Consider the following 105,031-nt stretch of genomic DNA (forward strand, 5'->3'; position numbering starts at 1 on the left):
TGAGCATGGAGCTGTGGAATACAGGATGAACGTGGGAAAGGTTGGGTGGTAACTCCAACTGGTAGGCAACTGCTCCAACTCTATCAGTAACCTCAAAAGGTCCAATATATCGAGGTGCCAACTTGCCCTTCTTTCCAAATCTCATGACTCCTTTCATCGGAGAAATCTTCAGAAATACGTAATCGCCTACTGCAAATTCTACATCCCTTCGTTTGGGGTCTGCATAACTCTTCTGCCTACTGAAAGCTGTTTTCAATCGTTCCCTGATTAAAGGAACTATCTCTGAAGTGTATTGCACTAGGTCTACATCATGCACCTTCGCTTCTCCCATTTCCGTCTAACACAGAGGAGACCTACACTTTCTTCCATATAGTGTCTCATAGGGTGCCATCCCTATGCTAGAATGATAACTGTTGTTGTAGGCAAACTCCACCAAGGGTAGCTGATCATCCCATTGACCTCCAAAATCCAAAACACACATGCGAAGCATGACTTCCAGTGTTTGGATTGTCCCTTTGGACTGCCCGTCTGTCTGAGGGTGGAAAGCGGTACTAAAGTTCAACTGTGTGCCAAGTGCCTCTTGCAACTTCCTCCAAAACTAAGAAGTGAACTGGGGCCCTCTGTCAGATATTACGGAAGCATGAACTCCATGCAATCTGACAATTTCTCGAATATAGAGCTGGGCGTATTATGCCATAGAATATGTAGTCTTCACAGGCAAGAAATGAACTGATTTAGTCAGACGGTCTACAATTATCCATATCGAATCATATTCCAGCGTGGTACGAGGCAACCCAGTCACAAAATCCATAGTAATCATTTTCCACTTCCATTCTGGGATAGGGAGCTCTTGCAGCTTCCCTGACGGCCTCTGATATTCAAATTTCACCTTCTGACAAGTCAAGCACTTGGACACAAAGTTTGCTATGTCTCTCTTCATGTCATTTCACCAATAACTATCTTTCACATCATGGTACATCTTGGTGGAGCTTGGGTGGATATTGTACAGTGTATAGTGTGCCTCTCGTATGATTTCATTTCTGAGATTGTCCATATCGGGCACACATATCCTGGAACCTTGCATAAGGGCGCCATCATTGGCAAATCCAAACTCACCAACTTCACCCTGTTGTACTTTTTCTATGATCATCAATTGTTGGTCTATGTACTGGAAAACTCTAACTCTGTCTCGCAAGTTTGGCCTCACTAAAAAACATCTGAAAGATCTAAGATCAGACCTTGATCCATCAACTCATATACTTCCTGAATCAGCGGTCTCTTCTCCAATGATATGTGCGCCAAGCTACCAGAAGATTTTCTGCTCAAAGCATCTGCTACCACATTGGCCTTCCCAAGGTGGTACTGGATGGTACAGTCATAGTCCTTCAGAAGCTCCATCCATCTCCTCTGTCTCAAATTTAATTCCCTCTATTGGAAGATGTACTTCAAACTTTTGTGGTCGGTGTATATCTCGCACACTTTACCATACAGGTAATGTCTCCAAATCTTTAGTGCAAAGACTACAGCCGCCATTTCCAAATCATGGGTGGGGTAGTTCTGCTCATGCCTCTTCAGCTGCCTTGAAACGTAAGCCACTACTTTTCCATTTTGCATCAAAACACATCCTAAGCCAACTCTGGAGGCGTCACAATACACGGTATACCCTTCATCACTCGTCGGTGGTGTTAACACAGGGGCGGTGGTTAGACACTCCTTAAGCTTCTGGAAGCTCTCCTCACAATCATCTGTCCAAATGAATGAGAAATTTTTCCGCGTCAACTTAGTTAGGGGAGCTGCTATCCTGGAAAAATCATGCACAAAACGCCTATAGTAGCTAGCTAGGCCTAGAAAACTTCGCACCTCAGTGACTGTTGTAGGCCTAAGCCAATCAGTTACAGCCTCAATTTTCTTGGAATCCACTTGAATGCCTTCACTAGAAACTACGTGTCCCAAGAATGAGATGCTTTCTAGCCAAAATTCACATTTTAAAAATTTGGCATATAGCTGGTGCTCCCTCAAGGTCTGCAACACCATCCTCAAATGCCACACGTGTTCTTCCTCGGTCTGAGAGTATACCAAAATGTCATCTATGAATACGATGACAAAACGGTCCAGGAATGGCCTGAACACCCTGTTCATTAAGTCTATAAAGGCTACTGGTGCATTAGTGAGTTCAAAAGACATCACCAAGAACTCATAATGACCATATCTTGTCCTGAATGCTGTTTTGGATACATCCTCATTCTTGATTCTTAACTGATGGTAGCCTGATCGTAGGTCTATCTTGGAAAAGAATCTAGCTCATTGGAGCTGATCAAACAGGTTATCGATCTGAGGAAGTGGATACTGGTTCTTCACAGTTACCCTGTTCAGCTGTCTATAATCAATACACAACCTCAATGACCCATTTTCTTTCTCACAAATAGAACAGGAGCACCCCAGGGTGAAGTGCTCGGACGTATGAAACCCTTGTCCAAAAGCTCCTCTAGTTGCTCCTTCAGTTCTTTCAATTCTGCTGGTGCCATCTTATAAGGCAGTATTGATATGGGGTTTGTACCCGGTACAACATCAATGCAGAACTTTATTTCCGTTCCTGGTGGGAACCCTGAAAGCTCTTCAGGGAAGACATCATGAATTCTCTGATAACAAGAACATTTTCCATGTTGACACCTTCTATAGATGTATCTCTCATCAATGCCAAATACCCTTGACATCCACGCCTCAATATTTTTCTAGCACTAATTGCTGACACCAAATTATCTGGAGCCACGCTCCTGTCACCATCAAAGCTAAACTCTTCCACACCAGGTATGTGAGAATGCACATTTTTGTTCCTGCAGTCTAAAGTGGCATAATGAGTTGCCAACCAATCCATTCCCAATATTACATCAAAATCCATTACTGGCAGAGGAACCAAGTCTGCTGGAAGGATTCTTCCATCTACTACTAGTGGGCTACCTGAAAAAACCATATCTACATCTATGTTGTCACTAAGCGGGGTAGCTACAGACAAAGGGCATTCTAAAGTTGTAGGGTTCCTATCCAATCTCATGGCAAACACTGGGGAGACAAATGAGTGCGTTGCACCCAGATCTATCAAAACACGAGCCTCATAGGAACATACTAGAAGAATACCTGCCACAACTGCATTGGAAGCGTGAGCATCCTGGTGGGTCAGGGTGAGACCCGAGCTTGACCCCTACCCTGGGTGGCAGAATCCTGATATTGACTTCTACCTCCTGATCTGCCTCCAAATCCACACCCCCCTTGTCCTCGGCCTTGTTGGCCACTGAGCTAACTGCCTGCCATGCTGGAAGCACCAGGATAAAACTGACAAGGAACATTTGCAACAGAACCTTGTGAGCCCATTTGTGGCTCGCTGAACACGAGGTATTCCCTAGCAAAGTAACCTGGTTGGCCACACCTGAAACATACTCTTGAACCCATCAGACAAGGTCCTAAATGTCCTCTTCCACATTGTGCGCAATGTGCTAAGGAGGATCCTGAACCAGACCCAGAACTACTATATCCTGAACTGTGACCACTGCTAGATCCGTACCCTAGTCTGAATCCTCGAGATTTGTGTCTAAAATCACTCCTCTTGTTCCTACTTTTTCCTCTGTAATTACTTTGGCCTCAGCTATCTGGAGCACCCATGTGAGGAACACCTGAAGAACCCTCTACTCTATTTTTCTTTGCTCTTCCACTATCATCTCTGGTGTAGCTAATCTCAATCTGTTAGGCTCGATCAACTACCACATCAAAAGACTGATCAGACAACATGGCCAGGTTTGCATACCCCCTGTCCAGCCCCTTTAGGAACCTTTTCACCTTCATACTTTCGGTAGCCACTGCTGTAGGGGCATATCTGCTCAATTCGAGAAATTCTGTAGCATATTCATCTACAGACCTGCCATTCTGCCTTAAGGCCTCAAAGGCCCACTGCTTTTGGTCTCTGAAACTTTCTGGCACAAACCTGTTGATAAACAGTTCCACAAACTGGGTCCATGACAAACCTTCCATCCGAGGTAATATGTAGTCATTCATCCATTGTCTAGGCATAGGCCCCATGACATGCTGCGCACACTCTATAAGTCTCCTATCAGTCAATTGCAACTTCATCTCTGCCTGTTTGCAGGAATCCAAAAACCGATAGGCATCATCTGACACATCATAAGTACCAGGCATCAATTTCTTGAAATTAATTATCTGTTTGTAAGGTTCTCCTCTTGGTGCAGTGGACTACTGCTGTTGGGGAGGGTGAACCATATACTGTGCCATCATATCAATGGTTCTCTACAAACCAGCTAGAGTAGCTGTCATTGGGTCCATGGGACCCTGTGCCATAAAAGATTGATCCTGAACTGGCGGTGGATGCTCCTCTACCTGAGCAGCTCTAGGCCTCCTACCCCGCCTCCTCGGGGTAAGTGTCTCATCCTGTGCCGACACCTCGTCAGGTACATCTGGTTCTGGTGCAGTGGCACTCTCCTGCTTCTACGCATTTTCCTGAAATTCAGCAACATTAGCCCACAAAAATTCAAACGGCATGTTACACAGCTCTATATACTTATATTTACACATAATTATATGAAGCAGAAACTAGAAGCAAAGATGACCATGCAAGACGAATATGGACTCTATTTTCTGCATGTGACTCCTATTAGGCTGTTTCCAACATTTTAGACAATTTTTCCCTATGAATCTAGAGCCTAAGCTCTGATACCACATTTGTCACGATCCAACCTATGGGCCGGACCGGTACTAGGACCTGGGCCAGCCTAAAGCCCCCGAGGCCCGTAGTAAGCCTAACTATTCCTCAACCCAACTCTAAGGCCCATTTGGGCCCAATTTCAAGTATTCAACCGGACAGAGTCCGGCCATAAAATAGACCTTTTAACGGGGAGTTTTTGACTCACCCGACCTGTAAACACAACATATAATCAATTGGGGAGCTCAGCTCACCCTCTACATACTCATAATAACATAAAGTCAAATGGGAGTTCTGCTTTCTCATCCAATCCAACCATACATTCTTTTAGTAAGTTTACAGGCCCAACATGACAATTATATTACAGACTCAAATCAAATAAATATTTCTAACATATGCGGAAATTCTAGGAATTAACAGAATTACACAAACATAAAAAAACGACCTGCGAAGAAGAAAAGCAGGTTAACCACAACAATAATCCTCCTATAGCCTCAAAAAATAATGAACAGGAGTGAGCGTTCGACCCAGAGAGTAAAATATCAATTTTAACTATAATTTCTATAACTATCTAAAGCTAATGCATCCTGTAGAGTGAAATGCAACATTGCCAATATTTTCACGTCATAACAGCAAAAAGGTAATTTTGAGCACTCACACACCCGATAAGGTCAAACAATACATATATGGGAGCTGATCCCCTATACAGCCCTCTTAATCCAACCTGTGCCAGCGAAGAACTCAAGCCGGACTTTCGCTTAATATACCAAATCGGGGTCCCAGCGAAGAACTCAAGCCGTGTCTACCCTGAAGGGCCGGGTCCCAGCAAAGATCTCAAGCCGTGTCTACCCGTCCTGTCCATAGCCAACACCATACCACACGCACGCCAACTTACGCACACTGCTCCAAATTACCACAACATCCATGGCACTTTAACAGTTGTGAATGCAACATAAAACATGCCTAGAGTTTAACTACATAGATACACATTTATAAGTGATGCATGGGCATGCTTGAATATATAATAATATCGAAATTACAATTAAAATTAATATTTTACTCACAGACTTGACTGTAATCACTGTAGGGGCTGGGCGGAGGAGGAAGACTGTCCCAGCTCACCTGACAATTTTATTACAATCATTTAATAAATTTGACTCAATACAAACTAAGAAAAAGACCAAAGATATCCTAAGTCATGCTGAAAATCCGGCAGAGTCTCTCCTATACCTAGGATTTACCCAACCTGCAAAAAGGCTTACAACACACTTCCATATCCACAAATCATATATCCACAATCCAATCACATCACACAACCCCTCTTGGGCCCATCCAAACAGTCATCAATCATAACATGTAAAATTATAGTTTAATCCTTATAATTTAACCCTCTTGCAAAAACTACCCAAATGAGTTCTAAAAATTCTAAAACTTTGCCTCACGGTCCTTAGCATCATTACTAAGCTAATGCAAAAGAAATTATAATTTTCTGAGCTACCATAAATATTTTATGAATTTTTAATCTAATTCAAGCACTAGAAAATTATGAAAAAGTAAGGTTCGGGTTTACCTATGCTGATTCCGACTCCGGGGACACGCTTGGGAAGTCTGATAACGGTGGGGTAGCCAAAATTCTGATCCAATTTCAAGACTTTTTCGGTAGTCGGTCTGTCTGGCTGGAAATTCACAGATCGGGGCAACTGTCGAATTTTCGCAAATTGAAGGTACCTACACGAATCCCGCAACACGGAGGTTAGTATATAATTTTTACAAAATTTTCTAAGCTCATTTAATACTCGAAAAAACACTACGAAGTTTCGTAGAACCCACCGAAAAACGATGTCGGAAAATTTTGAAATTTATATTGCCGCGAAGCTCTCAACTAGTGGAGCGCTCTGGTACTCTCGGTTTTCTCGTGGGATTCACGATTTGCGAGAAATCTAGCCTAAAAGTCGAAATGGGCTAAAACTTCCCGGACAAAAATTAGGCAAACTGCTAGATGGATTTTGGTGTTCTTGGTGTCTATGGAAAGCTCTCGAGGTGTACAAGACCCGGCCCAATCGGTGGCTGGATCGGCCGGATTTCGGCCGGGAAGGCGAGGTGTTGCGTGACTTTGTGCGCATTTTCCTAGCGTTCCAGGCTGCGGCCGGCGATGGGGAAGCACTGGGGCAGCGCGCCGGCAAGGTGGGGAGGCTAGGGCGATGGCTGGCCGGCGTGGGGAGGAGGGAGGAGAGAGAAAACAGGAGAAAAAGGAAGAGAGACGGGACGCGCGCGGAAGGGAGAAGAAGAAAAAGAAAGGCTGGTCCGATTCGATCGGTCTGATTCGATCCGGTTCGATTCGGCCGGTTCGATTTAGAATACAAAATTTTGAATTTTTTAGTCTGCCTTGGGACCGAAAATAATGCCCAAAAATTCAAAAAAAATTCTAGAAAACTCAGAAAAATTTGTAGAGTCCAAATATATTTTTAGTTTTGCCACGTGGTCTTTAAATTAATTTTTAAAAATATTAAAGTTTTATATTTCTGAAAAATCAAACCCGATTTCTAAAATCAGAAAAATTTCAAATAATTTCCTAAAATTCAAATAAAATAAAATATTAATATTTACTCATAAAATAATAAATTTAAAAATTAGGGGTGTTACATAAAGTGATTATTTTGGGACAGTATCTCGCTATCCAAATTAATTCCTTCCTTATCACCAGTTTGACATTCACTGAACTTACAATGCATGTATTCTGTCTTTGTTCTACTTAACTTAAAGCCCTTTGACTCTAGAGTACTTCTCCAAAGCTGTAACTTTCTATTGACTCCTTCTCATGTCTCATCTAAAAGAATAATATCATTTGCAAACATCATGCACTAAGGAATACTCTATTGTATATGTTTCGTCAATTCATCTAAAACTAATGTAAAAAGGTAAAGGTTTATAGCTAATCCTTAGTGTAATCCAATTGAGATCGGAAAATCTCGTGTTCTCTCCCACTGTGCGCACAATAGTAGTTGCTCCTTCATACATATCTTTCAACACTTGTATGTATCTAATAAATACCCTATTTTGTTCTAACACATTCCATAAGACATCTCTTGGAACACTATCATAAGCCTTCTCCAAATCAATAAAAATCATGTGTAGATCTTTTTTCACATCTCTATATTTCTCCATCAAGCTTCTAATGAGAAAGATCTCTTCCATAATTGAACGACCGGGCATAAAGCCAAAATGATTGAGAGAGATAGCAGTATCATGACGTAGTCGATGCTCCACAACTCTCCCACAACTTCATAGTATGGCTCATGAGTTTAATTCCCCTATAGTTTGAGCAACTATGTATGTCTCCCTTATTTTTAAAAATAGGTACTAAAATACTCTTCCATTCATCAGGTAATCAAGCATTTTCTTTGAGTTTAGAATCTTATTAAATAATTTAGTTAACCATGCCACTTCCATATGTTCCAAACACCTACACACTTCAATTGGTATTCCATCGGATTCACAGGCTTTAATTCATATTATGTCTTGAATTCATAATCAACAGAATCTATTCAAGAATTTCCTCTAGTTATATATATTTTGACTACCTTAATACTTAAAAAAAAAAAAATTAATAGTTGTCATGGTTGTCTGGCAGGATTAGAATTATAATTTTAAAATGTTAGTTATTTTGTAAAATTCTTTCAAATATCATGTTTATCAACGTTTTTTTTTCTCACAAATAGTAATTAATAACATCATCCACAACATAACACCAGATTTACAACAGTGTTTGAACAGGCATTAGTTTTTTACGTACGTAATCAGAGAGAGAGACTTGTATAAAGGGCACACAATTATCAAACATAAACTAACATGTCTCGATAAGCATTTCACAGTGATGTTCGTATTACACATTTTTACCAGGGCTTCATAGCAATTCACATGAAAAATTATTTTTCCGCGGCTAGCATCACACCATCAACTAGAAAACAGGTAGCACTTATTTTAATCCCCACAATTTTCTGCTAGTAAATAATGTTACTTTTCCTTGGAAACACCAGCTGCAACTTCCAGCTCTTGCAAAGCTAGACTCGGAAACAAGCCTCTCAACTGGCACTTTGGTCACATCACGACGTATTCCATTATCAGAAACAAACCGGTAGATACAATTACATACTGCAAACAGAAGCTGTCAGCCCGCTAAAGCTGGCAGTTTAAGAAGAAATATCGGTAGAAATATCAATAGCTTTGGCAGCAGATAATAAGGTCGCTGCCTGCCCACTTCGACCAACACTGATCCTCGGAGACCTGTTTTACAGTAGATTGCAAAATTCTCTCAGTTGTTCTTGAAAATATGATATCTCCCAAAACCATTTTCAAGTAGGAAAGAAGCACGGCGAAGGACATCTTCAGGTGCATCAGAAGGAGCAAGGGTGCAGGTCCATCCTTTAGCTTTAGCAAGAAAGATAACTGGTGAAACATCATATTCAGAGAGGTACAGGTCCCCACCCGAAAGGAAGCAATATATACAGGATGAAATGACACCACCAAGCCGTGACTGATACCCACACTTAGGGCATGGATTGTCCGAAGGATGAGAACTAGAGGAGCTGAAAATTATTTGGTCTAATACAGTTCCTGTCGCAATCCCTTGACCTGCTCCACGTGTGAAGTGGATCACCATTCCATCGCCAACATATATCCCTAGAGTGTGAAGTCAGATACAGGTTAGCAATGGTGAAAGTTTTAGATCTAATGTTGAGAATTGCATCACTAGGTGCCAGATACACACTTGAATACTCAGCATGGTATCTCAAACATTCAGTCTAAGCAAAGTTTAGCTACGCAATTACCAACTTCCAGGTATCAATAAAATTAAACAACAAACTTGGAAGTGCAACACCAATTACTTTTGTCATTAAAAAAATCTGAAAAGAAACCATTTACATTAGCCAAAATTTGTTCTTTCACAAGATCTCCTACATGATCAAAGTTCAATAACTAAACTCCAATGGATTCCTTATGTTCTATCCCAGCCTCCTTCTCGCTTACACACTGAGCATTTTCTTGTCAAAAGAACTCACACATACTGTTCCAAAAAAAGATTAAAGCTCAAAAACAGAAGGTAAAAAGTTTGGTTGGTTGTTAGGCAAGTTTGAATTATTCTTATGGTTAAAAAAATATTTAATTAGCACTCTCAATAATCATATTCTGCATTTTCTGTCCCACGTAGGGACATAGGGCGCCATGCAAACATGCTTCCCTGTGGTTATAATGTGAGCATCACTGGGAGGCCCATGTAAGTCTTCCACTAAAGTCGCAAAAAATTCCAGACATGAGATTCTATCCATTTTAACCTTACACTGATATAAAAATATGAAAATTTTCAAGGTGTTTGGGTCATTGTACCACTTTTCTTCTATATCCTTTCAGAAATACATGAATGCTACCCATAGGAAAACATGTTATTCCATGTAACCTTTATAGCTGGAACACTTTATATTGGTTCAATTCTTTATGCAGACATTCCCATTGGCTAAAGCAGACATGCTCTTTGCCAAAAAAAAAAAATCACATGAGCTTCACTGAGAGGGGCCTTTTTTTATCGTCCAGTAATATATATAACATCCTTTTATCTTCAAACCTCATCAAACCCTTCTGTAACAACATACAAACAATTTCCCAATTTGATCTTCCGAAATTATAAATCTTTCTACCAAACTGTTTCCTGCATTATCAACTTCTACATACATTCTTATGATCTTATTAATTCTAATTGACAGTCAACTTTGCTTTGAAATTCTAACAAATTCAGAATCCTTGTCAGAAATTGAACACCATTTGGAAAGATAACAAATCACTAAAACCAAAAACTGAAAATTCTAATTGTGCAGAGATTACAGTTTTGTCATCAAATAACATTTTCTCCAGATTTCTCTCCATCTCTCCCTCCTTCCCTCCCTCCGTCCCTTCCTCTCAAATTCAACGCATATTGCTTTTGGATTTAGCAGTCGCTTGTAAGAACTAAACTATGAAACAGCACAGCAACATTGTAAAGCACTTGAATATATATATATATATTTTTTAATGTATCAAATCTATGATTTTTATTGTCAACATATTTAGAAAGACATAGGGTATAGAATGATTTAATAAATGATATGATAAAATAAATATAAAATTATTAAAATATTCTTTATTATTATTTTAAATATATAAATGATTTTAAAATATTTATTTAAATAAAATATTAATTCATAAATAATGTTATAATAATAATAATAATAATAATAATAATAATTAAAGAATTTTTTAATTAATTATTAAATATGCTTTATAAATATATAATATTAAAGCTATATAATTAAAATTTTATATATTGTGCAGGATAAAATAAAAAAAAATAAAAATTTTAAACAGGTAAAATGATGGTTAGGCCCAAATTAGAACAAATTTTCCAAACATATAAATCATCCTAAACCATGATCCAACATAGTGTTATTCTATACTAGACTAAGCCTATAACCAATTGGAAATTACAAAATCTCCAGCATTTGTTTTAAAATCCAAAACCCACAAAATAAAAATGCTAAAACTACAGAAAACAACGTCTGATGTCAAAAAAGGAGTTCAAAACGATACCAATTTTTTTTAGCATAGCATTCAAGACCATGCGACACCAACTTGAAACTAGTGAGAGACAAGTAGGGACCCATAATAAGATAGCAGTAGAATTAGGGGGAAAAAAATAAACAAGTGGAATACAGACCATGATGAGAGTATACATAAGCAGACCTCCAAGTGCAGGGCAGATGTGATCCCCTGGCTTCAGCCCATCTCTTCCGATCTTGTTTGATAAATCTCCCATTCTTCTTCTTCCCTTTTCTTCTCTCTCTTCTGGACTAATTTTTACGCACAAAAGAGACGGAGAGAAAGAGAGAGAACGGAAAGCGACGCGCTTCCTTTGCGATTAAGGCTTTGCCATGCAGAAATTCTCCTGTCATTATTTACAGAAATTCTACTTGTCAAAAATATTTTTCAAATTTAAAATATTAAAATGTTCCATGTCAATTATAATGAATGTAATAGTTATTTTTATTAAATATTTTTATTTTAAATTATAATAATTAAAATAATTAATATTATTAAATAAAATTTTATATTGAATATATTTTATCAATCAAGTTAAATAAAAAAATAATTTTTTTTTTTTAATTTTAGTCCCTCTCTCTTTTTTCTTTCTTTATGTCTCTACTCTCTCAATTACTCTTTTCTTCCCTCCATTTTTTTTTTTTTTCCCTTTTCTTCCTATTTTTACCTCTCCTCTATCTCTCTCTCCGCTTTTTTTTATGAAAATTTTCTTTATTTTTATCTCTCTCTTACAAACAATAATAAAAGCATAAACAAATCTAACACTGAAACAATCAGTCATAGTTACATTTTTTTCCAAAATAAAATCAAAGCAAAAATATCATAAAAATACACAAGAAAATTTTCAATTCTCAAAATCTTAATTCCAATAAAGTTCTAATTATACAAGAGAAACGGCAAAACAAAATTAGAATGTTGATTCCAGAAATTTAAATTCAATTTAAAGTATGATATAAATATAAATTAACCTTTTAAAAAGTAAATTTATTTTCAAAAGAGTATATAATATAATTTAAAATATAATAAATTAAAAGTTAATTTATGCTCTTGACATTCTTTTCATAAACTAGCTCCCTAATAATACTCCTATTAATTAGCTTATGCAATATTATGTGTTATTTTTATGTGACTTAAATTTTAGATATATTTTTATAGATCAAAATTGTGATTCGACTCGAAAGTTTCAAACTGCAAATCGATTGTGATATGCACACGGACTTGTCCTCATTCACAATGAAACACCAGATTTACAACGGTATTTGCACAGGCATTATTTCTATACTCGCGTAATTAGAGATACAAATGGCACTCACTTACCAAACATGAACTAAAAAATAGTCTTTGTCCATGAATGAAGAATACATGTCTCAATAAGCATTTCACAATGAGATCATATTACATACTTTATCAATGCATCATTGCAATTCACAGGGAAATTTATTTTTCTGTAGCCAGCATCATACCATCGACTGGATAGCAGGTAGCACTTCGTTTAATCCACACAATTTTCTGTTAGTAAATAATGTTGCTTTTCCTTGGTAACATCAGCTGCAACTTCCAGCTCTTGCAAACTAGACTGGGAAACAAGCCTCTCAACTGGCACTTTGGTCACATCACGACGTATTCCAATATCAGAAACAAACCGGCTGATACAATACATACCACAACCCACAGCCGTCAGCCCGCTAAAGCTGGTAGTTAAAAATCGAAGTGGTGAAGAAATAATAGCACTGGCAGCAGCTAATAAAGATGCTGCCTGCCCACTTCGACCAACACTGATGCTCGTGAATATCAGAAGACCTGTCTTGCAGTAGATTGCAAAATCCTCACAGTTGTTCTTGAAAATATTATATCCACCAAAACCATTTTCAAGTAGGAAAGAAGCACGGTGGACGACATCTTCTGGTGCATCAGAAGCAGCAAGGGTGCAGGTCCCTCCTCTAGCTTTAGCAAGAAAGATTGCTGGTGAGACACCATATTCAAAGCGGTACAGGTCCCCACCTGAAAGGAAACAATCTATACAGGATTGAATGACACCATCAAGCCTTGACTGATCCCCACATTTAGGGCATGGATTGTCCGAAGTACGAGAAGAAGAAGAAGAGCTGAAAATTATTCGGTCTAAAACAGTTCCTGTCCCTATCTCCTGACCTGCTCCACGTGTGAAGTGGATCACCATTCCATCGCCAACATATATCCCTAGAGTGTGAAGTCAGACACAGGTTAGCGATGGAAAAAGCTTTAGATCAATTATTGAGAATTGGGTCAGTAGATGCTAGATACACACATGAATGCTCAGCATGTTAATTATGTAAGTCAGAATCGAATGTCTCAAAAATTCAGTTTAAACAAAGTTTAGCTATGCAATTACTAACTTCCAGGCATCAATAAAATTAAACAACAAAATTAAAGTGCATCACCAATTATTATGTCATTAATAATATAAAGATCCTATGGCAAATCTTAATTATTCTTAAAATTTTCTGAAGGATTCCAATGGTCGTACCCAGCTCTGTCCTGATCTAACTGATCAAGTCTTGAACAGAGGAAAAATACTGAAGAACTTAATTTGGGAGAAAAGAAATGTATTCATGTCTCATTGTATTTAACATGCTACACATAATGTTCTTATATACAAGTAGAACGGAGATTCTAGAAACTATCTAACTAATTTGCACAGCCTGAGAGAAGCTTTCCTGCCAAACCCAACAAACAGTAACAAACTACGGCAGCCTAACCAATTCTGCTTTATGTTGCCCTCGATGCATTCTTTGAGTCGTAGCTTTTCTTTGTTTGTGTTATTGCAACACACCATTTTATTCATCCATGCTGCACGTGTTTTACTTAAAAATGTTGCACACCGTTTTTGCTAAGTCTCACATCTTCGGGTTGCTCCCCTGCATAAGTTATAGCTGCCTTGCTGCCTTGCTTATATCTTTATCACTAACTTCATATGAAATTTTATTATTTCCCTCTGACCATCCATCATACCATGTTTCTCTAAACATACTCCACCTAAAGTCAGATCACTTTCCTAGCAAGAGAGCAGATCACCTTTTTCAAGACTAGAACCATTACCAGTGCCTTTGCACTCATGTGTGGTGTGTGCGTGCACACATGGTGTAGGTAAGGCCAAGCAACAATGGCTACATGCCAAAATATAACCAAAGAAAGCAAGATGATTCTATCGCAATTTGAAAACGAAGATAGAGAGAGATAGAAATGATGAGAAAGGGATGCCCCCAGACCATGCAGAGATTGAAAAGAAATAAACAAATCCAATCAAGTAGGCCTGAGCAGTTTTCGGTTTGATCTGAAAAACCGAACTGAACGAAGCCATTTCGGTTCAATTAGTTCGGTTTTTTGTTCTGTCGATGCGGTGGGTTAGAGATTTTTAGCATGTTCGATTTTCAGTTCAGTTCGATTTTTTATCGGTTAAAACCGACAAAAACAACTAAACGGCATAGCAAATGGCACAAGTGATTTTTCAGCCTAGGATGCACAAGTCCCAACGCTTTGGCCCTTGTCCAATCCAATTTTCCGTTCAAGCCTAGAGAATAGAAATTACCTAAAACATTTAGTCTTCAATAGAGAACCCTAAATTGTAAAATCCCTAAAAGCTAAAATTCTCTCATCTGTTTCTTTGTGCCGTCGACTGCGAGTCTGCAACTGCCACTGTGCCTCGCCTCCCTTTTCAGTTCTCTCCTCTCTTCTCTTTTCTTATTCCTCCCTAGTCTCTGCCTTGTGTTGCCGTCCTTATCAGTTGCCATCATCACGAGTTGCTGTTGTCCCTTGGAAGTCCATTCAATGCTAGCGCCACCTTGGTAAGCCTCTCTTTCTTCTCTAGTCTCTTCTCTCTTCACTTGTTTGAACTTTGAATGTTGAGATTTGTAGTTGCTGAAATGGGTATCGTTTTGAACCGTTTGTGGAGCGTGGATTAAGGATTTTTGGCCTCACCAAATCACCTTCACCAGCCTTCGAAAATGACCTATCTCGCCACCATTCGGTAAGTAGCCATGGCCTGTAGGATTTCTTGATATTTTAGTTTTAATTTTGCTTCTTGATGAATTTAAATGACTACGAAAATGTTGTGCTGGATTTTTTAGTTTGTGTGAAATGCTTTATATGTTCAAATATATGTAAAACTTATAATACTGTAAGTTTAATTATTTAACTATTTGATTCTTAGTGACTATTTCTTTCTCCAAATTCATATGAAATTGGATATTCACATTCTCTTAAAATTCTGCTTGTCTTGGTTTTTTTTTAATTCAATTTTTCTAGTTATAATATTGTCTTGTCTTATCTTAACATTCTAGTTGCTTCTGAATTTTTTGCTCATGTAGTGAATAAATTTTGAATTTCAATGGAATTGTTTGTATACTAATACTATAAATGCCAGTGATTCTTGCCTGGATGTTGGTGTACTATATAAGATTAGGAAAATTGAACTTTATAAAGTGTTTCCATCTATCTAAAAGGTTTAATATGATATTGTATGCTACTTACCAAATTATTTATCATACAACATATGAAATGGATGGTAATTTTACAATCTAGTTTATTAAATTCATGGTATGTATCAGCTGAAACAATAATGGTGTTTTAGAAATAAGCATTAGTTATCTTGTCAAAAAGTTAGGAACATTATATATATACTAAAGCTGAATCCTTTGTCACTAACAGTGCCAATGCTTTTTTTTTTAATTTATATATTTTCACGAACTTTGTAGCCATGGTCTAACACCCATAATATTTACTCCAGTATCACATATTCCAGGAGTTTCACCATTTCCCTCTAGATCTAATAATTTTTTTTCTTTTTTTCTTTTTTTATAAAATCATATTATATATAGATCTACTTTTGCAGCAAATTATTGGAAATTAATAAAGGTCATGCGTCCAATCCATGGAGGAACTAGACGATTTCATTTTTTTTTTTTTGCTTTTTTATTAAATAAGTAACATTATTTAAATATTTTCATATAATTTAAATAAAATTTAATTAAATTATAAATTTAACAGTGAAGGTGCTATTTTACCTTTTGGTATTTTTATCTTGCTTTCTGTTTCTTTTGCTTTTTTTTGTTTCTTTCCTTTTTTTTTTATATATATTAAACTTATTCAATATTTACATAAAAAAGACAATATCAATTAAGTATTATCATAAAATTCACACACATATAATGCATTATGTAATCATTTTTACTTATGTACAACAAAACTCAATTTTGAGTAACTATTCTAATAATAATAATATTTTAAAATTTTATTAGGTGTTTTGTTTTACATATTAATTTACCATTCAGTGACTAGATTTTAATTTAATTCCTTCTTTACTCTGTTAACAGCTCTAAATGGATTCTTTTAGTGGGCAAGAAGATCTAAAAACTAAAAATACTATTGATTCTAATCAAAGTGAAGCTGAGGCTGAAGATACATCTAAATCAAAATCAAAATCAAAAGAGGTTGTGAAGTGAAAGCCAATTAGACCAAAATCTCAAGTTTGGGATCACTTCACCAAGTTCACAAATACTAAGGGCGAAATTAAAGGCAAGCGTAATTATTGTAGCAAAGAATTTTGTTGTGATCCAAAGAAAAATGAAACAACTGCATATAAGAATCATATGAATGCATGCAAAAAGCACCCGTATGCCATTGAGACTAAGCAAACACAATTAGCTTTGCAACCAAATTCATTTGATGAAGTTTTAGAGGATGTAAGCACACTTTCTACTTGGAAATATGATGAAGATGCAATTAGGGAGGCTATTGTTCAAATGATTATAATTGATAAATTGTCTTTTAAATTTGTTGATGGTGAGAGATTTAAAAGATTCATGAGAGCTATATGTCCTAGGTTTAGGATTCCCTCCCGTTGGACTATTTCACGGGATTGTTATCAAATGTTTATTGAGGAGAGGACAAGATTGAAGTTTTTTCTCAAAAAAAATTGTCAAAGGGTGAGTCTTACTATAGACACATAGACATCATTGAACCGAATAAATTATATGTGTATCACTATTCACTTTATTGACAATGATTGGAAGTTGCACAAGAGAATTATTAATTTTCGTCCTATTTCTAGTCATAAAGGTCTTGGAAGGTTAATTGAAACTTGCTTGCTAGAGTGGGGTTTCGATAAGATATTCACAATTACAGTAGACAATGCAAGTTCAAATGATGTAGCAATCTCTTATTTGAAAAAGAAGCTTGCCTATTGGGGTGTTAGTGTTGTTAATTCTACTTACCTTCATATGAGGAGTATGGCACATATCATTAATTTGGTTGTCATGGATGGATTAAAAGATGTTAGTGAGTCGGTGATGAAGGTTAAAATTGCAGTAAGATACATTAGGAGTTCTCCAGCTAGGTTGAAAAGGTTTAAAGAATGTGTTGAATATGAAAAAATTGAAGGCAAGACTTATTTGTGTTTGGATGTGCTTACTAGGTAGAATTCAACTTACTTAATGTTGAATACAGCTCAAAAATATGAAAGGGCATTTGAGAGGTATGAGTTACAAGAACCTATGTTCAAGCTTGACATTGGAGAGAATGGGATGCCTGATTTTTATAATCGGTCTCAAGTCAAAAAAATGGCTGATATGTTGTCTCATTTTTATGAGTTGACTTTGCTTATTTCGGGTTCCCATTATGTCACATCCAATATGTTCTTCAGTAAGATAAGTGACCTAACTTTTATATTGAACCAATGGATGGATAGTAATGATATTGAGATGAAATCTATGGGGAAAAGAATAAGGGTTAAATTTGACAAGTACTGATGGGATGTAGATAAAATGAATAAACTTTTTTATTTTGCTATTATTCTTGACCCTCGTGATAAATTTGAGTATATGGATTATCTATTTTGCCAAATGTATGGTAAGAAAAAGGGTGTAGAGTTATTCCAAAAGGTGAAAACATTAATGAATGAATTGTTTAATGTAGGGCTGAGTATTCGGTTCAAACCAAACCGAATCATCAAAATCGAATTAACTGAATTACTATATTTTAGAAATTGAACCGAACCAAAATGAATAAAAAATCGAACCAAACCGCTCTATTTTTGTACAATTCAGTTTAAACCAATCGGTTTTTGAGTTTGAATAGATTTTTTAATTTAGATTTGATTTTAAAGTTATTTGGTCTGATTTTGACCTTGGTTTGAACCTACTAACCATTAATTAATGAAATTAAACAATTTATATATATATAATTACATATAATTCATAAATTTTTTATAAAAATAAATCAATTTAAAAATTAATAAAGTAATTCGGTTTGGTTTGGTTCAATCGATTTTTTTCTCTCCAAAATCGAACCGAACCGAACCAAACCTAAATAACCGAAATTCTTAAAATGCAAAATCGAACTGAACCGAATTATCTTAAAAACCCAACCGAATTACCAAATTAAGATAATTCGGTTCAATTTATTCTGTTCAAATTGAATAGTGCTCACCCCTAGTTTAATGAGTACAAGAGAATGTACCAACCTGATATTGAGCACTCAAGTGATGATAGTTCACAGATCTCAATTGGTAGTACAAGCTCTTCCGCAAGTCTTACGCCAAAATTTTTTTTGAAGTATCACTACAAGAAACAAAAGTTGGAGGCTCTTAGTGGTGTAGATTCAAAAAGAGAGCTAGAAGTATATCTAAGTGAGGCTATCTAAGAGGACAAGGGAATGGTGGAAGATTAATTCTAAGAGATTTCTTGTCCTAAGAAAAATGGCAAGAGACATACTGCTTGTTTCAGTTTCAACAGTTGCTTCAGAGAATGCTTTCAGTACTGGTGGGAGAGTGCTTGATGCCTTTAGAAGTTCTTTGACTCTTAAAATTGTGGAAGGCTTGATATGTGCACAAGATTGGCTTCGTTCATCAAATAGACCAATAAGTGTTGAGGAAGATTTAGAAAAACTTGAAAAGCTTGAAGAGGGTATGGAATTAATTCATCCAACATTTCAATTTTATTGTTTCATATTTCATTTGGATATCGAGTTTCCTTTTTGTCTAAAACACTTCAATTTTAAGTGCTGCCACTTGTTGGAATTACCCATGGTTTAGGTGGATCAAGTTCTACCCCTACCCCTAACTATTAGATGTAAGTTTAATTGTTGAATATTTAGTACTGTTTTATGCCTAGTTTTAGTTTGTGCTTTTTAAATTTTTTCTTGGTTGATGACTTGATCATTTTTATCTACTTTGTGCAGGTTTCAAATAGGCATGGAATTGTTGGACTGCTCTTGACCTCCTGTGATTTTATGTTTTGCATGGATTTTAATCCATGATAAACTTTATTTTGCATTGGATTTTAATTCATTATGGACTGCTCTATGTAATGAGTGGTGTTTTAATGTGTGGACTTTAAATATAGGAATGTCAAATGTGTTATGTGGACTTTTATCAGTTTATGAAGTGATGTTACTGTTTTTATGGACTTTTATGTATTTTGGATTTATAATTTCATGGTACATTTTATGTAATATGGATTTACAATTTTATGGAATTATGGATTTATATGTTATGTACTTTTGCATGGATTTTTATGTATTATTGATATTTATAAACAGGTTTTTTTGTAAACAGGTTTAGGATTGCTATTAATAAATTGTTGTTTATTAGATATAAATAGGTTCTTTTGTAAAATTCCAATAGTTTCGGTTTAATGCAACGGAACCGAACCGAACCGTTATTTTTCGGTTTGGTTCGGTTCTGTTATTCTTAAGTGATCGGTTTGGTTCGGTCCACTTTTTTAAGCGATTCGGTATTTCGGTTTTCAGTGTTCAGTTCGGTTTGGAACTGAACCGAGTGAATGCTCCCCCTGCAATCAAGTATCAATTGGATTACAGAATGAACACATTATGTGTATCATGTTTCATCAAATTCTCAACCACTACAGACTATAGTCTAGCATTTGAACTTCATTAAAGCTAATTTCAGTATAAAACTAAAAACAAGGGCTGTTCACTTGCTGAATTTAACTAACCAATTCAACCCGATCCAAACCATGTATCCATTTTAATCCCAACTTCTGGTCAGGTTGGTTAAATAATTTTTGAGACCTAACTCTCACTTTCTAATCCCTAACTTCCTCTACAATTTCATAGCCTCTAGGAAAACTTTGCCTTGCATCGCCAGATCTTTTCTTTCCTCCCTCTCTTCTCTTTATCTCTATTTTTGGTCTTCCATAACTTCCATAAACACTGTGCATCAAATAGTAAAGAAATTTGGTGGTACTCAAGAGAGAGAGCGCGACCAAAATCATCAAATTTGATCAAATGTCTACTAATTTTGATATCAGATAACGAAGTGGAAGAATATGCTGAAAAAATTGGATAAAATTACAAACCTCTTTTAAAATTTTTAAAAATTTAGATAAATTTTTATAAAATTTGAAAATATGGTCAATTTTAACAAGATTTAAATATTTGGATTAGAAAGATTTGGCTTATTTTTGTGATTAGGCTCCTTTTTTATCATATAAAAATCTCAATTCATATCAGGAAGTCAGCTAAATAATGGGTTGTACTTATCTGGAAGTCAACTAAATGTTGGCTACAAACGGCCATATAAAATTTTCACAAATTTATCCAACTAACGGACAACCAATCCAACAAATTCCTAATGTCGGTTTGGTTCGGTTTGGTTTAGAAATTTATAGTAATCAATGTAAGTTGGAAAGGCAATTACAATCCAAACCGACTTATGAAGAGGCCTGAGTAAAAACAGAATGCTAAGAACACTTATTCAATCCTAGACTAGCACACAAACAAACAATTGGAAATTTCAAAATCTCCAGCATTTGTTTCAAAACCCAAAACCCACAAAATAAAAATGCTAAAACTAGAGAAAACAACGTCCGATATCAAAAAAGGAGCTCAAAATGACACCGATTTATATTAGCAAACAAGACCATACGACACGAACTTGAAATTAGTGACAGAAAGCTAAAGACCCAGAATCCGATAGCAGTAGAATTAGGGAAAAATGAAATGAAGTAGAAATGCAGACCATGATGAGAGTATATATAAGCGTGCCTCCAAGAGTAGATGTGATCCCCTGGCTTCAACTCATCTCTTCCGATCTTGTTTGAAAAAACTCCCATTCTTCTTCTTCTTCTTCTTCTTCTTCTTCTTCTTCTTCCCTTTCCTTCTCTCTTCTTCTGGGCTAATTTATACGCAGATAAGTTTCGAGATCGAGAGAGAGAGAGAGAGAGAGAGATAGGAAAGCGAAACGCTTCCTTTGCGTTTAAGGCTTTGCCAGGGAGAAATTCTCCTCCTTTTCTTTGCGATAAATTAATTAATATTAAGTTAATAAGTACTGCCATTATTTTACCAAACAAAAAGTACTGTCATTATTTACCCTTTTTTTTTTCTTTTTTTTTTTTTTACTTTATGTCTCTATTCTTTTAGGTCTTACTATCATATTTAACACCGATTAATTTTTTCTCTCTATCATGAAAATATATATAAAAAAAAATTAAATCGAAAAATCTCAATTCCAATAAAATTTTAATTAAACAAAAGAAACAACAAAACCAAATTAGGATGTTAATATCAAAAGTAATCCAAAGAAATCATAGAAATCATGAGAATGTTAGTACTTACTATAGAAGTGAAAGAAATCAAAGATGCTGCCCCAATAATGGAGACATGTAATTCCTTCTTTTCAACCTGAGAACTCTCCATGCCAGCAAGGAACGTTACTTTGTAGATACATTAAAGAATAGGTTCCAATCGGCTCGGTTAGATTAATTTAAAAACTACAAATAAATTACTAATTATATATATATATATATAATTAATTTTTATTCTTAATATGATTATTAAATTTTTAATTTTACTCTAAAAGTTTCCATAAGTTATACATTTTTAATATGAGTTTCTTAAATAGGTTAGAACTCTTATAGTAAATAATTTAAATTAATAGGATTGTTAATTATTTTACGAATTAGTATACTTGTTTAAAATGAAATAAATTTGTTGTGCTTATGAAAAGTAGAAAACATGACTTAGCTCAAAAAATAGGAATAATAAGCTAAACGTTTGTATCCAATATATAACGAATAATAATCGTGGATTATAATTTAGTATTTTTACATTAATATAATTACTCCAATTATATATAAGTAATAAAAATCTAAAACTTTAGGCATACTAGGAACAAAAGTACAGTTTTCCTTATACCAATCAAATAAATATTCTCTTAAAGCTCTATTTATTTTATAAAAAATATTTTTTTAAAGAAGTATTTTTATATTTTTTTTTATTTTTAAAAAATATTAGTTGCCATGGTTGTCTTGTAGTATTAGAATTATAATTTTAAAATGTTAGTTATCTTATAAAATTATTTCAAATATCATGTTTATCAACGGGTTTTTTTTTTTTAGGTTCACAAATAGTAATTAATAACATTCCATTTTTTTTTTAATGTTTGTGTATTATTTAATTTGCCTGCTATCTTACCTCACTGAATAGAATTGAAGGAAAAAAAAGAATATATATATATATATATATATATATATATATATATATATATAGAATCATCATAATTGTGCATCAGCGTGTGGGTGAGACGTGTGCATGGACACGTCCTCATCCACAATATAACACCAGATTTACAACAGTGTCTGAACAGGCATTATTTTTATACGCACCAAATTAGAGAGATTTGTACAAGGGGCACACAATTACCAAACATAAACTGAAAAATAGATATAGTGTTTCTCCATGAATGAAGAATACATGTCTCAATAAGCATTTCACAGTGAAGATCATATTACACATTTTACCGGGGCATCATTGCAATTCAAAGGAAAATTTATTTTTCTGCAACTAGCATCACACCATCAACTAGGTAGCAGGTAGCACTTATTTTATTCCACACAATTTTCTTCTAGTAAACAATGTTACTTTTCCTTGGAAACATCAGCTGCAACTTCCAAGCTAGACCCAGAAACAAGCCTCTCAACTGGCACTTTGGTCACATCACGACGTATTCCAATATCAGAAACAAACCGGTAGATACAATACATACCGCAACCCGCAGCTGTCAGAAAGCTAAAGTTGGCAATTGAAGAAGAAATATCAATAGAAACATCAATAGCTTTGGCAGCGGCATATAAGGATCCTGCCTGCCCACTTCGACCAACACTGATGCTCTTGGATATGAGAAGACCTGTCTTACAGTAGATTGCAAAATCCTCACAGTTGTTCTTGAAAATATGATATCCACCAAAACCATTTTTAAGCAGGACAGAAGCACGGTGAAGGACATCTTCTGGTGCATCAGAAGCAGCAAGGGTGCAGGTCCCTCCTCTTGCTTTAGCAAGAAAGATTACTGGTGAGACACCATATTCAAAGCGGTACAGGTCCCCATCTGAAAGGAAGCAATCTATACAGGATTGAATGACACCATCAAGCCTCGACTGATCCCCACACTTAGGGCATGGATTGTCCGAAGGATGGGAAGAGCTGAAAATTTTTCGGTCTAAAACAGTTCCTGTCCCTATCTCCTGACCTGCTCCACGTGTAAAGTGGATCACCATTCCATCGCCAACATATATCCCTGGAGTGCGAAGTCAGACACAGGTTAGCAATGGTGAAAGCTTTAGATGTGTTATTGAGAATTGCGTCACTAGGTGCTAGATAGACACATGAATGCACGGCGTGTTAATTATGTAAGTGAGAATTGAATATCTTAAAACATTCAGTTTAAAAAAAAGCTTAGCTATGCAATTACTAACTTACAGGTATCAATAAAATTAAACAACAAAATTAAAGTGCAACACTAATTATTTTGTCATTAATAATATAAAGAACCTATGGCAAATCTTAATTATTCTTAAAATTTTCTGAAGGATTCCAATGGTCGTACCCAGCTCTGTTCTGCTCTAACTTCATATGAAATTTTATTCTTTCCCTCTAACCATCCATCATACCAAGTTTCGCTAAACATATTCCAACTAAAGTCAGATCACCTTCCTAGCAAGAAAGCAGATCACCTTTATCAAAACTAGAACCATTACCAGTGCCTTTGCACTCATGATGAGAAAGGGATGCCCCCAGACCATGTAGAGATTGGAAAGAAATAAACAAAATGCAATCAAGTATCAATTGGATTACAGAATGAACGCGTTCCGTGTATCATGTTCCATCAAATTCTCAACCACTATCAATTGAAATTAGTGAGAGATTACTAGAGACCCAGAATACGATAGCAGTAGAATAAGGGAAAAATGAAATGAAGTAGAAATACAGACCATGATGAGAGTATATGTAAGCGAGCCTCCAAGAGTAGATGTGATCCCCTGGCTTCAGCTCATCTCTTCCGATCTTGTTTGATAAAACTCCCATTCTTCTTCTTCTTCTTCTTCTTCTTCTTCCCTTTCCTTCTCTCTTCTGGCCTAATTTATACGCAGATAAGTTTCGAGAGAGAGAGAGAGAGAGAGAGAGAGAGAGAGAGATGAGGTTGCGGGGGAGGGAGGAAGCGAAAAGCTTCCTTTGCATTTAAGGCTTTGCCATGAAGAAATTGAAATTCTCCCCTTTTTTTTTTTTTTTTTTTTGCGATAAATTAACATTAAGTTATTAAGTACTAACATTATTTTTTATTTTTACTTTATGTCTCTATTTTTTTTTAAGTTGGTTGGTCTTGCCATCATATTTAACGCTGGTTAATTTCCTCCCAATCAAGAATATATATATATATATATATATATATATATATATATATATATATATATATATATATATATATAATTAAATCTAAAAATCTCAATTCCAATAAATTTTTAATTAAACAAAAGAAACAACAATACCAAATTAGGATGTTAACATCAAAAGTAACCCAAAGAAATCATACTTATATAAATTGTGAGAATGTTAATAATACTTATTATAGAAGTGAAAGAAATCAAAGATGCTACCCCAATAATGGAGACATGTAATTCCTCCCTTTCAACCTGAGAACTCTCCATGCCAACAAGGAATGTTAGTTTTTAGAAAGAATAGGTTCTCAAAAGAACCGAAATAAAAATTTGGTACCGTCGAACTTAGCCTTTGAAGACACATGCACATAGTTAGTTGAAAATGTTTTACTATACTTTTCGAAAAATAAATTTATAATGAATTTATTTTTTAATAATTATGATATAAATATATTTAATATACAAATTAATTTTTCAAAAAATAAACTCACTCTTAAACTGCAAAAGACAATAATGTTTATAATATAATTTAAAATATAATAAATTAAAAAATAAATTGATAAATTAACCATGAATTACCTTCATTCCATTGCTACTTTGCTAGTTGAGTGCGTCAACTGTGTTCATAAAATCGAGATTGATAGACAAATTGGCTCCAATTGGCTTGGTTAGATTAAAAATTATCAAATGAAATTTTAAAAACTACTGTTAAATTACTAATTATATATATATATATGTGTCCAATTTAATTAATTTTTAATTTTTTTATCCAATTTAACCAATTTACTTTTGATTTAAGTTAAAATTGACTTAATGTATAACTCACTGTGAGTTGATTTTTTTTTAATATTTTTAATGTTAATTACTTAAATAATTATTTTTTAATATTAATTAAATAATTATAATTAGCCCCTATACTTATTGAAGGAGTTCAATTTATTTCATTTTTAACTATTGTTCAATTTAACTCAAAAATTTTAATTTAAAATCAATTTAGCTCAAAACTTAAAATTTATGAACCAAATTTCTTGACTTTTTTTTTCAAATAAAAAATTATGAAGCACAGTGTTTTTAATCCTGGGACTGAATTTTTAATTCATTGATTTAAACCCAAAAATTAATAAGTTCAATTTCTTTATTTTTTTTTATTTTTTAACTAAATTAAGCTTAAATTAAAATTTCTAAGTTAAATTTGACAAAAAGTTACAAATACACTAAATTAAACTTCCCTAATAAATATAGGGGTGAAATTAAGTTTTAATCTATTAAAAAATGACACGTGTATATTAATTGGATTAATTTAAATTTAAACCAAAAGTAAAAAGACTAAATTAAATAAAATATTGAAAATGAACTAAATTAGACATTCCTAAAAGTAAGTTAAGCAAATTGAGCTTATTTTTAATTTTTATTTTAATATGATTATTAATTTTTTTATTTTAATCTAAAGTTTTTATAAGTTTTAAATTTTTAATCCAATAGGTTAGAACTCTTATAGTAAATAATTTAAATTAATAGGATTGTTATTTTACTAGTTAGTATACTTGTTTAAAATGAAATAAATTTGTTATGCTTGTGAAAAGTAGAAAACATGACTTAGCCTAAACAATAGGAATAATAAGCTAAACGTTTATATCCAATATATAACGAATAATTTATAATTTCACATATTTATAAAATTTTTATAAAAATATTTTTATTATTTAATTATAATATTAAATTAATAATATATGTTTATTATATATATATTTATTTATTTATTTTTTTTAAATTATCTCTAATTAATATATTTAAAAAATAATTTTTTTATAATAATTCCAATAATAACATTACATAATATCTAAATATTTTTATATTTTAATATAAAAAATAAAAAATAACTTAAAGTTATTTCCTTCAAAAATATTATAACTTTCATTTTCATCAGAAAAATATTTTAATTGACACTCTTTCTTAAGTATTTTGAATATTACAAAATCAAAAAATATTTTTCACAGAATAAACGAAATCTCTACGTAATTAAATTTTACTTTTTATACTACAGAACCTACATATATTTGGTAAGTATTTAGAATAATTTTTACAATTTGGATTCATCAGTCCCTTATAAAAAATTTTTTTCTTCCATACGATTTTATCTTAATTAATTAATTAAATATTTTAGGTTTTTACAATAATAATAATAATAAGTACTATTAGGGAAACAACCAAATTACCATAAGAAACTTGCCGCTATAGTTAAGCCTTTTGAAAAATTAAAAATTTATAAAAATTTAATTTAATTTAATTAATTTTTTTATTAATTTTTAAATTTAAAATAAAAAAAATTATTTTTTTAATTTACAAAAATTCATTTTAAAAAATAAAAATTAAATATAATTATATGAAAATTTAATTAAATATATTTTTAAATGATTTATTTTAAAAAAAGTCAATTAAAATTTTATTAAATTTATATAATTAAAATAGTTATACCTACAATAAAAAAAAATATTGTACCTATTACAGTTGCTTGATCATTTATGAAAATCTCCTATAAATTTTATGACTATAATTCTAAATAATCATGGCTAAATTACACTACATTTATATCTTTATAATAATTTTTAATAAAATAATATGATTTGATTCGATTTAAAAATTAAGAAATTTTCATATCGAAACTTTTTTTTTTTTTTAACTGAAAACGAAGTCTTTGTTCTGATTTTGATTTTCAATTCTCAATTATTGGGCCTTTAGTTTTTGAAATTAAATTAATGTCGTAAAAACATATATTTTATAACTTTTAAAATTAAAATAGATGTTTTAAGCAAAATTAAATTATAGCATAATTTTTCAAATATAAATACTTTTAAAAAAAATTTAACAATAAATAAATTTATAATTTCATATTTTTTTATTAAATTAATATAGAATTTAAATATAATATTTAATCTCTCTGTAGCTGTACCCTTATCAAAATTGCGGTGAGTTCGCAATCCAAATCCAACGGCTGAGAGATATCATGTAATCGCAAAGGGTAATTAATTACAAAGTTAAAAAATATATATAATTATTAAAAAAAAAATTAAAATCAATTACAAGTACACGAAGACGATTATGAGGCTATAAATATTTCTCCGACTGGCGAAGTCCACGACGTCATCTTTTATTGCTCAGGTTTCTCCGATTACAGCTCTGGTCTGGCATTCTTCTCCTTTTCAATGGCTTTACCAAATACAAACCTTCTTCTTCTCTTCTCAATTCTCGCTGCTTTTCTCTCCTTCTCTGCCTCCGCTAGACCCTGCAAAACCCTCTTCATCTCCTCCTACTCCTTTTCCATCAAGCCTCTTTACCCTAACCCTAACTCTGACCGCCCTTCCTCCTCCGGATTCGTCACCATCGTCACCGAAATCACCCAACAACACTCCTCTTCCGAGATCTTCCTCGATCGCCGGGTTTTCCCTGCTGTTGATGCTTCTGAGCCCAAAGGTATCCAACGGCGGCAGGCAGGCCCTGACTTGCCTTTTGGGCTTTCCTCCTATGACATGAGTTCTCTCCGCGATCGCACCAAGGACATTCTCAGTGTCGTCGTCGCCTTGCTTTTTGGGGTTGGTTGTGGCGCTCTTACCGCCGCTACCATGTACTTGGTCTGGTCCCTCTTCTCTACTCGTTACGATTATCGCTACGAGGAATTTGATAGCGAGGATGGAGATGAAGAGGATGATGTTAGCCCTAAGAAGATGGGTTATGTTAAGATCCCTGAAGCTGATTCCATGCCCAAGCAGGTGAAAGAGGTGGTATGAGGAGGTTTTCCTTTTTATATTTATAACGAAAAAAATTTAATTTTTCGTTTAGGGTTTTAATCAACTGTTATCCCTCGTGTTGTTTATGTCCTGCGGATTATTATTGAACAGCTAATGTTGCTTTCTATTGTGTTATTGTCAAGAAAGCGTATGGCTTCCATCTATTGCTATATATTTATGTCTTCTAATTCTAATAGATTGATTTCTTTTGTGCTATTATTTTTTTGCATTGATTTCTTTGGTGGTGCAATTTTTGGATATTGATAAGAAATTGAGTTTAAACAGAATAATCGATCTCAATTAGTCTGAGATTACGGTTTAGTTATTGATATGATTTATTTGGTGTTGCTTTGTTCATTTTCCCTGGTCGTTCAAATCACACGTGGATGATAATTTAATGTTTAAGCATCCCTTAATTGGGTGTGCTTAATTTGCTTATATGGGTATTTGGCTATGTTAGTTTAGATTTTTGTGGAAACTAGCAATTGTTAAGACTCCTGAAGTAATTTTTAAATTTTTGTGAAACTCATCATTCACCAATTGAGCAAGGGAGCGCAGGCATGAATAGTACTGAATATGGTTGTGGAACCGATATTTTCTAATGGAATACCAAGGTAAGTTCAGCCATCCACTAAATGATTTATGTTCTGAATTTGATGAAATTTTCCGGAATTAGGAACAGCTACAAGGCATATCGAATGCATAGGAGCATGCGGGAACTCTTGGGACAAACTAACTTTGTTATTTGTGTTATGACATGACTCAACTCAATTCAACTAAGTCTTTATCTCAAAAATTTAGAGTCGGCTATATAAATTCTCTTTCTTCAATCTAAACGATTTTGGGGTTAAATCCTCGGAAATGTTTAATGCTTCTAGGTTATGTTGTACTACTCTCCTCCTCCAAGTCAGTTTAGGTCTATTACTTCTTTTTTTTTTTTTTCTATCCTCTATCTCTATCTTAATGTGCTCTACTTGTCTAACAAGAGCCTCCGTATGTCTACGCTTCACATGACTAAATCACTTCAATCTCACTTCTCTCAACTTATCTTCAATTGGTACCATTCCTACCTTTTCTCTAATAATCTCGTTATGGATTTTATCTAGTCTAGTATGGCCACTCATCTTCCTTAACATTCTCATTTTCGGAACTCTTATCTTAGACACATACGACTCCTTCAGTGCCCAATACTCACTATCATATAACATGGCCGGTCGTATGGTTGTACGCTAAAATTTTCCTTTCAACTTATTGAAAATCTTGCGATCACATAAAACTCTCGTGGCACGTCTCCACTTCAACCATTCGGCTTTAATTCTATGAATAACATCCTCTTCACATCCCTCATCTGTTTGAAGTACTGAGCTGAGATATTTAAAGTGATTACTTTAGGACAGTAGCACTCCATCCAAACTAACTAACTCTATCCAAACTAACTCTTTCCCTATCATCAATTCGGCCTTAACTGAACTTGTAATGCATGTATTCTGTCTTCGTTCTACTTAACTTAAAACCCTTTGACTTTAGAGTACTTCTCCAAAACTCTAGCTTTCTATTAACTTCTTCTTGCGTCTCATCTATCAAAACTATATCATCCGTAAACATCATGCGCCAAGGGATACTCTCTTGTATATATTTCGTTAATTCATCTAAAACTAATGTAAAAAGGTAAGGGTTTACAGCTAAACTTTGGTGTAATCTAATTGAGATAGGAAAATCTCGTGTCCTCTCCCACTGTCCGCAAAACAGTAGTTGCTCCTTCATATATGCCTTTCAACACTTGTATGTACCTAATAGATACCTCCTTTTGTTCTAACACTCTCCATAAGGCATTTTTTGGACCACTATCATAAGCCTTCTTCAAATCGATAAAAATCATGTGTAAATCTTTTCTCGCATCTCTATATTTCTCCATCAAGCTTCTGATGAGAAAGCTCGCTTACATAGTTGAACAATCAGGTATGAAGCCAAATTGATTAGGAGAGATAGAAATATCATGACGTAGTCGATGTTCCACAACTCCCTCTCACAATTTCATAGTATGGCTCATGAATTTAATTCTCTTATAGTTTGAGCAACTCTGTATATCTCCCTTATTTTTAAAAATAGGTACTAAAATACTACTCCTCTATTCGTCAAGCATTTTCTTTGAATTTAGAATCTTATTAAACAATTTAGCTAATCATGCCACTCCCATATCTCCTAATCATTTCCACACTTCAATTGGTATTCCATCGAGTTCACAGGCTTTACCTACCTCATATTCTTAAGTGCTTCCTTTACTTCTAAAGATCTAATCCTTCTAGTATAATTCACATTATTTTCTATTGCTCTGTAGTCTATATTCACTCTATTACCATTTTGACTATTATCAAAGAGATCATCAAAATAATTTTTTCATTTTTCTTTAATATCCTCATCTTTCACCAATATTTTTCCTTTTTTATCCTTAATGAATCTAACTTGATTGAAATCTTGACGTTTCTTTTCTCTCCTCCTTGTTAATCTATAAATATCTTTCTCCCCTTCTTTAGTTTTAAATTTCTCATATAATTTTTCAAAAGCCTGCGCTCTTACTTGACTATTTGCCTTTTTTGCCTATTTATTTGCTATTTTATATTGTTCATATGCCTCATTATTATCACACTTAGGTAATTTCTTATATCATTCTCTCTTTCTCTTTATTGCCTTTTGTATTTCCTCTCTTTTGAGGGTTGTCTATGTCCTCTAGACCCTCCAAGTGTTTTTTTAGCTACTTCTCTAATATTTGATGCCATCTGTATTTGTGCTATGATTGAACCAATAAAATATAATTGTTTCATTTCTATAGTCAGTTCTTTTTTGTTCCAAGTCTCAAATACCAGGTGCAATTAGTTGCGTAATAACTGTTGTCAAAACTTTGAAGTGCAAGCTTGAATTCTCTGGTAGTTGCAAAGGAGGCAATATAGTTTCTGATCATTGGAATTTCCATAGGGTTCTTTGTCTCGTGAACAAGTCATTGATATAAATGTGATCATCATATTCAATAAACCTGATTTTCCTTCAGTAACTCCCGGTTATGATAAACAATGATTAGTTTGACTTTGCTGAATGCTGCTTATCTGAAACATTTCTAGCCCATTGATATAAATCTATTTGCTAAGTGTATCCGTACCTGAATATTGTGAAGTTTGCCCAAAGCACTGATTAATTAATAAAATGAAGTCTTGCAACTTGCATGATGGTTAAATTCACATAACCCTGATTTTTTTTCCCCAATACTGGTGATAATTTTGTAAACTGTTAGTTGAGTAGATATGCTTACAACACTAATGGCTTCGTTTGGAATAAATCGTTTTCAAGAGAAGAATTCAATTGACAATCATGCTTGTTTTCAATTTGTTTGAAATGAAATGTTTTTTTTCTTCTTTCATTGTAAATATGAAAATTGATTAAAAGAAAATCAATTGAATTGAATTCTTATAAAATTTTAGATTTCAAATGGGAGGTTATTGAGAGAGAAGATCTGATTCATATTGGAATACTAGTAGTGCGATTACAGTTTTTGTGTGGCATGTGTAAGATATAATTTTGTGTAAATTGATAGGTGGTATATGGAATAAATTAATCTGCGTGCATTGGGTCATTTTTATTGTGAAGCTTTTAAGAGATGGGTGGCATATGTGTCATACCATTCAAAGTTTTAGTTGATGTGCGCCTGCTCGGGGGATCTGGAATTCTGATGTGGAGAACGACACAGTTGGTGCGTGGTCAATTTGCACTAACATTTGAGCGATTGATTAGTGGTGGTCTATAGCTTTTCTTTACAATGAAATGATAGAATATCCTAGTGGATTGTTCCTTGGGTGCGTTTGCAGATTCGTGAGAAAAACGTTTTCTAGAATTCTATTTTCATCCACGAAAAGTTGACATATGGGATGAGATTGATGGTAGGGAAATATTGGTGCATGGTAGTTTTGCCCCTTTGGAAATTCGGTCTTCGTGGATTTGCTTTGTGCCTTGCACGATGTCTCTCTGCTAAACTGGGATTTAGATGTATTTTGACATTATGGGATTCACATATTCTCGTGGAATGAAATGGGGGTAACTATCATGCCATGAAAAGCTATTGCCAGGGGGGCTGCTCTAGTCTGGACGGCTCGATTTAACAAAAATTAATAATTTATAGTCTTTATTTATTTTATGAAAAATATTTCTTTTAAAAATATTTTTTTATATATTTTTTAATATTTTAAATATTATATAAAAATATTAATACACATATGATATAAATATATATTATTAATTTAATTTTATAATTAAATAATAAAAAATATATTTTTAAGTAATTTTTATAAAAGGTATTTTCATATATAAATTATTTTTAGTAAACCAAAAAAAAATTTAGCTTAATTGAATTAAAATTTTAAGACATTGAAATTTGATTTAAATTGATTTAGTGATTATTATTATAATTTTAAATAAAAATATTATTAATATAAAAAAATAAATACTTAAATATGATAGTTAATATTTTTATCATATTTTTTTAAATATAACATATAATATATATTTAAAATTATATAAAATATTATTTAACTATGAGTATTAAATATTATAAGGTTGTTAATTAATTCAGTTTATAAGTTTTAAAAAGTTTTAAAAATAGGTTGATCTATTTGCTTATAATAATTTTAGGGCCCATAAGTCTTATATGATTATAAATTAGTTTGATAAAGTATTTTATTATATTATTTTTATTTAATTTTAAAAATTTTAATTAAAAATTTTATTTAATATTATTTTTAATCATTTTAATAATAAATGTGCTTATAGATTATATTTTATCAAACACATTAACTATTTATTAATTATTTATAAGTATTTTAAATAAATATATAAAATTTTAAATGTTTATAAATTTAAATTATTTGACTCAACTTATATGGAATTGAATTCTAAGTATTTTGTGAGTCAAATTGAAATAGTTGAAAAGTAAGGTAGATACATTTACAATATGAATGTTATTCATATATAAAAATTATATTTATAAAATTTGAAAAATAATTTTGTGTAATAATTACTACACATTTAGAATTTCAATTGAATCTTGCGGTCATAAAAATATATTTTATATATTAACTATAATAGCTATTAAATTTATTGTTACAAGCGGCACATTGATTTTTTTTTTTTTTTTTTTTTGAGATGATGAATTATTTTCTTGATAAATATAGAGAAGAAGATGAGAAATCCACAAATTTATCATTATAAATATAGAATTTTCTTTTGGGGTAATGACAGCAGAAATACTTAATATACTTTCACATTAAAAATAGTTCGTGATCTTATAATATTTTTCTAGTAAGGTGTATTTAGCTATTTATTCTCAACAGGATAGTGTTAATACGAACATAAATTCATGCTGATTTAGAAAAAAAAAAAAAAAAGAAGATAATTTCAAAGTCTTTTGGTTATATTTTCTCGTACAATTATTTCCCTATTTCTATCTAATTTCCGAATTCAGCATCCACTTAATGCCCACAAAAAGAATTTTGGTAATCGAACTGTCTTAATAATAAAAAAAATCATTTGTTAAAACAATTCAATTGAAAGTCAAATATTTCTTTGATAAATGACATCCAATTCCTTTTCTTTTTCTGTCCTTCCTTCTGTTTCTCTATTCTCATTCTTCTAATATTGACGGCCAGAAGAAAGGTTTTCGCGTAAACTCTGGTTTTGAATGAAAGGTACAGGATTTTTCACACGTACTTATGATGGTTGGTACGTGCCCATATTAAAATTAATTCTCACTGAACATCCAATTCAAGGTAACCTCATCTGCCCCTAATCAATGTGAAAATCGCACCGGTATAAAAATAAAGAACCATAACAAATGTAGCCAACGAAAATTGATTTTTTTTTTATTTTTTTTCATAACAGCAAAGATGCTATAGACTGCTCACACGAATTCCGATATGCTAGAACTTTCTGAAATTCTAAATTTTTTTTAAGTGCCTGTGGTGAATTTACACGTATTTTATCCACCACAACCAAAGTCAAATTCATCAGAACTAGTTAGTCTAGGAAAACAGGTGGTATATAATAAATTTTCAAGAGATGATGCATAGGAACAAAAACGTAGTACACACACTAGAGTGGAAAACTAATAAATCTTATCTCGGCCCTAGAGAGCGAGAATTTCATGTCAATACGTGGAAGGATGTCATACAGCATACAGCTCTCAATCGGCCGCATTCTGCAGAGCTGCAGACAAGGTCTCTAGCCCCATCGTTACTCAATCCTTCAACCTACATTTGGGCCGAAGGACTCCACCCCCTGCTCCCCCATCTTTTGTACATCCCCTGGAGAAAGTATCTTGATATACCAAACATTATTCACAAACGCCCTGCAGATAAACAATAACCATATAAGGCTACAAAGAAGAGGATAGATCCCTGTGAATAGAAAACAAAATTAAAATCAGTTTTTATTATTTATCATGTGTACTTACTCCCATGGGTCATCTCCAAGGAGAAGCACATCGTTCTCCCTGTCGACAAATACAAGCTGCCAGCCTGATCTATGAGGGTTTTCTAACTTTCCCTCGATGCCAAACATCTGTGCCAGTTCCTCTCGCAGCTCATGGTAGCTGCTGAACCGGGAGATGTCCAGTGACCGCCCAACCGACCCTGACTTATAGACCTGCAAAAAAACATAGGTAGACATCGAATCACTTCCCTATGACTGCTGAGCAACAAAGTCCAATTGATTGCAATTGGATCATACCTTGACAAATGTTCGACTTGGGGTTGGCGGGTCGACTTGCCCTGCACTTGGCAATAATTCAGAAGAGTCTTGCACACCACCATATATAGAACTCTGAAACCCAGAATCCCCTAATGGCATTGACGAAACATCAGTATCAACAGCAGAAGTGGCATATCTGGGCAGTGTGGTAGGTAGTAGGAGTCCAGATGAATCGATATTCACACCAAAATTAGTAGCATTCTGAGCATCCATGTTGCAATTTTCAGACTCCATAGCATGATCTTTCTCAGGATATGGCCGTGTAAGTGAAACTGAGTTGGTAAAGGCATTGACCTGTGAAGGAGCATATTTCGAGACCCAAGACTGTTGGGGCAACTGCTCAGTTAGTGTAGTTAGTGTAGAATGACCAGTTCTGGTGAAGTCCAAAAGATTACCGCTCCCTTCAGCACACAGAGAACCAAGCATGTTCTGTATAGGGGTAGTAGATGCTGTGAACTTGTTGCTCGAGTCCATGAAATCTGTTTTCAAAAAAGATGGAGAAGGCACATTTGACTGCTGTCTCTTGAGTTGTTCACCTTGAATCTGAAGTGCATCATGGTAATTATGTTGTTGCTGTGCTTGATCATCCGGCTGATTGTTGAGTTGTTGCTGCAGCAAATGCCGGGGCAAGCTTTCAGTTGAAATCTGATTTTGTGCCTGAAGCATATTATGAGAGGCTGATTGTTGAATTGCTTGATGTTGCTGCTGTAGCTGCAACAGTGGATAATGGTTGCTTGACTGTTGAAGATATTGAAAAGGCTGCTGAAACTGCATAAATTGCTGTCTCAGGGGATCTCCACTTCCCAGATTCTGTAAACCAGTAGCCAACATAGCCTGGTACCACTGGTTCTGATCATTCCCCAGCAATGCAGGATCCAGTCTCGGCTGCGTCCATGGAAGCATATTAACAGCTTGAAAATTCAGAGAGTGAAGACCCTGCTCACTTGTTCCACCCCTTAGCCACATTAAGCCATTGCCAGCTTCATCTCTGTTATCTGCAAAAGGATGAGGTTTAGGATTAAAGAAACAGTCAGAATTTAAGGAGAGGCGAAGAGTGAAAGGGCTGTTCAGAGAGAGGGCATGCATAGTGGACAAAATTGTCAAACTCCTAGAGCTACAAAAAGTTTGGACTGTATATGGAGTGAGAACCTTATGCTGACATTATCCAAGAAGCACTTTCACTACCAGCTTAAATATTTGCAAATTAACTACCCAAGCTCAGTAAAACATTAGTACCTACACAGGTTTCTTTTTCCCCTATTAAAAAACAAATCTAAATTTACTTCAAACTATCAAAAAGAGTTCGCCAACTAGTCTGAGACTAAATCTTAGTTGTTGTTGTATCAAAAAGAGTCTGCAATTGAATAAAGAGAAAGGAATTCACGGGAACTGAAGCAACATTTTTTTTTTGTGGGGGTAGGGGGAACTCTAATATCATGTTGGGGTATGGATACACCAGCTCAAAGGTCAGTTGGCAAAAAACAAAAGATACAATGCTCTTGTCGCCAAAGACCAGTTTGCAATGCCATTAGTAACACCAATTGCAATTTACATTTAAGCAGGTATCAGAAAGCTTAGAAGTGGCCAGGAGTTTGTAGTTGGAACTTGGAATAACAATTTAATCAGTGGTTATTTTGCAAGATGAAGGAAACAAAGGAAAAGATGCATATACAACTCAACTCAACTCAACTAAGCCTTTATCCCAAAAATTTGGGGTCGGCTATATGGATTCGCTTTTTCCACTAAATGGTTTAGAATTTATTTACTTTCATTTTGGAGAGAGATGATTAGACCACATGAAAGAAAAAGAAATATAAGCTAAATATATGTAATTGAAAGATAAAACGCCATTTCATCCATGGAGTCTCCCCAAAATGATTAGACCACAGGAAAGAAAACCAAATGTAAGCTAAATATATGTAATTGAAAGATGCCATTTCATCCATGGAGTCATTTCTAAGCTAAATGAGTATTTTGAACTTTTCTGCATAATCAACTGAATATTGATAAAAAAAATTAAAATAAATGCCATATTGGGCCGCTTATGCTAATTTACTTCGCTTGTAGCCTTCTGTGGGATAAACAAAAAAAATCCATTTACATATTACATCTAGTAATATGTAAATATAAATAATGTTCATTGCCTGCAGTATTATAAATATAAAACTAGTAACTCAAAACAAAAACTGATTCAACCCCACAACAAAAGGAGGCTTGAACCATGAACGCATATAAATCACAATTTCTAGTGTTCACCATTCAAGTTGAATAAACCTCAAGGAATTCCCCCTACCTCCACTCCCTAAAGCATGAGAAGAACAAACCCACAGAGAAACTGGAAAAGAAAACAAAAACAAATTGTCCCAAAACAAATTGAAGGATAGTCTTTTGGTGTGTATTGAAAGTTTTGACTAATATTCTCAGACTCATGATTTGCAATTACTTTAAAGAATCATGTTTCATTGCAACTTTGCCAGATGTTTGAGTCAATACCTGACTAAAGTATTCTGAAAGCAAAGGAATACTTGGCTATGTTCTTCCTCCACACCAGTTGCCACTGCCTTTTCTTTCTTTCTTTATAGTTAAAATAATTTTCATTTAACCAACACAATCCAATTGTGTCTTCATATCCCTAAAAGCATACTATGAATCCAGCAAGTTTTATGAAGAAAAAGATGCCAAAAGGTCCACAAAAATTAAAGAATAATACCATGCAGAGATGAGGGCCCAGGATGCCAAGGTCGTCTGAGTCTGAGGGGAAACAGTGATGGATACATGGGGAAAGTTGTTAAAGGCTCAATCTCCCATAATGATACCCTTGGTTGCCTCTCACTGGCTGTTGACTCATCCCAGCCAACCTACACGGAAAGGTTAAATGAAAAAAGGCAAAAAAGAGGAAATCATGCAAAGACAACAAGTTACATAGAATTTAGCTCAATTCATCTTTTGCTGAAATGCACGTGTGTGTGTGTGTGTGTGTGTGTAGATACACATGCATACAAGACACAACATAGAATAAAGAACTTGGACTGTAAATTTCACAGCTTAGCAGTAAGATAGCCCAATACCAAAAGCATGTATGAAAAAGGAGTCTACATTAGAACTTTCAAGGGAATTGAAGAGTAGTCAAGAAACTTTTAAGCCTTGTGTATTAGAAAATATGAATCAACGTACAAGGAATAAAATTACACAAAAGGTCACACATGAGAAATTAACAATATGCATGGATATTACACAGGAATTTTTAAGAATCATAAGGTTAAATCTGGTTATTTTAGTTTTTGAACTAATAGCCTAATCTCCATTACCTAGAATTTATGTTTGTTTAAAAATTATTTAATACCCATTCTCTAGAAGTTAATATGATCATTATATGAATCAAAATCTTGTTAGATATGATCTAGAATTTATGGGAAAATACAATATATTTGCCGAACCACATAGTTAAAAGTTCAGACCCTAATTTCAAGGGCTCTGCACATGAAGAGTATTTAAAAAGAAAACATAAAAAAACAAGGGGAACACTTAACTCCTTAAGCACAAAATCAGGAGATGTACCATATTGATAGTATGATGTTAATAGAATAACAGCATAAAAAGCATGCCATTGTTTCAGCCGGACCACACACATTAAGTCCACTTACCTTGACAGAACGCCAATGAGAATTTGGCCACCGAACAGGATCCAGATCACTTATGCCAGTTATCGTACCCATATACCTGGCCAATGGAAGTTTACAGCATCAACACAACAGCACATATGCATATGGCATGATACAATATATCATGTAGAGGCAGCAGCTTCATGGTACCATACACAGCATGCATTTCAAACGATTTTGGTCCCATGCTATCACAGCCAATGATGAACTCATCAACCCAAATCACACAGCAGATAAAACAATGTTTCTACCAATGTCCATTAACTGCATTGTTTCCTCACGAACAAATACTGATAAGTAAATCTTATTCACAGATTCATGGGCGCCAAAGCTTGAGAGCCCAGCTGATGGTCCAAAAGAAAAATACACATGCATTACATTTAACCCTCAGTAGCATGACATAAGAAAACAAGAAAACTATCTCTTCATTATACAGTTCAATTTCCCAAGACTCAAGTTCGATATAGCTAATTGAAAGATTAAAGATATATTAAAATGACATAATAAGTTACAATTTTTTTTTTTATAGAAAGAATAAATTAGTTAGATGTCGTCATATCAGTAAAGGATTTATCAATAATGATGACATTTAGGCAGCATAAACAATTGAATGACAAAAACACAAGACTTGATAAATTAATAAATGATCCCACATGATAAACTATGAATGCCATAGTAAACTATCAACTACCATAATACCTACGGACACTTGATTCTTCAGTCTCAAAGAGCATGCGGAAGCGCATCCCAACCGAAACACGTGTGTGGAATACTGCTTTGACATATTTGGAAAGGGGTATAACAAACTCAGATGGACTAGCCCTGCAAAAAGTAAACATGTTAGATGGAACAATTAAACCATCAAAAGAAAAGAAAGTTAAGAACATGTTTGGCACCTTGGATTATAGAAAACTGTAAAACAGCTGTTGGTTGCTGCTGCATGAGCTGCAGCAGCAAGAAGTCCGATATGCATACTATCACTAGATAATACGGATGATGGCATCACAGTTTGTGGTCGAGTAGCCCGACGAATTCCCAAAAGAAGCTGATTTTTCTCATTCCTAGTGGCAGGAATTTTACATAGTTAGCCGCATTGAATGAAAACTTCTGTGGTACAGAGAAAGAGGATTATATACCAGATAAAAAGAACAGAATCTCCAGCCACAAGTCTTTTGGCACTAACAAATACACTCCACCCAGTAGTGAGCAGATGCCGTTTGGGCTGTCCTGCAGTATGTGCAAAGAATGGAAGTTGTCAGCTAGCCATGACAATGTAGCTTAAAATTAAAAAAAAAAAAAATTAGAATACCATCCTGGCACATGTATGAAATGATATAACCAGTTATCATTGCAAATGAATTATAGAAGACTACTAGAATAAAGCTAAGACAGTCATATTGCCGCTATCCCTCATAGAGGATCAACAGGCAAAGTATTAGACAAAAGTACTCCATCACAATCGTCAAAGAACATCTCAAAATGCATATGGCAACGTCAAAGACTGTCAATTCAAAAATCATATGGGAAGCAACTTCTTAAACAGAATCCTGTTGAACCCCCTTTCAGCAGTCTGTAGGTTATTTTGACCCATCCACACCTCCCTGGACTTGAGCTCGGTGACAAGTAATGTAAAATTCAGCAGATTTTACTGAACCTCATATCATTAGCTTAAATATTAAAGTACCAGATTTAAACACACAAATAATGCTTTCACATTTGCCTCTTATTGTAACTCTTAGTGTCTCCTGGACACAATCACGGTCAGTTACTAATAAGATCCAGGAAGATTTCAGGCAGATGGACTGTAAAGCAGATTATCCTAACTTATTCTAGCACCCTATAAGACAAACCAAAAGAAATCAAGAAAGACATCAATTTTCACAAGTCATTAATGTTGGTAAAAGGTTGCTAATACCGTGAACCACTGATCAGTGTTAGGTTTCCAATGTTAATTCTTTTTAGCTCTTTTATTTTCTAGATTTAACAACTCAAGTTTTCATTTCTGTAGAACTCATTTTGCATGCTCAATTCGTCAAAGCAAGCAGAACTAATTTTCCTAGCAAGTTGTGTTTAGACTTGTTCTGTACTTTGAAAATTTTGAGCTCTTCTTGTTTGATAGGGAAAAATTTTGGAGGCCAAAATCTGAGTACCTATGTTCACCCAACAAAATCCATTTCTTCAAAAATACATTTGATTTTTGACAACTCTCAATTTGCGTCACTAGCAATACTTTTCAGGACAGGTGAACTTATCGTCCTGACCCAAAAAGCCAACACATATCCTACCTAAAGTCCAATCTCACGAAGAAAAGCCGTGCCGATTGCCAGAATCAAGGAAAAGTCCTATCACCTAATCTAATAGTAGATATTTTGCCTAATGCAAGCTGCAGAAATGCACAACAAACACTATATAAGACAGAGATGCCCAGTGTGTGCGTGTAGGGGGTTCCTATTAAAAAGAAACGCCTGAACCAACAAAGCAATTCAAAGGAAGAATATAACATCAGTAATATTCTATCACATGACATTGAAGGCAGATGTGATCTTCCACTAGAGGAGATGAGCCAAACTGCCTTGCACACTTGGCAAAAATAATTACACAGACGTAAAAGGATATAGAGAAATGCAGTCAGATGGTTCAACAATTAGATCGCAATTGATAACACAAAATAAGACATAACACAGAGACTGCCATTGTAAAACATTCTTATTTTGGCCAAATGCAGAGTTGTTTCACTGCCAATTGCAATACCACTTTAAAGCAATGGAATTATTGTTGAAACTTCTACTTGGAAGCATATAATAACAATGGTGAGGTCACTATATCGATATTTTAACAACACATACAACTTATTAAAAAAAGATTAAAATATAATGGAAGAACGTGTCAGAATACTAGTTATTGACCCCAAAAAAACTCCAATACTACCTCGAAAAATATGCCTAAATTTCCATTCAACATCATGCAGATCTCTTGCAATAAGTTCCTGCGCTGGTGGCTGCTGCGAGAAATCCTGGACAAACGAAACATTTATACACATACAGATATAACATCATTAGCACTTAACTAAATATAAATGATCGTGAGAAATTAGAAAAAGATTACCAGGGGAGGAAAAACTTTCTCTGCAGCACGACGGGGAACAGAAAAACCTCCATGCGTACTAGTATCACTGGCAGTCAATGTCTTGCAAAAATAATTAGTGGGCTGCTTGCTTGGCATTCCCAATTCCATGGGAAGAAATGTATCCTTCTGCTCTTGCTGTACGTGCAATGATAACAAAAATAATTTCAAAACAATGTTAAATAAAAAAAACCAACATCATCATCAAACTAGAATTCAATTAGATAAACCCTATCCTGCAATTGAGAATAAGTGCACAATTACCGGAGTCAAGGGCTGTAAAGTCATCTGGGCATACACTTCATCTGTTTCAACATCTGCCTGAAATTCCAAGCATATTCCATTATTCAAATTTTAAGTTTTACGTCATTAATTGAACAAAAAAACAATAATTATAATTAAAAGGTGCTTAAGAAAAGGGGGAAAATTAAGGAAAGTTGAAAATTGTACAAGATAAATAAAACCCACATGCATAGTGACATTGTGGAGTTGGCATATCAACTGGGGCGGCAAGCTTGGGTAATTGGGTATGTGCCCATCAACTTCTTTGTTAGTAGTGGCAGCTACCTACACAGTTCATTTCATTTGAATCAAAACTGAAAATTAGTAAATGAACCAGGATCGCTTTGAAACCAGAATAAAAAAGAGAAATTAAGAAAAGAAGACCTGCTCGCTATGTCCCTGAGGGAAGTAGACCACTCGGCTACCCATGGTTGGTAGGGACACGAGTGGTCCAGCGCAGGCATGCCATAGCTCCGAATTTAAACATTTCTTCTCGCCTATCAACATGATATACACAACAATAAACCCAGTGAAAAAGAAATTAAATTGTAGTTCAATTGGTCATCACTTATGGTAAGAAAGCTTAATCATCCTCTTAAATTAAATGCAAAGATTAATGAGAAAACAATAAAGCTCTAATGACACACAAAAATAACAAATGGACTTTGAGAGAATCGAGAAATAACAACAAAAGAAAAAGGAGGGGGGAGGGGGAGGAGGAAAAAATAAAATAAAATAAAAAGGGAAAACAAATAAGATACCTTCATGACCCTGCTGACCCAACCCTGACGTTGAAAGCTTCATCTTCCACTCTTTTTTTTCTATCTCCTTTTGTTTTTCTATATATATATATTATTTATAAATTGTCTTAATTAATAAAATATTAGCTATATAAAACCCTCACTCACAGCTACCATAGTAATAATAGTAATCATCTTCCAATCCAACAAAAAACCCTTGCATTCTCTCATCTCTTCACACTTCTCTCTCCTAAATTCACACTCTATTAATTACAAGCACTCAATAGAAAAAATAGGGAAAAAAAAAAGAAAAATAAAACTAACAATTAGACAGTGCACTTGAAGCTTCAAAACCCTAAACACGTAAAACCCTAACAAAGCAAACAAATTTGAAATCAGATCAAACCCAAATCCAAAGAGATCTTCTTTACTACTTCAAAAATAGGTAATCCCGTAATTTCGCAAAAAATAAGCCCCGAAATAAAGCAACACGTTCTTCGAGATCGCCATGAAAGAGCGCAGAGAGAAAGAGAGAGAACTAAAGACGGAAACAAAGAAAGGAAAGGAAAAGAAGTAAACTATCACTATCTCGATTGAGAAAGAGAGAGTGTGGCTTGGGTTCAGCTTTGAAGCTCACTAGCAAGACAGAAAGAGAGAGAGAGAGAAAGAGAGAGAGAGAGAGTTCTCTCTATTATAAGGGACCCGACCAAACTGGACCTGAGAGCAGTAGTGAGCAGAGAGAGAGAGAGAGAGAGAGAGAAATGGAATCTGGAACATTGAAGGATCCGTACAGGAAGATCGTAGCCGTTGGCTAGGTGCTGAAATGACAGCAGGCATGTGCATCATCCTTCAGTGGTCGTTGTCAGAGTACGAATTATTTAAAAATTTTCTAAAATTTATTTTTCGAAAAATAGTAAAAATAATTGACTAAAGAATGATAGATAGACCGAGGGGGGACTCCCGTCCATCGCATCTTATGCGTTTTATTTATTATTTTTTTTTAACGATAGAAATTTTTAAAATGAAAGAACAAAATCAAATCATATTATAAAAATGTCATTCATATTTGTAAATTATTCAATTTTAATAATTTTTTTAGAAGCATCAAATTCTTGCTCAACTATTATAACTTATTTATAATAATTTTTTTTTTTTTTTACCCATGCATGCCACCACCACCTCTCCTTAAGCTCATCCTGATAATCACAGACGGAGTTATGTTGGGTTAAGAGATAGGGGTATTGAGTCTCCTTAAATTTTGATCATTTTTAAGAATTTAATAATAATTTTTTAAAATTTTTTTAATTTTTTATTAAATTTTAATAAATATGAAAGTTTAAAGATTTTAAATAAGCTTAACAGTAATATTATATAAAAAAATTTTAAATTCTTTATCAAAAAAATAATACAACAAAATACAAATTTTCATATTAAAAAAATCAAATTGTTATTATTTTTTAATTCTATATTTTTTATTAATTTTATTTTATTATTTTTTTATCTAATAAATTTATAATCACTGATTTTTTATTTTTTAAAATATAAATTATTAAATAATATCATTAAAGAAAAGTTAAACACAATTCTCCCATTTTTTTTATCAATTTAAAATATTGATAATTTTCTTCTTATAATCTCATTATTATTTTAAATTTTTTTTCCTTGTTAAAATGTATTCATATTCAAGTTAAAAAAAATTCTTTTATAATATTAAAAGATAAACGATGTTATTTATTTTATTTAATCTATAATTTTAATTAAATTTATTTTTTCATAATTTTTTATTTTATTTAATCTATAATTTTAATTGAATTAAAAAGAAATAAATTTGAGATAAATTAATAAAATTTTTAATATTAAACTATCAATATATTTTAACAATTAATCATTCCTTATATTTTTAAACTAATTATAATTCTATTTAATTTTTAACAAATTAACTTTTAAAAAAAATATTAAAATTTTTATTTTTATTATTATATTTATTAAATATTTTTATTTTATAAGTATAAAATAACTATTTAATTAATCTTTTTAATTAAGGTAAATAATTTATTAATAAATTATATATTTTAATTAAATCTCTAAACTAAAATTATGGCTACAGAACCAGGTAGAGGGAAATGGCTAGTTTCACATATGATAACAAAATTTGAGAGAGGGAGGACATAATGATGGATAGAGAGGGGGAGAGGAATACAAATAGCAGAATTGGTAAAGAAAGGTCAAGAAAAGAGATTTTCTTTTTTTATATATATATATATGATGTCTATCACAACAGTCTTGGAATATGCATATTGACAGCATCAAATAAAAGCAGCATTAATGTTTACTAAATTAAAATTATTTTAGTCATTCCAGAGAAAATTTAATCATCAAACAGAATAGGAGAATGAGTACAGTAAAAGAAAAAGACAAGTGGTGATATTATTTGCACGCCAACCTTTTACATATACACATTTTTTTGAGTTAAAGTCTTAAAAAAGAATTTAAGACTTAATTGTAAGAAATAAAAAAAATTTTTGGACTGCATATGTAATTATCCCTTAATAAAACAACAAGTAAATCCAAACTTCAAAAATCAATCTTCCATGGAGTTAACCAGCTCCGTCAATGATTTCCTTCTCGTACAAGGAACTTCCAGAATCTCTACTTTCTCCCCTTTGTGGAGTAGTATCAATAGCATATAATAATTTATGGGAAAGCTTCAAATTAGAAAATCAAAGATTAGTAGAATCCTCCTCTAAACCAGATTCTATATCCAAGGTACTTTCTTTCTTTATCTCTTTCTTTCTTTCTTTCCCTCAAAATGCAAGAGCAGAATATTATGGCATGAACCTAAGAACTCTACCCACACCCCTAGCCACCCCCCAAAGCATCATAAAAATTTTCCATTCAATAACTCCATGTTTAGAATTGCAGTAAAGCAAGAAATTATGCCCCAGCTGCAGCACCGGGAAGGGTATAGTGAGGTGCTAAGAAATTAATAATCCATAAAGTTTCCAAATAGCAAAGAAACAGAATACTAATTTGAGAAACCATCTAACGTTTATATTTTTATAAATATTCAAAAAAAGTACATCTCAAGAAAACTAATGTTTTCTTAGCACGACTGTGTTTGACAAAGGCTTTGCACTTATTCAACAGGTAACAAAACAGTTATAAGAAGGGAGAAGCCATAGATGGTAGGTAGATAGGTATGAGAAATTACAGGAAAATGACCCATAGTTCATGTCAGAAACAAGATATTATCCTCGAAGAAGACTGACGCCGAAGGAGATAGTGCACACCATAAGCCCTAACATAGCCAAGAACCCATATTTCCTGTATATGAAGCACATGTAATCACTAATCACCAAGTAGCATAAAAGGAAGAAAGTCACTAGTAATGGTTAAGAAATATTGCAAAAACTTCAAAATATATTTAGTTCTGTTTTCAAGATTCAACCAGCCTTACTCTTAGTTTTCATCAACAAGACATAACGATCAGGACTATTGTATAAAACTGCAACTAGACCTTCAACTAATAATGTTATTTTCTATATATATATATATATATATATATATATATATATAGTCTTGATTTGAAATTTAAGTCCCCAAAACAGCAGCACTCTCTAAAAGGGATGATGATTTTTTTTTTTTTTTTTACCTTTCTCTCTTTTCTTTTTGTTTTTAAATTTTTTTAAATACACACTGAACTTCCATTGCATAATTTCTTCTTACAAGGCACAACACATCAAAGTCAATACTATTTTATAACTAATATTATTTCACTTTTATGGTATTTTCAATAGTAATTTTTGTTTTAATATTCAATTAGCTGCTCATGAAAGGTTCATGAATCATGAGTGCCTAATGTGCATTCAATTGATATTTTTATGTTGGCATTAGAGAAATATTATCATTTGGATGAAGATTATGAACACAAATTGTCATATAAAACATTAAATTACAAACCCAACGGTACAGAAAAACTATTTAAAATAGGATGAAATTGCAGCTTCTTTATAAACATTGTCTTTATTTAGTTACATGTGACAACAGGACACGGAGTGGATGGAAGGCCATTCTTCATTCCCGTTCCAATTTCCATTTAATGGGTTAGGGAGCGGCAACATATTTTCCCCCATCTTCAGTCCCATGGGAGAAAAATGTAGGTATCCAACCATCCATCATGCCATTCAAGCAAATCCCCACCCCATTACCCTTAAGGTTGTAGATAAGCTGAATTGAGCTTTAACGTGTATATATTTAGCTCATTATTAAATGAGCCTAAAAAGGGTTAATTACGAAAACCATATGAGATTTTGTACACTATATTCTTCAGTTCTTGCTGTTTGAAAAGGTGCAATTTTCTTTCCTTTAATTGTCAATGACTTCACATTTTTGTTATTGATTATAAAATATCAATGATTACACTTTAGACCCTAATATTTTAAAATTTAATTACATTTAATATCTAAATTATTATATCATAAAAAAATATTCTATTAAAATCTAAAACTTTTCACTAACGGTAGGATAAGTATAGGGACTAAAATTGCCAAGTTTGAAATAGTAAGGCTTGGAGGATTTTTTTTTTTTTTTTGGTAACTAACTCATCTAAAAATCAGGGTTAAGCTTAACTACTCAATAAACAAGTATAAACCAGCAAAGCTTAGTTTCACTCATTTACTAAACAAACCCAAATGCTTATATGTGTTATTTCTGTTAAATAAGGATTAAATGTGAATATATATACATAAGTTCAGAGGCAATTTGAAAATATAAAACTACAAGGGCTTGATAAAAACCAAAAAAAAAAAAAATCAGGGGCCAAAAGATGCATTTTGCTTTTTTAAAAATTTAGTTTTTGTATCAGTTTAATAAGCCTGATGCAAGCCTAGAAATGAGCCTCCTAACAAATTAAATAATTATAAGACAAGCTCAAAACAAGTTGCTCAGGACCTATTATGGAAAGTCAATTGTGTATATGTATTGTCCTACATTTGTTTGGAATAAGGAATTTGTACTAAATATGAGCCTTGGGCAAACCTCTACCTTTTGTACTAGCTTTTGGAGTTGAGTTATATCTGGTCCATTTCACTATAATATGTATTCCTAATTAGTTAGGATTGTATTTCTATTTAGGACTCTTAATTATAGATAGGTATCAAAGGGATACAATAGCATAGTGGGTTGAGCCTCAATGAGCCAGACCTGTGAGCAAAGCCCCAACAAGCTAGGCTTAGCTGGATCCATGGGCAGATGGACTAGAGCAACAAGCATTGGTGCTGTATAAGAAAATTAAAAGGCATATAAGTGTTGGCAAACCAAACCAAAATGGCTTGGCGATAGAGAGCCAATTTCAAATCCAATTCAGCTTGTAGCCCAGTCAATTTGATGATTCACACTCCTAGGCCCATAATCCTCAACAGAACCTAAATGAGCCAAGCGATTGAAGCTTGACTTGAATTGCTGGCTAATGGCTTGAACAAGCTCTATCAAGCTGAGACTTTGAGCCATTAAATCACAACTAGGTTTACTGCAGCCTTAACTAAGATCCATATTAATAAGGATGGATATACCTCAAAGAATAAAAATGTACGTTACCCTATTAAAAAAGTAACAAAATGCAGTTCAGTTAGTTCAGTTTGACTAACAGTTTGGTTTGGCCTGAACATAATAAAAAAGTAAATGGAAAAAATAAACCATCTTAGACTAAACCAAACTGTTAATGCTGTGCTGCATGAGGTTCAGACTGAAGAACCATATAGTGAACACCCCACTGGTTCAATAGGAAAATTGTTTATTGGCTACAACTTAGGAAGGTTTTTAGTTATTTTCTCTATACGTTTATCTCAATTTTGATTTGAATGTTAAACTCCAAGCAGTTTTTACTGCTTCGAATAACCGGCAATCTTCAAAGTTTTTATTTGAATATAATAATTTAAAAAGCTACTAACCCCCCCCTGTTTGGATTGAGTGCAGGATTTATTCATGTATCGTATCGCATAATATTATATGGTATGTTTTTTATTGTTAACATGTATGGAACTATTGTATGGTATAGGATAGTTTAATAACTTTCCCTTGTTTGGTTAGATGGTATACAACTCAACTCAACTCAACTCAACTCAACTAAGCCTTTAAATATATAAATAATACCAAAATACCTTATATTATTGTTTTAAATATATAAATAATTTAAAAATATTTATTTAAATAAAATATTAATTTATAAATAATGTTATTATAATAATAATTAAAAGTACATTTTAGTTTTTTTAATTAATCACAAAATATGCCTTATAAATATATAACATTGAAACTATGTAATTAGAATTTTATATATTGTGTAGGGATATTACAAGAAAACAAAATTTTTTAAACCATGCCAAATTTGGTGGCTTGCATAGCTATACCACCAATTTGGTGGTTTGAAAGCCTGTACTAAATTATGATTAGGAAACCATTATTTTACAAACCCAAACCACCATTTTTTAGGAACAATTTATTATATGAAACCATCCCAATCTATGATCCAAACATAGTGTAAATTTTATTGAATAGTTTTCTTTTGACAGCCAACAAAACTTCATATCAAATTTCCAGGACCAAAACAATAGAAACATGTTTCAGCATATGCACTTTCTATAATATATTAAGAAGTTTCAATTCTTAAGAGAAGAAGGCAGCAAATCAAGGACTGACTGGGACAACTGAAGCAAAGTAATTAATTGGTAAATAGAAAAACTAATTAACTAACCCAATACTGAGACGTTTCTGAGGATCTCCGGTGGAATAGCCAGTGAAATAGAAATAACGAGTGATGATATAGAGGCATCCAAGAGAAGCGCAGACACAGGGATGCCTAAACCCTCCTAACATCATCAACACAAAGAACATAGGCATCATCTCTAGCGAGTTCTGGTGCCCTCTCTGCATATAATTTCATATTCCAAGACTATCAAACTGTAAAACCCAAAACCCATAAAAAAAAATTTTCATCTAAATGCAAAGCAATAGGAAGGAAAGGCAGACCTGGACACAGTTGAAGAGCTTAGCATCTTTGTTTTCAGATTCTAAAGCATAAAGGGTAGGATAAGGAACCTTGTACATCTTGCGGGCCTTGCCTACCTGACCAGCCATCCAGAAATTGAGGAAGCAATAGGCTACAAGAACCAGAGCCACATATCCATACTCTTTTGGCAGCTCCATTTCCACTCTGGCCAGCTTTTCTCTGCAAACTTGCACAATAACCCACTTCTTCTGCTCTCTTTCTATTAACCAGAACCAGAAGATTCGAGGATTATGACTCTTGACTAGGTCATTACTCCAATTTTTTAAGATCAATTTCTAGCTGTTTCACAACGAACACGCATGCAGAGCCCATAGATAAGCTAAAATTTAATTATTTCAACTTTTGGACTAAGGCCGGCCGGCCCGTTGAGCAATATTTCGGTGCGACATTACTATTTGAGCTCATCTCTAAAATATTTATTAAAAATTTTTAAATTTTAAATTTGATAAATTTGATAAATTGTTATTGACATATTACTATGGTGATTCTACTTGATAGTTTTTTTTTTCTTGGACATATCCGATTTAGCATTTGCAGCTAGTAATTATTTAAATTATAATTAATTATAAAATATTTGGTAATTTAACGATTAGAGTTTTAATTAATATTAAGTTTGGTAAATAATATAAATTGTTTTTATAAATTACAAAAAAAATATGTTGGTTAATTGAGTATGACTTCTCCCTCTCTTTACACACACATATATATGTATAATTAAATAAAGACATTGCTGGTGATCTAAAAACGTTCTCCTATCGCTCTAGTATTTTTAGAGGGATAAATTTTTTTATAATATTTTAAATTTTATTAATTATTTTATGTGAAAATTGACTGATTTGACAGGTCCAAAATAGATATTGTGTAGTTGTTGTGTTATAAGTCTGAGGCATTTTGAATTGAGAAGTGTTAATTGAGTTATTTTTCAAGTTTGATAGATCCTAGATATAGGAAAAACTCTGTTGAATTTTTAGCATAAACTTAGGGTGTCTTAGACTATTTAGTTTTTTGTTTTAAGCTAATATTGATAAATTTCTTGAATATGATTATTTAAATAATTCGAGTCAACCTTCCTCATCTTTTGAGTCGCTCCAGTGACATTTGGATAATCTGTTAGTAGATATTAATTTTATTTATAATTTCAATATTATTATTATATATTCAAGGCATGCTCATGCATTCATTTTTAAATATATATATATATGTGTGTGTGTGTAGTTAAATGCCAGGCACGCCCTTATGTTACATATTTTATTGATGAAATTGATGTGGATGTAGCATTAAAGTAATTTGGAGCTCTATGTGTGTGTTGGCGTGCATGTGGTATGGATATGGATATGAGTAGGACGGATAGTTGCTGCTGGAGCTTGATTCGCTGAAACCCGATCCTTAAATGTGGATAAGTTGGGGTAAGTACGGCTTTAAGTTGATTTCGCAGACTCCCTGCACTTGGATTATTAAGAGAAAGTTCGACTTGAGTTGACCTCGCTGGCAGGTATTAAAATTAAGAGAGCTGTATAAATAATCAGCTATCGTATGTATATATGTTGATGTGACATACGGGTGTGTGAGTGCTCTAAATTATCTTTTGTGTGAATATTATTTGAATTGTTTAAAATTATATATGTATATTGCATTTCATACATAGGAATGCATTATAACTTAGATTGTTATAGAAATTATATTTAAAATCAATATCTTACTCTATGAGTCAAATGCTCACTCCTATTCAACTATTTTTCCTTAGGTGACAGGTGGATTTTCTGAAAATATCCTACTTTCTTTCTCGCAGGTTTACTAGCAAAGTTTAATTGTGTTTTTATTTTCCTTATTTGTGTTCAAGAACTTCGCATGTGCAGTAATGTATTAATCCTGTCTGGGGTTGTAATAAATTAATGTAACAACCCAATTTTTTCTAATAAATATATTTTTATTATTTTTCTTTTATTGAGCTAATAATTTATTGTCACGACCCAATCTATGGGTCAGACCGGCACTAGGACCTGGGCCAGCCTAAAGCTCCCGAGGCCCGTAGTAAGCCTAACTATTCCTCAACCTGACTCTAAGGCCCATTTGGGCCCAATTTCAAGAATTCAACTGGACAGAGTTCGGCCATAAAATGGACCTTTTAACGGGAAGTTTTTGACTCACCCGACCTATAAATACAATATATAATCAATTGGGGAGCTCAGCTCACCCTCCACATACTCATAATAACATAAAGTCAAATGGGAGCTCAGCTCCCTCATCCAATCCAACATAAATGCATATAATAAGTTTACAGGTCCAGCATGGCAAATTATATTACAGACCCAAATCAAATAAATATTTCTAATACATGCGAAAATTCTAGGAGTTAACAAAATTACACAAACATAAATAAACGACCTGTGAAGAAGAAAAGCAAGTTAACCACAATAATAATCCTCCTATAGCCTAGAAAAATAATGAACAGGAGTGAGCGTTCGACTCAGAGAGTAAAATATCAATTTTAACCATAATCTCTGTAACTATCTAAAGCTAATGCACCCTGTAGAGTGAAATCCAACATCGTCAATATTTTCACGTTATAACAGTAAAAAGGTAATCTAGAGTACTCACACACCCGATAAGGTCAAACAATACATATATGGGAGTTGATCCCCTATGCAGCCCTCTTAATCCAACCTGTGCCAGCGAAGAACTCAAGCCGGACTTTCGCTTAATAAACCAAATCGAGGTCTCAGCGAAAAACTCAAGCCGTGTCTACCTCGAAGGATCGGGTCTACCTCGAAGGATCGGGTCCCAGCGAAGATCTCAAGCCGTGTCTACCCGTCCTGTCCATAGCCAACACCACACCACATGCACGCCAACTCACGCACACTGCTTCAAATTACCACAACAACATCCATGGCACTTTAACAGTTGTGAATGCAACATAAAATGTGCCTAGAGTTTAACTACATAGATACATATTTATAAGTGATGCATAGGCATGCTTGAACATATAATAATATCAAAATTACAATTAAAATTAATATTTTACTCACAGACTCAACCGTACTGTGGCGGCTGGGCGGAGGAGAAAGGCTGTCCCGGCTCACCTGACAATTTTATTACAATCATTTAATAAATTTGACTCAATACAAACTAAGAAAAAGACCAAAAATGTCCTAAGTCGTGCCAAAAATCCGGCAGAGTTTTCCCTATACCTAGGACCTACCCAACCTGCAAAAAGGCTTAAAACACACTTCCATATCCACAAACCATATATCCACAACTCAATCACATCACACAGCCCCTCTTGGGCCTATCCAAATAGTCATCAATCACAACATGTAAATTTACAGTTTAATCCTCATAATTTAACCCTCTTGCAAAAACTACCCAAATGAGTTCTAAAAATTCTAAAACTTTGCTCCACGGTCCTTAACAATATTATTAAGTTATTGCAAAAAGAATCATAATTTTTTGAGCTAGCACGAATATTTTATGAATTTTTAATCCCATTCAAGCACTAGAAAATTAAGAAAAAGTGAGGTTTGGGTTTACCTGTGCCGATTCCGATCTCGGAAACGAGCTCAGGACGTCTGACAACAGTGGGGTAGTGTAACACCCTAGGCAAATCCCACATCGGCAAAACACGGGAGAGATGTTGGGTTTATAAGTTGGTGGTTCGTAACCTCTAGTGACGCTTTTTAAAACCGTGAGGGCTTCGGCCCAGAGCGGACAATATCACTAGTGGGCCGGGCCGGGCCATTACATTTTTGGCATCAGAGCCGCTCCGCGTGCAACCTTGAGTGATGGTGGGGCAAATCTCAGCGAGGACACTGAGTCCCATAAGAGGGATAGATTGTAACACCCTAGACAAATCCCACATCGGTAAAACACGGGAGAGATGCTGGGTTTATAAATTGGTGGTTCGTAACCCCTAGTGACGCTTTTTAAAACCGTGAGGGCTTCGGCCCAGAGCGGACAATATCACTAGTGGGCCGAGCTCCCACATAGGCAAAACACGGGAGAGATGCTGCCCGGCCCACTAGTGATATTGTTCGCTCTGGGCCGAAGCCCTCACGGTTTTAAAAAGCATCACTAGAGATTACGAAGCACCAACTTATAAACCCAGCATCTCTCCTGTGTTTTGCCGATGTGGGATTTGCCTAGGGTGTTACAATCCACCGCCCGGCTCACTAGTGATATTGTCTGCTTTGGGCCGAAGCCCTCACGGTTTTAGAACGCGTCACTAGAGGTTACGAATCACCAACTTATAAACCCAGCATCTCTCCTGTGTTTTGCCGATGTGGGATTTGCCTAGGGTATTACAATCCACCCCCCTTATGGGACTCAGCGTCTTCGCTGAGGTTTGCCCCACCATCGCTCAAGGTTGCACGCGGAGCTTCTCTGATACCACAAATGTAACGGCTTGGCCCACTAGTGATATTGTCCGCTCTGGACCGAAGCCCTCACGGTTTTAAAACGCGTCACTAGGGGTTACGAACCACCAACTTATAAACCCAGCATCTCTCCTGTGTTTTGCCGATGTGGGATTTGCCTAGGGTATTATAGGTAGCCAAAATCTCGATTCAATTCCAAGACTTTTTTGGTAGCCGGTCTATCTAGCCGAAAATTCACAGACTGGGACAACACAACATGGGGGTTAGTATATAATTTTTACGAAATTTTCTAAGCTCATTTAATGCTCAGAAAAATACTACGAAGTTTCATGGGACCCACCGAAAAACGGTATCAAAAAATTTTGAAATTTATATTGCCGTGAAGCTCTCGACAAATAGAGCACTCTGGTGCTCTCGGATTTCTCGTGGGGTTCACGGTTTGTGAGAAATCTAGCCCAAAAGTCAAAATTGGCTAAAACTTCCTAGATAAAAATTAGGCAAACCGCTTGATGGATTTTGGTGTTCTTGGTGTCTATGAAAAGCTCACGAGGTGTAGATGGCATTTGACACAAGACTCAACCCAATTGATGGCCGGATTCTGGCCGGGAAGCTAAAGCGGCGTGCTGCGCATCGGGGGTCTTTGCACTCGCTTTCCCAGTGTTCTAGACGGCGGTCGGCGAAGAGGGAAAGGCGAGGCGGCGTGCCGGCGAGGTAGGGAGGCTGGGGTAGTGGCTGGCCGGCGTGGGGAGGAGGGAGGAGAGAGAAAACGGGAGAGAGAGAAAGAAGGGTCAGGACGCGCGAGGAAGAGAAGAAAAGGAGGGACGTCGGTCCGATTCAACCAGTCCGGTTCGATTCGGCCGGTTCGATTTAGGATATAAAATTTTAAATTTTTACTCTGCCTTGGGACCGAAAACGAGGCCCAAAAATTCTAGAAAACACAGAAAAATTCTAGAAAACACAGAAAAATTCTTAAGGTCCAAATATATTTTTAGTTTTGCCACGTGGTCTTTAAATTAATTTTTAAAAATCATCAAAGTTTTATAATTTTGAAAAATCGAACCCGATTTCTAAAATTTGAAAAATTTCAAATAATTTCCTAAAATTTAAATAATTTAAAATATTAATATTTACTCATAAAATAATAAATTTAAAATTAGGGGTGTTACATTTATTGATATTTTATTCATGAATTTAAATTAATATTTTTACAATGGTAATTTTTGTTAAATGGATATTATTTTTACATGTATTATTATTTTTATCATTATTATTATTATTATTATTATTATTATTATTATTATTATTATTATTATTATTATCTATTTATATGACTAGTTTTAAACATCCATATTAAATGTTTAATAAAATATTATTTTATATTATTAACAATTGATTTAGTGGTCATTTGTCACACCTTACCCCTCTGTAAGGCATAACATGATCCCGTAGAATACCTAATGAACTACCAAACTTCACCTACCGATAACTCATTAAGTACCCCACAAGGGATTTTAAACAATTTTATTACTTTTGACAAGTGGTGAGCATTTTCTAATAGGTATTTAAAACATATGATTAAAAGTAAATCTAATTAATATTTTTTGTCCATTTTAGTTTTTCGCAAATTTTATAAAAATTTTGTGAGTTTCATGCGTATTTTGAGAAACCAGTTCTTCAAATACCTGTAAAAAGCACTTCTAAAAGTTTTTCTCAACCACTACTTCGATTTCACAATCAAACTCAATCAATTTCACAATCATTTCAATAAATTTCTCAAGTTCAAAATTCAATCATCCTCAGCATACTAGCAATACATTTCATTTAAATTAAATAAAATAGTTATACTCATATTTCATTAGAGACAACACAATTTATGTATATTCTTACAAAAATTTACATCAAAAGAAATACAAACTAAACTTTATTATAAACTTCATACAAATTTTTTTGTACAAGCTGCTCAAGACCCATTTGCACGTCCATACATTTATATGCAATACATACATGAAAAGAAATATTTACCCGATAGCTTCAAAGCAGGAAGATCCTCAATCCTTAGCAGCTCAGTCTGCTGCTCTTCTAGTCTCTGTATCTGCGACAGCAATAGAAGCTATCGCTGAGTACTAGGACTCAGTGGTGCACAACATACTAAAATAATCTTTATGCAAAATTTAAATCACATTTATTCAAAATTTTGGCTGAACATGAGAATTAAGTACAAATCATGCATTATGAGATTTTAAATGCAAACCAAGTTCATTTCAAAGTATCAAAACACATTTCATAAAACCCACAGTTAAATCATGCCATTCGAAACAAATAAAATCTCAATAGCCAGAGGCTAAAGAGAAATCACATCACAAGGCTAGCTAGCTCAAATATATGGATATCCATTCACATCCTCTTCTACTGGCACACCTCAACACTTCTCCAGAGAAGGAATCAAAATTCGAAACTAATTACTCCCACTAGTCGTGCTAGTGAGGTGTTCAAATATATGGTCATGATACTGTGGTTTCAAAACTTATCTTAACAATTTGCTAAACATTGTCATTTCAATATACATAATAACTTCCAACAATTTAAATTAAAACATCATAAGAATATCATAATTCAATATTTCACATTATTCAAAACAGTATGCAAAAGATGATTATAAAAAGTATACGTTGTGCACAAACCTCAAGCGAGTCGCCTCTTGGCCTTAACTCGGTTCCTCGGGTTTTTTCCCGGTATTCTTTTCAACTGAAACACACAATTTTACAATGTTTCAGTACTAGAACTTAACATAAATCCAAAATAAATTTAGCTTCACATTTACCTAGTTCTAACGTGTTAAATTCGACGTTCTCGAAATTTTGTGTTTCGGGTTACTATTCACTATACTATTCAAGTCAAATAGTTGACTTTCTAAGGCTTAATAGGTATGGGAACTCCAACTTCACCCACATACCACATTTTGGTCCCTAAACTTGTTGGTTTTGGTTGTTTACTCAAATCTTAAGTCTTTTAGGTAAATTTGGTAAATTTCGGTTTTGGAGTCCTAAGTTGCACTGTTCCATTGGTCACTTTATTGTTGGAATTTGGCAAAACTTTCTTCATAGAAAATGTTCCTTATTGTCTTAAGTGTATTCTCATTTTTGGATCACCCCAATTGGAGTTTTGTAGCTCAAGTTATAGCCAAAATACAATTACTGTTCACGTGCACTGTTCATGCTACAATTTTGGTTCTGACAGATTTTTTATCCAATTTCGTGCAGTAATTTGATCAAGTTAAGTCCATAATTTGGTCTAATTTCCTTCATACGAAATGTTCTGCTATGTCTTAGGTTTTCATCGGTTCAAGAATCGCCTAAATCGGAGTTTTCTAGAGAGAGTTATAGCCATTGGAACTTTACTGTTCAAATGGAAATCTGCAGTTTTGCAGGTTCAGTAACTCAAATTTGCTCAATCATTTGATTAGGTTAATAGCATAATTTGGGTTGGTGTTCTTCATGAAAGTTTTAGATCTATATCTTATCTAATTACTGGTAAAATTTCAGGTTGTTTTGACCTTCCTAGCTCGAGTTATGACCAAATGAACAATTACTGTTCATTTGGTCAGTTTTATGCAAGATGTACTGCTCTCATTTCACTTTGGTCAATTGGTTCACTAAGTTTTGGTCAGTTTTTTGTCATGGTTCCTTAATGAAAATTATGCTATTTTATGTCTATTTTCATCCCCAATTGGTAGCATATCAATTGGACTTGTAAAATTTCCGTTTTGGTCCTTCAAAGTTGGCTTGGTCATGCTGCCAGCAGTATGACCATTTGCCCTACGAATTTAACTTTCATTCTCACAATTTCCACACATCTCTTTTGATCATTATTGACCATTTTTCATCTCACAATAGACCAAAGTCATCATTTAAGCATTTCTCCAAAATTTGCCTCAAAACCCTAGGCCTCCAAACCCTAATCTCACTCCTTAATTACCATTAGTAATTTCAAAGTTCCCTACTATAATCCTTCAACTAAAGGAGGTCCATAACTCATTCAAACCCATTAAATTCATGCAAATCATGGCCCCCTTCAAGCTAGCCGAAAATTCAATAATGGTCCCTCCCCCATATTTTCATTTCATTTCATTAATTCTAAGCTCATTTCAACCATCACATATGCATTTAAAATGAAAAAATGACAAATTAACAAACTAACCTCAACTTAAACACCAATCTTCAATTGTTCTCTTTCTTTCTTCTTTCTTTCTTGTTCTTAAGTTGAGATTGCAAGGTCTAGTGAGGTTTTTAGGGGAGTTATGTAAATTGGGTGAAGGAATTTAAGCTTAGATGTAAGCTTAGATGAAGGATTTTCATGGGAGTTTATGGAGGAAGATGGGGCGGCAACCAAGGGAGAAGAAGAAGTGATTTTTGTTTTTTTTTTCTCTTTTCTTTTCTTTATTTATTTTAGTTATAGAAGACCACAAAAACCTAATTTATTAATTTATTAATTATACCTTTTATGGCATCATGCATGATGTCATGCATGATGTCATCACCCTTTTTACTTTTCCATTTTCTTCTTCTCTTTTATTTATTTATTTATTTATTTATTTTTCTATTAGTTCTTTAATTTAATTCTCGATTCCGAAATTTTCTTTTTTCCGATTTTATTTAACAGTTAGGTCAGGAGTCAGCTCTCGGGGTCAATTGACTAAATTGCCCCTCGCTAGTTCATCCCGGTTTGCAAATAATTCCATATTTCTTTCGGTTCCTTGACCTAATTATTTGACTGACTTAACAGTTCTTTTTCGTGATTTTCTCTTTTCCACTGTGTCCATAAGGGTCCTAAGGACCACAGCGTCACTTTTTACGGTTCGAAATTTGAGTTTAAAATGATTTCGCAGTCATTCCCAAGGAGGTCACCCATCGCTGTGACTCTCGGCTCGTTTAACTTCTTATGTTCTGTTTTTCTTATTTATACTTAACTAATTGAACATTACTAATTATTTGTGTTTATGGTTTCTCTAGTTGTCTTAAGTATGGTGCTAATCCCCTTAATTGTCCGGACCGACACCGGTCACCGGAACAGTAAAATATACCAGGCTATACAAATAGGAGTGTTACATCATTAATTTAATTATTATTATTATTATTATTATTATTATTATTATTATTATTATTATTATTATTATTATTATTATTATTATTATCATCAATTTAAATGTATTAAAGAAAGATTAGGAACCTATGTGAACAAATAAGAAAAGTTTAGGGATTTCAATAAAATTAGAAGTTAAAAAAAAATAAAGAAACCCAAAACACAGTGGAAAGCCCCCCCTCCCCGCTCTTTCACTCTCCTTTCTCCCCGACTCTCTCTCCTCCCTCCCGTTTTTCTTCTTGCCGACGAGAGATCCCCTACCGGTGACCACCGCAGCGGGTCTAGCGTCAACCAGTCCGCCTTTAGTAGCCATGGACGCTGGCTAAAGCTCCTCCAGTCGCCGGAATGAAGAGAGAAAGGAGAGGAACCCATGCGATAGGGAGAGGACCATCCAAGGCGGTTTCCGGCCATCTTCGACGACGGGAATATAGGGGATGCTGGCAGCAAGCTTCTGGGAGCACTGGGTTTCTCGTCCAATCAAGACTCGCCGGTTTTAATGGAGTTTTCCGGCGAGTTGAAGAGAGAGAAAGAGGAGAGAGAAAGTTAAGGTAATGGACTTTTTGACCATTTTCCTGGCGATCCGACTATCGGATCAAAAATCTGAGACCACCAATGGACTCAGGACGACAAAATCTTCGAGATAGGATTGGTCCTGCTCTGATTAGACATTGTTTGAAAAAGGCAATTATCGGACGGTCCAGATCGCTTAGTGAGAATTTCGAGCTTTTTCAACTCTAAAAAATTTAGAAATAATTTTATGATAATTATTGAAAATTTTTGGGTATCATGTAGGTGCGTTCAAATCGATAATAGCTCACCGGCGCCTGGGACTGAGTTTTCGGGCAGACCCGGCTGTCTGATGGCCTGTCTAGGAACCTAGTCAATATTACAATCCACTCTAGCATTTTCAGACATTCTGGACTCATTCCAGGTGTCAGATTTGGCATAGGTAAACTCGAACTCCAAGTTATTCATTTTTGCTTAATACAAGGTCGAGGATAAAAATCTATAAAATATTCATGGGTAGTTAAAAAATTATAATTCCCTTTGTATCAGCTTAATAATATTGCTAAGGACCGTAGGACAAAATTTTAGAATTTTTAGAGCTCATTTGAGTAGTTTTTACAAAAAGAGTTGTAAAAACTAAATAGTAATTTTTCAAATTACGGTTGTTGACTGCTTGGGTGGGCCCAGGAGGGGCCTTGTGATGTGATTGAGTTGTGGTTGTGAGACTTATGGATATAGAAGTGTCTTTTGAACGCTTTTGCAGGTTAGATAGATCATAGGTATAGAGAAAACTCTACCGAATTTTCAGGACGATTTAGGGTGTCTTTAGTTCTTTTTAAGCTTGTATTGAGTCAATTAAATTAAATAATTGTAATGAAATTGTCAAGTGAGTCGGGACACCCTTCCTCCTTCGCCCAGCCGCTACAGTGACATCGGTTTACGTCTGTGAGTAAAATATTGATTTTAATTATAATTTCAATATTATTATATGTTCAGGCATGCCCATGCATCACTTATAAATATATATATCTATGTAGTTAATAAAATGCTATGGATGTTATTTTATGGTAACTTAGAGCAGTGTGCGTGTGTTGGCGTGTGTATGGTGTGTGGTATTGGATATGGACAGGACGGGTAGATATGGATGAAGCTTGACTCGCTGGGACCCGTATTTTATGGATAAGTCAGGGTAGGCATGGCTCGAGATGATCTCACTGGCTCCCGCAATTAGCCTATTAAGCGAAAGTCCGACTTGAGATGTACTCGCTGACAGAGGTTGGATTAAGAGAGCTGTATAGGGGATCAGCTCTCATATATATATTGTTTGAATATTATATCAGTGTGTGAGTGCTCAAAATTACCTTTTGTTGTTTATGATGTGATTTGTATGAAAACTATGAAAGTATTGCATTCTATTCTTTAAGATGCATTAGCTTTAGATAGCTATAGAAATTGTACTTAAAATCGGTATTTTACTCTCTGAGTCGAACGCTTACTTTTGTTCACCCTATTTTTCCAGGCTATAGGAGGAGACCTTTTTTCAGAATAATCTGCTTCTTCCCTCGCAAGTTATCAATAATTACTTAATTGTATTATTATTATCTAAATTTGTAATTTAGAACTCCATGTGTACTAGCAGTAGCATTAATCTCGTCAAGGACTGTATGAATTTAAGTTTTTGTGTTAATAAATGAAATTTTTTTTATAATTTTTAAATAGTTTATAAATAATGTAACAAGATTAAGCTAGGCTCCCCTAATTTTTATTTCTAATAATTATTGGGTTAAGTTGGTCCGAAATAAAATTATAATAGTTTAATTTAAATTATTTTATATACATGTTGGGCCTAAATTGTGGGCCTAGTCATGGGTTTTAGAATAATAAGGCTTACTACGGGCCTCAGGGGCTTTATGCCGGCCCAGGTTCTAGTGCCGGTTTGGTCCATAGGTTGGGTCGTGACAAATTAAACTATTGGTGTTGTAAATTATTATATGAATGTACATAGGTGCATGAGATAGATTGTTTTTGTGGAATAGGAAGCTGAGCTTTCATTTGATTATTCATTTATTTGAGGATTGTGAGGGTGAATTGAGCTCTCTAAATTATGTTATTTTGGTGTTTACAGGTCTGATGAGTTGATGTTTCCTGTTGAATAGTTCAATTTATGACTGGACTCTGTCTATTTATTGTCTTGAAATTGAACTATAATTATGAATTTTATGGTTGGGCTATGAATAGTTACGCTTACTAAGAACTTTAGAAGCCTTATACTGACTCAAGTCTAAGTGTCGGTTCGGTCTAAATTTTGGGTCATGACACTTTCTCTAAAGAATTCTTCTTTCTAAGGTTAGGTCTCTTTTCTCCACTAGTATTTTCAACTTCTCTACCCCTTTCAGATAGGGTACCTTTTCCACTTTACCCGAAGTGATGGGTTTTCACTTTCCACCTCTAGGTGGAGTTGTACTTATGGTCTTTTGACTTTTGTGCTTGTAGGTGATACTTCTTAGTGAGGGTGTAGATGATCTGCTTCTCTTTGTCGTATTCCGTGCTTGTAAGGGTTGTTTTTTAGAGATGGTTGTATCTCTGAGTTCATGTATTGACTTAGCCATTAATGGTAACCCTTAAGGTTTCATTGAGGAGCTCTACTCATCACCCTCTCTTAGCCAGTCCCATAAATATGTTCATTCTTTTTCCCTATGCGATTCTTTGGCTTTGTTGATGCTATATGATTTTCTCCTAATTTTTGGGTTCAGCTATATGAGAATTGTTGTGATCTCTTGATTGGCAATTACCTACCTTGCTCAGCCATGCATGACCTTTGTAGGAGTGGAGGTCCCTCAGTTGTTCTTCATTTTGCTTTCCAACAGCGTTGCCCATTGTAGGTTGCTGAAATATGTCTTTAACAAGTCTAGGACCCGATTAGTATAGGATTTATTTGTTTTTGGTTTAAGCCTTATATTTGGAATGTATATGCTAAACTTTTTATTAGGGGCTATTTTATTGGGCCTTGAAATGATTATATTACTTGTCTTTGTAAGGTTTTAATAAATTTATCCTATCTATCGGAAAAAAAGAAGAAGCAACTTTTGGTTCAAATTTTTCATTTAAATGGAATATTGCTCAATTATTGATTGATTATTTAGTCTCTTACTTTTATTATTATTGATATTTTAATTTTTTTATTTTAAAGTAGATTATTTAGCCTCTCATTTTCACTTATATCATTCACTTAGGTCATTCATTCTATTTTGACCATTAATTTTTAAAATAAAATATTATTTAATTTTTTAATATTGTAATTATTTGCAATTTTATCTTTTAGTTATACAATTATTTACTGTTCTTATCTCATTGTTTCTCTTCTCTTCCTCTCTTCTCTCTCTCCCTCAAATTTGTTTTTGTTTCCCTCTCGTCCTCTTTCTTCTAGTTATTTCTCTCTTTTTATCTTTATGATATTTTTGTCTCTCTCTTTGTCTTTATGATAATTTATTATTTAGTTTATTAATTTTATTATTATACATTTTAATTTTTATATTTTAAAATAAATTATCTAGTCTCTCATTTTTACTTATGTCATACATTTATCATTCATTCTATTTCGACGATTAATACTTAAACAATTTACTATTTATTTTTTTTAATATTGTAATTATCTACAATTTTAATTTTCAGTTTTACAATTATTTATAGATTTTATCTATCTCATTGTCTCTCTCTCTCTCCCTCTCCCATCTAAACCCATTTTTCTTTACCTCTCTCCCTCTTTCTTCTAGTTATTTCTCTCTCTATCTCTATGATATTTGTCTCTCCCCTTTCTTCCTTGTTTTTCTCTTTCTCTCTTCATCCCTTCCTCTCTCCTGTCTCTCTCTCTCCTACTCTTTATCACATTAGAGAGATATAAAGATAAAGAATGAGAGAGAGAACAAAAATGAAAGAGAGGGGAGAGAGATGGGAATTGCTAAGGAAAGACTAAATAGAAATTTATCTTAAATATTAATAGCTAAAATAAATAAATAAATAAATAATTAAGTGTATGACAAGAAATAAAATTAAAAGACTTCATAATCTATTTTTAAAATTTAAAAATTAAAATATTAATAATAATAAAATATAAAGAGTAGATAATAAATTTTCCTTTCATTTATAACTCTCATTTTTAAGGTGGGAATTTGCACGTTAGTTGTTTGCAGGGGTAGAATATAATTAGGAAAAACAACCCAGGAGGTTGGTTTCTTGTCGGAAAGGCTGGCCTGGAGCATCAAAATCGAAAAGGCTAGTGCCTCATTAAGGTTTAAATCCCAAAAAAAAAAAAAAATAAATAAAAAAAAAACCAGATTTTGATTCTTACGAAGAATGGCAATGCGCACTTGAATAAATCCACCTCGAAATCCAAAACCCACCTCAGCACTATAGACAAACAGAGTAAGAAAAGACACTTCCACGTTTCCCTACATGCAGCAGAGCAAGCCATAGCCATAAGAGAACAGAGACTTGAAATTTTGCCTTTATCTCAGTGACATCCCCAGGCAAAATCTGATCCATTCACAGTATCCCACATCACCACCCTGTACACCCTACGAGCCACATCCCAGTGCATTCTCAATTGTCACTCTCAGGTGATTCTAGTAGTTCTCCCTGTTACCTCGCCCCTCGATTTCATCTCCTTAATCTTAATGCGCAAATCTCACTTCCATTCTCTAATGCATACAAAAAGGTTGTTGAGTCCGCTCTTGGCATTATGCTAGCTTTTATTTATTGGAATTTTTAAATTTTTGTTAGTTGTTATTTTTGTTCAGTTGGTATGCAACCCATTAAACTTTTGGTGGGGCCCTACGTGCCAGTCTTTCTAGGTGTTTCCTTTCGGTATTTTACGCTCTTGGTTGATTATGCAACTGTACATTGAGGTAGAGAAGCACCCCTTAGTGACTAGAGTGAGCAGTGAGTGATAGTTAGGAATGAATGTCTTTCCACCAGGTGATGTTGGAAATGTTCCAGCCAACACCCAACAAATTATAGATGGTTCTGAAATTGTAAATGGAGGGCCAAGCAGTTTAACTGATTTAGGTTTCTCTAGCGAGTTTGAGCGCCAACTCCAACTTGAAAATGATCCTGAACTCATGTTCGTTTCACTACTTGAATTAGACTGGGATGATGCATTTCTTGCACTTGAAGAAAGCATTGAGACCCCAACTACTAACATGGTTTATGACCATGTTGATGAGGAGGTGATGGTGGTGGATTCAACTCCTAACAAGGTTCGTGACCATATTGTTTCATCTGAGGAAAGGGATGTGGTAAAGGAGAAGGAAACCTCAACTTTTAACGTGGTTCATGATCATATTGTTTCATCTGATGAGAATGGGGAGGTGGCGGTGGTGGAAGCAATCCCAACTCTCAACATGTTTAGTGACCATACTTCATCTGAAGAAAGGGAGGTGTTGGTGGAGGAAAACTCAATTCTTAACATGGTTGATGATCATGTTGTTTCATCCAAAGAGAGGGAGATGGTGACGTTGGAGAAAACCCCAACTCATGATCACGCTGTTCCACATGAAGAAAGAGAGACGGTGACCCCAACTTTTAACATGGACCACGGCTACGTTGTTTCTTCCGAGGAGGGTGACGATGTGGACGTAGAAGATCAGCCACCTTCTGTTTTGTTCACTTCTGATCCAAAACCTCGTCTTCGATGGACTTCAGAACTTCATGAATGTTTTGTTAAAGCTGTCAGACAGCTTGGTGGACCAAGAAGTCAGTAACCCTTTTTATATATATGTGATTGTTTTATTTCTTTGTTTAAAATTCGATTGAGTTCATAGATTATAAACGTTTTTAATCAATCTGATTTGGATATTAGTGCCATTAAACTTTCCTTACTTTTAAGGGGAAAAAGTGTGTTTCCTTTTTTCATCTTTATAGCAAGGAATTTTTTTGGCAAGAAAAATTTATTAATAAAAGAAGAATAATTTAGGGGGAAAAACCAACAGAGAGATTGTTCAGAGAATTTATCGTCTGAACAAAACTAAATGTTATTTAGAGAATTTTAAGCAACAGGCGTTGAAATATTAATGACTGGCTGATGAAATCTAGTTTTTCGGTGGTTGCTTATCAAATCTTTATTGATTCGTTAGATTATGTTACACTTTTGGATTTCCATTAATGGATTTTTAATATTCATGTGGTTCTGTTGTACTAGATTTTAGGAATATTCTTGAATTTCTTATATAAATTGAGCAAGTTTATCATGTTCGATCAATACAAATTGACATAATTTTTTTATGTAAGTTTATCGTCTTCGATCAATACAAATTGACATAATTTTTTTAGTTTTGATTATTTTGTCTGTTAACTTCACCTAAGTAGTTTGCGCTTAGCCGGTCCCAAGCCCGGATAAAGGAGGAGGGTTGCTGTAGGTGACAACCAGCGTAAAAATTTCATCACACCTTATGATATGGATTCAAATGATATAAACGTTAGGGCATCCTCTACTTATAACGCACTACATCGGAGCCCGAGTGTAGTGAGAAATATGCAAGGGTGTAGGGCGTTCACCTAAAGCGACGCGCCATGCCGGCACCCGGGTGTGGTGTTAAGTGAGCAAGGGTTCCCACATCATGGACGGTGTGGGTAAAGAAGTTAGTCCATAAGACAGATAGTGGAACAGAACACAAGATAGACATAGAAAACAATAGAAGATATCATAGAAGGAGCCAATTAGGAAGGAACATGATGGGAGGAGGATCAAGGTTAGTACTTGGAATGTTGGATCACTTACAGGAAAATTAATGGAGTTTGTGGATACCTTGGAAAGGAGAAGAGTGAATATTGCTTACATTCAGGAGACTAAATGGGTAGGAGAGAAAACCAAGGAAGTGGGTAATTTAGGGTACAAACTGTGGTTTACCGAAAAGGAGAAATAAGAACGGAGTGGGCATAATCATAGACAGGACATTGAAAGACGTTGTAATAGCTATGAAAAGAGTAGGAGATAGAATTATACTAGTAAAACTAGTACTAAAAGAAGAAACAATAAATGTAGTCAGTGCTAATGCCCCACAAATAGGACTAGATAGTGAGAGTAAACAAAGGTTTTGGGAAGATATGGATGATTTAATGCAAAGCATACCGAATGAAGAGAATGTTTTTATTTGTGGAGATTTGAATGGACATATAGGAAGTGATAGGCAAGGTTATGAGAATGTTCATGGAGGTTTTGATTTTGGCAGTCGAAATGAGGACGGAAAAAGTATCCTGGATTTTGCTGTGGCATACGACCTAATACTAGCAAATACCTACTTTATAAAAAGAGATTCACATTTAATGACTTTCAAAAGTGGGCAACATAAAAGCCAAATCGACTTCCTCTTAACCAGGAAGACAAATAGAGCTCTATGCAAGGATTGCAAGGTCATTCCAGGAGAGGCTTTAACAAGTTAACATCGGTTAGTGGTCTTGGATGTCAAGTTTAGGAACAATTCAAGTAAGGTCAGAAGAAATAGTATAGCTCAAATAAAGTGGTGGGAGTTCAAAGGAGTAAAGCAAGTGAAGTTCAAAAATGAGCTTCTCGAGTCCGAAGCATGCAAGCTAGATATGGAGGCCAATGATATGTGGATATAGATGGCATCAAAGATTAGAGAAGTAGCTAGAAAAGTACTTGGAGAGTCTAAAGGACATGGACCACCCTCAAAAGAGAGATGATGGTGGAATGAGAAAGTACAAAAGGCAGTGATGAGAAAAAGGGAATGGTATAAGAAATTACCTAAATATGATAATAATGAGACATATGAACAGTACAAGATAGTAAAGAAATAGATAAAAAAGACAGTTAGTCAAGCAAGAGCACAGACCTTTAAAAAATTATATAAGAAACTTAGAACCAAAGAAGGGGGAAAATATATTTATAGATTAGCAAAGATGAGAGAAATGAAATGTCAAGATCTCAATCAAGTTAGGTGCATTAAGGATAAAGAAGGAAAAGTGTTGGTGAAAGATGAGGACATTAAAGAAAGATGGATAAATTATTTTAATGATCTCTTTAATAATAGTCAAAATGGTAATAGCGTGAATATAGACTATAGAACAATAGAAAAGAATGTGAATTATACTAGAAGGATTAGATCTTTAGAAGTAAAGGAAGAATTTAAGAGAATGAAAGTGGGTAAAGCTTATGGACTCGATGGAATACCAATTGAAGTGTGGAAGTATTTGGGAGATGTGGGAGTGGCATGGTTAACTAAATTATTTAATAAGATTCTAAACTAAAAAAAAATGCCTGATGAATGTAGGAGGAGTATTTTAGTACCTATTTTTAAAAGTAAGGGAGACATACAGAGTTGCTCAAATTATAGGGGAATTAAACTTATGAGCCATACTATGAAGTTATGGGAGAGAGTTATGGAGCATCGACTACATCATGATACTTCTATTTCTCTCAATCAATTTGGCTTCATGCCCAGTCGTTCAACTATAGAAGCCATCTTTCTCATTAAAAACTTGATGGAGAAATATAGAGATGTGAAAAAAGATCTACACATAGTTTTTATTGATTTGGAGAAGGCTTATGATAGTGTTCCAAGAGATGTTTTATGGAGTGTGTTAGAACAAAAGAATGTATCTATTAGGTACATACAAGTGTTAAAAGATATGTATGAAGGAGCAACTACTATTGTGCGCACAGTAGGAGGGGACACAAGAGATTTTCCGATCTCAATTAGATTACACCAAGGATCAGCTATAAGCCCCTACCTTTTTACATTAGTTTTAGATGAATTGACGAAACATATACAAAAAAGTATTCTTTGGTGCATGATATTTGCGGATGATACTGTTCTGATAGATGAGACGTGAGAAGGAGTCAATAGAAAGTTAAAGCTTTGGAGAAGTACTCTAGAGTCAAAAGGCTTTAAGTTAAGTAGAATGAAGACAGAATACATGCATTGCAAGTTCAGTGAAGGCAAAATTAGTGATAAGGAAGAAGTTAGTTTTGATGGAGTAGTACTGTCCCAAAGTAATCACTTTAAATATCTCGGCTCAGTCCTTCAAGTAGATGAGGGATGTGAGGAAGATGTTAGTTATAGGATTAAAGCCAGATAGTTGAAGTGGAGTCGTGTTACGGAAGTTTTATGTGATCATAAGATTCTCAATAAGTTAAAACGGAAATTTTACCGTACAGCCATATGACCGGTTATGTTATATGGTAGTGAGTGTTGGGCACTGAAGGAGTGATAAGAGTTGTAGATATGAGAATGTTAAGGTGGATGAGTGGCCATACTAGACTAGATAAAGTCCGTAATGAGAGTATTAGAAAAAAGGTAGGAGTGGTGACAATTGAGGATGAGTTGAGAGAAGGGAGATTGAGGTGGTTTGGTCATGTGAAGCGTAGACATACGGAGGCTCCAGTTAGACAAGTAGAGCACATTATGTTAGAGAATAGAAAGAAAAAAATGGATAGACCTAAATTGACTTGGAGGAGAGTAATACAACATGACCTAGAAGCATTACACATTTCTGAGGATTTAACCCAAAATCGTTTAGAGTAGATAAAGCGAATTCATATAGCCGACCTCAAATTTTTAGGATAAAAGCTTAATTGATTATTTTATCTGTTCGTGTTGTTTATTATGAGAAATTTGTTATTCAAAAAGGTATTTATTAGATACTTATTATACTTTTGCCGTTTTAAATTGCATTGCACACGTTCTTTACTAACATTGGAGATAAATCGGTAATTTTGATTAGATAATATAATAGAAAAACCTAATTTAGTTGTGCAAACATCAATTTTCCATATTGTTGTTAATGCACTTCTCTTCATTTTGATTCTTGCCAACTTTAATGATCGGCTAATTATTAGGTACACCAGGAGCACTAAAAAATAGTGCTCATTCTCTCACAGAAAGTGGGTCCTTCCTATTTCCACATGATTGTGAGATAAGGTGTATGTGCACCGGGTGCACCTAATAATTCCTCTTAATGATCAGGCATATGACAACCTTTGATTGTGCTTAGTATTTGTTTTTTTTTTTTTGTATATTTCCATAGTTGAATTTAGTTAACACTCTTGGTCCAAATGTGAATTTCATGTCGTTTTGGAGTTCATAGCATTCTCTTCCTTCAATTGAGTATTAGACTTTCAGATTGTTTAGAGTATTTTGTAGGATGAAGTCATTTTTGCAATTCACCAGTTCCCTTTTTCAGAATTATGATGTTAACTAGCATTTCAGATATGTTCTTCCATATGTTGGTCTTAGTACTATATGGACTAGTACAAGTGCATAGTGGTTCGCTTGTGATATTTGTAGCAAGTTGACTTCAATATTTTGTATGTTTAACAACTCAAGCATCTCATGTCATGACTGGTAACTCATTTTAGCAGGAGCATGCCCAAAGGCTATTCGAAATGAAATGAAGGTTGAGGGTTTAACTCTTTACCATGTGAAGAGCCACCTCCAGGTCTATTTCAACTACTGGACTTGAATGTTGCCATTTTAGAATCTTTTCTGAATAACTGGCATTTACCATGATGCACTAACTTTAATGATGTGTGAAATATTGCAGAAGTACAGGCAAAATCCAGAGTCAGTGAGGCAGATGTTTGAGACTTCCAAATATGGTGAGTAACTGTTTGAGAATATTCATGTGAGAGAACCTTCCCAAATGAAGTTTAAGCATTAATCGCTTACTATATTATGAACAATCACATATGCTGAAGGAAAAAAGAGATCCTATGGCATAATTAAAGCATAACTGTTATTTTTCGAATTTCTTTGAACGCAATGATGGGGTCATATGTCTAGATAAACAGATATTTAATATGTTCCTTTTTGAATTCCACTAGTTCAAAGTTCCTCAGTTTCTCACGTCCCACAAGGCTCAAGCAACTCTTTGAGCTCATCAACACTCCAAGAAAATCAGTAAGATATTTATTGCTTTGTTTATATCAAAAGCACATATTTTGCATTATTAGATTTTTGTTTTGAAGTAGCAATTAATCTAGCAGCTGCAACTCTCTGTTTTTTGGCGCTACAGTTCCTCATATTGCAATGCCACGGGCAAATCAAAAGTTAGTGAGGGAGAAGCAGGTAGTCTTTATATGCAAATGGAGGTAAGGTTAATTCTTTCTCTCACTATATATGATAATAATTTCTGGGTTTATTATTAATTAAAAGAACATGTTTTATCATTAATTAGGCTTCAGTTCTGAGCATTAGAAATTAGTTTTGATCAATTAGTAGACTCAGTTTTAAATGTTAAGGAACTTGGAAGAGTTCATCTACTTGCATTCTTGTGCAGTCTGAGAAGAATGTTATAAGGTTTCAGGAGGCACAAAGAAATTACTTGGACCTTTCACTAAAGAATGCGCATAGGATGCTTTGTAATCAGAATTTTGGAGGTGCAACTTTAGGCAGTGGAAGTTACTATGGGCAGGACCTGAATACCATGGGAAGAATTCCAACTTACTACCAAAACCTGCTAAACACAAACAATTCATATGGTTCAACGGAGGGAATCAGAGCACATGCATGCATTCCAGCTCCGATCGTCGCTTGTTCTAGAACCAGCTTCCCTCCCTTCAGTCAGGTACCAAGAAGTTTAAATCTGGAAGGTTTCAATGCAATCCCTGGACAATCAAATAAAAGGTATCGGACATCAGGCCAATAAGTTAATGACCCTGTAGAAGCCTATTTGAATTATGATGAGGGAACTCTCAACTATGGTTCCTTCAGCCCTAGTGCAGTTGCTGGGACCTATAAATGTTATAACAAACCTACAGTGTAATTTCTAAATCCCCTTTTCTTAGGGCATTTGATAGTGTTATATATATGTGTATTTTTATGATGATCTTCGATATTTTAAATTGAATCAAATTGAGTAAATTAATTAAACTAAAAATCAAATCAATAATCAATTTGATTTCCTTTGAATTGATTTTTATGCCTTTTAATATTTTTTTCTAATCTTAGAAATTAGAATCCACTATTTTTTTTTATTTTTAAAAGTTTATTTGATAAATCAAATTGGTCAGACAAATACTAATCAATTTAATTTTAAAATATATGTATGAAATGTCTATTTTTTTAAATAAATGTAATTATATTTTAAAAGTAATTATTGTGTTGTTTGTAATTCAACTTTGAGATATCACGGTTAAAAATTTAGTTCAAATTTAAACACAAAAATTATTTAATTCATAATTTTTTTTTCTAGAATTACTAGCTCCATTTGGGCTTTCTACTTCCGTTTCTCGTAGTATAAGCATGTGTTTTGTCGTTGGATTTGGGCAGTTGATCTTATAAATCAATCCAGAAGGGGAAAAAAAAAAAAAAAAAAAACAATAGCAACAAGGGAAAGATGATGGGTGGAGGCTTAATCGAATTTGTGCATCACTACTAAAAAAGAGCTCTGTTACGCCTACTCCATAAAAAACCAACAAGTAACCCTAAAGGTAGCAGCCCATTTCAAACCAGTATTCGCCATCTCAAGCTCACTATTACTTATCAAAGCTTGCAGATTGATAAAACCATATCCTATGGAACTGAAGGACTCAAAAGATGTCACTCATGGAACGCAAAAATCAGTCATGTAGGATATGTAAACTGGTCTCAACGTTTACCATTCTGATTCCACACAAGGTACGCTCGCTATTAGTTAAGAGACCATTGCGCATATACAGCTAGCCAGAGCCCAGAGGAAGGACCTAGCTAAACACGTCTGCGTTACATTACATTACGCCTTATTAAACGTAATATAAAATTCGATTCATGGTAATCTTTTTTTATTGTTATTTTATATGTATAGAAGGCAGGAATTTGGTTGTTCCAATGAGATGGCACGTAAATTTATCGTCTGACTCAGTTCATAAATAATGAGTACGTACAAAGTTCGACTCCTGTTTAATCGTTTCATGTTCATCACCGTCGAGGAGAACAAGAAAACAAAAATCCCAAGAAGAAAAACTTGCAATTTCAAGCTTTCGAGGCTTTTAATGCTTGAAGGATTAACTGGAAAAATTGGCTATGCACAAAAAATACTCATATACTGATTACGGAAGAATTGGCCAAGTTCTGGTCTTTCTAGAAGGAATGATTATTCTGCATTAACAATGATCAGAAAACAACTGAGTTCTGGCCCTTTGTTTTTTGGTAGTTTTGTAAATAACCCATTTTGATTTGAAGTAGATTATGCTTATCGGTTTGTTGGCAATATAGATAACAGACTTGCGAGGGCCCCTACAAATATAATGACTGATAAAGTCATCCAACTATCTATAGTTATAACTCTCAACAGTCACGTATATGCATATATGAGTCCTCCAAAGCAATATAAGAATATCAGTTGTACAGCATGGAAGGTGAAAATGAAAAATGAGTTATGTTCTTGTATAAAAGAACATGGCTTACAGTAGTTAAAATAGCGATGATGAGGTTAGCAATTTGCGGTTCATAGTTGCTAGTGCCCATATGAACATATTGCCTTCTTTTTTTATCAAAAGAAATAATAAATAATTATACAGGTTTTTTGCATGTCCAACATTGCTGATGCCAAATTGTAGTAAACACCACATTATGTTTGTTTATTTTATGTTAAACCTAAAATAATGACGCCAATGTACCCTCAATTACAACACAACTTCAGTTGCATCCTACGGAACACAGCCTTACTTCAAATGAGATAGTCTTAAAGCTTCCCCCAAGCCTCCTCAAGATCATAGTTGCTTCGTTTCATCAAATTGTTTACGCATGATACAACCACATACACATGCAGAGTGTTGCTGCCATAAAGGGGTTCTATTTCCCCTCTCTGCAAAAATTCTTTCCAAAGATGATTTAAACCAACATATTGAACATCATCACTTTTCAGTAAGGCTTTTCCCAATTAACTGCTTATGGTACAAGTACTTCAACATCGAAGGCTTAATTGAATAAGCATGATAGTTGCAATTTTACAATACTAAACCTTACTAAAATATCTATGCCTCTAAGAAAGCATCAAATGATTAAAATGCCGAGATAAATTTCTGGATCCTTGCCTGTGCTCGCTCTTTCTCGTCAGGTCCATCTAGATCACCAATGTTGTCATGATATTCCTATCAAGTGAGCAGAAATCAAATGATATAAGTACAACCACCATTGATTTTCATTACCATAATATTGCTGAACATAATAATGAATAGTCCATTTATATACAAAACAGCCATTACTATGAAAGATGTGAATAACAACAATGATCTACTGCTACAACAGCTAGAGCAAATATTTAATGACGATATTATTTCTTCTGTTGTGCTTCCAGATTCAACATAATTTTTATACAGGTTTCTTTCTATAGGTTAAAATCATTTGCTCTCTCTCCTTGGCTAATAAAGCATTGTTGTAAAGAATTTTTCAAGTAAAAAACCAATCCATGAAAGGGGCAATGAACAAAGAGTTATGGTGCATAGACCATACGATCACATAAGATTACTTAGAAGCCTAATGACAAATTACCTAAAATGGAAACTCTTCAAGTCAGAAAAAATAGAGTTTAGGTAATACCACCAATATATTTTTATGAATCGAAAATTAGATCTTCTTAAAAGCCTAAACCAATTGAATCCTTTTTCATGTTGACATCTGCTTGCCACATTTAAGAAGGAAAGCTTACAGCTCAAATGCATCTAGTAATCACCATTTCCATGGCAAAGCCACATCAACAACATATAGAGAATTTCAAAGAGATGAACAAGCCTATCAGACGATGACCAAGTTGGTCCAGAAGGCTTTAGTCCAAAGACACGCTGAACCAATAGACAGAAATTCATAGGCCACCGTAAAGTATTTTGATTAGGAAATTCGACACTTACAATCATAAAATTGAAAACACAACTGATTTAGTTAGAAATTCTATGCTAATTGGCTACTTCACATTAATTTGCCAATGATGGTACAATTGAAAATAAGAACACAATATGAGGCTAATCTATATGTGCTAGACAAATCAAATAGATTCAGCAACAACAATACTAACAGCCAGACTAGTGCTCAGTGAGTCATCATTAGACTTAAGCCTACCATTGATAGGCACAATGAACTCAATAAAGCATGGCTACCATTCATAGCATTCATTCAAGAAGCAAAAGAACATTTATGAAAAATAAATGCATCGTGTATGTCAAAGATGAAAACTTAGGGATTCTAGAGATTCTAGCAGGACTTTCATAGAACAAACCTGAAGTATATCCTTAACATCCTCCCTAGTAAGTTTATGCTGCTTCAATAATAGTTCAATTCTTGCTCTCATTCGAGAGTGCCTTCACAAAAATCCGAATCACAGAAAAGAGTCATGACCACAAAAAGACAAAGTCACAAATAGAACTCTGATGAATAGGTAATTATATTATAAATGGTGGGACACATACTCCGAGCACCAAAGATGACCCAGAATAACCGCTATCAACTGCAGATTCATACAAAATAATATTAGGAAAAGAAAACTTCTGATAGCATAAAGGCACTTAAAAACCAAATGCTTGAGTTTCAAATCGAAATAAAGCCCTATCTTCTAAACTTCTCCAAATTAGCATGAAATTTTTATGTAATTTATGGTTTTGAGACAGAGCAGTACAATCTAGGGTTTAGGAATAACAAATCAATGGTTTAACCAAAGTTGCATTCAAGGATTCAGGATTATACCAGTGAAATCAAAGGAAAGCAAGGAGACACAATACCCTTCCCTAACTCACTGGTGGGCCTGTAGTATTCAGCACTTCCCTTTAGTGCCTCATAAGCAAAGATGCCAAAGTTGTGCACCTTCCAATGACCGTTGCCTTTAGTGCCTCACAAGCATAATGTCGAAGTTCTTCAAGCTAAAATGTTAACTTCATTAGGCGTTCACTTCTGGCACCTCACACTTGTGCTTTATACGTTGAAACTTAGATAACTCCTTTGACTGTTTTTTAGTCAAATCTATAACTGGATAATGCTCTTAGTTTTCCTTTTCCTTTAATAATTCAATTCAATTATGTTTATAAGAATACATGTTCATCCAGAGATATCTCATTCTAGAATCATATAAATAGGGTTGTAATTTCTGTTCTTAAGTAGTTGAGATTTTAGGTTTCAAGAACTAGCGTAAGTTAATCTTCTCATGGTGTTTGGGAATGTTTCACAAATATATAAACCTTTCATTGCAGTATGAGAGCCTAAAATCCGTATGGGATTTTGTTGCATTATTGTTACCATGGTCCAAACTCCAAAAAGAAGAATATCAATGCTTTGAGCATTGAAAATTGACAATGACTGTTGAAACTACATACTGGTTGATGTACAACTTCCTACAACTGCATTATAAAGCCTACAAAATAAGCAAGTCCACTTATAATACTAACCAATTTTAATGGCCAAAACTGACAGGAAATCAGCAGTACAAAACCTAACCTGAAGAGTGTAGAGTCCAGATTCCAGTCTTCGATTGTATCTTTCCTCTTCATCTATCTGCAAAATTCCCAGTGTTTGTAATATATATTTTCAAAGAAAAATACATATATGACATGACAATAAAATAGGAAAAGCAAATACCTCTAAATCATCGAGCTCAAGCTGGTCCATCCGTTCAGTCTCTACTTTTACTCTATCTGAATATCTGGTCAAGATTACTTGATGTTAATTGCATGAATTTATCGAAAGGGAAATTACCAAAGAACCCATGTCCCTTTCCCTGCAGATGCAGTAAGGGAGAAGCTAGAACATCTTACAGTTCATCAATTAAATAGAAGATGGAAGAAGCGTAGAAGTTAAACAATTTAATGCTAGAAATTCAAAACTCTTATCTGACTCCAATATTTTGTATTGTTGAAGAGGAAAAGAAACAAATAAGTGGGATCATTACCTGATATAGAGCTCCATAAGGCGGTCTATCTTCTCACATTCATTTTCCACAAATTTACTTAGCAATCTGTCCCTTCTAGAACCTCTCAATATTCCACCTAGAAAAGAAGAAAGGGGGAAAAAAAAAGAGCAAGATCAACTGACAGATCATGATGGGGAAAAAAAACACAGCATTGTTAACATCCTAGGATAAAAAACATTTTGCTATTTGCATAATGCAATATCATTTTGTGAATATAGTTGTTTACTATTAGCTCCAACAATATGCAGATCCAATACACTTACAGCCACTGACCCCACTAGCAATTCATGGAAAATAAGATGTAATGGTACACGGTCAAATGTTAAAGTTTGCAATCCAGCATGTTAAAAACAAAAGATTTGAATTATCACAATTAAACTAAATTTATAATACCAAAGCCATTCAAAACGATTTTAATAATTTCATCATCAACCCTTCCAAAACAGACCATAAAGTATGTTCCCTTTTAAAAAAAAAATATATATATATATATATATATCATGACAAAAAGGATAAAATAGTTATGATTATAATGTCTCAGCTTTATCAAATATCAATGGTGGACATGAGATAAACAAAGCCTTCAAGATAAACAAGGTAATGACTGATGATCAACACTGGAAGCAAACCGGCCAAACATCAACTAAATAGCAATTACATATTGAAACCATTTGCTTTTTTTCTTTTTCTTGTTTTCTTTTTACCTATTTATCCTTTTTTTCATTTTTGGCAGGGACAATTTGCAATGGAAGGGCTGCTTCTGGTGAATTCATGCACTAACACATAATTCTTAAAACTGTTTAACTCGTCTGCTTACCAAATAATGAAGCAATTAGGGATACAATGCGTTCTTCTAACTCCTCTTGGTATCGTTCTTTCTTGTTCTTCTTGCTCGTGGGGATCTAAAAGATAGAAGATGAAAAGAGGTTAGTTTATCAGAATCTAAGAAGACTCAACCAGAAGAAATTGCCTTTAAAATCACTTATTCATTTTACCTTTATTGCATTATGTAGTGAAAGATGTATTCAGAATTTGTCATGGATAATCCACAACACATGCCAGCATGAGAAATGAGGGACGTTTGAGGCGTTTAGGAAGTGATAGAAACTAATATAGAATAGACAAATTTTCTGTCAAGAAATGCACCGGATGAGGGGTTTTCAAAAAAAAAAATCTCTAATCCCCATTTCCAATAAAATTCACAAAAGGCAAGAAAGAGAATAACTAGAAATTACAAAAGCTTCTACATTGTCACCAAGTGCTCAAACTTTCTATGGACTTCTCCTGAAGTAAATAATGGAACTAGAAGTATCATGCTTATTGAACTATTCCTGACCTTATTTACAAGGTAGATGTTACGCACTTGGCTAGCAAAAATTAAGCCTTATATATACAAAAGATGCAAGTACGAATTAGCATTGAAGGGGTAAAAGAAAAAGAAAGAATATTAATAAAGAATTGTAGAAAGAACAGCAGCAAAGCTGGAGAGAACTTGCCTTACCCATGAAAGCTGCAAACGCTGTCTTCAAGCCCAAAACATCCACAAACCGTTCACATGCTGGTGGGTACTTGGTCATGGCAAAATCAAGTGCCCTTATGGCAGACCCATAAGCAGATTTCTTCTGCTTCATAATAATAATCATCAACTCCACTCCCTCAGCCTTTACAAACCTCTCTTTGTTTTCCAATGGCATCAACAAACAACACAAACAATCGAAGAGATTCTCTACCATTTCCTCCTCATCGGAGCTCTTGGGGTCCTTAGACTTGTACATTGCCACAGCCTGCAAAACCACATCCACACCATTCATCTGCCCCAACTTCTTCTGGTTCGCAGTGCTGTTCTGCAACAAAATCGCCAATATCTCCGAGGCATACTGCTTGTTGCTATCGAACTCCCTCACCTTTATCTTCCCTAACAACCACCGGAGTATCTTGGTTCTTTCACACACCAATTCCGCAACCGCCGGCTTCACCTCTATCAGATTCTCGATCGTCGCAAGCGAATTATACACAGCAGACATCTCATCAGGGTCCGTGTCCGACAATCTCTGCAAATTCTGAACCAGCAACTCCAAGACATTGTTTTCTATAAGGGCATCAACAAGAACACGCGCAGGCTCATCGTTATCCTCAAGAACATCCTCGTCGGTGAGGTCCTGAAGCAACTGGACGACGTCAATAGCTATATCAGTGTTATCATGAGAAAGGAGCCCGATAATAGAAGGAATAGTGTTAAGATTGACGAGGTCTGGATAAAGCTCGGGCCCTCCGGCGAGGATTTTGAGCTTTTGGAGCTCTTGGTGGAGCTCGATCTCGGAATCGGCGAAGCGTTCTGGCTGGTCAGGGTACTTGAGGCGGGCCTCGATGTTCTCTTTGTAACGGCGCTCGAAGGAGAGGACAAGCTTCTTCAGAGTACGAAGGTCGAGCACTTCGACAGCGCTTTCCTTTTGGGATTTTTCGACAGCTTCCAAGATGGAGAGGTCGAAGTTGTCGCTATCGTTATCTTTAGAAGGGATGCCGTTGGCCGCAGGGAGCGGCGGAGAAGAGTCGCCGCGCTTGCGTTTGGGGTTGTAGCTGCGAGCGTTGGCCACTTCCATTTCTGTGCCCTATGGTGTCGCGATCAGTCCCTAGAGACTAATGTTGGTTTAATCAGCCGACTGACGCTGGCCAGATTTAGATAGGTAATCAGACAAAGCAAGTAAAATTTTCAAGGAAGGGTAAGATTTGTTTTTATTTAATTTACATTATTAAATTATTTTTTTAGAAAATAGGCCATTTAAAGTAACTCATTTGGAGAAGTTTATAATTTATTAATTTATTATATTTTAAATTGCATTATTTATATTATTATTTTTTATAATATAAAAATAAATTAATTTTTTAAAAATAATTTACGTACAAACACATTTAAATCATATTTATTATAAAGTAAGTTTTCTAAAAATATGTTTATATTGTACTTTATAAAAAATAAATTCTCTTAAAATATATTTTTAAAAAAGTGAATATTTCAAAAAATATGTCATTTTTAAATAAATAATAGCTTATAAAAATAAATACTATAAATAAATAAATAATATTTAATTTTCATTTCATAATCAAAATTATTCCTCTTAACACTGTTAAATTGCTTCTGCAGTTGATTAAAATTTGGTGTTATCATAAGTTGTATATGATAATAAATTTAATACCGTTAAATTAAATATTTCATTTAATATATTTGTTACATATTTTAATTAATTTTTAATATAAATATTTAATTTAATTATTATTAAATTTATCATTATATAAAATCATGCCTAAAATTTAAGTGTATACGCACTTTTACTTTTAGTTGAGAGATTTGGGCATATAATCAATTTCACTTTTAATTGTGAATCATTGATTATATATTAAGTTAAAATTATTTTTTTATTATATATGTAAGGGGACGGGAGAGGTGATCCTGAGTCTCCCATGCCAAATTTATATGCAACTATCATTAAGATTTTCCTCAAAAGTGACAATTTTTTCTTGTTAATCTTAATTTTAATTAAATTTAATTTATTATATTATCTATAAATTAAATGAATAAAATGTTTTAAATTAATATTACTGTAAATAAATAAGCTATCTATTTTAAATTAATTTAAATATATAACAATAAATAAATATATAATTTATTATCAATAATTATATTTTAAATAAATTATTAATTATGATTATATAAAGTATTTTTATTAATATACTTTTTTGGATTATGCGGTTAAATTAGTTGACTAAAAGAATTTATTCTAATTTTATAAGAATGAAATTTAGCCTCTTCTATTCTGTTTGAAAAAAGATAGATTGAAATAAATTTTTTTAAATAAAATTTTTTATTATTTTTAATTATTTATATTTTTTAATTTATGAAAGAAGTAGGAGATTTTTTTAAGGTATTTTAAAGTTTTAAAGAAAATTTTATTAACAATAGAGATTTTGAAATTTTTAAAAACTTTTTATCACTTTAAAATAAAAAGACTTATTTGATATTATTTTTAAAAAAATTATTTTTTTTATATATATTAATTAAAAAATATTAAAAAATAATTTAAATTTAAAATTAATATATTTTAATTATTAAAATAATAAAATAATATTTTAAAAATTATTTTTTTAATAATATTTAAAATAATACTTTTATTTACAAAAATAACTTCGACCATATAAACAAAATACCATACACACACAAGGCTTAACAGTTAAAAGGCATTTTATCGGCTTAATATGGATTCTTCACTTTTCCAAGATATTTAATAAAAATAAAAAGCAAAAATTGCAAACGGCGGCGTTTTCCCCTAGGCTTATCATGTGCTCGAGCTCTTTCGTTAGTTACTGAGTTCCATTATCTTGAAGTTCATGCTCATCCTCTAGGTGGCTTTAATCATCTCCTCCGCAATAAAGCAGCTCATCAGCTCAGTCACTTTCATTAGCTCCTCCTATCCGGTGACTCTCACACGCTTCTCAAATGGCTAATTCCAAAATCCACAAAAGTTTTCTGCTAATTTGCGGTGGTTAGATGGAGGATTATGACGTTAGATTCCCCTGATTGCTCGATTTGTTGCTCGACTGCTTATGGCTAATTGCTTGATTTTTCGTTAAGGTGATGGTTCCTCTCCTAGCGCTGCAGGCCTATGGAATCGCTGTTGATGCCGCCTGCCCTGGGAAGAAAGCTAGCGAGTTTTGCCGTACTGCCTTTCACGATGCTGCTGGTTATCAGGTCCTCTCGTTGTCCTTTTGTGTAAGGAAAAAAATTTTCCCTTTTGTTTTTGCTTTTTTTTAAAAGTTGAATCGTAGCTCCTGTTTAGTTCTTAGTGTTGATTACTAGTAATTTCTTGCTAGTGTATTTTTACTCTGTATTGCTTTGCTGTTGTTGCTTTTATAAGATGCTGGTTATTAAGTGGGGATGCAACTCTTAATAGGTTTCCTTTTCATTGATTATCCTTCGTGCATTATGTGGTAGAGGTGCTATTGGAATTTGGGTGGTGTTAGAAGTGCTGCTGCTAGTAATTTTAATGATAAAGTGTACAAGTGGTTTGCATAACCAAATGTGCTTCATATATTAAGTGTTGGACAAAAAGCCATTATCGAACACACTCAAAATGATTAAACATTGGAGTCCAACATGCCTTTTCTCTCTATAGAAAAGACTCGTGGAAATTTAATAGTTCTATGAAGATGAAAAAGGTTCAGATTTGGTTGAAAGAACCTTTTCCTTTCTGTCTTTTCTCCATACCCTGGCCGAGCCTTTGTTTTCTTCTTCTTCTTCCTTCTATCTCCATGATTCTGTTTCCTTCTTTTAGCAATCTTTTCAATTTGGTTACACAAGCACTGAATGTCCCTTTATCTCTGTATTAGTTTTTGTCATCATTATCTCCATCATGAGAACAACTCAAAACTGAGCTGTTATTGAGCTGATATGGATTCGTCAATATTTTTTTTTTTTCATTTCATTTTGGTAGGTGTATATCTACTAATTGCATGAAATGCAAACATGATATATTGAATTCATTTCCTTCTTTTATATTGTAGACTTATACTGAGACACCTGGGCACAATTTTTCTCTCAATGCAATGTTTGACAAAATTGATTTTGTCAAATATGAAGAGTTGTTGATACCAGGAGGACGGGCTCCAGAAAATCTTGGCACGAATGAAATTGTGTTAGATTGTGTTAGGAAATTTTCAGATGCTGGAAAGCCTATTGCCTCTGTTTGCCATGGACAAATAATTTGGGAGCTGCAGGCTGCGTAAAGGTTGGAAGTGTACTGCTTACTCTTCTGTGAAACCTATACTTATTTGGTGCTCATTGGGTTGAACCCAAACCATGGCGACTCGTGTTGCTGATGGCAATATAATTGCTTGGGGCTACATATGTGGTGCATCCTGAGTTTATTCAGCTTTTTGTGAAGGCTTTGGGAGGTATCATAACTGCTTCAAATAAAAGGATTCTATTTCTCTATGGGGTAAGTAGTAATTACTTGTTTGATTTGAGTAGATGTAGAGGCCAATTACTGGATGTCTTCTTCTTCTTTACGATTCTCTATATTTGCTGAGTTTTTGAATTAATGCACAAATTTTTGAAAAATGGCAGACAGAGTAAAAAATATTTAAGAGTTTATTGACCGTAATAGCAGAGACATCATACGATATGCAAAACCTGGAAAATGGACAAAATTCTAGCCTGTTAACCATTCATGCCTAAAAAAAATTTCCAGTTCTAGTTTGAATGTGCCATTCTAGAATTGAAAAATAAAATTACTTTTGACCTTGTTTGGAATAACTCTTGTTTATTGACTTGTGTTTAGAATAAATGTTAAGGTAAAATAATTTATTTTAGTTGTATTGTTTGGGAAACTAATGCCCCATTTATAAATAGACAACTTTACTTTAAATAAGTGGTATCTTGAATTTTTAAGTGGAAAATCCGATTGGGTTCATTTGAAATAAATTATTTGCAAAAAATAAATTCAAAAGAATTCTCACAAAATTATGCATGAATTGTATTTCTTTTAAAATTAAAAATTTTTTAAGTTAAAAAAAAAAATTAGTTTTTTTATTCCAGACATGAAAATTAGCAAAAAAGAAATCAATTGAATTGAATTCTTTGCAAAATTCTATAATCCAAACAAGAGGATTATAAATTGAATTCTTGCAAAATAGGCCATTTTTGGCTTGATTTTTATTTCTTTCAAAATTGATTCTTTTTTTCACTTGAAAGAATTGATGTCTAGAAACCATGTGATTTTCCAACATGAGAATTGGGCAAATAAAATTCAATTGAATTCGATTCATGATTTATTGGGGTTTCCAAGCATGCTCTTAGGCTTTATATATATTAGCGCATGATAAATGGTGGCGTGCAATTTGGAGCCCTTTTTGTGCATCAAAACCATTTATTTACATATTGATTTTTAATGTCTCTCCACCACATTAAATTTGATTGTGAATTTACTATATGAGTAATTCTCTAAGGGTGGGTTCATGTTCATCAAATGCATGGGAAATGGCTGAAATAATGTACTGTGGAGTTATTATACCCCTCCCTTGTTTGAATAAATTATGGTCATCTGATTTTAGAGCTATAGACTGGGATCAGGGGTTTACTAGGTTTGATTTTAGAACTGTCAAATGGTCAAGGAGAAACAGATTCAATATTATTCTTGTAATTTTGAGTTAATAATGGGTGAGAAATTTCTGCTAATAGATCATTTAATTAGGTAAGCCATATTTGCCTTTGATTTTTTGTGAGCTTGATGGAACCACATGCTTTCTATCTGAGAACCATTTGTTCTTTTGTGCCTTATTACCGGATTTCTTGGAAGATTATGAGGTAACTGTTCCTTTTCAGTCTCTTCAAGCTCTTGGGTGCCATGTCAATGCAGTTGTCCAAAAAAAAAAAAGCTGGGGATTTCTGTCAAACTGCTGTCCATGATTTTGAAGGGGACCAGACTTACAGTGAGAAGCCAGAAACAGCATCCTATGACGAGTTAGATGCCTCAAGTTATGATGCTCTTTTCATCCCTGCAGGCCAGTCACTAGAGTATTTGGCACTGGATGAGACAGTGCTTGCCCTGTGAAAAAATTCATGGAATCTAGGAAGCCAGTGGCATCCATTTGCCATGGACAGCAAATTTTAGCTGCTGCTGGTTTTCTGAAGGTAGCTTCTTTGATGTTGTCAACTGACGTTTTTACTTGTGTTTTTTCACATTATGCACACATGCTGGTGTTGAGTTAAAATTCCTAAATTCTCAACATGGTGGACTCAACCTAAAATCCACTTTTATTACACTAATCAGAACTTTACACGACTCTTGATGTAACACCGCTCATATCACATGGATCCACACCTCACTAGGCTACACTATTTCTGCACATACGCATAATACACACGGCCTCACACATTAGTGTTTTACTCCAGAGTCTCCACTCACACTTTAGCACTAACATCACTCACTCAACTCACTACACTAGCACACTTTCATCGAGTGGCCAATGCCTCCATTTATAACCTGCCTATGTTGGCTATTTAGATGTCTAGAATGCTCTCCTATGTCAGCAACTTGAGCTTGATGTTTCCATCTTGAATGGCAGTGATAATCAGATTTTTCTGCTACTTGTAAGAATGTCATGAATTCTTGAATCTGGTGCAGTATTTATTCAGTCCAAATCAAGCCAAAGCTATTCGTGATATTCCCATTGCACCTTTAGGTAGTGAGGCCTCTTTAACATGGCTTTTTGGGAGGTTGGCTAAATACAGTGTTCGATCGAGCTATAAAATTCTAGTTGCTATTCTGTATATAGTCTCTATGTATGTTTGTATCAAATAAAACAATGATATGTAGCATATCAACTTCTCTCAAGTGATGCCGTTTCGTCTCTGACCCTAGCCATTTTCTCTCATTCAAATGGAGATCGATTCTTTTAACAAAAAATAGAGATCGATTCGACGGTCCCTCATTCACTCCTCGCCAACGCCCAGATTAATAGATTAATGGATTGGGCTTTCGATCCCTGCTCCTTAAGGTTGGGAAAATATTTTTTCCTGAATTTATTTTAAGCGTTGAAAATAGATTAATAAAAAAATATTTTTATATTAAAAAAATTATTTAAAAAATATAATAAAGAAAATATTATTTTTTCTTAAAAATTATTATTTTCTGAAAATAATCAGAGCAAAATCTTAAAAGTTTAATCTGTCGCTGTCCTTTGCGTGGGTCTGTCATATCCTCTCTTTGCCTGGCACAGCAGCTTGCTTTATTTCCCTCTTTTTTTTTTCTTTTTTTTTTTTTTAATTCTTTACCCTCTTGCTGCTGCACTCTTCTACCGGCGATTTCCATGTGTCTAACATTTTAGATATTAATACCTGCGGGGTTTTTTTTTTTAAAAAAAAAAAACAATATCAATATTTTATGTTAGTGTTGAAGTTTGGGGTTAATTTTTGGACAATTGAATACCAATTTTTTGGAAAAATTATATGAATGAGGAATATTATCAAAAAAATTATAATTGTTTATATTGATGTTGATTCAGTTTCAAATAGAGTTGAATATGAACAAGAATTTATATATTGATTTTAATTATTTTAAGATTAAGACTCGGTTCTAATTGATACATTCTCAAATGTGTCTTTACCAGCTTTTGGCAAATAGCAAGCACTGGGCCAGAGGGTAGAGCTTTCAAGGCCTGGTGCAATTTGATTCTTTTGGATGGATGTGTTCTTGCCTTTCGCTCTCAAAATCCCATTCTTCGTCACCAAATTTGGTTTTCTCAAACTCGAGGAGGCCTGTGCTGGGCTATACTTGGCGTTGGAAGAGGATCAAGAGATTAGGTTCAAAAGTTTAAATTAATAATTCTAAATTAAAGTATTTATTAAAATAATTTAAGTTAATAATATTATAATTTTCTTTAAAATTATAAGATTATAAATTGAATTATTGAAATCATTAGAATTTAATAGAGCTCATTAGAATTTGATAGAGCAAATTGCCAATTTGTTTGCATGTTATGATTGTCAGAAAAAGCCTTGACAATTTGACACCATGCCACGGCGGGCATGAGCTGGCCAGATCAAGATGTGCATTAAACCATAATCCATTGTCTGGTCCACACTTTTTTTTTTTTTCCACACTTTTTTTTTTATTTATGAAATTTAAAAGATGCTGCTCTGGCTGTGCCGTGTGGCTCAAATATCTCAGTCCCCAATAAGTTGTTGTTGACATTCTTTTCTTATTCAAGAATCAAAAGAAGCCATTTGAACCTACCGCTACTTCCTTGGCCAGTAATTTTTTTTTTTTTTATAGGATTTAAACTCTAATAAGGAACATAAATTACATATAAAATAAAGTACATCCTGATTAGAGTAGGAGCGAGTGGGAGCAATCAACTATAACTATGATTTTATTGGATAATATTAGTTATTTTAGTAATTATTAATTATTATTATTAATTATTTATTTATATAATAATTTAAAAATAAAAGTGTTTAATAAAAATAATTATTAAATTTAAAAATAGTGATATTATTTTTATTTTTTAAATATTAATATAAATATTATATTATAAAACAGTATAAATAGTAAAATTTATATTTTAATTATAATTAAAATATTAAATATTAAGTCCCATTTGATTTAGCAAAATTAACTTAGGAATGGGAATGATTCCCTATTTGGGTGTTTGAAAACTCATTTTTTTCATTTTCATTCCCTCAAATTAGTGAATTTCATTTTCACAACTAAAAGAATCACTGTTATGAGAATCAAACAGGAATGAGAAAGATTATTCTATTAAAGGTTAAAGGCTTAAATTTATCAATGCATTTATTGGGATATTTTAATTTTTATAATATTATTAATTAAAATAAAAATATAAAAATAATATTTTTATATTTCAAATAATTAATTAAAAATTAAAATAAAATTTATAATTACAATTATAATAATTAAAATAATTATAGTAATTAAAATATTTTTATATTTAAAATAATTAATTAAAAATTATAATTATAATTTTATTATAATAATTAAAATAATTAATTAAAATAAAAAATAAAATAATTATAACAATTAAAATATAAAACTATTATTTTTATATTTTCATATAAATAATTAAAATTAAACATTATAATTATAATTAATTATACTAATTAGAATGAAATACAGTGAAAATATAATTTTAAATTAATTTTTATTAAATATAAAATAAATTTAATTTCAATTCTATAATTTATATATATAAATTAAATATTTTAAAAAGAAATTTAGCTCAATTTTGCTCAATTTTAATTTTGATATGCGAATCAAATGGACCCTCAATGCTACTAATGTAAAAGCTGTAGTTGCCCAACTGGACCTATGGGTGGACTATAAATTATAATTATATGATTGAATGAATGGCGGCTGGAGAATCTACATTGCCAAGGGCTTATATATGTAAATTGGGCCACCTAATATTGTCATTATCTACTATTTGCAACAGCTGGGCGACTTTGGTTTTGGTGCCATGCAAATTGCATTGCAATTGATTTTTTTTTTTTTTTAATTTCTTTTAAGTTTATGCACGGTAATCATTATCCTAACAATGCTTTTAAAAACGGGGACCCATTTCAGTCTAAAACTGAGACCAAAACAGTGCTTTAAGAATCTAAGTGGCTTTATGAGATCCAATTGATTATAAATCAAATTTATCATTTTTTTTTATTTTAATTTATTTTTAACTTATTTTATTTTATATTATTTTTTAAAAAATTTAATAGTGACTATATGAATTCATTTTTTTCACTCTAAATAATTTTAAATTAAATATTTAGAAATATATAATACTTATAAGTTATGTTGTAATAGTCTCCTCAAAGTCAATTTAGATCTATTTCTTTTTTTTTCTTTTTATTATCTAATTTAATGTGTTTTACTTGTCTAACTGGAGTTTCCGTATATCTACCATTCACATTATCAAAACACCTTAATCTCCTTTTTTTCAACTTATCATTAATTGGTACCACTCCTACATTTTTTTAAATACTCTCATTATGGATTTTATCTAGTATAGTATAACCATTCATCCACCTTAACATTTTCATCTCTGCAACTCCTATCTTAGGCGCATAACATAACCGGTCGTATAGCTGTACGGTAAAATTTTCCTTTCAACTTATTGGGAATCTTGCGATTACATAAAACTCCCATGACACGTCTCCACTTTAACCATCCGACTTTAATCCAATGACTAACATCCTCCTCACATCCTCCTCACATCCTCCATCTACTTGAAGGATTGAACTGAGATATTTAAAGTGATTACTTTGGAATAGTACCACTCCATCCAAACTAACTAATTCCCTGAACTTGCAATGCATGTATTCTGTTTTTGTTCTACTTAACTTAAAGCCCTTTAACTCTATAATACTTATCCAAAGCTCTAATTTTCTATTGACTACTTTTTGCGTCTCATCTATCAGAATAATATTATCCGCAAACATCATGCATCAAGAAATACTCTCTTGTATATATTTCGTCAATTCATCTAAAATTAATGTAAAAAGGTAAGGGCTTATATTTGGTGTAATATAATTGAGATCAGAAAATCTATTGTGTCCCCTCTCATTGTGCGCATAATAGTAGTTGCTCATTCATACATATCTTTCAATATTTGTATATACTTAATAGATACCATCTTTTACTCTAACACACCCTATAAATATAATACTATACATTATTTGATAGATTTTCGAAAAATAATTATTTATAAATATGCGTCAATGGTGAATTCACATTATACGAGTATCAACTAATTTTATATAAGGTTAAGTATGAATGAAATATTTAGAATTTGAGATTTAAATTTAATAAAATTATAATTTTTCTTTGATTAATAAAGTCGTAGATTGATATTAAATTTATAAATATAAAGTGTATCTTGTTGGAGCGTGGATTTAAAATATTTTATAAAATAATGTCATTTAAAATTTGTTCTAAATAAACTTTTAATAAGTAATATTATTTTCTATTAATAGTTAATATTATTTAAAATTTATAATTTATCCACAATTTAAATTAAAATCAAATTTAAATGCCTTTTGATATTAATATAATAGAGTTTTATTAAAAACAATAAAAAGTTAACGGGATCACGGCATTATAATATGAAATGCCGAAAGTACCCCTGCATTGCATGAAAGATTTTCCTGTTGGCATTAAAACAGACCGACGGAGCAGCTGAGAGCCTCTATAGTTTTCTCGGAAAGAGAGGAAAAAGAGGCAGGAAATTGCCGCAATAAAAATAAGAATTTGCTGCTCTGCATCGATCTATGCAACCGTGGCTCAACGCTTCGATTTCAAAATTATTGTGCGTTGTTGATACCATTAATATCAAAATTTATTATGAACTGTTTTGACAAGCTTCGCTCTTCTTCCAATCACAGCCGCTTCATTGCCGGCCTTCTCATCTTCATTCTCTACCATTCTTTCCAGTTAATTTCCAATTTCTTGATTCCTATACACCCTTAATTTCAATTTCAATCTTATTCTTCGCAATTTTCATCACCACACCTCCCAAACCCAATCAAACAGTCCAGCAAGCAATTTCTTCTTCTGTTCCTTCTCAATCGATTTCGATTTCTGTGCATCTTTTCTCTCGATCTCGAATGGATACCAATATCACGTCTCTCCACAAACTCCTGCTCGACGGTTAGTATATCATTCCTCCAGGCTCCTTTATCATGTTTTCTCTTAAAAAAGAAAATTATAGCAGACTAGTTCTAACAGGAAATGGAATGGGGGAACAGTGAATCTTTGTCTAAATTTGTGTTTTTGAGATTTTATTTTGAATATCTGATACAGTGGATGCTGGCGCCTTTTGGTTTATTTGTATTTTGTGTATTGTTTGTCTTATACTAGCGGAGCAAGTACTGTTAAATGATCTCCCATCACAACCCAAGCTGCCCGTTGGAGCCATTTATTGACTAGCTACCTTTATTATTTATCAATTTTGTTTTAGTTTGAGAATTATGTAGGATTCAATTAGTTTACATGTGGTTACAGTCTAGTAGATTATGTCCTTGGGCAACAAAAGTCCCGTTTATATGATAATTTAACTCTTAAAGCATGCTCCAATATTTGCGTCTCATGGTTATGTCAATATGTTTTAGACTTGTTGTCTTCAATCTTTATATATCTTCCAAGAATTCTGGTATTTTATGCTGCAAAAGATGAATGCTTATTAATATAATATATATATATATATATTTTCCAAGACCATCTATGGTTAATTGATTATTCAAAAAAAAAAAAGACTGTGTAGGGAAATTTAGTTTAGATCGTGGTTAATTCAACTCTTCACTTTATAATTAAAAACTTGTTTCAGGTAAGGATATTTGGACACTGGAAGGAACTAGGAAACAACACAAAAAATATGTGAACTGAAAATAATGTTGTCAACTTTGACTTTTGGACATATATTCTCATAGTTAATACTAATATCCGAGGAAAAGTAATTTGTTGGATGTAGTGCTAGATGAATTTTGCTATTGTCATTATACATTCTGGTTGTCTGTGAATGTGCCCTGGTATGATTTTAAGTCTGTTTTGGATTTTGGAGAGAGCGATGAAATGGAATACATATGTAAAACAGGCTTTCTCATCCTTTTCTGTTTTTGTTAAAGCACCTTCGTTTCAGTTTGAAAGTGCTGAATCTTTGCTGTTTGTTTGATCTTATGACTAGGCACTTTTGCTTCACACATTGAGAGGAAAAACAGTTCACTACCTACTGTCATTGTGATTGGTGGTGGTATTTCGGGGCTCGCTGCTGCACGTATCCTATTCGATGCATCTTTTAAGGTTAGCTTAGCATGTAAATAATATACAAGTTGTGGATGAGTTTTTTTTTTCTTTTCTTTTGTGTGTGTGTGTGTGTCAGCATCCGATTATATGCATATACATATATTTCTGCATGAATTAATGACAAATTGTTGCTATTTTGCAAAGGTAATCTTGCTAGAATCACGGGATAGACTTGGTGGTCGTATTCATACTGACTATTCATTTGGTTATCCAGTGGATTTGGGAGCATCATGGTAAAATGTCCCTCCTCCTTCCCCCCCAACCCACCAATGGGAAGTAACACTTCAGTTGATGAAGTAACACTTCAGTTGATGAAGTAACAACTTGTTCTATGTGTAACATTCAGGCTACATGGCGTCTGCAATGAGAATCCTTTGGCTCCACTCATACGCTCTCTAGGGCTCACACTATATCGGACAAGTGGTGATGATTCTGTATTGTATGACCATGATCTAGAAAGGTAATTTGTTTACTGCTTTTATGTTTTTATTTCCTACAATGCAACTGAGAATCTGTGTACAAAATGGACTTCCACAATTATTTTTAGTGTTAAACAGTGTTATTTTTAGATGCAATGGTCCAATTTTGCAATGTTGTTGCCTCCATTTAATGAGGAAAAATAAACAGAATATGAATAAGCTGTATGCTTTTAGATGGGCTAATTAATTGATTAGGTAGAACTTGGATCTGCTTCTGCTTGGATCAAATTTATATCATATACACTTTGTTATAGTAGTTTCTTATTTATTTAGCTTGAACTTGTTTTGATGATTCAGTTATACTCTTTTCGATGCGGATGGACATCAAGTTCCACAACAGCTAGTCAAAGAAGTTGGAGATATATTCAAGAAAATTCTTAAAGAGGTATCTATCTTTATATTAAATTATGGGATGGAAATTTAATAAAATTTTGCTCAATTGCGATAAGCAAACTAAGTTCTTATGTTGATTCCTTTAGACGGAGAGAATAAGAGATGAACACACTGATGACATGTCAATTCTCCAAGCAATTGGGCTTGTGTTAGATAGGCATCCTGAATTAAGGTACAGGAAAGAAGAAATTTTTATACACATGTTCCTGAAATCTGCTTTAAGTATGGGATTTCAGTAGTGCTTATGCGACTTCTGGTATTGTAGGCAAGAAGGACTTGCAAATGAAGTGTTGCAATGGTATATTTGTAGAATGGAAGCTTGGTTTGCAGTTGATGCAGATATGATATCACTGAAAACATGGGATCAGGCAAGTTCCATATATCATAATGTTGGTAATGCTTGTTTGTATAAAAATAGACCAGGGAATTGGACCATAACAAAAAAGATGGACATGATTTATTCTTGGGAGTGTGGGAGGCTCTGCCTTGGATTGATCTTGAAAATAGCTGAGAAATTTAGTGTTTCCAGAGAAAAGACATGTAAAAATGAATTGTTCCATTTCTAATGTTTTCTTTTTGGGACTTTCCACAATTTTGCTATAATTTCACATGTGATCACCTAAGTTATGATTAAATTTCAATGCTGTCACTTTACTTTAATTTACAACATAAAATCATTCTTTACTTTGTATTTCAATAAAGGAACTATTGCTAGTTTTTGAGATCTGGTTAGAATTCAGATGTTTTATATGTTGGGCAAAAAGGAAAGTCTATAACCCATCCATAATTATAAAATTAGTTACACAAATTTTTATTTAACTACCATATTAGAAATCCTTTTGAAATTCTGCTAAAATCTAATAATAATGTTTTTATCAAAATACAAATTAAAGTTTAGTGATTTTTATGTTACAAACTGAAATTAAGTGACTTTGCTAACTTCAGTGATTATGTGTAAAATTAAGCCCACAATTCTATAATGCATGACATTATATTGGTAAGGCGTGGAACTTGTTTACGGTATAGAACTTCCATGACTGTCTCTAAGGGGACACCAAGTGGTATAGGCTTGGAATTTCATAAGGATATCTCATGTTTAAATTTGCTGGAATCAGGGTAGCAAGGGGTGTCTCAAAGGTGAGCACTAATTTCAGTTGTATAGTTCATCCAATGTACTGGGAAAAAAAAAAATCTGATGTTCTTCTGACGTGATATAAGTTCTCATTGTTATATCAACTCTAAATTGTATATCATTAAAATATAAGAAGTGAAATGAAAATTTTAGACACTGGAATTGTAATGTATATTTATAGATTCATTTCTTCTTCTTCTTCTTCCCCCCTTTTGAGAAATCTTCTTCTTCTTTTCCCCTCTTTTGAGAAATTGCATTTCCATATGAAGCTTTTATTGGTTACGGTCACTTTGGGTTTATGTTATGCATAGTTACATAGTTAAGGTCGTTTCTTGTGGTACAGGAGCATGTTCTTTCTGGTGGGCATGGACTTATGGTACAAGGCTATGATCCTATAATAAAGGCTCTTGCAAAAGACATTAGCATACACTTGAATCACAGGTATGCTTGTTATTTCGGAAACAATTTTAGTTGCATTCTGACTTGACATTTAGAAATGATATGTGTAAAAGGACATGAAAAAAAAAATGAAAAAAAAACCGGAAGGTGGAGGGTAGGAGTTCTATTATGATGATATTACAAGCTTCCTTTTTCACATTGCTTTCATGCCTTCTTTGTTTTTTTTTATCCATTTTCACTAAATATTCTCACATCTTGTTTTAAGTTATGTGGTCTCTATTTTACTATTGAGCGAGTCCTGATGCCTAATTCTTTAACCTAAATGATGATGGCTCAAATTAAATACGAAATTTTAGAATCAGGTTGTACATTTCTCTAGCAGCTTAGAACTAGAGTAAGTTGTTTAGAGCTAATTCATATTTGACCAAGTGGTAAGACCCATAGATGAGGAGAGATAATGTTGTGTCACTTCCTGACTCACTCCAAAATTTTCAAAGCAATTGCTTGTTTATAATTTCTTCTAGCAAAATGAAGTATGATTAGATATAATAAGTAAAGAAGCGCATGAAGATAATTTAATAAACCAAATTTTATTTGAACTGCTTTCCTGGTTTTGTTTGTCGTCATGCCTACGTGGATGAGCAGTGAACAACTGGGATGACAGACAGAGATCCACCATGTCCATGCACCATTTACATAACTGCTTTCTGAAAGTTTCCCTGTAACATCATTTGCTGAACTTGAGAATTGAAATTTTAGTAAGTGCATGGATGTGGAAACAAAATTGTCAAGAAATTTATATTGTAATTAGTTAAGAAGTTATAATGAAAAGGATTGAGTACTTGAAAGCAAATTTTGCATGGGGATTATTTATTTATTTTTAAGAATTCTTGAAGCCATGGCATTTCATGTTTTCTCTCACATCCATGTGCTTTCATTTGTATTTATGAGTAATGATAAAACTTGGATGCAAATAAAGGTTTCTTTCTTTTCTGAATGTTGATAAATAGGGTAAGAAAAATATGCTATGGGCCTAATAAGGTGATGGTCATGGTTGAGAACGGAAGGAAATTTATAGCTGATGCTGCTATAGTTACAGTACCCATTGGGATTCTAAAAGCCAATTTAATTCAGTTTGAACCAAGTTGCCAGAGTGGAAGGTTGCTGCAATTTCAGATATTGGTGTTGGCAGTGAAAATAAAGTTGCATTACAATTTGATAAAGTATTTTGGCCAAATGTGGAATTCTTGGGTATTGTGGCACCCACTTCTTATGCTTGTGGTTATTTTCTCAATCTTCACAAGGCAACTGGCCATCCTGTACTTGTCTATATGGCTGCTGGTAGGTTTGCATGTGATCTTGAGGAGCTATCGGATGAGTCTGCTGCAAATTTTGTGATGTTACAGCTGAAGAAAATGTTTCCTGATGCAACAGAGCCGGTAAATCATTTTTTCCCCACTTGCATAATTTAGTTTCAAGAGAATTTATATGCTTTATCTACCTGAGGCTATCCATTTGAAATATATAACTTTTCAGTAATAAATTGATGGCATATATGTAAGCCTTCTGTGTGTTGTTGTGTTCTAATATTTAGTCGCTGGTCACTATTGTAGTCTACTCTGAAGTAAAAAATGAATCTTGTATGTTTATTTCATCTGGGCATATATAATCAGATCAATTTTAAACTTGTCTTTTATTTCTTTATGCAATGCCCATTTCATGCATTTTTCTGCATATCATTTGTTCTGGATGCCGAATATATAATGGATGACTGAAATTTAAGCAAACTAATTTTGATGATTCATGTCAAATTTCTGGCTTGCCATTTGGCTGTTGTGCTTGGAGTAGGTTCTGTATCTCGTATCGCGATGGGGAACAGACCCAAACTCACTTGGTTGTTACGCATATGATGTGGTTGGAAAGCCAGAAGATGTCTACGAGAGGCTTCGCGCACCCTTGGGAAATCTTTTCTTTGGAGGGGAAGCTGTTAGCATGGATCATCAGGGATCTGTTCATGGAGCTTACTCAGCTGGTGTCGCGGCCGCTCAGAGCTGTCAAAGGCACGTATTAGAGAGACTTGGTAACCTGGAGAAACTCCAGCTAGTCCCTTTAAGGTGTGAGATTCATGAAGCTGCATTTCCACTCCAAATCTCAAGAATGTAATATTTTCATTCAGTGAAGTATGAGTAGGATTCATGAATGTTAATCGGTAAAATTTAAGTTAGTTTTTATTTTTTTGATTCCTTAAAATTGAAGATTTTTGCAACAGTTAAATCTTTATTAATAATTATGATTGCCTTTATGTAGCTAGTGTCTGGATTGATATTTTTTAACTTGATTAAGCTTTTGATTTCATTATCATCGAGTTCTATTACACGGTGTCAGCATTCATGTTAATCAAACTAGTTGTTGAAATTTATAAATACAGGTAAATTTACAATAGGCTAATAGCACAGAAAAATTCATTGGGCAAAATCATTAGTAGCCAGAATTATTCATAGAATAGAAGCATTCTGGGGACTATGGTGGCTTTTATGTAATCCACCTTTTGGAAAAAGATTACCGCGACTGCAACATAATGGATTACTTGAGTACTCTACTTCTTTTGATTTGAAATTTGAGATTTTTTTTTTCCTTTTAATATAAGACAAACCAATCGATTAATTAATTTCACCAATGATCATTACATTTATCGATAAATTTTATTAATTTATTTTTAGTTAAATTTTGATTAATTACATTATCAATAAACTAAAAGTCGTTAAATTTTGGTTTGGGCAAGATATATCCTTTTAAGTTTAGTTTTTGTTTAATGAGTCACTATTTACCAAATTATCACAGAACGTACTTTAGCCAAAATAATTTAATTAAATAAGAGACACTCCTTGATTTCTCTATACAAGTAATCTCATTGCAAGTTCAAATTTAACTAATATTTAATTATATTAATTAACTAAAACTGGGATAAAAGAAATTAATTGACTAAAACTTGCTCAAAGACGAGACACAGCAAGAACATGTTCATGTGGCTGAGCGACATATCTTGTTATTTCTGTATTGACTTGATCAGAATGGCGAGTCTTTTTGATGCGAAGATTCTGATGCTCACTACTAGTCTCGGACACCTCAAAAGTCTGCGCCAAAGTCCTTAACTGAAATTTTTGAATTTTTCCGGTTGCTGTCTTGGGTAGTTCCGGCAAGAACTCCACCTTCTTTGGAACCATGAAACGGGAAAGATTTTTCCGGCAGTAGGCTATGATATCAGCTTCTTTAAGGTCATCCGTTTTCCCATTTGCGTTCTTTTTCAGGGCCACAAAGGCACAAGGACTCTCCCCCCATACAGGGTGTGGCATTGCCACCACTGCTGCCTCCAGGATTCTTGAATGCCTGTATAGTACAGACTCCAATTCTACACTGCTGATATTTTCACCACCAGATATGATCACATCCTTTGATCGGTCCTTGATTTCCAGGTACCCGTCTGGATGGATGACCCCAACATCCCCTGTAGCGAACCATCCATTCTTGAATGCTTTAGAAGTAGCATTTGGATCCTTCAAGTATCCTTTCATGATGCTGCTTCCTCGCAGGACGATCTCCCCCATTGTTTTTCCATCTCTGGGAACGCTAGTCATTGTCTTTAGATCTTTCACGTCAACATCAGCCAGCGTTAGAATACTGATCCCTTGCCTTGCCTTGAGTTTTGCTTGATCACCTTTCGGGAGCTGGTTCCACTCAGCTTGCCACTCGCAAACCAAGGCTGGTCCAGTGGCTTCCGTTAGGCCATAAGCATGCGTAACATGGAATCCTAGTGGTTCAATCTTTTCAAGCAGTGAGGCCGGGGGTGGTGCACCTCCGGTGAGTACTTGAACAGGGGAAGTTATTTGACGGCGTTCGTGAGGTTTGGCCTCGAGAAGGATGTTGAAAACGATGGGTGCACAGCACATGTGAGTGACTTTATGGAGATAAATGTTGCGGTACATGTCGTAAGCGGTGGTGTTGCGCAGGCAGACGTTGGTTCCACCGCGTGCAGCGGTTCCCCAAGTGAAGGTCCAGCCATTGCAGTGGAACATAGGAAGTGACCAAAGATACACAGGCTCACTTCCCATTTCCCAGCCAAGAATAAGGCTAAGGCTGCTAAGATAGGCACCTCTATGGCTGTACACAACTCCTTTAGGCTCTGAGGTTGTCCCAGAAGTATAATTCAAGGCTATGGGATCCCATTCATCTTGAATGTCTTCAGGGACATAATTAGGATTGCCATTATGGACCAGTTGTTCATACTCTAGCTCACCTAGCCTGACACCAGTGGGTGAGTCGATATCGTCAATGACAATAACCAGTGGACAACTTGATTCAGAGTAAACACACTCCTGAGAGTGATCACCCATCAGCAACCTCAGGGCCTCTCGTGCCAAAGGAACAAACTGGTAGTCGACAAAGAAGATCTTAGCTTCAGAGTGGCGGAGAATGGTGGCTATGGTCTTGGCATCAAGTCTAGTGTTGATAGTATTGACGACAGCTCCTGCCATGGGAACTGCAAAGTGCATCTCATACATAGCTGGAACATTTGGAGCCAGCACCGACACCTGCAGAGCACGCATATAAAGAATATTATTTTTCAAGTCATAGAACCAGCAGGATATATAATACATATGCAAAGATGATCAAGCACTTACAACATTGTTTCTGACAATGTTCAGTGAGCGGAGAGATGAGGCGAGACGGCGGCAGCGATGGTAGGTTTGTCGCCAAGTGAAATGGGTACCCTCATAGATAACAGAGGTGCGGTTGGCATAAACCTCAGCAGCTCTCTTAAAGAATGTTAAAGGGGTGAGAGGAACATAATTTGCATCACATTTTGGTAGCAAATCCATAGTTAATTAATTCAAAGAGGGTGAGAATTGATACGGATCTAGAATTGAATGTTTGTGTTTGGAGGAATTTGTGTGGGTAAGGATATGAAGAAGGATGAAGGAAAATAGGTAAGTGAGAGAGGTTTAAATAGGGGAAGGATAAACGAGGTAACAGTCTGAAAATTTCAGCTAATATTATTAAATGCATTCAGTGTATGGAGACTCTCTTTCTAAATATAAGTTTTATTTTTTTATAAATAGAAAAAAATTATTTTATTATATTTAAAAAAGTAATATTTTTTAATACTCTTAGTGTATCCAGTAATTAACCTTTAGAGCTTTATATCAAAATTAGAAAGTAATTATATAAAAGGGTAGAAAAAAAAAAAGTTTCCGTAAGTGGGTGGCTGCCAAATAATGGTGTCCAAAGTGCGGAAGTTTAAAGAGAAATTGCTGAGATATTACACAAAATTTTGAATGTAGACTATTGACCTTGATTATGGCCTCTTTTTTTTTTAAGAAAATGCCTTAAAAAAAAATTGCCTGATGAATTTCCTTTTAATGGGTGTCACATTGGCAGGATATGAGGGGCTGCTTGACTTCGCCGCTTGCTTTTGTGTAAAATGCAACCATCATCTGTTGTTGCTAGGGAGGGATCGCAACAGATCGAGCGGGTCGGATTTTTGCAATTGAAAATAACAATAATAAACGGTACTAATAAATTATAAAATCAAATAATATTTTTAAAAAATTTATTTTCTCAAATTATTTTTTTATATATTTAAATTTTTATGTTTTGTATAATAATTAATAATTTATTTTTAATTATTTTATTATTTAAATATATATTAACATATTTAATAAATATTATCCTATTTCTTAATTAATTACTTCGTATCCTATTTTTATAATTTTATCTATATCAAAATTATATTCATATGCTCTAAATATATAAAGAAGAAAAAAAAATGATATAACAATGATTATGTGAAATGTAAAAAGTTAATAAAATAAGATTATTTTTTAATTTTTTAGAAGAATGATTAAATTTCAAATTAATTTCAATTTAATTATGATATATAATTAATAAATTTATACATATAAGAAATTAATTTTTTTCTATTAATACATATAAAAAAATAATTAAAAATTAAATAAGATATTTTTATATAATCACATCTGCATATAAAAATAATTAAAGAAAACATTTTATAACGGGAAAATTAATTTATTAATTAAGGAAATAAATGAATTTTATTAAGAATAGTGGAAGAATTTTCTATTAAAATGGGTAAAAATTAATTATTAATTGAAAAAAAGAAAATTCAAAATTAATTAAAAAAATAGTTGAGTAATTTCTTATAAATGTAAGTTATATATATATAGATTACTCCTATAATTTTGTAATTTGATATTTTTCTTAAAAAATTTATCACATATTATTTTTTATAAATAATTTTTTTATACTTATTATTATTTAATTCTGTTTTATCTCTTTTAATTATTATTATTATTATTATTAATTTTTACAATGTTAATTATTATTTTAAAAAAATTTTGATTTTTAAAAATTAGGGTCTTTTATAATTAAATATAATATTTAAAATTATTTATATTATTTTTTAATTTATTTATAATAAAATATTATTTATCACATATCATATTTCATAATAATAATAATTTAAAATAAAAAATAATTTAAAAAATAATAATAATAAATCACTTACCATTAATGTATGATATCACATTCTTAAAATAAATATTATTAACTACCTTGTAAAATTTTTTTTTTTTAATACCTTACCTATTAAAATCACTGGTTTCCCAATAATTGTTTTAAGAAAGAAAAAAAAAAAAAGGGGAAACTACCAGCTGTTTGTTGAATGTGTACACGGTGTAGTGAGAGTCCCCATTCCTTTCTTTCCCAAATCTTCACTGTATTCACCATTCACACGTGGCCGAATGACTACCATTTGTTATGGTGATGGCAATTGTTTTATTTGCCCTTTTCTTGCAGCATCCATACGTGTGTAACGATATAGCTAACTATTTAGGGGTGTTTGATTTATCTGTTGCATGTAGTTGATAGTTGATAGATACTTAAATAAATAAATTATGGTATTTGATAAGTTTTAAAAAATAGAGTTGATAGCTGATGGATAACTGATATGATACCCATCAGCTGCAGTTTGTATCGATTCTATTTTTATAGCTATTTTCCATCAATTAATAGCTGATTTGATTTTATTTTTTATTTTGATCATATTATTATTTTTTATTTAATTTAAAAATTAATATTATTAATATTTTTATTTTTTTATTTATAATTTTAATATTTTAATTAATATATTTTAATTTTTTTTAAATATTTTTTTATTAATAATATAAAATAAAATATTTATTTATATCTAAAAATTTAAAATTAATTATAAATTTTTTTATTAATAATAATAATTATTTTATTATTTTATCTATATTTTTTAAATTATTTAATTATCTTAAAAAATAATTATTTTCTTATTTTAATAATAAAATAAATGATATAATATAAAAGATTAATAATTATATATTTATTTAAATAATATAATATATTAATTTAATAGTTATATATTTAATTTAATAATAAAATAAATAATATAATGTAATAATTTTATATTTATTTAAATAATAAAATAAATTATATGATATATATCCTTATTAATCATTTCACATATTAACAGCAATAGCTAAATATAATTTTATCAAACACTTAATATAAAACAGCTATCATCAGCTATCAGTAACAGTTATCAGTTATATTCAACGGTTAACCCAAACAAATCATTAATATTAAAAAAATTATATATTTTCTTCTTTGCAATTGCATCTCAAAAACTTTCCTGATTTGACGAGCTGAACATTTGACAAGAACAATCGAGGAAAGGCTCCCAATTAGCAGTTTCTTTCACCCTGATATTCAAATAAAAAATTTCGTCATAATATAGTAATATATAATTACCTATAATTACTAAAATTCAATAAGGGATTTATAATTAATGACATTCTATTTACACTAAATTTATTTTATCAACAAATATAATATATAAAATAAACAAATTTATGTTACTTCTTAATTATTATATATAGGAAAATTATAATTAATTATATCACTTTTAAACTTATTATAAAATTATTTTTATATTTCATTCATATAGTTAAATAATAGATGTTTACCCTGAATAAATTGCTTTCTACTGAAATCATATAATTAATTTTAATCTTAGGGTATTTACTCTGGTATTTTAGTACTAAAAGTCAAAATCCTTAAATTTTAATTTAAAGATTAAATAAAATTTCTTTAATTTAAAATTTTTTTTATTTAACTAAAAATTAGATAAAATGAATAATTCATGCAAAGTTGATGCGAATAGGCCTAATGCATATAAGAAAATGGGGGACAAATAAAATTACTTCCATTATATAAGATAAAAAGAAAAGGTCAATTCTTATATATGTTATCATTAATATTCTAATTTATCATCATATTTAGTATAAATATTATACATAATCACTTAAATTTATGAGTATTTTTATAAAAATTATTAAATTTTAATTTTTTTTATAAAAATTAATAAAATTTAATAATTTTTATAAAAATACTCATAAAATTAAATTATTATATGTGATAATTACCCACTTTATTCATCATCGTGTTCTTCGTGTTTCATTGAAAAAAAATTAGAAAATGACTTTACTTTCGTTTTTTTTTTTTTATGGGGATAGAAGAGTTCATGGAAGTGAATAAAAATAAATAAATAGAGAGAACTTAATTTTTTAGATCTCTTTACTGTTCTCCGTAATAGTTGACTTTGAATGTTTATTTTGTTATACACGTGGCTTAACAACTTTGCTTTCATCATACTTCATGGCTTGATTATTTATTTATTTATTTATTTATTTATTGACTACATAAAAACTTATTGACAAATGAGAAATATCTCTAATTTTAATATATATTTTTTTATTTTGAAAATTCAAGAGTTTATAATTTGTTGGATTTTCCTGTTTAGTTCTTGAAAATGGGATAGGCACTACTTAGAAAATCTAAGTGTAGTTGAATTCAAAGTGGAACGTGTAGCACTAAATTTGTCTTGTAGTGAAGTCACTGGATCACATGTGCAGGAATTTACAAGGGAAATTAAGTATAATTAAAAAAATTTAATTACACTTATGATTAATTAATAGAATAATTAAGCATAAATTAAAAAAAAAAAGGGGGTGGTTAACCTACTGAAAATATTTGAATTCCTATGAAGACTTAAAGAGAACGAACTTAGAAATGTGAGTGCAATTTCCAAAACGAACAACTTTAATTTCCCTTTCAACAACTTTTCCCTGACGAGATTCATGAGAATGAAAAACAAACAAAGGTAAGGACTTTGACTGTCTCTTCAAGTCTACAGCTTCCAATTACCCCCCTCTCGTTCCCTCTCTCTCTCCCTGAAAAAAAAATTAATTAATGATTTATTAATAATAATATAATAAAGATTTTCATTAATAAAAAAAAATAGTGTTGTCCAAAAAAAATATAGAGAAATAGTATCGTAATTTTAGGCAAATTTTACAATTTTTAGAAGTATAATCATAAGAGACGATAATTTTATTATCAAATTATACATTTTTTAAAAATTATTATAAAATTATTTTTTTATAAAATTATAGATTTAAAAATTATTATAAAATTATAAAATTATTTTTTTAATGAAATGTAAAAAAATAAAAATGAATGAATGAATGAATGAATCGGGATGCATTTTGGTGGCCACCAAAATTGGCGACTTTGAAGGCCAGTGGAAGAAATGAAATGACGAGACATCTGCTACACGAACTGTTTCTTTACAATAAGGCCAACCCAATCAAATCACACTTCACCATTTTCATTCTCACACCACAATTTCAAGAATATATATATATATATATATATATATATATATATATATATTTTTTTTTTTTTTTTTTGTCATATAATAGCAAAACTAGTTACTCCGTACATTATATTTTTGTCTTAGAGTTTGAAGCTATAGTAATAAATTTACAGTTTCTCCCCGCATCTATCATTTTTCTCAAGAATTAAATACGAACAATGAAATTTTTTCCATTGGCTAATAATAATTTTAATTTTATATTTTTAATTTTAATATATAAAAATAAAATAAAATATAAATTTGTTATTAATTATTATTTTTTATGGGATTAAACTTTTTAATTTTTTAATGAATTCTTATAATAAAACTATAACAACATAATAAAATATTTATTAAAAATATGAAATATTTTAAGTTTAATTAAATCATATAATCATTTTAAAATATCAAAATTTTTATATTGTAACACCCCCGTTTGCATAGCCTGGTAGATTTCACTGTTTCGATGATCGGTGTCGGTCCAGACAATTAAGGGGATTAGAACCACACTTAAGACAACTAGATAAGTCACAAACACAAATAATTAGTAATGTTCAATTAGTTAAGTATAAATAAGAAAAACAGAACAGAATAAGTTAAACGAGCCGAGAGTCACAGCGATGAGTGACCTTCTCGGGAATGACTGCGAAGTCATTTTAAACTCAAATTTCGAACCGTAAAATGTGACGCTGCGGTCCTTAGGACCATTATAAACACAGTGGAAAAGAGAAAATCACGAAAAAGGACTGTTAAGTCAGTCAAATAATTAGGTCAGAGAGCCGAAGGAAATATTGAATTATTTTCAAACCGGGATGAACTGGCGAGGGGCAATTTGGTCAATTGACCTTGAGAGGTGACTCTTGACCTAACTGTCAAATAAAATCGAAGAAAAGAAAATTTCAGAGTCGAGAATTAAATTAAAGAAGTAATAGAAAAATAAATAATAAAAAAAAGAAAATGGAAAAGTCAAAAGGTGATGACATCATGCATGACCTCATGTATGATGCCATAAAAAAATAAAAAATAAAAAAAAATACTTAAAATATTTATTTAATTAGGATTTTTGAGTCTT

General features: G+C 33.2%; 9 protein-coding genes and 2 pseudogenes across 10 annotated transcripts; 4 read left to right on the top strand and 7 right to left on the bottom strand.

Annotated features, from left to right (window-relative positions):
* Nucleotides 1-8,538: 8,538 nt before the first annotated feature.
* LOC110666905 (protein LEAD-SENSITIVE 1-like) lies at nucleotides 8,539-11,731 on the bottom strand (annotated as a pseudogene).
* Nucleotides 11,732-12,625: 894 nt separating this feature from the next.
* Nucleotides 12,626-21,654, bottom strand: LOC110666904 (protein LEAD-SENSITIVE 1). The gene is made up of 2 exons (XM_021827558.2): nucleotides 21,351-21,654; nucleotides 12,626-13,534 (listed from the first exon to the last, which is right to left on the bottom strand). The coding sequence occupies exons 1-2, from the start codon at nucleotides 21,442-21,444 to the stop codon at nucleotides 12,828-12,830; spliced, it is 801 nt and encodes a 266-aa protein (XP_021683250.2). The 5' UTR covers nucleotides 21,445-21,654; the 3' UTR covers nucleotides 12,626-12,827.
* A 1,374-nt stretch (nucleotides 21,655-23,028) lies between these two features.
* LOC110666903 (protein LEAD-SENSITIVE 1) lies at nucleotides 23,029-24,803 on the bottom strand. The gene is made up of 2 exons (XM_021827556.2): nucleotides 24,601-24,803; nucleotides 23,029-23,906 (listed from the first exon to the last, which is right to left on the bottom strand). Exons 1-2 carry the CDS (start codon nucleotides 24,692-24,694, stop codon nucleotides 23,248-23,250), a joined length of 753 nt encoding a protein of 250 aa, XP_021683248.2. The 5' UTR covers nucleotides 24,695-24,803; the 3' UTR covers nucleotides 23,029-23,247.
* A 3,321-nt stretch (nucleotides 24,804-28,124) lies between these two features.
* Nucleotides 28,125-29,045, top strand: LOC110666902 (uncharacterized). The gene has a single exon (XM_021827555.2). It carries the CDS (start codon nucleotides 28,248-28,250, stop codon nucleotides 28,827-28,829), a length of 582 nt encoding a protein of 193 aa, XP_021683247.1. The 5' UTR covers nucleotides 28,125-28,247; the 3' UTR covers nucleotides 28,830-29,045.
* Nucleotides 29,046-34,705: 5,660 nt separating this feature from the next.
* Nucleotides 34,706-44,148, bottom strand: LOC110666901 (auxin response factor 8). Its single transcript, XM_021827554.2, has 14 exons — nucleotides 43,447-44,148; nucleotides 43,070-43,182; nucleotides 42,872-42,970; nucleotides 42,668-42,724; nucleotides 42,386-42,541; nucleotides 42,209-42,293; nucleotides 40,417-40,507; nucleotides 40,177-40,341; nucleotides 39,980-40,102; nucleotides 39,263-39,338; nucleotides 38,329-38,476; nucleotides 35,598-36,613; nucleotides 35,323-35,513; nucleotides 34,706-35,217 (listed from the first exon to the last, which is right to left on the bottom strand). Exons 1-14 carry the CDS (start codon nucleotides 43,487-43,489, stop codon nucleotides 35,115-35,117), a joined length of 2,466 nt encoding a protein of 821 aa, XP_021683246.1. The 5' UTR covers nucleotides 43,490-44,148; the 3' UTR covers nucleotides 34,706-35,114.
* Nucleotides 44,149-46,454: 2,306 nt separating this feature from the next.
* LOC110666900 (uncharacterized) lies at nucleotides 46,455-50,779 on the bottom strand. Its single transcript, XM_021827553.2, has 3 exons — nucleotides 50,452-50,779; nucleotides 50,177-50,349; nucleotides 46,455-46,749 (listed from the first exon to the last, which is right to left on the bottom strand). Exons 1-3 carry the CDS (start codon nucleotides 50,626-50,628, stop codon nucleotides 46,674-46,676), a joined length of 426 nt encoding a protein of 141 aa, XP_021683245.1. The 5' UTR covers nucleotides 50,629-50,779; the 3' UTR covers nucleotides 46,455-46,673.
* A 19,990-nt stretch (nucleotides 50,780-70,769) lies between these two features.
* LOC110666894 (protein PHR1-LIKE 3-like) lies at nucleotides 70,770-72,256 on the top strand. The gene is made up of 5 exons (XM_021827547.2): nucleotides 70,770-70,959; nucleotides 71,065-71,119; nucleotides 71,345-71,420; nucleotides 71,536-71,611; nucleotides 71,800-72,256. The coding sequence occupies exons 1-5, from the start codon at nucleotides 70,912-70,914 to the stop codon at nucleotides 72,166-72,168; spliced, it is 624 nt and encodes a 207-aa protein (XP_021683239.2). The 5' UTR covers nucleotides 70,770-70,911; the 3' UTR covers nucleotides 72,169-72,256.
* A 2,073-nt stretch (nucleotides 72,257-74,329) lies between these two features.
* On the bottom strand, nucleotides 74,330-80,072 carry LOC110666899 (uncharacterized). Of its 2 annotated transcripts, none has more exons than XM_058137675.1 (8): nucleotides 78,891-80,072; nucleotides 78,212-78,296; nucleotides 77,374-77,470; nucleotides 77,064-77,127; nucleotides 76,923-76,979; nucleotides 75,905-75,942; nucleotides 75,715-75,796; nucleotides 74,330-74,565 (listed from the first exon to the last, which is right to left on the bottom strand). In XM_058137675.1, the coding sequence occupies exons 1-8, from the start codon at nucleotides 79,992-79,994 to the stop codon at nucleotides 74,485-74,487; spliced, it is 1,608 nt and encodes a 535-aa protein (XP_057993658.1). In that variant the 5' UTR covers nucleotides 79,995-80,072; the 3' UTR covers nucleotides 74,330-74,484. The 2 variants fall into 2 exon arrangements, with proteins under 2 accessions (XP_057993658.1, XP_021683242.1); XM_021827550.2 differs by having other exon boundaries at nucleotides 74,330-74,593; nucleotides 78,891-80,071.
* Nucleotides 80,073-81,738: 1,666 nt separating this feature from the next.
* Nucleotides 81,739-86,749, top strand: LOC110666898 (protein DJ-1 homolog D-like; annotated as a pseudogene).
* Nucleotides 86,750-90,115: 3,366 nt separating this feature from the next.
* Nucleotides 90,116-96,466, top strand: LOC110666897 (probable polyamine oxidase 4). Its single transcript, XM_021827549.2, is given in 11 exon segments — nucleotides 90,116-90,605; nucleotides 91,639-91,754; nucleotides 91,902-91,990; nucleotides 92,104-92,217; nucleotides 92,534-92,621; nucleotides 92,716-92,801; nucleotides 92,895-92,997; nucleotides 94,105-94,202; nucleotides 95,171-95,301; nucleotides 95,304-95,599; nucleotides 96,009-96,466. Coding segments are annotated over 11 exon segments (1,479 nt in total). The 5' UTR covers nucleotides 90,116-90,562; the 3' UTR covers nucleotides 96,324-96,466.
* A 542-nt stretch (nucleotides 96,467-97,008) lies between these two features.
* Nucleotides 97,009-99,146, bottom strand: LOC110666895 (trans-cinnamate:CoA ligase, peroxisomal-like). The gene is made up of 2 exons (XM_021827548.2): nucleotides 98,840-99,146; nucleotides 97,009-98,749 (listed from the first exon to the last, which is right to left on the bottom strand). The coding sequence occupies exons 1-2, from the start codon at nucleotides 99,035-99,037 to the stop codon at nucleotides 97,154-97,156; spliced, it is 1,794 nt and encodes a 597-aa protein (XP_021683240.2). The 5' UTR covers nucleotides 99,038-99,146; the 3' UTR covers nucleotides 97,009-97,153.
* Between the last annotated feature and the right edge of the window lie 5,885 nt (nucleotides 99,147-105,031).

This window comes from Hevea brasiliensis, chromosome 16 (genome assembly GCF_030052815.1).
Source record: "Hevea brasiliensis isolate MT/VB/25A 57/8 chromosome 16, ASM3005281v1, whole genome shotgun sequence".
In the NCBI taxonomy this organism is placed as follows: Eukaryota; Viridiplantae; Streptophyta; class Magnoliopsida; order Malpighiales; family Euphorbiaceae; genus Hevea; species Hevea brasiliensis.

Excerpts from the sequence above, each read along its gene's own strand:
- LOC110666904 (XM_021827558.2), bottom strand. The coding sequence starts at position 21,444 with ATGGGAGTTTTTTCAAACAAGATCGGAAGAGATGAGTTGAAGCCAGGG. Across the intron at positions 13,535-21,350 it reads TTATATATACTCTCATCATG|GGATATATGTTGGCGATGGA; the intron begins GTCTGCATTTCT and ends TTCACACTCTAG.
- LOC110666903 (XM_021827556.2), bottom strand. The coding sequence starts at position 24,694 with ATGGGAGTTTTATCAAACAAGATCGGAAGAGATGAGCTGAAGCCAGGG. Across the intron at positions 23,907-24,600 it reads TTACATATACTCTCATCATG|GGATATATGTTGGCGATGGA; the intron begins GTCTGTATTTCT and ends TTCGCACTCCAG.
- LOC110666902 (XM_021827555.2), top strand. The coding sequence starts at position 28,248 with ATGGCTTTACCAAATACAAACCTTCTTCTTCTCTTCTCAATTCTCGCT.
- LOC110666901 (XM_021827554.2), bottom strand. The coding sequence starts at position 43,489 with ATGAAGCTTTCAACGTCAGGGTTGGGTCAGCAGGGTCATGAAG. Across the intron at positions 42,542-42,667 it reads CTTTACAGCCCTTGACTCCG|CAAGAGCAGAAGGATACATT; the intron begins GTAATTGTGCAC and ends TTGCACGTACAG. Across the intron at positions 38,477-39,262 it reads CTCATTGGCGTTCTGTCAAG|GTTGGCTGGGATGAGTCAAC; the intron begins GTAAGTGGACTT and ends CTTTCCGTGTAG.
- LOC110666900 (XM_021827553.2), bottom strand. The coding sequence starts at position 50,628 with ATGGAGCTGCCAAAAGAGTATGGATATGTGGCTCTGGTTCTTGTAGCC. Across the intron at positions 50,350-50,451 it reads AGCTCTTCAACTGTGTCCAG|AGAGGGCACCAGAACTCGCT; the intron begins GTCTGCCTTTCC and ends AATTATATGCAG. Across the intron at positions 46,750-50,176 it reads CAGAAACGTCTCAGTATTGG|GAAATATGGGTTCTTGGCTA; the intron begins GTTAGTTAATTA and ends CTTCATATACAG.
- LOC110666894 (XM_021827547.2), top strand. The coding sequence starts at position 70,912 with ATGAAGGTTGAGGGTTTAACTCTTTACCATGTGAAGAGCCACCTCCAG. Across the intron at positions 71,421-71,535 it reads TCAACACTCCAAGAAAATCA|TTCCTCATATTGCAATGCCA; the intron begins GTAAGATATTTA and ends TTGGCGCTACAG. Across the intron at positions 71,612-71,799 it reads GTCTTTATATGCAAATGGAG|TCTGAGAAGAATGTTATAAG; the intron begins GTAAGGTTAATT and ends ATTCTTGTGCAG.
- LOC110666899 (XM_021827550.2), bottom strand. The coding sequence starts at position 79,994 with ATGGAAGTGGCCAACGCTCGCAGCTACAACCCCAAACGCAAGCGCGGC. Across the intron at positions 77,128-77,373 it reads CTTATGGAGCTCTATATCAG|ATATTCAGATAGAGTAAAAG; the intron begins GTAATGATCCCA and ends AATCTTGACCAG. Across the intron at positions 74,594-75,714 it reads ATGTTAAGGATATACTTCAG|GAATATCATGACAACATTGG; the intron begins GTTTGTTCTATG and ends CTCACTTGATAG.
- LOC110666895 (XM_021827548.2), bottom strand. The coding sequence starts at position 99,037 with ATGGATTTGCTACCAAAATGTGATGCAAATTATGTTCCTCTCACCCCT. Across the intron at positions 98,750-98,839 it reads ACATTGTCAGAAACAATGTT|GTGTCGGTGCTGGCTCCAAA; the intron begins GTAAGTGCTTGA and ends CGTGCTCTGCAG.